We start from the raw sequence: 107,428 nt of genomic DNA on the forward strand, positions 1-107,428 counted from the left end.
ACTGCCGTTGTGAGGTCAACGCCGGTGAAGCAACAAGAGATAAGAAATTAAAGAAAAAGAAAAGAAGGAACGTGTGGTAGAGATGTGGCTCTGTGTGTGGATAAGGACGGCGTCCGATATTTTATAGTGCCCAGACGTCCGTCCGAAAGCATCTTCAATACTTTAAACTTGCCTGGCTAGGATAGGTATTTGGAACCGTAAAAGATCGATACTACTCCCTGGCTACGATAGGAGTATATATCTAGCTTCGCGCATCAAAGTAGGAGATTATTGCAGAGCCACAAGGAAATTTTGGACGGCATGGACGAGCCAAATTAATTAATTGGATTCCCTTCAAAAGCAAAAATCTACTCGATCGCATGATAACGGTAAAGTGGTACAAAGAAAGCAAACCAACCAAAAACAAACAAGCAGCAATTGGTTTGTCCCTCCGTCCTATAATATAAGAGATTTTAAGTTTTTACTTACAACGTTTGACCACTCGTCTTATTCAAAATTTTTTTGCAAATATAAAAAACGAAAAATTATGCTTAAAGTACTGTAGATAATAAAGTAAGTCACAAATAAAATAAATAATAATTTAAAAATTTTTGAATAAGACGAGTGGTCAAACGTTACAAGCAAAAACTTAAAATCTCTTATTATGAGACGGAGGGAGTACGAATTAAGGAAAACCCTATATATACATTTTCCTCTTCTTTCCCATGGAAGCCGCCAAGCCGGGCCACACCGAAAGCAGCGAAGCTTCGAAGCACCCTAGCCGGCGGGCCTCACACCCGCGTCACGAACGCGTGTGCCCTGCTGCCTGGGCCTGTACTGGGCCATCATGCCGCTAGAGCCAATCCAAGTCAAGCAGCCTACATAGAAAAAAGAGAGAATTGGAATTCAACAATTTGCTATTGACATTGTTGCTTTTTATAATATACCGATAACTTTTTTAATTGTTTTATAATACGCTATTAGGATGGACCTTATGTTAAAAATATCCAAAATACCCTTATGGACATACAAGTTTAACAATTGATTTATCTAATTAAAAGTTTCTGGAAAATATGAAAACTTTTGCGTGACCTCCTTACACAACATGAAAGCACATGCAAATATGCAACGGATTAGCTGAGAAGCATTCAACAGGGGAGAAGAAGAAAACAAAAATGAAGAGATTAGACGATGAGAACTCAAATCAATAGGTTGTTTGCTGCTCTCATCGCTTTTTTGCTTTCTTTTCTCGTGTGTTTTTTTGCCTTTTTTGACAATTTTTTCACGGGCGTTTTTTTGCTAGTTTTTTTCAAATGTTCTTTTTTTTTTGCTTTTTTCTAATACAGGAGAATATATGATGAAATAAAAGCTATGTAGTAGGTGGCCAAAAATCGACGGATACTATCCGACTCAAGCGTCCATCGATTTAACGTTTTTTCTGACAGTTTTTTTTGGAGCGATTTTTTTAATAGACGGTGTTTTTTTCTTGCGTGGTTTTTTTAAACCATTTTTAGAAATGTCGTGTTTTTTCTGATAGTTTTTTCCTCGCATGTTTTTTTAAAAAAAATTACCAATGACGGAAATATTTTTTCTCGTGCGTTTTTTATTTTTTTATGGAAGATGAAAAACCTTTTTAGCGTGTTTTTTTGCGCTTTTTTCTCACGCGTTTTTTTTGAACCGTTTTTTTTCTCGTGCATTTTCTCTTTTGAAATAGTTAGATTATATTAGAGATATAGAAGAGATATATATTGATTAGAAATCGGACTTTGTTTCGCCCTTTTCATTTTTTTTATTGTTTGCATTTTTTATTTTATACGAACCATTTTTTTCGCCACTTTCTTAGGGAATTGGACGAGCTTTTTTAGATGTTTTTTTGTTTTTTTCGCCTTTATAGGAAACAGACTTTTTTCCCGTTTTTAAAGGAATCGAATCTAGTATTTTTTTCACCAATTTTTTTTTTGCCTTTATAGGAATCGGATTTTTTTTCCGTTCGGATCTATGGTTTTTTTCGCCATGTAGGGAAACAGAACTTTTGCTGTTGTTATTTTTCTTTTTTTTTGTGCAGCTTTCCTTTTTCTTTTTATGCACCTTTATGCTTTTGTTCTCTCTCTTTTATTATTATTTTTAACAAAAACGACCTCAAATACCTTATTGCAAGATTATACGGACTCAAATGTAAATATAAAAATTAGAGAGACTCAAATGCAAAAGTACAAACCCAAAAATTAAAATCATATGAAAAATGGAATACACTCGACCTGTAGGTTCCATTTTTGTAAACAGATCTTTAATCCAGCACATCATTTTCTTTCACCAAGATGTGTGAGATATCACAGTATAGATTGAAACCGAGAGGAGTGGTGGCGGGGATCTCGGACTTAAAAGGAGTGGATAGGAGTTGGACTTTTTTTTAAGGGGGAATCGGATTTATAGTCGGACTTTTTTTCGTTTCTGAGGGGGAATCGGATAGGAGTCGGGTTTTTTTTCGCTATTTTTTTTTTGTTTTGATGGACGAAGGAAACATCTCTTATTTTTTTTTTAAGTAGTAGAGATATTGATTCGGTTAAGCATGTGTATACTATGATGGTTTTCGCAATAAAACCGAGTAAGGATGAGCATTTTAAACAAATGACTTGTGGGGTGGAAACATCAAACTTAAAGTGACTTCTAGAATGGTTTTTGCATTTTCCCCTACTAGTAGAAAACTAAAAAGAGAACTACTATCTACCACTCGTGTGAAAACTTTTTTGTTTATTACACTCGAATTTCTAGCGATGCCATAATATTTTGAAGGTAAACACAGGGGTATGATATAAGCGTGTGCGCATGCATATGAGCGCTTGTATTTATACTGTGTTTCTCAAAATATAATATAAAATTTTGTAGCTCTATAATATAGATGAGATTTTCAAAAGAATTATGGGAGCTTCTATTCAATTCCATAGTTTTTATCCAAGTTGTGAAGTGGATAAAGAAGGGGTATGACTAGACATGTGGTGGTGGTTGCAGTGAGCAGAGAGCCAGAGATTCCCATCCTCACTTTCCTTTGACTTCGTTACCCGGGTCCTGGCTCTCACTCTCAAAAAGTAAAGAAAAAAAAAAAGAACAGAAGAAAACTAACTCGACGACCTCGTAGCTTGGTATAATTACATGTTATCCTGCACTGCAGCGAATCGCCAGAGCTACATCCGACGCAGTGCTGCTACACTTGCTCGCTAGTGGCGCTCCAGGTTCAATCCATTTGCTAACTAGGAATCACCTAGGCAAAAGGTAGGCCTTTGAGTTCAAATTTCTAGTTATTTCTTGATCAATGTTTCGGATCTGTAGTTGGAAGCTAAGGTCAGGAATTCTGATTTTTTTTTCTCCAATAGGATGTTCTGATCAGCTTCAATTCGAGCTGAAAGTTTTGTCACTGCGTAGCTAGGAAGATGGACTGATTTTCTACTTGGGATTTGGGAGTTCATATACATATACTTGACCTAAAAGTTTAAGCTTTTTTTTGTTGGTAATTAAGATAAAATTGAGCAATATGATTTTTTTTATATAAAGGAAACAACAAGCTTGTTGTTGCTGAGTGAGTTGAAAGTTTCTAGAAGAAAAACGAGTTAAAAGTAAAAAAAAAAAGTTGTCCTTGGAACCTTATTATGTTTTTTTTTTCGGATGAAGGAGAAGACCAAGGAATTTGACAAATTGAGGTGCCTGTAGCAGAAGCTAGGCACTGGGGCAGATTAGCACCATCCATCAGTTGAAAGCTGCTGCTGCACATAGCTTTGGTCCCAGGTATGGAGCTGGTTACAGGGGTGCTGGGCAGTTTGCTCCCCAAACTGGGCGAGCTGCTCAAAGACGAGTATGACCTGCAGAGGGGCACGAGAGAGAAGATCAAGTCTCTGTCGCGGGAGCTCGAGAGCGTGCACGCTGTCCTCCGTATTGTCGGCGAGGTGCCATCGGAGCAGCTCGACGAGCTGGTCAAGCTCTGGGCACGTGATGTGAGGGAGCTGTCCTATGACATGGAGGACATCGTCGACACCTTCTTGGTGCGTTTCAATGACGGTCATGAGCCCGATGACCCACGGGTGCTCAGGCACCTCTGCAAGAAGATGAGAAAACTATTTAAGAAAGCCAAGGATCGCCGCGAGATTGCTGGCGCGATACGAAGAATCAATGAGAAGCTCCAGGAGGTGGCAACTAGGCGTGCCAGGTACAGAGTCGACAGCATTGTCACAAAGCCTGCAGGTCTAGTGAGCATCGATCCTCGCATTCAGGCTCTGTACAAAAGGTCAACAGAGCTTATTGGCGTTGACGGACCAATGGACAAGATCATAAACATGCTATCGCCTAGGAATGATATTCATCTGTCTGATAAGAAGAAGATCATCTCAATTGTGGGATTTGGAGGACTAGGAAAGACCACCCTTGCCAAAGCAGTCTATGACAAGCTTAAACCAGATTTCGATTGTGGGGCTTTTGTTCCGGTCGGTCGGAATCCTGACATGAAAAAAGTTTTAAGGGACATTCTGATTGATCTTGACAAGCAAAACTATATGCATTCAAATACAACGACGACATTGGATGAAAGGCAGCTCATCAACGGAATCAAGGATCTAGTCGAGAAAAAGAGGTGCTGATATATAATTATATATTCAGTTATTCAATCATCGAATGCTGGTCGCAAAGATTGGTGTGATTGTTAGTTTTGGTAGCTTTAGTATGCTTACTTTATGCCTAACTAGTGTTATGTACACTTGTAATAATTCTACTCCCTTCAAGTATGGTTTCCAAAATTCCACAGGTAACCTTGCAAAAATAAAATAAAATAAAAATCCATAGATGACCTTTTGCCAAAAATATGTTATGCTCCTTCCCTCCGAATTTACAATTTATACTTAATCTTGCACAAAGACCAAGGAGGTATTGAAATTTGAAAATGAGGATAACTACGTTTATTATTTCTAAATGCTAGTCTAAATGGATGTGCCTATAAAACACAAAGTAAGACTGTTTGAGTATGGAAGGAATAACACACCTAAAACACCTTGGAATATGAAATAAACCCTCTAAAACAAGGTTGAAAGGATACACCACATTCACTTTATAAGGCTTAGCTAGAAATTATCACATTGAGAGATGAAAAACTACCACACCGGTAATATCTACGCACAACAAAAAAAAAGATTGAAGTTTTGTTTTACTAGGAATTCGTCATCTACTCAATTTTTTCATTGCATTTGCTGGTGCATGCATGTATTATATTTGTAATTTTATTTAAAACAGTGCCTTAACAGCCTGTATAAACATCTTTATCTGTAACTTATTTGATACACTTTTTTTTTGCGGGGAAATATATTTGATACACTAATATAACATCCAATTTTGGATCTGTTTGTACTGTTTATTCTGGTTGTTAAATTTAAAACACAAATATTGCGTACAATTGCCAGATTAGGACAATGACTGATTCTATGGGACAAATGTAATACTAATCATTACTTCTTGTTCTATCATTTAAGGGGAACTCTCTCCTGTTCTACCTGTTGATGGTTGACATGCTTCTTGCTTGTTAATGTTTATCCTTCCGATGTACAGGAGCATTGTTATTATTGATGACAAATGGGATAAGAAATCATAGGAATTAATCAGATGTGCACTGCAAGATAGTAATTGTGGAAGTAGAGTAGTCGTAACTACTCGTATTTCTGAAGTTGCCACACATGCGGGTTGTGTTTACAATATGGAGCCACTTTCTCGTGATGACTCTGAAAAATTGTTGTACACAAGAATAGCTAGTGCTGAAGGCAAATGTCTTACTAGACCATCAGCCGTGGCATGTGAGAAAATTTTGAACAAATGTGACGGTGTACCATTAGCTATAATAACAATAGCTAGTCTGTTGGCGAACAAACCCGAAGAGGATTGGTCTGAGGTGTACAATTCCATTGGTTTTGGGCATGGAGGTAATAATGATGTAGAGAATACTAGAAAGATATTGTCTTTTAGCTACTATGATCTGCCTTCCCATCTAAAGGCTTGCCTATTGTATCTAAGCATATTTCAGGAAGATGTTGAGATCGACAAAAATCTTTTGATATGGAAATGGATAGCTGAAGGTTTTGTTCAGGAGAAACAAGCAGTACGGATAGGGTTATTTGAGCTTGCGGAGGGTTGTTTCAACGAGCTGATAAACAGAAACATGATCCAGCCAGCGGTGTCACAATATGAATGGTATGGACCGAAGTTCCAAAGTGACCAAGTGTATGAGGAAGGCTATGTATATGGTTGCCGTGTTCATGATATGATTCTTGATATGATCCGTTCATTGTCAAAGGAAGAAAATTTTGTCACTGTATTGGACAGCCATGAGCAGTCGGAACTTCCTCTGAGCCATGCTCGCAGGTTAGCCCTGCATGGTATGAGTATTGAACAGCAAAACCGTTGTCAGATGGCTAATATGGCTGCAGAGCAAGTGAGGTCCTTTTTTGCCAACAAGTGCGATGATATTAGCTTGGTTTTCCCATACTTCCGAGCTGTACGGGTATTAGGTCTAGAATATTCTGCGGATTATGGTATTTGGCGGCATTTTAGGAGTTTATTTCACCTAAGGTACCTTGGGCTAGTAGGTGTCAACATTAAAGATCTCCCCAAGGAGGTTGGAGATCTGAAGTTTCTGCAGACATTGGATGTGAAGAGAACTTCTATATCGAAACTGCCAGATACTGTGGGCATGCTAACACAGCTGCTGTGCCTACATGCTTACGCTGCCGCACCGGTTGGTTTGATCGGGAAGCTGACATCCCTCCAAGAGCTGTGGATTATAAAGCCTTCTGCAGCTGCATAAATGCACCATGACGAGAATGCTGATGACATGTGCTTCAGCGAGAAGGATGCTGGTGACATGTACTCTGATGAGAAGAATGCTGCAAGGCAGTTTGTTAAGGACTTAGGTAGACTCAGAGCTGAGGGTGCTCCGGACTAAGATTGATGTAATGGATGATAGCATAGCAAGAGATTTGCTAGAGTCTCTAGACAATCTGCACAAGATAAGGTATTTGGAAATTTTGGGTATATTATGGGGGATGAACGTCACATGGACTAGAACAGGATTCATCTCCCCGTGGCACCTCCGCCGCTTGTGTTTGGTATGCATCGAGTTTTCCAGATTGCCTGCTTGGATTAACTCGTCAGCTCTTCCAAACCTCTCCTTTATAAACGTGACAGTGCAGGTTATCCAGGAGCAGGACATGGAAACCCTTGGGATGTTGCCAGAACTATATTGCCTAAAATTGTACTCGCGTTACACAAATCTAGTTAGCATTAAGCATACTGGCAATGGTGGCTACTTCCAGAAGTTGAAATCCTTCAAGATTGTTGGCTCATCAGTCCGGTTTGATCTAAGTTGCTGCGACTGCAGTGGCGGTGAGATAAAATCTTCTTTCATGCCAAGCCTCGAAACCTTTGAGACTGATGTCCATGTGCGGTTCCTAGAAGATGCGAACATGCTTGGTTTCGACAAGCTTGGCTTGGAGAACCTCCCTAGTTCGCTAAAGAGAATCATTGTTGTAATCTGCTGCCGAGATGCCTGTGATGCAGAGGTGGAGGAAGCACAGGCGGCATTGGAGCATGCAGCTGACATCCATCCCAACAAACCCACTCTTAAAATTGATAGATATGGAGAAGAAATTAAACGGCCCTTGTGAGGTATGCTGATGATATCCCTGATTGTGAGGTATGTGGTGAATATTCTCAATCTGAATTTCATCCTATTATTAAGTGCGCTCTGGCCCGGCTGTTCTACTTGTATGTACTGTAAAACTCCGCAGAAAGGATGATATACTGCTATCATGTTCTGTGGAATGTGCCCGCCCCGGACTGCAAGGGAACGAGAAGTCATGGTGAATTTGTACCAAATCATCAAATGAAGGGATACAGGCCAGAGATGTTTTTGTGGGTGTTGTTTGGAGTTTTGACATCAAATTTGTAAATAGGATTTGCTATATTGCTGCACACCAAATTGAAAATGTAAGGCAAATCCTAAACCTTTTCACTCCATTTGAGTTTGTAAAGATGCTGCCAGCTAGGGCTGCCCCTGGGGAGGGTACGGGTAACCCACACCAATTTTATCCATACCCATTTCAAAATTAGCTTACTCATAAAATAGGTATTATTCAGTGGTTATTGCTGCCGGCATGGATGGGACGTGGAGGCAGGATGTCGGTTGCCACAGCCGCATAATAAACAATCATTTTCTATTTGTGTAGAACTTGCTACTACCTCCGTCCCAAAATAAGTGCAGCCGTGGATATCCGTGTCCAACGTTTGATCATCCGTCTTATTTGAAAATTTTGAGAAAAAATTGAAAATATTTAGTCACACATAAAGTACTATTCATGTTGTATCATCTAATAACAATAAAAATACTAATCATAAAAAAATTTCAAATAAGACGGACGGTCAAACGTTGAACGTGAATAGTGTAAAACTGCACTTATTTTGGGACGGAGGGAGTATTGTTTACATGAAATATTTTGTTGAGGATTAATATATATTTATTTGCAGGTTACTAATGTATATAGCTAAAGGAAAAAGTATGGATTACCTCTGAACTAACGCGGTCGACCAAATTACCCCCTAACTCGAAAATCAGATATCACTCCCTTGAACTTTCTGTACCGGACGAATTACCCCTCCCCCCGACCGAATCTAGAGCGTTTTTATCCTAATGGCGTATGCGTGGCAATCCAGTCAGCACTTTCTTTAAAATAATGGTGGGACCCCATGTCATACCTTCTTTTTCCCTCTTCCTCCTCTTTTCTCTCTCGTGGGCGCAACCATGCAAGGCGTGCACGGTGGCACGAGGGGTTGGGCAGTGGGTAGCAGTGCGAGACGCAAAGACGGAGGTCGGAGCTAGGTGGCGAGCGGTGGCGCGCACGGCTGGGTGGCTCCGGTCGGTGGCGGGAGTGACAAGGACGGGCGCGGCCGGCATGGATGGGATGCGGAGCTGAGGCGGCATGTCGGTTGCCACAGTCGCAGCCGAGGCAGAGGGGAAGAAGGCTAGGAGGGAGTGGATGGGGTGGATGTGGAGGTGGTGCTGGTGAAGCCTTGCTGACGCCTCCGGCCAATACCGGTGTTAGGATGCTTCGGTCAGTGGCGAGCGACGACAAGCGTGGCTAGTAGAGGGGCGACTATGACGATGGTGAGGCTCGCCTCGCCGATGTTCGCATCACCTCCGGGGAAAGAGAGGAAGAAGGGTGATAGTGGATGATGCCCGCCTCACTGGAGCCAGCCTCATTGGATCTCGCCTTGCCTAAGCCCACCTGCCACCGCTTGCCGTCAACCGGAGCTACCCAGCCGCACCCCCTCCATGCCGCTTCCGCCGCTGTCTGGAGCCCACCGACCGGTTCCCCTCCCTAGCCATTGTGCCCGCCGCCGCTTGCTGTCGGCCGGAGCCACCTAGCTGTGCACGCTGCCGCTCACCACCCAGTTTCGACCTCCGCCTCTACGTCTAGCATTGCCACCCACCGCCCACCCCCGTGCGCCGCCGTGCACGCCTTGCGTGGTCGCGCCCACTAGAGAAAGAGAGAGAAGAAAGAGAGGGAGAGGGGAAGAGAAGATATGACATGTGGGTCCCACCATTATTTTAAAAGAAAATGTTGACTAGACTGTCATGCGTACGCCACGTAGAATAAAATCGCTTTGGATTCGGTTGAGGGGGGTAATTTGTCCTGTATTGAAAGTTCACTGTGAGCAATGTTTGCTTTTCGAGTTCAAGGGGTAATTCGATCGACTGTGATAGTTCAGGCGCAATTCGTACTTTTTCCATAGCTAAAGCAAGACTTGACTCTTCCGAATGTTATTGTTGGTATTGATTTCACCGAGCAACGAGAGTAACGAACCGTTTAGTCAGTGAAATTTTATGGTATTTGAAAGAGTATTCCTCGAGGTACATAAATTTTACGCTGAATTTTTGGTGCCTCGAAGTACTTAGAACCTGAAGGTAGCAAATTTTAAAGTGTTCTGCCTCCATGTACTTTTTCAAGGATAGTAAAATTACCTGTTTGCTCAACCTTCTCACTAGCCTATTTTATCGCATTGCCCCTCGCTCTCGCACTTATTACTGTTCATTTTTTATTTCAGTGAAAACTTTCTTGTGAAGGAAACAATACACATCACATCAATTAACAAATTTAATGCTTCCTGTTGCAAAGCATGGGTAATTTGCTACTACCTCTGTCTCATAAAGAGTGTAGATTTGCACTATTCATAACCGTCTGTCTTATTTAAAAAATAATATGATTAGTATTTTTATTATTATTTTTTTAGACTAGTCTACTTTTATTGTTATTAGATGATACTCCCTCCGTTCTATAATATAAGTAACTACTTTTTTGGATGTTCCATAAAATAAGACATGCATACATGCATACAATTAACTAGGACTTCTTCTCCATTAAATTATTAATTTTTTAATTCATCAACCCTCAAGATCTCTAATTCTATTCGATGCATGCATTATATTTATTAGGATGATCCAAACTAGAAGATAATAATTGTTTCTTGGTCTTTGGGTTGAGGGTGGCTGTTATGCCTTATATTTTGGAACGGAGGGAGTAGAACATAAATAGTATTTTATGTGCGACTATTTTTTTTAATTTTTTTATAAATTTTTTAAATAAGACGGATGGTCAACCGTTGAACACGAAAACCCCCAACTATATTTAAATTGGGATGGAGTTATTACTGTTTATAATACGGAGTGAATATATGTTTTCTGGCCACACCCTGTTGTACGATCATGGTGCTAAAATTTCCCACTGCCTGTAGGGGCGGGCGCCTCTGATTGATCCCTCATCACTATCCCCCAACAGGAAAACGAGTGATATACTACGTGACAAAATTAAAAGTAATGAATGTACGATAAAGCTAGGATACACAGGCCAATTATAAACAAGTGGGTACGATGAAGTTATTATACCTTTGCCTCCAAAATCAACGGGGCCGACTGATCCAACGATGCGTACTACCACTTTCTCGGCCAGGGAGGCAGCGGATGTGATGGACGGCGGCGGTGGGACGCAGGTGTCGACATCGACACAGAGTAAGGCCGTGTTTAATTCCTTGGGTATAAAATTTTTAAAGGATATGAACACACGTTCGAAGTATTAAATATAGATTAATAATAAAATAAATTATAGATTTTATTTGTAAACTGTGAGATGAATTTATTAAGCCTAATTAATCCGTAATTAGCAAATGTTTACTGTAACACCATATTGTCAAATTATAGCGTAATTAGACTAAAAAAATCCGTCTCGCAATTTACATGTAAACTATGCAATTGATTTTTTTCAACATTTAATGCTTCATGCATATATCTAAATATTTAATGTGATGTTTTTGGTAAAAAAAATTTTTGGATGTAACCGAGGCCTAAGCTTGTGAATTGATTTTTCCCTTTCTCGTTGTGGACTTGGCTCTTTCTTTCGGCGTGGACTACTCTTACTGTGGTTCCTCGGCGTGGTACAATGATGCACTGGAGAGGGAGCAATGACAAGGTTGGCATGGAGAAAGAGAGGACGGCGGATGGCGTCGTTGGGGGCCCAGTGTGGACATCACCCGAGCGGAGGGAGGTTTACGAGGTAAGAGCATCTCCAACAGTCTCTCCATCCCACTCTTTAAGCTAAATTTTAGCCATTCTAACAAAAAAAAAGGTGCTCCAATAGCATCTCTAACCGGATGGATAAGCCATCCGGCAGGCCAAAACCTCCCTCCACTAGCCAAATTTGGCCAACTACAAATCGCTAGCCAATCATGAGCCCCACACAGATTCCCCCTCCCCACATCTCCTTCGTCTCTCCAGCCACGACCCCGACGCCACCGCCAACGCAGGCGCCGTGCACAGCCACTACCTCGACACCACCGCCAACGCAGCCACGACCTCCTCGATGCGGCACAGAAGGGCGGGCCGGCGGCGGAGAGCAGGACGGCGCGAGTCACGACAAGCGTCTTGAACCCACGCCGGAGCGCCACCATCGTCGAGGTCGCCAACCACTGTCGCCTCGCCAGTCGTTGCCATCCACTGACGTCATCCTCGAGGTTGTCGTTGCCGTCGTCTGGATCCAGCTATGCCCGACCTCCGTTGCCTCCGGCGTGACGTGGGTTTGGGCGGCGCAGCGTGGATTCGGGAGGAGGGGGCAACCTCCGTCGCGCGGCCTCCGCCTACGCCTCCCCAGCGCTATGGGTGCGGCTCGGGAGGGCGGCGAGGAGGCGGGTTTGGCCCTGCACGCCGTCGCCGTTGAGGAAGCTGGAGGTGGCAGCGACATCTCGGCTTCGTCGTGGTGGCGCAGCGGCGGGTCCCAGAGGCGCAGGAGCAGGATGGCACTCGCCTTCGGCAGCGGCAGCGGTCGTGGGCTGGACGGCGCCGGCGGCGTCCCGGTTTCGTTGTGGTGGCAGCGGCGGCGCCCCCCGGCCTGCGTCTGCGCTGTCGAGAAGGGGAAAGACTGTTAGAGAGGATAAATAGAGAGACTGTTGGAGTGAAAGGCAGATTTGACTCTCTAATTTTTTAGATGGTTGGCCAAATGAGTATTTGGAGAGCTCAAAATAGCCAATCTGTTAGAGATGCTCTAAGCTTCGTCCCGTGAACTTGCTCCCATTTTTCGGTGTGGACTCGGCTCTCCCAATCGGTGTGAGCTACTCACACTGTTGCTGCTGTTTTGGGAGGGCTGCTGTGAGCTGGGTGTTTGGGTGCAGGGAAGCTGTTGAGGAGGGACCTACTGAATTGATGCTGGCAAAACCTAATTCTTGCAGGCGTGGAGGTCTTGCAGACATTCCAACGATGTCTATGGTAAGTAGGCCGTGTTTAATTGTTTAGGCTTAAAAATTTTAAAGGATACGAGTATACGGACACACATTTTAAGTATTAAACGTAAATTAATAATAAAATAAATTACAAATTCCGCATGTAAACTGCGAGACGATTCTATTAAGTCTAATTAATCCGTCATTAGCAAATATTTACTGTAGTATCACATTGTCAAATCATGGTGTAATTAGGCTCAGGGGCGGATCCAACGTGGGTGCGGGGGGGACTCGAGTCTCCCCTACACCCACAAAACCCATGGATACCCCCTGGAGCACCCCCTTCAATTTTTCATCATGAATGATAAACTAAAGGTCCCTAAATGGCTGGAGGTTGAAGAAACAGTGTATTTGAGCCCCTCCAATTTTTTGTTCCTAGATCCACCCCTGATTAGGCTCAAAAGATTTGTCTCACAATTTACATGCAAACTGTGTAATTAGTTTTTTTCATCCATATTTAATACCCATGCATGTATCCAAACATTTTATGTGACGGTTTTGACCAAAATTTTTTAGAATCTGAACACACCTGTAGTGGTGATGGTAAATCTATCATCATTTTTACTATTACCACCTAACTACTGTACGTGACCAATAAACAGTTAGATAAGAGTTAGATAAGTTTTATCTGTTTTCCAGCCAAATTTTTTATTTACAGTAATTAATTATCCGGAAATTAAATAACCAGTAAATTATCTGCATTAGCTCCACCTCTCTCCTCCCCTCTCCGTGCGGTACGGTGTCCAGAGCGTCGGCCGCGGGCGGGACAACGTCTCCTGTGGTAGATCCGGCCGTTTCCATGGCAGATCCGGCATCGGTGGCGGGCGGGACGTTGTCAAAAGCTGTTTCTGTGGCGTCGGCAGCGGGTGGGGCAGTTGTTCTCGTGGCAGATCCAGTGTCGACTGTGGGCAGGACGACGTAGGCCGCATCGGTGGTGGGCGGGACGGTCATTCGCATGGCAGATCTGGTGTCGGCGTGGGCGGGTCGGTGTAGGCTGCGTCGATGGTGGGCGGGGCAACGTTTGTTCTGTGATGATTTTTGTTTTGATTTGTGTTTATGAATTTTGTGTTCATTGTTTTTGTTATGTGTTTTTTGTTCATGATTGTGTGAGATCTCATGGGTGATGGGGAGTGGCTTGATGCATTGCCTCGATTCGAGCCGATGCATCGAGTTGTTTTTTTTTTTATTGTTGGGATGTCAAAGGTGCTTATTCTAAAACCAGCACCCATAAAATCCCTCATCTATGATGCCTTCTTGGTGCCGGTTTGAGACTCCAACATCTAAGGCCGGTTCTCAACCAGTACCAGAGGCAATTTCTGTAGTTATAGGTGTAGTGTGATCAACTAAAAAAAAAGCTATTAGCCGTCCGAGCTCAATGGCACCTTTGCTCCGTCATTGACTGTGCGATACACGACAAGTGGACAAGAAAGGGAGGGGTATGTGAGTATGGGCCTATTTAGATCCCACTCCAAAATTTTACACCCCGTCACATTGAACGTTTTAACACTTGTATGAAGTATTAAATATAGGCTAAAAAATAACTAATTGCATATATTACGGCTACTTTGTGAGACAAATCTTTTAAGCCTAATTGCTCCATGATTTGACGATGTTATCCTATAATAAACATGTGCTAATGATGGATTAATGAGGCTTAATAAATTCGTCTCGCAGTTTACTGACGGATAATGTAATTAGTTTTTTTATTAGTGTTCGAGCACCTCATGCGACACCCTTTATAGTATCCGATGTGGTGATGAAATCGATAAGCGACGCGAGGTAGGCAGGAGTCCCTTAATTAACTTTCCTGCCAAACTATCTGCTTGTTTGTAGGATGCAAGTGGGTAGTCCCGCTACCCGCATAAAAACCCGCTTACTATTTCTCGCATGGTAGTATAAAATTTTTTTAGAAAAATAAACTAGAAGTGAGATAAGCGGGAAAAAAAGCCCGTTTGCCCGCACCGCTTGCATCCCTTGTCGTCAGACACGCTCTAGCTCCTCCGTTGCTTGATCAACTTCAGGGTTTCTGGGCCTTCATTTAGCTATTCGTCGGGTTAATGCACTGCGCCCTTGCGCCGCTGCGACGCTGCCCTCTCTGCTGCAGTGCTACCACGCGCACAGCTGCCTCCAGCCTGTCAATGCCATCCCATCGCTGCTCTCGGACGAGGCAACGACGACTCCTTCCCTTCCCTTAACCGTTTAGCTACTCTAAATTCCCAAGCTTCGGATCGAATCGAGCTACGAATCACGTCCCAGGCAAAGTAAGGTAGGCCTTTTGAGTTAAGATTTGAAAAGATTTCTTGATGGAAGTTTTGGATCTGTGTTGTAATGTAATTACTTCTGGGCTGGCAACTGAAAGTTTTGTTACTCAGTGTCAGTGTGGGGAGGTGCAGGGGTGAACTAGAGATAAAACTTTCAACTTTTGATAAAAATTGATGTTGTTTCTCGCTGCGTGAGTTGGAAGTTGATGAGAAAAATTAGAGCTAAAAGTTAAAAAAAGAAAGAAATTATGCTTGAAAACTCATTATTTATATGGTTTATGATGATGAAGAAAGAGAGGAGCTTTCTCGATCGCAAGCATGGAGCTGGTGACAGGGGCAATGGAAAACCTCATCCCCAAGATGGGTGAGCTGCTCAAGAGTACGTCACAGAGGAGGCGTTGAACCAAATTAATGGGATTCACAGTAACCAACTAGGGATTAGAATCAGATAGACAACCTGGGGTGCATACCTGTTGGTGTTGGCCAGACAACACCATCTTATCTTCACCATATTTTACCAGTTCAAGTGTCGGGCGGTTGGCGTGGAAGTCGACTGCATATCTCGCAGCCGCCTCCGCTTTCTCCACCTCCTCAAGACATACATTTTCACAGTCGATGGAGACACTGAATTTCTTTACACATGGATTACGCTGGAGCATCCACGCGAGGTCAAAACGAAGATCGTCGTCCTTTCTCTCATGCGCATTGAGATTTTCGACAACAACTTTAGGAAAGAAGCTGCTAGGCTGGGAAGGAGAAGCAAGTGGCCATCAAGAAAGAAGAAGAAAACTAATTAATATAGAGAAGAATAGATGATACACAGCTCAATCACCAAAAATGGGAGCCAGCGGTCACTGAAAGTTCCAAGAAGTGTTTTATAAATATAATGTTCTTTTACTAACGGTTTAAACGAATTTAAACCGGTATTTGTTTATACTGCCACACCAAGTACTACTCGAATACTCTTTTTCTACCACTACTAGAAGTCATAAACCAACAGTTGAGACGTCTTCTACTGTTTGATAATAGAGCAATTCTACGATCTTGGAGGAGTTACCATGAGGTACCAAAAAATTAATGTAAAATTTGGTACCTCATGGTACCTCATAGTATCTAGGTACGAAGAGGTACTAAATTTACAATAGAAAATGTGGTACCTCATAGTACCTCCTCAAGTACCGTAAAATTGCTCTTAATAATAATAGTAGTACGTAGTATAACAGTACCCATCGGAAAAAGTCCGATCGATTAATCGGCCCATCGTTTCATTTATTTGTGGAATAAGTCAAACACTATATTTGCAAAGGAAAAGTAATTTGTGAATAAAATGTTTATATTGGTGTTCTTAGCGATCTAAAAGCATAGGCTGAAAAATAAACTCCGATGAAAAAATCTCGAAATCAGCTCTAATTTTAAACTTAAAAATTTAAATTTTAGCTGATAAGACTAAGTATAAGCGAAAAGATGAGACCCATTTGTGTGAGCGTACCTCCTAGTGAGGGGCAAGCATCTCTTCCTCTGAAAACTTCCAGATTTTAAGGGTAGGACGGTTGGGATGGATGGCAGCTGCGTGTGCCAACGCCGCCTCCGCTTCCTCGACTTCCATGGCACGAGCACCACAACATTCGATTTTAACTTGGACTTCTTGGAGCGAACTTCTTCCAAGATGAGCGAAGCTAAACAGCTTGTCAAATCCAAGTATGTCGGCATCTTTTAGGATCCGCACATAAACACAAAAACAGAGAGTTTTGACGTTTGGCATGACAGCCTTTTCTTTGCTGCACATGATGCCATGCTGATCAAACCGGACACACAAGTAGGGTGTGTTCAAAAATCTCAACTCACGGAAGCAGGTATCACCAGCATCGGCAATCTTCCTGATGCTTACTATCCTGTCGCAGTGTGTATACAGAGCGAGGTATCGTAGTTTTGGTAACCTCCCAAGGGTTTCCAGGTCTGGCTCTTCCAAAAAATTCACTGTCAATTCAAGATAAGAGAGGTTTGGAAGAAGCGACCAGTTAATCCACTCTGGCATTCTATAAAACCTCAAAGGCCTCAAGCATAGGTATCGGAGGCATTGAGGGGAAGTGAATCCTGCATCCCACATAACACCCTCATCTAGATCAAAATCTTGGCCAATGTCCAAAGTTTGGATCTTGTGCAGATTGCATAGGGACTCCAGCAGTGATGATGTCTCACCCTGTCCATCAAGATTAAGGTTCTTAACATGCAGCACCCTCAGATCCCTCAGCTTGCCTAGGACCTTCACGAACTGGAACGTATCATCACTATAAGGCCTCAAATACAGCTCTTGTAAGGACGTCAGCTTCTCGATCACACCAGGCGACACCCTTACATATATATCAACCCGTAGGGACAACAATTTTGTTAGCAGGCCCACTGACTCTGGCAGCTCTTGTATGTTAGATTCCTTCAGATGAAGTACTTGTAGAAACCTCAGATTTCTGACTTGCTCTATGAGAGAAATAGAATCAATAAATTCTAGATTGAGGAACCTAAGGTGAAGTAAATTTCTAACATGCTGCAGCTTAATTTTACCATCAATGTTCCGACTGCCTTGCTTTTGTATTTCTAATACACGTAAAACTTGGAAGCTAGGTAATTGCATGTTCATATCAAAGCACTCGGTCATAATAAGAGACCTTATTTGCTTCACACCCATATTAGCCAACTGATTCCCGTTCTTTTCAAAACTCAAATGCTGTAGAGCTAATCTACGGGCATTGTTCCATGAAAGTTCATGTTCCTTACTGCCATCTACTACAGTGACAAAGTTTTCTTCACTTGACAATAAGAGGATCAGATCAAGTACCATGTCATGAACACGGCAACCATCTATATACCCTGAGTACTCATGCTCCACTGGCTGGATCATGCTTCTGTTTATCAACTCATTGAAATATCCCTCCCCGGTTTCAAATAACCCTAACTTTGCTGCTTGTTTCTCATGTACAAATCCCTCAGCTATCCACTTCCATATTAACAAATTTTTCTCAATATAATAATCTTCCGGAAATATGCTTAGGTACAATAAGCACGGCTTCAGATGCAACGGCAAATCATAGTAGCTCAAAGACAATATCCTTCTTGTATTATCTACGTCATCATTGTATCCATGTTCTAAACCAATAGAGTTATACACTTCGGACCAGTATTCCCTTGGTTTATTGGCCAACAGACTAGCTATTGTGATGATAGCTAAAGGCACACCGCCACATTTCTTTAGTATTTTGTCACATGCCTCAACCGATGTACTAGGGAGAGACTCACCTTCACCGCTAATAATTCTTGTGTACAATAATTTTTTTGATTCATCATGAGAAAGTGGCTGCATTTTGTAAACTTCGCCCACTTGTGTGGCAACTTCATAAATACGAGTAGTTGTGACTACCTTGCTTTCATGGTTACTGTCTTGTAGTGCACATCTAATTAACCTCCATGAATCCTTATCCCATATGTCATCAATGACTACAAAACACCTGGTACATATATCCACACAACAGTGAAAGGGAATAAAGTTAGTAATTAAAACTAGTGGAAGAACATGTAAAAGCAAGCAGAACACAACAACCGCGGAAAACCATCAACCATATTACAGTAGCATGAGATTTTCTTATATATATAAACAGAAGTAGTAAGGAGGAACAACATGAATCTGCATCAAACTGTAGCATGCAATAATTTGGAGAAAGTTAATTGTTATTACATTCTCTACCAATAGGCGCCAAAGGTTTGGTGATTATATTCCTACCTCTTTTTCTGGAGGAATTCCTGGAGTTTGTTGATGAGTTGCCTTTCGTCCAGCAGCTTTAGATTTAAGTCATTGTATGACTGCTTGTCAAGATCCATGAGAATATCCCTAAAAACTTTCCTGATATTAGGATTCTGACCGACCGGAATGAAAGCCCCAGAATCAAAACTTGGTTTAAGCTTGTCGTAGACTGCTTTGGCAAGAGTGGTCTTGCCAAGTCCTCCAAACCCAAAGATGGATACCATCTTCGGTTTTCTAACGGACACATCGATTTCGATCTTCCTCTTCTTGGTCGGCAAATCAATATCCAACATCTTCATGAGCTCATCCATAGGCCCCTCAATTCCAACAAGCTCTGCCGACGCTTTGTACATACTCAAGAGGCGGGGATCGACAGTTGCAGGGCATACAGGCTTGATGGCAATGTTGTCGATTGTGTACCTCGCATGCCTGGTAGCCACCTCCTGGAGCTTCTCACCGATTTCTTTGATTGCGACACCGATTTCATGGCTAGCCTTGATCCTGTTGAACTGGTTGGTCATCTTCTCCAAGAACCGTTTGAACCAGTGAGCTTCACTTGCCTCATGGCCATCAACACGCACGAGGAAGGAGTCGATGATGTCCTCCATGTCGTAGGACGCTTCCCTGGCATCACGCGCCCAAAGCCTCACCTCATCGTCAAGCTGCTCCCATGGCACCTGGCCGATCTTGCCGAGAGCAGCGTGGATGCTCTCGAGCTCCCGTGAGATAGACTGGATCTTCTCTCTCACACTCGACTGCATGACGTACTCTTCCTTGAGCAGCTTACCCAGCTTGGGGATCAGGTTTTCCATTGCCCCCATCACCAGCTCCATACTTGCTATCGAAAAAGCTCCTCTCCTTCATCATCACAAACCACATAAATAATGAGTTTTCAAGCAGAATTTCTTTTTTAAAAAAAACTTTTAGCTCTAATTTTTTTCATCAAATTTCCAACTCACGGGGAAACAACATCGATTTTATCAAAACGACCAACATATAAAATGTTGAAAGTTTTATCTCTAGTTTCTTAGTTCAACCCTGCACCTCCCCACTCAGTAACAAAACTTTCAGTTGCCAGCCCAGAATTCCCAGTTTGGTGATTACAACCCTTTAAGAAATACTATAGATCCAAAAATTCTATCAAGAAATCTTTTGAAATTTTAACTCAAAAGGCCTACCTTTCTTTGCCCTGGGACGTGATTCGTAGCTCGATTCGATCTGAAGCTTGGGATTTTAGAGTAGCTTAACCCGACGAATAGCTATATGCACGGCCGGAGACCCTGAAGTTGACCAAGCAACGGAGGAGCTAGAGCGTGTCTGACGGCAAACAAGTAGGGATGCAAGCGGTGCGGGCAAGCGGATTTTTTTTTCCTGCTTATCCCACTTCTAGTTCATTTTTTCTTCTAAATTTTGCACTGCCATGCGAGAAATAAACTAGTAAGTGGGTTTTTATGCGGGTAGCGAGACTACCCACCTGCATTCCTACAAACAAGCATATAGTTTGGCAAGAAAGTTAAGGAACTCCTGCCTGCCTCGCGTCACTTGTTGATTTCATCACCACATCGGATACTATATAGGATGTCGCATGAGGTGTTCGAACACTAATAAAAAACTAATTACATTATCCGTCAGTAAACCTCAAGATGAATTTATTAAGCCTAATTAATCCATCATTAGCACATGTTTACTATAGCATAACATTGTCAAATCATGGAGCAATTAGGCTTAAAAGATTTGCTCGCAAAGTAGTCGTAATCTGTGTAATTAGTTATTTTTTAGCCTATATTTAATACTTCATACAAGTGTTCAAACGTTTAATGTGACGGAGTATAAAATTTTGGTGTGGGATATGATCTAAACAGGCCCATACTCACATACCCCTCCCTTTCTTGTCCACTTGTCGTGTATCGCACAGTCAATGACGAAGCAAAGGTGTCATTGAGCTCGAATGGCTAATAGCATTTTTTAGTTGATCACACTACGCCTATAACTAAAGAAATTGCCTTTGGTACCGGTTGAGAACCGGCCTTAGATGTTGGATTCTCAAACCGGCACCAAGAAGGCAGTACATATGAGGGATTTTATGGGTGCTGGTTTTGGAACAAGCACCTTTGAGATCCCAACAATCCCAAAAAAAAAAAAGCAGCTCGATGCATCGGCTCAAATCGAGGCAATGCATCAAGCCGCTCTCCATCACCCATGAGATCTCACACAATCATGAACAAAAAATCACATAACAAAAACAATGAACACAAAATTCATGAACACAAATCAAAACAAAAATCATCACAGAACAAACGTCGCTCCACCCGCTGTCGACACGGCCTACACCGCCCCGCCCACTGCCGACACCAGATCTGCCATGCGAACGACCACCCCGCCCACCACCGACATGGCCTATGTCGTCCTGCCCACAGCCGACACCGAATCTGCCACGGGAACAACCGCCCTACCAGTCGCCGACGTGGCCGATGCCGCCCCACCCGCTGCCAACGCCGCAAAAACGGCTGCCGACAGCGTCCCGCCCACCACCAATGCCGGATCTACCATAGGAACCGTTGTCCCGCCCATGGCCGACGCTATAGATACCATACCGTACGGAGAGGGGAGGAGAAAGGTGGAGCCAATGTGGATAATTTACTGGTTATTTAATTTCCAGATAATTAATTACTATAAATAAAAAATTTGGCTAGAAAACAGATAAAACTTATCTAACTGTTTATTGGTCACGTACAGTAGTTAGGTGGTAATAGTAAAAATGATGATAGATTTACCATCACCATTACGGGTGTGTTCAGATTCCAAAACTTTTTTTTTTGCCAAAAACGTCACATCAAATGTTTGGATATATGTATGGAGCATTAAATGTGGACGAAAAAACCAATTACATAGTTTGCATGTAAATTGCGAGACGAATCTTTTGAGCCTAATTACGCCATGATTTGACAATATGATGTTACAGTAAACATTTGCTAATAATAAATTAATTAGGCTTAATAGATTCGTCTCGCAGTTTACAAGTGAAATATTTAATTTATTTTATTATTAGTTTGATGTATACTTTAAAATTTTTACGTCTAGACAACTAAACACGGCCTACTTACCATAGACATCGTTGGAATGTCTGCAAGAACACCACGCCTGTAAGAATTAGGTTTTGCCAGCATCAATTCAGTAGGTCCCTCCTCAACAGCTTCCCTGCACCCAAACACCCAGCTCACGGCAGCCCTCCCAAAACAGCAGCAACAGTGTGAGTAGCTCACACCGATTGGGAGAGCCGAGTCCACACCGAAAAATGGGAGAGCAAGTTCACGGGATGATGTGATGTCGACACTGGCCATCCACCGTCCTCTCTTTCTCCATGCCAACCTCGTCGTTGCTCCCTCTCCAGTGCACCATTGCACTACGCCGAGGAACCACAGTGAGAGTAGTCCACGCCGAAAGAAAGAGCCAAGTCCACAACGGAAAAGGGAAAAATCAATTCACAAGCTTAGACCTTATTTACATCCAAAATTTTTTTACCAAAAACATCACACCAAATATTTAGACACATATATACATAGAGTATTAAATATGGAAAAAAATTAATAACACAGTTTGCATATAAATTGCGAGACGAATCTTTTAGCCTAATTGCGCTATAATTTGACAATGTGGTGCTACAGTAAACATTTACTAATGACAGATTAATTAGGTTTGATAAATTCATCTCAAGATAGAATCTATAATTTATTTTATTATTAGTCTACATTTAATACTTTAAATATGTGTCCGTATACTTTAAAAATTTTACACCCCAAGAATTAAACACGGGCTTAGCCGCCTTACTCTGTGTCGATGTCGACACCTGGGTCCCACCGCCACCGTCCAGCACATCCCTGCCTCCCTGTCCGAGAAAGTGATAAGACGGTACTGAGAGTTACTGACTACGGGGGTGTTTGATCCAGAAACTATCCGATTGCATGTTTGACACTAATTTAAAGTATTAAATATAGACTATTTATTAAACTAATTATATAAATGAGAGCTAATATGTAAGATAAATATTTTTAAGCCTAATTGATCTATAGTTAGAGAATGTTTACTATAGCATCACAAAGGCTAATCATGGATTAATTAGGCTCAATAGATTCGTCTCACGAATTAGTCTATAATTATGGAATAGGCTTTATTATTAGTTTGCGTTTAATATTTTCAATTAGTGGTATCTAAACATCCAATGTGTTATGGATTAAAATATTTTAGCCCAATCCAAACTCCCCCCTTATCACTCGTTTGGCGGTAATAATAAAAATGATGATGGATTTACCCATCACCACTACGTACCATAGACATCGTTGGATCAGACCCTGTTTAGATAGGACTAAAACTTTTAAGGCACTATCACATCAAATGTTTAGACACTAATTATATATATTAAACATAGACTATTAATAAAACCCATCTATAATCTTGGACTAATTCACGAGACGAATCTATTGAGCCTAATTCATCCATGATTAGCCTATGTGATGCTATAGTAAACATTCTCTAATTATAGATTAATTAGGCTTAAAATATTTATCTCGTAAATTAGCTTTTATTTATGTAATTAGTTTTATAAGTAGTCTATATTTAATACTCTAAATTAGTATCTAAATATAACGACTAAAGTTAAGTCCCTGAATCCAAACACCACCTGAGTCCGACCCCGTTGATTTTGGAGGCAAAGGTATAACTTCATCGTACCCATTTGTTTATAATTGGCCTGTGTATCCTAGCTTTATCGTACATTCATTACTTTTAATTTTGTCACGTAGTATATCACTCGTTTTCCTGTTGGGAGATAGGGATGAGGGATCAATCAGAGGGGCCCGCCCCTACAGGCAGTGGGAAATTTTAGCACAATGATCTTACAACAGGGGCTGTGTTTAGTTCCTTTCAAAGTTAAAATTTGTTAAAATTGGTACGATATGAATAAAAATTTGTGTGTGTATAACAGGTTGATGTGATGAAAAAGTTGAAAGTTTGGATCTAAAGTTTGAATCTAAACACAGCCAGGGTGTGTCCAGAAAACATATACTCACTCCGTATTATAAATAGTAATACCTTCATCCCAATTTAAGTGCAGTTGTGGGTTTTCGTGTTCAATGTTTGACCGTCCATTTTATTTAAAAAATTTTTAAAAATTTTAAAAAATAGTCACACATAAAATACTATTTATATTTTATCATCTAATAACAACAAAAATAGACCGGTCTAAAAAAATAACAACAAAAATACTAATAATAAAAAAAATTTAAATAAGACGGACGGTCAAACGTTAGAGATAAATAGTGTAAAACTACACTCTTTCTGAGACGAGGTAGTAGCAAATTACCCATATGTTGCAACAGGAAGCATTAAATTTGTTAATTGATGTGATGTGTATTGTTTCCTTCACAAGAAAGTTTTCACTTAAATAAAAAATGAACAGTAATAAGTGCGAGATCGAGGGGCAATGCGATAAAATAGGCTGATGAGAAGGTTGAGCAATCAGGTAATTTTACTATCCTTGAAAAAGTACCTCGAGGCAGCACACTTTAAAATTTGCTACCTTCAGGTACTAAGTATTTCGAGGCATCAAAAATTTAGCGTAAAATTTATGTACCTCGAGGAATACTCTTTCAAATACTATAAAATTTCACTGAGTAAATGGTTCGTTACTCTCGTTGCTCGGTGAAATCAATGCAAACAATAACATTCGGAAGAATCAAGTCCTGCTTTAGCTATGGAAAAAGTACGAATTGCCTGTGAACTATCGCAGTCGATCGAATACCCCCTAAACTCGAAAAGCAAACATTGCTCACAGTGAACTTTCAATACAGGACAGATTACTCCCCTCAACTGAATCCAAAGCGGTTTTATCCTACGTGGCATACACATGGCAATCTAGTCAACATTTTCTTTTATAATAATGGTGGGACCCACATGTCATACCTTCTCTTCCCCTCTCCCTCTCTCTCCTCTCTCTCTTTCTCTAGTGGGCGCGACCACGCAAGGCGTGCACAGCGGCGCGCGGGGGTGGGCGGTGGGTGGCAATGCAAGACGTAGAGGCGGAGGTCGAAACTAGGTGGCGAGCAGCAGTTTGCGCAGCTAGGTGGCTCCGGCCGGCAGCAAGCAGCGGTGGGCACAACGGCTGGGAAGGGGTAACCGGTCGGTGGGCTCTAGACAGCGGTGGAAGCAGCATGGAGGGGGCGCAGCTGGGTAGCTCCAATTGACGACGAGCGGTGGCAGGTGGGCTTAGACAAGGCGAAATCCAATGAGGCTGGCTCCAGTGAGGCGGGCGTCATCCACTTTCACCCTTCTTCCTCTCTTTCCCCGGAGGCGATGCGAACATCGGCGAGGCGAGCCTCACCATCGTCATAGTCGCCCCTCTACTAGCCACGCTTGTCACTGCTCGCCACTGAACGAAGTATCCTGACACCGGTGTTGGCCGGAGGCGTCAGCGAGGCTTCACCAGCACCACCTCCACATCCACCCCATCCACTCCTTCCTAGCCTTCTTCCCCTCCGCCTCAGCTGCGACTGTGGCAACCGACATCTCGCCTCTACATCCCATCAATGCCAGCCGCGCCCGTCCCTGTCACGCCCTCCACCGACCGGAGACACCCAGCCGTGCACGCCACCGCTCGCCACCCAGCTCCGACCTTCGTCTTTGCGTCTCGCGCTGCAACCCACCGCCCAACCCCTCATGACACCGTGCACACCTTTCATGGTTGCGCCCGCGAGACAGAGAAGAAGAGGAAGAGGGAAAAAGAATGTATGACATGGGGTCCCACCATTATTTTAAAGAAAATGCTGACTGGATTGCCACACATACGCCATTAGGATAAAAGTGCTCTAGATTCGGTCGGGGGAGGGGGGTAATTCGTCCGGCACAGAAAGTTCAAGTGAGTGATATCTGATTTTCGGGTTAGGGGGTAATTTGGTCGACCGCGTTAGTTCGGGGGTAATCCATACTTTTTCCTTTAGTTACTATACATTAGTAACCTGCAAATAAATATATATTAATCCTCAACAAACCATTTCATGTAAACAATAGCAAGTTCTACACAAATAGAAAATGATTGTTTATTATGCGGCTGTGGCAACCGACATCCTGCCTCCACGTCCCATCCATGCCGGCAGCAATAACCACTGAATAATACCTACTCCCTCCGTCCCAAAAAAAAGACAAACCCTGGTTTCCGTGTCCAACGTTTGACCGTCCGTCTTATTTAAAATAATTATGAAAAAAATTAAAAATATAAGTCACGCATAAAGTATTAATCATGTTTTATCATCTAACAACAATGAAAATACTAATTATAAAAAATTTTCATATAAGACGGACAGTCAAACGTTGGCACAGAAACCCGCGGTTTGCCTTTTTTTGGGACGGAGGGAGTATTTTATGAGTAAGCTAATTTTGAAATGGGTATGGATAAAATTGGTATGGGTTACCCGTACCCTCCCCAGGGGCAGCCCTAGCTGGCAGCATCTTTACAAAGTCAAATGGAGTAAAAAGGTTTAGGATTTGCCTTACATTTTCAATTTGGTGTGCAGCAATATAGCAAATCCTATTTACAAATTTGATGTCAAAACTCCAAACAACACACATAAAAACATCTCTGGCCTATATCCCTTCATTTGATGATTTGGTACAAATTCACCATGACTTCTCGTTCCCTTGCAGTCCGGGGCGGGCACATTCCACAGAACATGATAGCAGTATATCATCCTTTCTGCGGAGTTTTACAGTACATACAAGTAGAACAACCGGGCCAGAGCGCACTTAATAATAGGATGAAATTCAGATTGAGAATACTCACCACATACCTCACAATCAGGGATATCATCAGCATATATACCTCACAAGGGCCGTTTAATTTCTTCTCCATATCTATCAATTTTAAGAGTGGGATTGTTGGGATGGATGTCAGCTGCATGCTCCAATGCCGCCTGTGCTTCCTCCACGTCTGCATCACAGGCATCTCGGCAGCAGATTACAACAATGATTCTCTTTAGCGAACTAGGGAGGTTCTCCAAGCCAAGCTTGTCGAAACCAAGCATGTTTGCATCTTTTAGGAACCGCACATGGACATCAGTCTCAAAGGTTTCAAGGCTTGGCATGAAAGAAGATTTTATCTCACCGCCACTGCAGTCGCAGCAACTCAGATCAAACCGGACTGATGAGCCAACAATCTTGAAGAATTTCAACTTCTGGAAGTAGCCACCATTGCCAGTATGCTTAATGCTAACTAGATTTGTGTAACGCGAGTACAATTTTAGGCAATATAGTTCTGGCAACATCCCAAGAGTTTCCATGTCCTTCTCCTGGACAACCTGCACTGTCACATTTATAAAGGAGAGGTATGGAAGCGACGACGAGTTAATCCAAAAAGGCAGTCTAGAAAACTCAATGCATTCCAAACACAACCGCTTGAGGTGCCGTGTGGAGATGAATCCTATTCTAGTCCATGTGATGTTCATCCCCCATGATGTACCCAGAATTTCCAAATAACGTATCTTGTGCAGATTTTCTATAGACTCTAGCAAATCTTTCTCCATGCTATCGTCCAATACATCAATCTGAGTCTGGAGCACCCTTAGTTCTCTCAGCCTGCCCAACGCCTTCACAAACTGTCTCATATCATTGAAGTTGTTATTGTCGGCAGGCCTTATGCACAGCTCTTGCAGGGACGTCAGATTCCCGATCAGATCAGCCGGAATCCTTGTACCATGATCAACATATAGGCATAACAGCTGTGTCAGCAGACCCACAGATTCTGGCAACTCCAGTATAAATGTTTCCCGCAGATCCAATGTCTGGAGAAATATCAGATCTCCCACTTCCTTGGGGAGCTCTGTAATTCCGGCATTGACTAGCCCCAGGTACCTCAAGTGATATAAACCCCTGAAATGCCAGAATATAACATTGTCCTTACAATATTCTAGAGCTAATACACGTAACACTCGAAAGTGTGAGGATTCCAAACTAATACCGGCACAACGATTCGCCAAAAAGGACCTCACTTGCTCCATGCCCATGTTAGCCAGCTGAATACGGTTTTGCTCTTTAATATTTATACTCTGCAGGGCTAACCTGCGAGCATTGCTCGGCGGGAGTTCCACTTGCTCATGGCTGTCCACTAGGGTAACAAAATTTTCTTCCTTGGACAATGAACAGATCAAATCAAGCATCATATCATGGACACGGCAACCATATACATACCCTTCACCATAGCGAGCCTTTGACTGATGCCCTTGGTACTGTGTCTCCACTGGCTGAATCATGTTTCTATTTATTAGCGCATTGAAACACCCCTCTCCGAGCTCAAATAACCCTACCCCTGCTGCTTCTTCGTCATGAACAAAACCTTCAGCTATCCATTTCCATATCAGAAGGTTTTTCTCGATCACAACATCTTCGGAGAATATGTTTAGATACAAAAAGCAAGCCTTTAGATGAGAAGGCAGATCATAGTAGCTAAAAGACAATATCGTTCTAGTATTCTCTACAACGCTATTTCCTCCATGCCCAAAACCAATGGAATTGTACACCTCGGACCAATCCTCCTCTGGTTTGTTTGCCAACAAACGAGCTATTGTGATTATAGATAATGGCACACCATCGCATTTGTTCAAAATTTTTTCACATGCCACAGCTGATGGTCTAGCAAGACATTTGCCTTCAGCATTCGCTATTGTTGCGTACAACAATTTTTCAGAGTCATCATGAGAAAGTGGCTCCATTTTGTAAACATAACAACCCACATGTGTGGCAACTTCGGAAATACGAGTAGTTACGACTACTCTACTTCCATAATTACTATCTTGTAGTGCACATCTGATTAATTCCCATGATTTCTTATCCCATATGTCATCGATAATAACAATGCACCTGTACATCGCAACCATAGAATAGGAGCCATAGGTTAGTAGTTAAAACTAGTGAAATAACATAAGAAATACTAGTGAAGAACATATAAAAGCAAGAAGATGTCAACCATAAGGAATTGTCAACCATCAACAAGAAGACCATGAGAGTTCCCCTTAAATGATGGAATAAGAAGTAATGATTAGTATTGCATTTGCCCCATAGAATTAGCCAAATGTGGTTCTGCAATCTGGCAATTATGCATAATACTTGTGTTTCAATTTAGGGATCCAATTGGATTGTATATTAGTGTGTTATATATTGAAATGGTATATATATATATATATATATATATATATATATATATATATATATATATATATATATATATATATATATATATATGATATTTACACAAAGACTGTTAAGGCTCCACTTTAAATAAAATTACAAATTTAAGACATGCATGCACTGGCAAATTCATTAAAAACTTGAGCAGATGATGAATTTCTAGTAAAATATACTTCACATTCAAAAACTTTTGTTGTGCAAACATGTTACCAATGTGGTAGTTTTTCACTAATCAATGTGGTAATTTCTTGCTAGCCCTTATAAAGTGAATGTGGTGTGTCCTTTCAACCTTGCTTTAGAGGGTTTATTTAATACTCCAACATGTTTCAAGTGTGTTATTCATTCCATATCCATACAGTTTTACTTTGTGTGGACACGTATGCATTTAGTATAGCATTTAGCAATAATAAGCAGAGTTATCCTAGTCATTTTCAAATTTCAACACCTCCTTGGTCTATGTGCAAGATGAACTATAAAGCATAAATTAGGAAGGAGGAAGCATACAATATTTTTGGCAAAGGGTTATCTATGGAATTTTGGAAACCATACTTGGAGGGTGTAGAATACTCTACAAATGCACATAGCACTAGGTAGGATGAATAGGTGACACAAAGAACGCATTCTAAAGCTACGGAAACTAACAAAATCACCAATCTTTGCAACCAGCATTCGATGGGTGAATAATATATTTCCACACCTCTTTTTCTCGACTAGATCCTTGATTTCATCGATGAGCTGCCTTTCATTCAATTTCATTATAATTGAATGCTTATACTTTTGCTTGTCAAGATCAATCAGAATGTCCCTTAAAACTTTTTTCATGTCAGGATTCTGACCGACCGGAACAAAAGCCCCACAATCAAAATCTGGTTTAAGCTTGTCATAGACTACTTTGGCAAGGGTGGTCTTTCCTAGTCCTCCAAATCCCACAATTGAGATGATCTTCTTCTTATCAGATAGATGAATATCATCCCTAGGCGATAGCATGTTTATGATCCTGTCCATTGGTCCGTCAACGCCAGTAAGCTCTGTTGACCTTTTGTATAGAGCCTGAAGGCGAGGATCAATGCTCACTGGACCTGCAGGTTTGGTGACAAAGCTGTCGACTCTGTACCTGGCACGCCTAGTTGACACCTCCTGGAGCTTCTCATTGATACTTTGTATCGCGCCAGCAATCTCGCGGCGATCCTTGGCTTTCTTGAACAGTTTGCTCATCTTCTTGCGGAGGCGCCTGAGCACCCATGGGTCATCGGACTCATGATTGTCATTGAAACGCACCAAGAACATGTCAACAATGTCCTCCATGTCATAGGACAGCTCCCTGACATCGCGTGCCCAGAGCTTGACCAGCTCATCAAGCTGGTCCAGTGGCACCGCGCCAACCTTTCGGAGGACAGCGTGCACGCTCTCCAGTTCCCGGGAGAGAGACTTGATCTTCTCTCTCAAGCCCCTCTGCAGGTCATACTCGTCTTTGAGAAGCTCACCCAGCTTGGGGAGCAGACTGCCCATCACCCCTGTAACCAGCTCCATGCTTGAGAGTTGAGAACAAGCTATGCGCAGCAGCAGCAGCTTTGAACTGATGGATAGTGCTAATCTGCCCCAGTGCTTAGCTTCTGTGGGTGGCACCTTAATTTGTCAAATCCTTCACCTTCTCCTTCATCAGAAAAAAGAACATAATGAGGTTCCAAGAGTAACTTTTTTTTACTTTTATTTAACTCGACTTTTTTTAAGAAATTTTCAACTCACGCAGTAACAAGAAGCTTGCTGCTTCCTTTCAAAAAAAAAAAAGAAAAGAACATCTTGCTCGATTTTATCTTAATTACCAACCAAAAAGCTGAAACTTTTAGGTCAAGTATCTAAGAACTCCCAAGTCCCAAGTAGAAAATCGGTCCACCTTCCTATGCATGCAGTGAGAAAACATTCAGTTCAAAGCTGATCAGAACATCCTATGGGAGACAAATTTCAGAAATTCCTGACTTTCCAACTACAGATCCAAAACTTTGATCAGGAAATCACTTGAAATTTTAATTCGAAGGCCTACCTTTCGCCTAGGTGATCCGTAGTTAGCACGATACGACGAGGTCGTTGAGGCAATCTTTTTTTTCTTCTTGTGAATGAGATTTGAGAAGACGGAACCAAGTAAAGAGATGCTAGCCGGATTCATCTCCTCCTGGTTCTCTGCTCAGTGCTTGCAACCACCTCATGTGTCTAGTCATACCCCTCATTTTCAATGTCACAACTTGGACAAAAACTATGGAAACGTCTAGAAGCTCTCAGAGTTTCTTTTCAAAACCTCACCTACTCTTTTGTGGCAAACCTCAAAAGAGGGCAGGAAGCTTCTGCTTTCATTAATATGAAGAGAGTTGACCTAGTTTAGGAGGAAAACCAGGTCAAAAACCTTATAACTGCGCAATTAATTGGGGAAAACCAACTCACATGGAGAAGCAAAGAACTAAAAGTTGCGGCAACACAAGTACACAACTACTGAGGCCCGTACAAAGACATCGTTGCCATGCTCAAACGAGCAGCTCAACTTCCTGTGGACGGTTCGTTAGACACATAAAAACCTCATCTATAACTAAGATGTAGTATTATATACAGTCATTTAATATATTTATATATAAAAGGTACTACCTCCATCCTAAATTTAGAAGTTGGAGTTATATCAACGGAGGGAGTAGATATAAAGTTTAATGATTTATGGACCCATTTAGTAGAGCTCCAACTCCTGAATTTAATTTTAGGAGTTGGGGTCTGAAATGAATTTAAACTCAGCTTCATTTTTCTAGTTCATTTTGTGAGAGCGTTTCACTCCCATTTTAGGTAGAGCTGAAATTGAACTGGAGCCGTGCCAAACAGGCCGTAACACCTATTGATAGTATTTTCTTTGCTACCTACTTCTAATCATATTAATTTTTTGACACCACCAAATCTCACTGAATTTTATTTTGGTAAGATAACAAACCGAACATGTTAAATATAAAACCTCACTCACAAGGCCCAAACTAGGCACTAACATAGTAGATCACTTTTCCCACTTAGTGACATAGCAAATCTCCCAGCTGTTATAATATAAAACCCCACAACTTCCAATTAGGGATTAAAAAGTAACTTTCAAAAATTCCAAATATTCCCAGCTAAAGATCCCAAATTTCATCAAACGAATCATTTGAAATGCTAACTCAAGAGGCCCAGCAGCTACCTTCTGTCAAAGGGATTCATCATTCGTCGCTAACCAATGGTCCGTAGCCGGAGCGGCTCCGGCGATTGAGCGGCGGCGGCGCATCGGAAATTGCTCCGGCGACGGCAACTCGATGCGGCAATGCGGGCGGTACGAGGCTAGGAGCTCCTGCGTGGTACTTGGAGTTGGAGGAGTGGAACAGTGGAGGAGGAGATTGGGGGCCACTGAGAATAGCAGGCGAAGAGAGAGTGAGGAGGGAGAAGAAGAATAAGGTGTGGTTTGTGCACTGGGAGAAGAAACAAAGTGTTTTACCATCCCCTCGACTGCTCAAGAAACAAAGTGTTTTACCATTACTGTTTTTTTAGGGATGTTTTACCATTACTACAGTCATAAACAGTGAAGATTACTGTTTAGTTACTTTATTGGAATTACTGTAGCGATGGGTCTCGTGCATCCAAACTTGATCCGACAACTATAAGTAGCTGCTGTTGTGTGCGTGTGGTGTTCTGCTGTGTGAGGGTGGAATGAGTTCGTGTGTATGCTTTGTTGCACCCTTTAAAAAAACAGCTGTAAAGCTGTGTTTAGTTTCACCATAAAATTAGGAGTTTAAAAAAATTAAAACGATGGGACAGACAAGTTGAAAGTTTGTGCGTGGAGGAAAGTTTGATGTGACGAAAAAGTTGAAAGTTCGAAGAAAAAAAAGTTAAAATCTATACCGGACCTAAGTAGCTAATGGCATGGATCGCTGTAGTGGTCTGCCATTCCACATACGATCCCACAGCAATAGCTGCTAGACTGCTGCTATTTCTCTGCAAGCGTTTTTGGCAGCTGGATTTTTTTTGTAATTTTATAGTGTACAATATATTTTTTTTCTAAAATATATGTAATCTCTCTAGGTTGTTTATACTATATCTATCTCTATTATTATAAAAATTGAAGATATTTTTATCGGATTTTTGGTATGTCATCTGTGTTTGAATCGGTTTTAATTTCGTTGTCTGTAACAAAGAAAAAAAAAGCCCGACTAAAAAAGGTAAAAAAAATCCGTAAAAAAGGAAAATAAAAGCCCGACTCAAAAAGGTAAAAAAAATCAGACTCAAAATGCGATAAAGAAAAGCCGTCAGTAAAAAAAAAACTTCCCGTCGAAAAAATTTCGTCCGACTCCCCAGAAAAAGAAAATCTCACCAGTAAAAAATCAAGAAAAGTCCGTTTGGTTTATTTGGCACCGTTATTTTCTCCCATTTTTTTTCACGTGAAAGTGTTTTTTCGCACGCGCTAAGGCTCTTGGTTTTTCCGTTTGGTTTTCTTAATCCGATTTGTTCACCCCGCGTCTCTCGGGCGCTTTTGGTTTTTTCCGTAGGTTTTTTGTCGCCGGTTTTTCTCCTGTGCGTTTTTGGTTTTTATCATCCGATGTTATAATCCGATCTGTTGACCGCACGTCTCCCGAGTTGAACCCTGGCGCCGTGCTGCCGCCATACCTATCGTGTGTTTTCTCCTCCAATTTAATTGAAAAAAATTAACAGTTGCCAATGATGACGGCGATCTTCCCTGGTCATTTTTATCCTGAGTTTTACGTTCTGATTTTGGAAAAAGGGATGATCGAGAAAGAATCGGCTGGATTTGATAGAGGAGATTTGTTCCGGCAACCGAATGAGCACGGGACTATCTTCAGAAGGGAGCTTATTTTTAACTTCGCAGGGTTCATATAAGCATAATTCGGCCCTTCCAAACACTACTGGAGAACTGATTTTTACTGAGTTGGCCGAATACCACAATAGCCCCGGTTCCAAAAAGAACCGGGACTAAAAATTATTTTTAGCCTCGGTTGAAAAGCCCACGGTCTTTTTACACCAACCGAGACTAAAGATCATTTTTAGTCCCAATTGAAAAGGTGTCTGCCCTTCTACTCTTTTTATTCCCGATTGAAAACACCAACCAGGACTAAAAATCGACATAGTATATAATCCCTCGCACTTATCCTCCAACCACCTCTTCCCTTGTCCTCCTCCTCTCTTTTCTTATCCTCTCCATTTCCGCTCTATTCTCATCCTTATCCACCTCTTCCTCGAGCGAGCCGGCCCTTTTCTCTCTATTCTCATCCTTATCCACCCCTTCCTTCTCGCTTCCTTCTCGAGCGAGCCAGGCGGGCTCTGTCGGCTTGCGGCAGCTGAGGGAGGCGCCGCGGGCAGCGGCGCGGCAGGCGGCGGCCATCGTGGAGGGGCGCGGCGGGGGGCCACAGCGGCCGCCGAGCGGCAGGCAGCCGGGTGCACGCAGAGGGTCGAGCGAGCGCACACAAGATGTTTCTCTCTTTTTTTTCCTTTTTCCCCTCTTAATTTGTGGATGATTTTTTTTTTTGACTATATATATTGTGGATGATAATTTTGTTGTTTCGAATGATTTGGGATGTTGGGAGATGATCCGTGGATGAGTTCAGTTGAAAAACAAGTGCAAATAGCTAAAAACAATAATCCACAAGTAAATAAAAAAAGAAAAAATACATGTACTCCTGATTGGTAACTAAAGATAGCGATCTTTAGTCCCGGTTGGTGTTACCAACTGTACACCAACCGGGAGTAGAGATGCATCTTTACTTCCGGGTATTTAAACCTCCTTCTCCCGGTTTACAACCCGAGACTACAAGGGTTACGAACCGGGAGAGAAGAGGCATTCTCCAATAGTGAAACGTAAGTGGCGCGTAGAGCTACACAAGAACAAACCCAGTCCTGAAGAAACCACCCAGGAATAACCAGTAACATTCATCGCAAACTGCAAGCAAACATTAACATCGACAAGAAGACCACATTTTACCTGGATCCAGCGGCCAAAACTTAATCCAACCAAAAGCATTATCGTGATATAACAGGTATACATAGACCACGGTTTACTTATGGTCAGGTTAAAGAATCCAGAAGAAAAAAAAACGAGTAATTATGCAAGATACCGGTACAATTTCCTGTCTGTCTTGTCCCTCTCCAAGAACTCGCGCTCAATCAGAGACTCGACTCTCTTCTTGATCACCACAGGGTTCGGCATGAAACGAGGCTGCAGCTGCTTCGTCACCTCTGTCACTATGCTGTTGTGATCCAGCACTCTCCTCGACTTCATGATCCTCACGATGGCCGCCTCAATCTGAGGCTTCCTGTCCTCCTCGACTCTCTGCCGGGTCTCCATCTTCTCTGGCTCAGACTCCTTCTGTGTCGCCACCGTGCCGATCTTCACCTTGAACAGCTTGCTGGTGAACTTATCGTTGACGTAGAAGTTGTCATCGTCGGAGATGTCCCTGCTCATAGGTTCCTTACGCAGAACGTTCTTGCCCTTCACAAGCGCGAGAGACTGAAGGCAGCGCTTCAGGTCCGCGGATGGTATCGCTGTAGTCTGCTCGATATCACGGTAAGACAAACAGTCCGCCGAGTTGAACAACATGAGAACACACATCTGGTAGGTCGACACGTTTAGCTCGTGCTTGCTGCCATTTCCAAACACTGTTTTGATGTCTGCAGTACCCATGTTTGTTTGCCATGTCAGTCTCCTGCCATTGTGGGTACCAAGGTAGAAACCCCGAAACATCTCGGACACGCCAAGAATCTCAGGAGGAAGGTTGCAGGTGTTACATGGTTGTGTTGGCCAAGACCCAGTGGTGAGTATCTGGACAGATATAGTAGGGGCATCCCCCAAATCAGGAGTACCAGCGTAAAATCGCTGGGTGGTATCATGAGAGGTCTTCAAATCATTGAACATGCCTTCCAATTTTGAAGTGAACTGATATCCACATTCTGTCTTGAGCTTCACAAGCATACTTCTCTCAGAATCGTCAGAAGCAGCCTTCCCAGAAAGAAGGCGCTTCGCCAAGTGTTGCTTGTAGTATTTCTCGAACAAATCTTTTTCTTGCAAGTACCTAAACAGCATCATCACTTTGTCCAGGACAGTCTCAACATCCTCCTCATTGGCCTCTTTCATTCCTTTACGCAGTTTGTCATCAACATACAGCGAGATGAACTCAGGGCATCTATTGTTTAAGTTAATGAAGTGCTCAAAGGAGGAATTCAGAGCATTTTGGAAACTCTTGTCATTGCTAAAGGAAGTGGTAACAATACTGTCATACTTATCCTTCTCATTTAGAAGCCTCTGGACAAAATCAACAGGGTCCTTCAGCCTCTCAGGATCCATTACCATATCCTTCCCGGTTTCTTTAACATGTGAATTCATCACAGATTTAATTGTCGAGTGACCATCAGGAACACGTTGAAACAAGCTGTACATCATGGTCAGGTCTTCATACTTGTCCTCCACAAGCATATTAACAAGACCTGAGTTCTCCATAAGAATCAACCTCTGCATGTGATTCGCAAGCATTTCCTTCACCACAACAGCAGTTATTTTCTCGTCTGTTTTGGCATCCATGTACTGTGAAACACGCTCCGCTTCTTCATCAAGCCGCTGCTGAGCCTTCTTAAGATATTCACCACAGGAACAACACTCTATGAATTTTTGTGACTCGCCACTATAAAAACTAGCAGACACCTCAAGGAATGGCCTTTCAAAATCATCCTGATAAACAGAAGAACCTAGATCCATCAACATTTTAGTTGTACTCCTCATCAAGGATCTGTTTATCACCTCACCCGTTCTCTCTCTATGTATGAGATCAAGAAGAGTGTCAAGCAACCTTCCATGGATCTTGGGTGACCGAACAATAGTATCTCTCCAAAGATCCAATCCAAGATCAAATACAGGTGTCTTTTTATTGGTGGGAATAAAAACCCTGTCCATATACATCAGGATATCTCTGATCATTTGCAAAGCCTTGTTATGGTCATCCCATTTCCTCTGTAGTTCTACCAAGAACAAACCACCTTGAGCAGCCTCAATCGATACACGCATTTCTTGCAGGTGATCTTCCATATTTTCTGTCAGTTTGTCATAGAGCTTTGGCCCATGTTTGTGAAGTACCAGATTATATGCAGTCCTGCCAGAATATAAGGACAATATTATGTTCTAATACGTAAGAAGGCTATTGATTCCAAACAAGTAATAATAATACTGTGTCATGAAAGGCTAGTAGCTCAGACATGATAGCATGAAAGTCTAATAATACTAACGAAGGTATTTCCAGAACCCAAAAAAACAATTCAGATATCACAATAACACATCGCTTAAGGGCAAGCAAACAGGGCAGTTGACCTTTGCTTCTCTCTTAAAATTCTATTTATTTCACTTTTTTTAAGAGTATACAAGGATGAAAGGGACATAACAACAACTACAGAGTTCCATTGAACAAGTTCGTACTGCAGTAATCCAGTTTCAGTACGACAGAAGCACTATCTACAGACTACATGAATAGTAAAAGATCATGCTTTGTAATTGTAGAAATAGAGTTCTTATGTAAGGAAAATAACAGTTTTCCACCGAAAAAACAACGATGTAAAGAAGAAAGACGAAAGCATTTTGAGACACTGTTTAGCTAATCTTGTTTCAAGGGGATAAGAATTTGTTTTTTTGGATACGCAAACAAATGCATAACATAGAGCACGCAAACTATCAAGTGATGAGAATTGATCTGACATGAATTTCCCTAGAGGTAATAGGCAGCGAGCATCAATTAATTACATGTTAGCTGTTTCATAGTTCTTCACAAATTAAATCTTGTAGAATCGATGGTATTTTCCTTCTCCACTTTCTCAAACACCCCTTACATGTGGTTTGCAACATCCAAATTGCTTGATAGCATGGCCATCAAAAAAGGTGCCAGAAAATGCAACAGCACTACAACATGACTTAAAAATCCGTTGCACTTAAATTTATGGGAGCAAAAGCATAACGAACCAAGAGACCCATCAATGAACCGACATACGCAATCTCCCAAACTTTTAAACCAACTTAAAAGTATTTAATGCTCTACAAATTAAGCAGTTAACTGCATACGATTTCCATCTGGCTGACAAAGCTCCCTACCAATCATAATGGCGTGTTACGTCTACAGCGATAACCAACAAGCGAGCATCAATTATTATAGTAAGGTTCAAATCCCACATAACAGATCATGAATCTAGGAGCTGTCCTAAACTCCATCTGCAATATACAACCCTAACAAACAAAAATTCTAATTCCTTTTTTAATGAACTATGTCCAAATACTCGCATCACATATCGACATCTCCGCATTGTTGTAACCGCAAAACTAAATCAAATCAAATCAAATCAAGCCTCTTCGTTTTCTTTCTGGCCCTGTACAACACTGACAGGGAGAAGCGCTATGGGATGGGGGATGGGGGGATGGGAAACCTGTAGAGCTCCTCGAAGGAAAGGCCGCTGGCGTTGTGGTTGTAGATCTCGCGGATGGCGTCGTCGAGCTTCCTCCACGCCTTCTCGAAGAACCTCGGGTCGGTCTCCACCTTGTGCCGGAACGGCTCGATCCTCGATGGCTTCTTCCTGGAACTCATCTCCCGCCGCCCGCCGGTGATCCGGCGAGGCCCCCCGCCTGCTGCTGCGGATTCAGGCCGCGAGCGCTAGGGTTTCGTATCTCGCGGGAGATGTGGGGGGAGGAGGAAGAGAGAGAGAAGGGGGAGGAGGAGATGTTTCTCGAGGATTTTTGTGAAATTCGTTTTGTTTGTGTTTTTAAGCGAAGATGAGAAGATGAGGGAGAGCTTGAGATGGATTCCAGCTTGGGCAGTTGGGGATGGAGATGGAGTCCGGTTTGGTTTGGGGGAACATCTGATTATTTTTTTGAGGATTCCGGTTCGAATTTGTTTTTTTTAATAACCACGGTACAATTGCAGATACCCATAACACGACCCTACCATTGAAGTCACCACGGACGGCTCGTTATCGACGATTATATCGTCTACCACTGAAAAAATAAATAGTTATCAATGCGAGCATCCGTATCAAATAATTTGAACCGGGGTGAGCTGGTTCCACCACAAGAAACCTAATCAGTTGAGCTATGCTTATATTTCGTAGGTTGAAATTCTAATTGAGTTCCATCACTAATTGGAATTTGCATCCAGTACATATTTATGATTGCGTTTATGACGACACATATCTACGTATTAAAATATGTATATTAATTCGAAATACCTATTAAAAAATTGTGTAATGTTTACATTGATAGAGGTCTATTATTTGAATTTAAATATTGTTAAAATTATGTTTATATTATTTCTTTGTATTTGAAGGGAGAGCATGTATCAATCTGAACTACCTATCTCTCGTGCAATTAACTATAACAAAAATCAAGAGATTGGTAGAAAAAGGTGTAGTACCACCAGATCTACAAGTATGCTTGAGGTTTTATAAACTCGAAATGAACTCATATTATTTTTATATGTTGTTTATATATTAAAGTATTGTAGTCTAAATATAAGAAATTAGAACGATGATATATTTCGACGCACTAGCTAAAATGGTTGGATATGTGTGTGCATATTTTAAGTACGACAGCTTAAATTTGAACGTGTTCATAGGATAAATTGGTGAGTTTGGTGCCAAGTCAAAGAAGTCATCATACATGATTTCTTTTATATATCGTATTCCATGTTAACCGAGCAGACACAATCAATTGTGTGGAGCAATAAGTCCTCCATGTAGTTTTTGGGAATGGACTAGAAAGATAATAATGCAATTTTCACGTAAAAAGTGATTCCTTTAAAAGATCTTTAGTTTCCACGTGTGCCTGTATCCAACACCTATTTTATTATTATAGTATCGTCTACTCCACATATAAATTTACAACTATTCATTATACTATTATATAGATATCTTCTATTCCATATACAAATATATAGCTCTTCATTACTATAGAAATCGTATGCTCCATACACAAATATAAAGGACAAGTGATAGTATCGTTATCAATATCCTTGTATTTAACAACAAAAATAGATTATTCAATCTTACTTCTCTCACTCAGTTACTAACTTTTACAAAGTTGTAATTATTGAACTGCTGCTAATGTTATAAATCAATGATCATACAGAGTCGTGTACTCGTGTAAAAAGACACCTGACTTTGTCTCAAGCTTAAAAATTTGAAGTTGTAGCCCACATGTTCATCTATATCTCCTTGAAAAAAATAATTCAGCAATATTATTCCTTATAGACAACAACAATATAAGTTTCACATATAAACAACAATATAAATTTTATAGGTCTATAAGTACTTATCAATTTCTCCCTCGTCAATTCGTCAATCATATTTCTACTAACCTAAGGTCCTATTTGATTCAGCTTAGAATTATTATAATCTAGATTATTAGAAATAAGCTGAAACAAACATACAGCTATTTGATTCAGCTTATAATTATTATAATCTAGATTATTAGAAATAAGTTGAAACAAACAGATAGCTTATTATGATAGATTATTATAATTTATAAGTAAGATTACTATAATATAGTAATCCACTCTAAAGATGTTTATTTTAGATTATTGGGTAACTACCAGCTAACAAACAGCTTATAAGTGGGCACATCCTCTTTCCATCCCCTACTTCTGTAGCACGCATCGCGTTTACACGTAGGTAGCCGTCGGATCCAATATTTTATCCCTAATCTTCTTATAGCCTGTATATTCTACATATGTATCTGACCACAAACATTTGTTTTGCACGAAACGTGGCATTAAGAAATGAAGATTTTTTTCTCTCTGGAAAGTCCCAGTAAACAGGACCGACGACGATTAACGCTGGACCCTGAAGAAGAAGGAAGACGTGCCATCGTCGTCACACGCGTACGGCGTACCGGCACCTTCGATGGCGGCCACCAAGCCCCCGAGCTGCTCCACCCGCCTCAGATCTCCGGCCACCACCGCCGCCTGCTTCCTCCCGGCGTCCCTCCTTCTCTTCCTCCTCCTCCTCCTCCTCCGCCGCCCTCCCATGGGCTCCTTCCCTCCCACAATCCCAGGTATAACACTCAATCAATCTCACATCACCTCCCTTTTTTCTTTTCCCAATTCGTCATCTTCTTGCCCCTTCGATTCTACCTCTTGTCGATTTTTGTTTGAGTCAAACAAGTTTGTTCTTTTATTTGTGGATTTTTTTTTGATCTGTTATGTTTTTTTTTTGTTTCACTTTCAGGTGGCTCCGTGTCGTCGCGGCGGGCGGAGCTGTACGGGAGGATGGCGAGGGACCTCGACGAGCGCGGCGCGGCGTTCTTGGACGGCGGCGAGACGTCGCAGTCGCTCACGCTGTCGGAGCTCTTCGACACCAGGGACGGCGCCGTCGTGCCCAGGCTCAAGGTTATTTTCTGCAAAATAGCTATAGTTATTTGCTCTCCACTGTAGTGATTGGCATCGCTGAAATGTCACAATCTTTTCTTCTTTTTTTTTTTCTTGTCAGGCTGCCAACCCGCCGGTGCGCGCGAATGTGCTCTACCTGGATCCTGAGTTTGCTTCCGTGATATCGTATGTATTGAAGTTTTATCCGCGCTCCTGTTGTGTGAATTGAATTGTTGCTGAAATCGATTTTAATTTAGCTGTAGTAGCAGGACAGAGCTGGTAGTGTAGTTTTCTTGTTATGTTTTGGGAAGTGAGGACAGAATATTGGTGTATTGATTATTCTTGTGATTGCAGGAAGGCTGTGAAGGAAGTGTTTCTTCCTTATTTTAATCAAGGTGAGGTTTTGCTTACTAGCTCTGCAACATAATATTATTGAATTACATGAGTGACTGCAGTCGTCCTAATCTATGTTCAGTGTATTCAGTTAAAATATCCGCTGGTATTACTCATGTGTCTAAAGAAGAACTATCGGTTCAATTGCTTGCTGCTATAGATTGCTTGGTTAATCTTTCGTATCTAAAGCTGCATCTTTGCTGAAGAACTTGACCATTTCTGTTGCTTCTTCGTTTATCTGAAAGACTGTAACCCAAAGCTGTGCTTTTTAAAAGCCTGAATTTATACCCTTGCTGAATTGTCCAATATTAAAGAAAGCTTGATCATGCATTTGTGATGTGAAGCTGTTCTGTTTCTGAATTGCCTGCTTTTTCTTGATTTCTCGGTTTCTTAACACTTGAAACTGTGCTTGGATTATCATGGTGAGGTTTTATATAGCTTGGTTGATCTCTTTTGCCAGCTATCTGGTTCCAAAATATGAGCATCTACCACTTCAGTATGTTTCACACATCGCATCACCTGGAACCAATTGTAGCAACTGAAGATGAGGTAAAAGCATACCCTGGCTGAGTATGATGTTCATGAAAATGCAATACAAGTTTTTACTGATGTATCTGTGTGTAATACTGTTGAGATTGAAGCTGAAGTGGATGCTGTAAAAAGAGTCACCGACGATGTTTGTCCACTTAAAATTATCTTGGATCAAGTGGTTTTGACATCAACTGGAGTGCTTCTTGGCCTGTGGCAGGTGTGGGCCTTTAAAAACACCTTATTCTATTGTACGCTAATTTCAGCGAACATCCTCTAGTATGCAGAGTTTCAGACTGAACTGGTATTTTTCCTTTTTGCTGTTTTTAGGTTGAATCTGGTACTGATCCCGCTGATATCCGCTCAAGATTGAGAGAAGCTCTTCCTCGTGCACCCCAAAAGCAGCTTGTAAGAGCAACTCAAATAAATTATTTGAAATTTCACTTTCTGGACCAAATAGAGAATTCATTTCTGCACTGAATTTAATGTTCAGAGTCTAGGAAGTTCGAAATTCAGGACCTACTGGCTACTGCAGAATACAATTATTGATTGCTGGTTGTTATTGACCTATCCTACATTTTCTATGAATCTGTTAGTAAGGTGTTCTTTTTCACTTTTGGCAGTATGATCCTGTTATGCTTCACACCTCTTTGGCACGTATTCTGGGACATCCAAAGCTCCCACAAGAGGTAGCCCGCATGGAAATCTGAGTTCTAATTTGTTACTTTTAATATTAATTTCCCTTTTAGACACTAGAAAGTTGTCTTCTCTTTTCATTCAAACTGTTGCCTATCTTGTGCAAGATGCCCATAAAAAGCAGATATAATATCTTGCTGCATTATGCATTACAGTGGATATAATACTTTGAGTTTCAACTGATTATCAACCACTTCAAGAATATTTTGTTTACTGAAAACATACATGGCCAACTACTTTCCAAAAAGCAAGGCAGCCATAAGCTGATGTTTAAACTCAAACAAGATTTATACTTATTGTAAACATGTTTTCTGCATTTACACTTGTTTGGTATCTCAAAAATTGTCTGCTACTCTAGTGTATTATGTTCTTTGTTTTTTAATTATTCATTCTATCTCATGTGGCATTGCTTGGTATGCTTGCTATTCTTTGTTGTAGGGTAATGCACAGTCTCTTGATCATGTCAAGTTCTTCCATGACCTGGTTGCACAGGTTAATTCAAAAATCCGTGGCTTCCAGGTAAGAGTTCCTGATTTGTTTACCAAGCACTATATTTGCAACTACCTTTATGCATGAACTAAATATGTATATGTCAACCGCTATTCAGGCCACGGTAAAAGAGCTATGGTTTGTAGAAGAGTATGATGTACTTGCGCTGGCATTGAACGGAAAGATGAAGGTACGGAGGCTCCAATTCGGTTGCAAAGAAGGTCAAGGCAATGGAAAAATATAGAGAGAATTACCGACGGGAACAGTGCAATATACTTGGAGCACCCAAGGGTAATGTTGTTTGAATGGCTCACCTAAAACATCATCCACGCCGTCATTTGATCTGCCGAGCTATACAATAGATGTGTTGGGCGACTGGGAATGCGACAAAGTGATGACAGATTGCAACACATACTTGTGCAGAAAATCGTATGCAACCATATGTATGTAATTTCTTTCGCTGTGAAGGTATGCCACATTGTGTTGTACCTGTGATGTTCTCTAATTTTTTGTGTCTATTTATGCTCCATTTTCTAGCATATGGAGACAGTGTACCAATAGAAACTCCAAAATTTGCTGTACATTTTTAGGGGAAGAAAGGCCATTCAGGAAGACGAGTCTTCACTTTATATACAGATGTTATTCTTCAGGTGTAGGGATACACAAATTTCTCCATACCATTGGGACCTACTACCACGAATTACAGCCTCTTAGGATTTGAACTTTTAGTTGAGATTATGCATTCTCAAATGCAGCATTCACAAAATCTTGAATACGTAAATCCGTGTCAACCTGGACTCACAATGGTAGTTAAAAAACGAACTTTCACAATTGTTGGATCTCAAAAACAACATGACGCCCATGATCTCAATCAGGTTAACAAGACTTCATATGAGAACTGAACTTCTCCTTTGTCTGCGAAATTCCTACATTTCAATGTAGCATCGTAGACATCGGACATGAGGCAGCACCAGCAGGCAGCAGCTGTGCTAAACCTATATAGCAAACACAGAGAAGGTAACAAGCCTAGCTATCATTATGCCAAAGAGTAATATCAACCGAATACCCCCAACATCACATGGTCCTATCTCTGGAGCTGGTAAACACCAGCATGACAACACGGCAGATAAGAATATCTCGAAAAACACATACAAGCACGGGAAAACTAAAAAGGGCCAACTTGGTGTTAAAAAGAAAATAAATAAAACAAAAAACAATTTACAAGTTGTATTCTTTTATCTATCGTCCAGCGAGCTTCGCAGCCTTCGATGGACCCTCTAGTAGCTTTGGAACCTCTGATGAGGCTTCTAATTTTTTCAAACCATCTTCACAGTAGTTACTAATATCAAAGTTGGTCACAGCATGGGCACCACGAAGCTCGATGGCAGCTAGGTCATAAGCTTCAGCTGCCTCTATCTCCGTTTCTGCAAATTAAGCTCAGTGACTGATTTGCTTCAAACAAGTTCACTTTCCACAATATTTCAAGTCACAAAAGATAAATGAGGACAAATTTAGGTCACTCACCAAAGGTACCAAGATAGATGTCTTTGGTGTCTCTACTTTCTCCAATCCTACCAATCCGTGCTTGCCATCTACCATCCTTTCGCCTGTTTAGTCCAAGGGATTAAGTTGCAAAATTGAAATAGAATATTCAGAATACTTTGTTTAACATGATTCACAAATCGTTTTCTTTCAACTGGAGCAAAAGGGATAAGTAAACAATGATTTAATTCATTTGACCAGATAATTATGGGCTTATTCTAGCAATGCAGAGAATAGCACCTTGTTACACCCCTATATGATGAAGTTCCTCTTGAAAAACAGCTGCTCTGCCTGTAATAAACACGCAGAACAGTTAAAAGTTAAAACAATCATAACACAACGGTGTCATATAGTAATCACTCAAATTTATCACTGACCTTCTTATGTACACCACAAATTCATCTTGGGACATGGTCTTCATCCTCTCGATTTCTTTCTCATAATCAGAAACCTGGTATAGAAATAAAAGCTCTTAATGCCAAAAAATAACAGGTCCCAGAATATCACAAAGAAACAGACAGTTCTTACATTGAAGTTAAGTTTGGTGTTTGGCCCTGCACCCCAATATTTAAGGGCTGCAAGGTCATGTGCCCTTGCAGCATTCTCTTCAGTAACATAGCTTCCTGTAATGCCAAATATGAAGTTAATTAAATTATAAGTAAGCTAAATTTATGCTTCAAATGAATTCATTCTGCAATTACCACTTGCCTAGGTACACTGAATCACCAGTAGCCAAAGGTGCCAGATTCCCCATGCACAAAATCCAAAGAAGAATCAGGTAAGAAAGAAATTATGAAGGGAAAGTGAAGCATAAGGAAGTGATAGTCTTTCATAGCAATGACTATCTCTGTATTGTTCCCTTATCCTTGACCTATTCTCACCATGGTCATTTAACAAATTCAATGCCCAGAGCTTATAGGATGAGCCATGGTCATCTAACAAATTCAATGCCCAGAGCTTGGAGGAAGAAGCTAATGATTGAATGTAGCTGTCCAATGCTATCCCTACCTCCTAAGAAGAAAAACAGATATACTTCCTTACATAAATAATTAATCAACAATCCTCTAAATCCAAGGGCTACATGCTCCTTACTTTCCATATCGAAATGCACATTTCACAAATTCAAGCATCACATTAATCCTTAAAGTAAATTAAAATTACGAAACCACATTTTACAAGTCGCTTCATTGAATTCAACTATTAAATATATCCATATGTGCACCCTGCAACAAATAAATTGCATACGGCTATCAACAACCACCTGTTGTCAAGCCTCTAGCTAAAAATCTGTGATGATACGAAATGTAATTGGAATAACTCACAGCTGTTTCGCATAGCTACCAAGCGAGCGTGTACCATCTCGGCACTTTCCAAACTAAACTAAACTAAACTAAACCAGTGCTAATTTCATGGCTACACAGTGACACCAACAAGGATGAGAGATTTTGCTTGCAGTGAGCTTAGCTAGGATCATCAGGCGTGCACCATCTCGGCACTTTCCAAACTGAACTAAACTAAACCAGAGCTAATTTCAATGGCTACATAGTGATACCAACAAGGATGAGAGATCTTGCTTGCAGCGAGCTTAGCTAGGATCATCAGGCGCATCACATACCATGCTTCCCCTTGCGCTTGCGGCCCTCGACCTGGCTGCTGTTGTCCCAGAGGTGCGCCTCGAACTTGCCGCTCCACTTCAACCTGCAGCCAATCCAAAAATTCCAAACCCAATCAAGCCAAAAAACAGAAAAAAAAATTGAGGGAGCTAGAATTCCGAAGAGAGAGCTCCCAAAACCTCGTGACGCCGTGGTACCGCGACGACCGCGGCGCGGCGTACTTGCGCATGGTCTCCGCCACCAGCTTCCCTCCTCCTCCTCCTCCCTCCGCCGCCGCAGCCGCTTTCCCATCATCCCCGCCGCCGTCCGCGACGGCCAGCTGCTCGTCGAGCGCCGCGATCTCCTCGCCCCCCGCCGCGGCCGGCTGCTCCTCCGTCTCCGGAGGAGGAGGAGGCGCGGGGTCCGAGGCGGCGGGTTGCACGGTGGCCATCGCCACGAGGTGAATCTTCTTCTTCTTCTTCTTCTTGGATTTCTCCTCGGCGAAATCTTCGAGAGCTTGTCGCGGCGCAAACCCTAGAAGACGGAGCTTGGAGAGGACTCGGATGCGACGAGCTGCATGGGCCTAATTTGGATCAGCCCACACGGGCCCGCACGTTCGCGAGAGCTCTGGGCCAACCTTGTGGGCTCCATCTCCATATGGGCCGTGTATTGGGCCTAGTTTGGGAGAAAAGGCCTAGGGTTTGGGGGCTCCTTGTGTGCGCCGTCGTGGGAGCTTTCGTCGCCGGCGAGAGTCCTTCCTCCCGCATTTCATCGCCTCAACGCCGGTCGGCGAGCTCTGAGTCTGAGGTAAGGCCATCTCACCCCCTGCAGCTTCATTCTTTGACCGTTTTTTCAGTATTTTTGTTCTTGCCTTTTTAGTTTTTAGATCCTGTTTGGTTGGAGGGAGTTTTTAAGAGGGATTGAGAGTCTAGAGGGATGAGGCTATTAACTGTTTTGTTTGGTTGGGAAATGAGAATTTTGGTGGGATGGGGATGGGGAATTGAGGAATGAACTCCCTCCTTTTCAATACCTGGGTAGGGGCAGGTAATTGGGAGGGAATTCCTCCTTTACTTCGCCTAAACAAATCTCAGCCATTCGTTTTCATCAATGACCTAATCTCCAACTAAACTCCCTCTCAATTTCCACCACCTCTACCAAACAAGAGACTGGCATGAAAAATCAAATTCCCATCTTAATCTCACTATCAATTCCCTCGTGTAAACTCCCAATCCCCTTCTTATAGGTCTGATTTAGGTGGAGTAATGCATGTTAATTGTCCAGATCTGATAGAGGAAATGATGTTGTTTTAGTTGGGTGGTTTGGTCTCCTGTGGATGTTTTTCTTGCTTCATGTTTGTTCAGTAGGAGTATATTATTATGTGATTATATATTTTGCTAGTTCTTGTTCTTTTTTAAGTTTGTAGGTCTGAGTATGTGTCGGATCTGTCGTCTCTTGTGGTTGGATGTATGGTATATGTTTGTGCTTGTTGCATTCCATGTTTTGATGCATTATAAATTTGCTATTTGCATAGATGGAAAGACATACGTCGCATACGTCAGATCCTAATGGCTAAAGCTGTTGGTTTAGTTTTTGATACAATTTGTGCCTATATGATTTTCATTACGAGGAGGGCTAGGCAACGCACCCCGAGGATTTCCTATGGCCCATTGATGGAAAGGGACTTAATTAGACAGACCAACCTGCGTTTTCATCTGTGATTCAAATGATACAAATTGTGTGAATCGGCTTAGAATGAGGAAGGCATCACTTTTTCGGCCGTGTCACTTGTTGTGCCAAAGAGAGCTACTGTGGGACTCTATTCCCAGCTTAGGTGGAGGAACAGGTTGCCATGTTCCTTCTAGTTGTAGGCCACAATGTTAGATGTAGGGCTTTGCAACGGCTTTGCAACCCGTTTTTAGAAGGTCAACTGAGACAATCAGTAGGTACTTCGGAGAGGTCTTGTATGCTGTTGGTGAGCTGAGAAATGATTTGATCAAATCACCTTCAACTAATATTCCTTGAAAATTTCTTGGTAACAGAAGATTCAACCCATATTTTAAGGTAAAACAAAAATTTTCCACAAATGACCTTTTTTTTCCCACAACCTATCCTAACATTTTTCATGTCAATTAGGATTGTATTGGTCCAATAGATGGAAGTTAATGGAACCCATGTGCTTGCTCTAGTTCAAGATTGTAGGCAACGAACCAACAAGTCCAGGGCTCCAGGAGTCCCAGGCTTGGTTTTTTTTAAAGCCCTTACCTCCTTTACAAGCAATTTTGAGAACTGTCTTCACATTTGCATTATTTCCTCAAAGTTTTATCTCTCTCAGTTCCTTTTTGATATCCCTTGTTTCTGCCTAGAAATTAAATTGACGTTGTTCTTCTATCCACTATGTATTGTGGACACTTTCAGGTGCATATACTAAACAGAAACACAATAAAGGTTTTCTTACGAAGCAAGGATGATACGAAGGTACTATATATATATTCAAGAACATGCATTTCATTATATCACGGAAGAGGAGGTGATCCTTGATGATATAGGCCCATCGATAGGTTGGTGACTGAAGGAACAGCTGTTAAATGTGATTCATGATATCGGCCCATGGAATTTTTGGTTTCTGACTCAGTAGAGGGGTTTAAATTTCATAAATAGTTTCGCCTGATGTATGATGTGATCTCAATATTTGTAGTACTGACACACAAATAATCAAAAGCTGGAGCACAAAAACACCAAAGTGTAGCTTTCATTATGGGTGGTATGGCCCATACGTGCCAATAGTATATAGGGATACTTATCAGTGTGGTTTGCATTGTGCAGGCCCTAAAACCCGAGAGCTCAAAGTGAGTTAGAAGGACTGTACCTAGGGGGATTAAAAGCAGCTGCTTTTGGATTGTTGTTGCTTGGAGTACCAAACTTAGTTTGGTAATATCGAATCCCAGTTTAATAAGAGATCACATACATCAGGATTGATCAATTTGATTCAACATGAGCAGGAAGGGTTCGTCAGATCACCAAAATGGAGGTTTGCGAGCACGCTGTCGTCCATGGCTCAGCCGCCGTAGCCGCTGCCATCGACCTCTACACGCGCTGCTCCCTCCGCCTCCTGCCCCTTGCTGACGATGAGGCGGGCGCCGCTGTGTTGGAGTTGGATCTCAGGGACCACGGCCTCACCTTCTCATGGCCGTGCGCACGCCTCCACGAGGCGCTGCTGACAGAGGAGGTGGCGGGGGCACAGGAGGCGAGGCCGTGCTCCCCGGACCGGATGGCCTCCATCGCTAGGCTCTTGGAGGAGCACGAGATCCCCGAGGCCAAGGTCTGGCTCTCCGCCGGTCTCTCCGCCTTCCTCTTCCTCTACACCTCCATCTTGGGGTTGGTTTGCTCGCTCTGCCTCTTTCCTGAAACCAGCCCTTGTCGTAATCATGACACCTAAGAGCAAGTTTAATAGTATAGCCAACTACTAGCTCCAAATCATCTATAGTCAATCTAATAGCCAATTCATACAATAGTTGTCTAGAAACATATACCACACTATTAATACCTGGTCCCACCTATCATACACACATTGCGTCTTGGAGTCCATGCTTCTGTAGCCCGCTGCTCTTCTCTCTCCTATCTTATCTCCTTAAAATATGTTTATAGCTGGCTTATAGTCTGTTATTGTACCTGCTCTAATGGGTATGGAGGATTTTGGGCTGCATTATAGGTGTAGACCTGGGAAGGTGACGGTGAGCTCGGACCTGCCCATGGGATCGGGGCTCGGGTCGTCAGCCGCCTTCTGCGTGTCGATGTCAGGGGCGTTGCTGACAGCCGCTGGCATGGTTGCTGCAGTCGGCGGCATCAGCAGCAAGGGCACGGGGTGGGAGTTGGTCGGGAAGGACGATCTTGAGCTGGTTAACCAGTGGGCTTTCCAGGGGGAGAAGATTATCCATGGCAAGCCTTCTGGCATCGACAACACTGTGAGCACTTTTGGTATGCTCTCCTCTCTCTTTCATAGAAAGTCTTTCTATTTAGTACTAGTAGATGGCACTTTTGTTGTACATTGAAGTCACACCTATTTGAATGAATGAGATGATGCAAATACAGAGATTAATGTTACAGTCGTCAAATGAAGTGATGCATCCTATTTTAGATTCATTACCGTGTTAAGTTTAGGTATCCAGCCATGGAACTCTTCTGCATTTTGTGCTAGTTCCAGTTATTTCCAGGAATCTAAACTTTCTTCCCTTTTTATTCATTTTCCTTGGTTTTGCATATAGGAGTACTAATTAAATATGTTCCTGATTGTTAGGAAGCATGATCAAATTCAAGAAAGGGGAATTGACAAACCTTAAATCTCGCAACCCAATCAAAATGCTCATTACGGATACAAGAGTTGGTAGGAATACAAAGGCCCTGGTTGCGGGTGTGTTTGAAAGAGCCTCCAGGCATTCAGATGCTATGGCTTCTGTATTCCACGCAGTGAACTCCATTAGTGAAGAGGTTTCAAGCCTTGTCGAGTTAGCAGCTAATGATGAGATAGCTATCACCTCAAAGGAGGAAAAGCTGGCGGAACTCATGGAGATGAACCAAGGTTTGCTCCAGTGCATGGGTGTTAGCCATTCTTCGATAGAAACTGTACTGCGGACAACATTGAAATTCAACTTGGTCTCCAAGTTAACAGGAGCCGGAGGCGGTGGTTGTGTTTTGACCCTGATACCAACTCGTATCCTTTTTATGCCTAACATTTTGCAGACTTTCCTTCATGACTTCTTCTATTGTGAAAATGCCAAGCCACCTATATATGATTTTATATCTAATAACTCAACTTTCGACAACTTCTATTCTTTTGGGCATTTAGTGGTTTTGAATTTGGCAAGTTAAATTTCAGAACTACAATAATGTCTACAAAAGAAACACTCAACTGTTATTTTCATGTTGAGTGATTCTGAAATTGCTATGGATCAAATCAATATACATTGTTATGAAATGTCATATACTGTAGAGGAACAGAAATGACACATTGCAATCTAAATATTCTCATATTACTTTACAATCTAAATATTCTCAATTTCTTCATATTTGGGTTCTGATATATATTCACTAATTGGTGCTTAGTGCTGCTAGCTATGCATATTTACTACGTTCAATGCCCTTGTTCTGGTTTAAGAATGCTTATTAGATTTTTACTGTAGCTTCTGCAGAGTTGTTAACATGCTAACATTAAGCTCTGTGACTCCTCAACTATGGGATTGATGCCCATCTTTTAGTGATGCATGATGTTTCCTTAACATGAATGACAGTGCTATCCAACTTAGTTCTGGAGAAAGTCATTGCAGAGCTGGAGTCGCAAAGTTTTCGCTGTTTTATAGTTGAGGTTGGTGGACAGGGTTTTCAAGTTTGCCAAGGAGGCTGCTCCTGTTTTAATGGAGATGTTGTATAATATTTTGTAGTTATGGATTAGTCAACGTTCTAAGACTTTGTTCTTCACATTGTTTCTTCTAGATTAATCATTAGTTATGTCCTTATTGTAGCCCCTGTATCAAATAATCCTACCGTTGCATGATTGCTCTTGGGTCTTGTATCAAATACAACTCTTTTGCTGATGCAACTGTTGCATGAATAAACCATTTCCCTGTTGCGTTTGGTGATCAGGGTAGTGGATTCTATCTCTCGAGAGGACATCCTCTCGTGTAACTTCTCTCTAATTTAATTGAAATGGTTACGGAAAATTCAAAAAAAATTTTGTCAATGTAGGATAGTAACATCTACCCCTTTATCAAAAATTATATTCAAATTTCATTTACATACTGAGAAACGAAATAGATAAATTCAGGCGTGAATAGTACCAATACCAGTTATATGCTGGATTTGTTTGTTTTCTTAAAAAAAAATCAATGAGTGAGATTATCATTATGACTTATCAACATGGATTATGTTGAAACAAGAACCATTGAGAATTATTATCAAATGAGCAAAGGGCGTAAATGGTGTTTTTTTTCTTTAAGTTAACATCGTTACATTGTCTTCACATAATAGGGTCAAACCTAACTTAAAAAAGCCGACTTAAATCGTGTTATTTTCCCTTCTTTTTTGAAAAGGAAGATCAAATAAGCAAACTTAAAAAAGTATGGCCAAATCGATAGATACACTTTTAAATAGGATCAAAAGCGTAAACGGCCCCTAATTTAAAATCATACTTCCTCCGTCAAAAAAAAATTACTCAACCTAAGTAAGGATTATGACCCCTTCTAGTACAATGAATATGCACAACATTCTGTCTAGATTCATTGTAGATTCATTGTATTAGGAGGGATATGTTGATTTTTTTTATGAAGGGAGTAGCTGTCATCGAACTCTATAAACAAGACAAAGATTGAATTAAACCAAACATTATTCAACCATGACAACAAACATTTTTTCCATATGAATATGTGATAACACTCTTGAAGGAAAGTTTCTGACATGGCATGCATGCACGCGTTCAGAAGATGAAATAAATGAACAAATCGACTATTTTTCAGCAAGTATGTTATATGAAGCTTCAATATTCTCTCCTACGTATAGCTTTTCTCTTTTCATATACGTCTCGCTTTCTTCGAAAGAGATATATTAAGTTGTACTCTTTATCCATATATATATTGAAGTTCTCTGCAAAGTGTGTATAAGGGCATAAGGCTGTTAGACAGGGACATATCCGGTAAAAACTATCAAATAAATGAAAACCTGTATTACTAGAGATAGGTGCATAAAATATATTCTCACAAAATCTTAAGTATAAACTCAACTTTATTTGACAGTAACAAAAAACACAAATTTCAGGTGAATAGTAACATGACAATATTCACCTGAAATATATCCTCTTTTTTTTTCTCCAAAATGAAGTTGAATTTGTACTTGAGATTTTGTGCGAGTGTATTTCATACCTATACCTATCTCTAGTAATTTTTTTATTAATTTAGAGAACTTTTAGATATGTTTTTATAGGTATTCGCTCATTTGATATGGTTTTCACTGTATTTCTCCCATGGAGACATGCCCAGGTGGTCCATTCCATTATTATTTGTGTTATATATGCCACGAAGTTTGTCAATCGGTAGAGAGCACATAGAATTACTTAAAAAAGGCAATTGTATAGAGCTATGAGCTTTCAAAACAAAAGGCCAATTTTCTTCTTCACTAGTTATATTTTGGGCATTAATAAATGACGAAATGTTAAAATTGGAAGGAAGAGTTGACAGCAGAGATACATTAAAGTATCTTTTGTATACCAATTCGATACCACCGGAAACGAAATCGATTGTAATGACAATGACCCGAAAAATATGAAATCTTATGTCACATCATCTTGGAGTTAGGATACATCTCCAAATCTCAACAATTAAAAACAATAATCTAAACATTATGAAGAACTTATTTTTCATAGAATGAAAAATGTCAAAAATAATTTTCAACGATTAGATATATATGAAACATGCTGAAAATGGAAAGAATTGACAACAGAGAGAGATTCAAATACCATTTCATCCCAATTTGGGATGTGGTATTGTGGGTAGATACTCAAAATAAAGACAATGATTCAAACACAACGGAAACTTGTTTCGCACAATAATCCAACCAATATATGTTTATTCTCACTGACTAAAATAATAATCGTAACATTATAGAAAATTTTTGGGCCAACTTGGTGTTGCACTATAACTAAAATATTAATGATTAAAGACTAACGAAAACACTAGCGAATAACTTTTGTTTCACGCTAACTTGACATTATAATACTAGAGAAACAAAGATCTCGATGATTGAAGACAACAGTTCAAACACTACGAAGAATTTGCTTCGCACCAGTTTGACATTACGGTTGAGTGTTCTCACCAACTTTCTCTTTTACGCTAACTTGGCGTTACACTAAAAATCGACTCTTACTGACTAAAGACTATAATTCAAATGCAACAAAAACTTAGTTTGCACAATCTCTACTTTCACCGGCTAAAGACAAATAATTTAAGTACTATGAAGATTTTCATGCTAACTTAGTGTTACACTACAACTCAAATTCTTAATGATAATTAAGGACAATAAATTAAACACTATAAATAACTTATTTTGTATTAAGTTAGCATTAAATACTAGAGAAACTCAACGACTGAAGACAATTGATAAAAACGCCAATTTGATATTATACTATAACTCTATTCTCGTCGACTAAACATAAGAATTTAAGCATTATGGTAATGTTTTTTCGCGCCAACTTGGTATTACACAAGCCAACGATATAAACACAACAAATAACTTATTTCCCGCCAACCTAGCGTCATACTAAATCTTGACTCTCACCGACTAAAGACTATAATTTAAACGCTACAGGAAACAAGTTTTGCGCCAACTTGGCGTTACACTAAATCTCAGCTCTTACCGACTAAAGACTGTAATTTAAACGCTACAGAGAACTTGTTTCGCGCCAACTTAACGTCGACGTCAGACTAGTTCTCGGCTCTTACCGACTAAAGACTGTAATTTAAATGCTACAGAGAACTTGTTTCGCGCCAACTTGACGCCGACATCACACTAGATCTCGGCTCTTACCGACTAAAAACTGTAATTTAAACGCTACAGAGAACTTGTTTCGCACCAATTGACGTCGACGTCACACTAGATCTCGGCTCTTACCGACTAAAGACTGTAATTTAAACCCTACGAATAACTTGTTTCGCGCCAACTTTGCGCATCCAACTAGAGTTCCATCCATCCTATGGCTCGAGCTCGCCCTTGAAACCTATCGAACACCAAGGGGGGCGTCGCTATCAGTAGCAGCAGACCGGGCACCTGATGAGCCCGTTCTCGTTGCAGTCCGGGCATCGCCAGAACATGCCGGCGACGGCGTCGCCGGCGAAGACCTTGCAGCTGCCGTAGCACGTCTCGCATGGCAGGAACCGCATGTCGCCGCAGGCCGCGCACGCGCCGGCGGCGGCGTCGGCGGCGTGCTGCTCGCACCCGGCCGCGGCCAGCGCGCGGGCGAGCTCGCCGGCCTCGTGGAGCGCGCGCACTTCGTCGGCGCCGCCGAGGTCGTGGCGGCCGTTGCCGACGAACACGCGCGGGAGCGGTGGTGGCCCGGCGAAGCCGTCGCCGAGGAGGCCGCGGAGCTCCGCCCGGAAGGTGGCGTGCATGGACACGTCGCGCTCGTCGACGCGCACGCGGTGGCCGCGCAGGATGGCGCGCACGGCGCGGCCGTCCTCGAACGTCCGGCGGACGCCGCGGAGGCTGGTGAAGTACACCACCACCACGGCGGACGCCTTCGTCACGCGCTCCGGCCGCCGCGGGGGCGGCGGCGCGACGTCGAGGGCTTCTTCATCGGTCGCCTTGGCCGCCTTCTTCTTCTTCTCTATCTTCTCGTGGAACTCGTCGACGCGCGCGCGCACGAAGCCCGTCACCTCCGGGATGTCGCGAGCCGCCGGTGTGCCCATGTCGTCGAACGCCGCCGCCGCCGCCTCCTCCTCGCTCGCCTTCGGCGTCGTCGGATTCTCCCGCTCCGGCGACGGCGAGGGCTCCGCCGCCACGATGCCCCGGAGGCCGGACATGATTCCCTGGTCAAAACCAGGTAAAGCCCGCACCTCTGCCTCCTTCGCCGCCGGCGGCGGCGAGGACGCGTTGAAAGACGCGCACCGTCGCGCCGGCGCGGCGTCCTCGAGGGCAGCCTTGAGCCCACGCTTAGCATCCTCTTCTCCGGGGAGCGCCCGGAAGTCGAAGTCGACGGAGACATGGGCGCCCTTCGCCGGCGGCTCTTCCAGCGGCAGGCTGGAGTACGCGTGCACGGCGTCGTCGCGGCGGCCGCGGCAGAAGGCGAGGGAGGTGAGAACCAAGGCGGTGCGCGACGGCCGCAGGCTATGCCGCCGGCTCTCCGCCGCCGGAGCCGCCACCGCCGGTGGCTTCGCCGCGCCGCCGCGCACGTCCCTCGAGCTCGAGCAACCCATCGCCGGAGTCGGAGAAGAAGATGATGCACGTGCGCATGCGCTTGCCACGTGCGCACGCGTGGTTGGCTATTATATAGAGCTTGGAAGCCACTGGATGTGGAGCGCTTGGTATTTAAATATATTTTTTTTGTGAAATGAAACTGAAATTGAAATGGAATAAAAGACAAATATGGAAAATGAGCTGGTAAATATTATGGAGTTGGGTGAATGGGTTCAGTTTTAATTGCTCAATTACTCACTAGCAAATGGATTAAGTGTAGTAGTGTCTATCTATACAGTGGTACGGGATGACGTGGAAAATTTTGAGAAAAAAAAACAATTTATAATTTGATGACTATGAGTTTTTCAGGAGCGGGAAAAATAAGATGTCAAATTGCTTACAGAAAGTAAATTAGTATGGCTTTATGTATATAGCTACAGTATTAAAACTCACATTTAAAGCTTTTAATGGTAATAAAGATAACTATGCGCAGCAAGAGTCTGTATGAGGAGAATTACATGATAGATTTTTGTATGATTCCATTGTAGAGAAATGAAAAGAACTGCATGTTGTTTAGCGAAGTTATTAAATGTTAGTGAGAGTATTTACTACACAAAGTGAATAAAACTTGTAAAAAACACTCTAAAATTTGATCTGTTCTAAACCACTGAAATAAAATGTTCTGTAAACAAACTAAAAACCTTGACCAAAACAATGGGGGAAAACATTTTTTGAAAGAAAAATAACAAGGAAAAAAATTAAAATAGAATAAAAGGCAGATATAGAAAATGAACTGTCAATAACATGGAATGGATATGTATTGGTTCATGTTTATTTGCTCAATTACTACTACAACGTCCAAAAAAAATGAATTTCTAGCTACGAATTTGGACACATAGGATTGGTCTTTTGTTGGGACGGAGGGGGTAAGTGGCATTTAAGAACAATTAAATTCCCACGTAGGTGTGGTGAGAGGGGATGTGATGGAAATTTATGAAGAAATTAATTTATGATTAGATGACTATGAGTTATTTGGAAGGATTAGGGATGACAATTTTGCCTATGGGTTTGGATATCCACGAATACCTAGCCCGATGGGTATGGGCGCGGGTGCAATTTTTTACATGTGGGTACGTTTGCTCAAGACCTGAAGATGTAGTGGGCAGCAACCGGGTTTTATTTGTTGTCCATGGGTAAATCAGAAAAATATGTAGTGCGAACCATATATGTAGTGAAAAACTTAGAAACTACTGTTGGATCTAAAATCCACGTCAACCAGAGTAAAAATTTTACTCCCAGATTTAACCATGAGTAAAAAGTTTACTAGGAGTAAAATTTTTACTCTTGGTGACGTAGACAAATCTCAAGCGTCCATTTTTTAATGCAACGAGAGCTTGCAGGTTTCCACTTCATATGCACATATTTTCCTGGTAACTCGTGCCTGACGCAATACATATGTATTAGCTGATTTTGGGCATCTCTTAATTCTCACGCCCCTTCCCCTTGACCAATTTGTGATGCTAGTTGGTGATAACTTGTGATGCAATTTAAATTAACGTTGCTAATTGATAATTTGGCAAATTATTGATTTTATTTTTCTTTGTTAAATTACCTATCTATTGAGATATTATTCATATGAGACCCACCGGGAACCCATCGGACATGCCTGTGCATATCAAGTATGGGTACATGCACGGAGTTTTGCCCGCTAACCCTGGTGGGCAGGTTTGAGTGGGTGATGTCGGGCATTGGGTCGGGCATGGTTTTGCCATCTCTTCTTAGGATGGGGAATTCATGAGAAATAATTGGTTAATTTTGTCTTAGAAAATAAAATCTCAAGTAGTTAACTAGCAAGCTAGAAAGACCTTCTGCAAGTAGTGCTTAAACTTTACAACAGCATGCTCTGATTTAAATATTTAAGGAAAATGTAGATGATTATATATGCAGCAAAAAATTGTATATATATGAGGATATTTGTATGAGAAAAATATTGCATGAGTTCTTTGTAGAAAATAAAAAAAATCCGTCAAGAGGGAGGTTGGACATTTGAGGTTACATGGCTAGGCCACATGATCTCAAGCGACGATGAACTCATATTTGATATAAAATATTTTTCAGTCTCAATTATAACCAAATGAAATTATAGTTTTTAAGGTACATAGCTAATGTAGCGAGGTTTATATGGCATATCTTTAAGAGAAATATGGGATATATATGTATTCTTAGTATTAAAATTGTATTACTCATTTGAAAAAAATAAACGGATGGATATTTAAGTTAAAGTGCTACAAAATCTCTTCCACTATCTTGCATACTCCTTTGATTTGCAAAGGTGATTTTCAGTTAGTTTCTAACCTTTTCTGGATACATTTTGAAATTCACACACTTGGCTAAAACTTTATTACCGATAATCCTTTTCTTTACCAACATACTACAAATATTCCTATCCTATCATCTGTTGTGGTGTAGGGGCTCAATACCTCGTTTCCAACATTGGTCTCAAATGATGGATAAGACGATAACGAATCGGGGTTGTGTATTTATCCATCAACTAGTTATATATGTTCATTTCTTTACTGTCATTATCATTATTATTGTTCCAAGATATGTATAACACTTATAAACCCTGAACTCCCTCCCTGTCCTCCCCCCCCCCTCTCTATCTCCTTGTAATCCATTCATCCCTGACATGAGCGTTGCTCGCTGTTGCTCCCTCTCTATCTCGACCACCTTGAGAACCACCTCCATTCCATATCTCACCTTGCATGGCCGTTGTCGTCTCCCTTCTTCCTCAAATCCCTCATGATTTCCTTGCCCCATTTCCTCTCCCCTCTTCAAAGGCTCATACCGTTGGATCAACCATCAGTACAAACTTTGCCTAATTACTCCCTCTAAAGTTGACTCCTTCACCCTCCCCCTTCCCATCTCTGCCCCAGCCCCAAATCCCAATGGCCTAATTCGATATGCTTGCTAGAGCTGGGATCATCATTGGCACCACACCACCGCCAGTGAGTATGGGTATTATGCTAGTATGAGAAAATATTGCAAGAGTTTATTGTAGGAAATAAAATAATTCTGGGAATGGGGAGGTTGGACATTTGAGATCAAACGACTAGGCCCCATGATGTCAAGATGATTAACTCACATTTGACTTTTTTTTGCTAATTATAACCAAATTACATTCTTTTAAGGCATAGGGCTAACCTAGCGAGGTTTATATGGTATTTCTTAAAATAAATATGGGATATGTATTCTGAGGATTAAAGTTGTATTACTCAGTTGTGGAAAAGATAAACTCCAATTTTAGGAATTATGTATGGAGAATAAATAGATATTTTGTTAGAGATGCTACACAATAGTCCACTATTTCGTATGCTCTATTGATTTGCAAAGGTGATTTTTCAATTAGTTACTAACCTTTTTTGGATGCATTTGAAAATTCACGCACTTGGCTAAAGGTTTCTTATCAAACAATTTTTTTTTACTGACATACCACAACACATGTTGTGGTGTAGGGGCTCAATAGCTCATTTCTAATATTACTCTCAAATGATGGATAAGATGATAACAGGTCGGGGTTGTCTATTATTTTTAGACAATCATTATAATTCCAAGACATGTATAGCACTTATAAACTCTAACCACTCTCTCCCTTCCCCTCTCCTTGTAATCCACTCATCCCTCCACATGAGCATTGCACCTCCTCGCTCTATCCTTATCTCGACCACCTTGTACACTACCTCCCTTCCCCATCTCTCCTATGTCAGTCGTTGTCTCCCTTCTTCCTAAAAAACAAAAATCGCACATGATTTACTTGCCGTACTATTGGATTCACCATCCACGGGTGGGTTTAGTGGGCGACTGTTTGTGGCCTACTAACGCTTCCAGTAGCCCAGCCCAACAACTCTCTCTCCACCTTATCTTCTTCTCTCTCCACCTATTCTTCGCAGTCACACCTTCTTTTCCTCTCCACCCGAGTGATGACGACCATGGCCCTCCAGCGAACCGCCCACTCATCCCCTTCTAGTGAGCCCCCTTATACCCCCCCCCCCCCCCCCGACAAGCCCCATCCTCTACCCCTTCCCACGAGCTTCCTCCTCCGATGACGGCAGCCAAGGCCTCTCTCCGAAGAGCACCCTCCTCCCTTCGATGAGATCGCCCGGCAACCAGGTTAGCACTTTCTCCATCATGACCCCCCACCATGCCGTCGCCCAACCTCGCTGACACCAAAAGGCGTCAACGTGCCACCGCGGCCCCACCTGACCAGCCTCCTCTCCCTCCCCTTCACCTCACTTTGCCCTTGTCACCAACGCTGGCCCACTTCCCACTGCTGACCCCGTGGCTCCGATAGCGCGCACTGCTGCCAACCCTTGCCCAACTCCGACCATAGGTCCGCTACCTCCTAGACCATCCATCTTAGCCTGATCACCGCTTCTCCTCCCAAGCGCCACCCTCCCCCCACAGCCGCTCCCGATATCTATCACTGACCCTAACCCAACCCCGGCGCTTGTCGCTACGTCCTCAGAATAAACTGTTCGCGAGATGCCTAGTCTGTGCACGTTTGCGAACTAGTCTTTCTGAACCATCCGCACAACCAGAGACTCCTTCACCCAATCAGCCTTCTCACCTTTGCCCAGCCTAATGGCCTAATCCGATGTGCTTGCTATAGTTGGGATCATCACTGGCAGCACACCATCATCACTGAGCTCCTCTCCTTTTGGCTCCACTTCTCTTCTAGCTTTCTGGGGCCTGTAAATACTGTCCACCTACTGAATAGCGAATGTGTAACAAATTCAAAATATATCAATTCAGAACTAATTAATAAGCTTAAAAAAGAACCAAACTTGTCCCATCAACCACCACTGCAAAAGTGCAAACACCACCAAATTGGATAATATCCCAATACAGGTTTTAATGACATTCAAGAGACTTATTACGACAAATCCAAAGCATCTTATAATATAAAATGAATGGAGTAAATTGTCAACTCTCCTCACCAGACTAAAATGTCCTTAAAAATGTTCTTAAAAAATGATAAAAATCCCATTTTTAAAAGAATAAATCATGATGTTTCCCGTCCAAAGCTGAGAGTCTACTCTAGATGAGCTCGGTGTCGAACTTGAGGCAGATGCCCATGGAGAAGAGCTCCTGGTAGAGGACCTTGGCGCCATAAGGCACGCTCACCCTCACCACCTCCTCCGCCGACCTGCAGAACCTGCAGTACGGCCCCCTCACCTTCCGGCCGCCGCCGCCGTTGGCGGCGACGGCGCGCGACACGACGACGGCGGTGCGCTGGCATCGGCGGCAGACGTGGAGGCGCGACACGTCGCTGAGGAGGAAGAGGCGCTCGTGGAGGTTGGCGGCGGCGCCGTGGGCGAGGAGGCAGTCGCGCTCCATCTCGCCGAACTTGACGCCGCCGTACCGGCGGCGGTCCTCCACCGGCTGCCGCGTCAGCGGGTGCACCGGGCCGGTGTTCCGGAACTTGACCTTGTCCTCGGCCATGTGGTGGAGCCGCTGGTAGAACGTCGGCCCGGTGAACACCGGCGACGCCGCACGCTCGCCGGTGCGGCCGTTGATCACGCTCTCCCCTCCCCACCTCGAGAACCCAGCCCTGTTCAAAGAAACAAGAATTCCAAAGTTTTTCATCACATTTTCAGTTGCATCTGGTTACTGTTGTAGTTTCATGAAGAGAATTCGGTGAAAGTTGTTTGTTTGGGAATCTGGCTAAGAGTAAGAGGGGATAAAAATTGTAATGTTTCTAGTTCTATCTACTTTCATGCAGAGAAAACAATCAAGTTATTGAGAATCCAGCCCCCTGTCCAAGAGAGAGAGAGAGAGAAATTTTGTTCCCCATATTTTCAGTTAAGTTTCGTGCATCTGATTACTATTGTAGTTTCATGAAGATATTTCGGTGAAAGTTGATTGTTTGGGAATCTGGCTCAGATCACGATGGAATAAAATTCATAACGTTTCTAGTTCTATCTATTTTCATGAAGAGAAATCAATCAAGTTATTGAGAATCCAGCCCTGTCCAACAAAAAGATCCATTGTTTTCTCCATATCTTCAGTTATATTTGACATAATTCAGTAGTTCAATCTAGTACTAGTTTCATGAAGTTCAGTTCAATTTCACATATTTTCAGTTAGAAACAATAATTCAATCAAGTTCATCATTTGAGAATCCAGCAGTAATCAAGATGGAACAAAATTTAACATTTCTAGTTTATCTCCACCTTGGAAATCCAGCCCTGACAAAATAAAATCCAAGTTTTTTCACCACATTTTCAGTTATATTTCTTACATTTGATTACTTCACTCTAGCTAGTTTCTTAAAGGGAATTCAGTTAAGTTCATCAAAATGGAACGAAAATTGGAACATACTTTCATTAAGAGAACTCAACCGAGTTCATAATTTGAGAACCCAGAGCTGATCAAAATGCAACAAAATTTGGAACATTTCAAGTTCTATCAACTTTCATGAAGAGAAATCAGTCAATTTTATTGATCATTTTGAGCAGCCCTGACAAAAAAACTACAACTCTTTTCCCCACGTTTTCAGTTGAATCTCATTCATTTTGCTAGTTCATTCTGACTAATTTCATAAAGAAAATGGGGTCAAGTTCATTAAAATAGAACAAAAATTAGAACACTTCTAGTTCTCTCTACTTTTATGAAGAGAAATCACTCAAGTTCATTATTTGAGAACCCGGTTTTGATCAAAATGCAATAAAATTTCACATATTTCCAGTTCCGTCTACTTTCATGAAGAGAAATCAATCAAGTATCTTGTTTGAGAACCCGATCAAAATGCAACAAATTTTTGCACATTTCTAGTTCTGTCTACTTTTTAATGGAGAGAAATTAATCAAATTTATTGTTTGAGAACCTGGCCTGGATTAAAATGCAACAACGTTTGGAACATTTCTAGTTCTTCTACTTTCATGAAGAGAAACCAATCAAACTTACTGATCATTTTGAGCAGAATGAATTGCTTACTTGTGCAGCTGCTCTGTGATCACTTCCACAGATGGACTTGTGAACGGTGTCGCATACCGGGTGGCACCGCCGAGGGCGATTCCTTTGCCTAGTGCAGCTTCAAGAAGTTGGCCGGGAGTCTGACGAGTTGGAAAGCCATGGGGATTGATCACAATGTCAGGAACTATGCCTTGGTGAGTAAAAGGGAAGTTCTCCTGGGAATCCAAGAAGCCAATGACTCCTTTCTGGCCATGCATGCTGGCAAACTTGTCTCCAATGCGTGGCGAGCGAGTCTGCAGAGGTAATCAGATCAAAAAATTTACTAACTTTAACAAGTGTTCATCAGTTATCAGATTTACAAGTAGATCTTTTGGAACACGGGGAATAACAGTACTAATGTTCATCACTTGGGTGTTATGGCAGAGTAGACATGAGAAGATGAAAATGATTGATGTGTTATTGTATGGACACAATGAACTCTAATAGAATGTCGATTAGTGTAGAAAAAATCAGTTGGCCATTCAACTATTCCAATAGTGTGTCATAGAGAACTCCACTATCTTGCAAATTTATAAATGGTTAGTGCAGATTAATTTTGTAAAGATTGCATATTCACCTGTCTTAGAATAACAAACGCAGAATTTGTCCCATCATCAGTAGCTGAAAGAACAACCTTCTCCACTATTCCTTTTTCAGTATGTAGCAGCTTGATGCTATGATCTTCACCAGAGTCTGAGACCTTTCCAATGATAATGTCATTACTCTGAAGACTTGCTCCAATATATGGTAAGCCATCAATATCTAAACTGTCAACCAGGCCTTTCTTGCTAGGAGTTTTTCCAAAATTGATATTTTCCTTGTGTTTTAATCGTTTGGTGATCTCTTTGTTTTCTATCAGTGCTTTATAGCTCTTAAAATGTTGTGTTCGAAACATGCCACGCTCTAAAGAGGCCCTATTCAATACCAAAGAATCCTCTTGGTTAAATCCCTGATGGACACTGATTGAGACTATTGCATTTTGGCCATTGAAATACTCCGGTCTGGCAAAGTCATGTTTGCTTCCAGATGTATAGTCTCTCTTACCAAGACAATCAGCAGCTACAGTTTTGAACAGAGGTCTCTGTGGATAATAGAGCTGATGGGAATGTGTATCAACTCTAAAGAGAGGATTCGTAGTGGAGTAGCCAATAGCCTGTTGCGATATCTTTTCAGCTTGCATTAGAATTCTCTTAGCAGTATCATGGTTGGCAAAGGGAATGATACTGCAACTCAATCCTAGCAAGAAAGAAGGGTCAAGTTCACAATGAGTATAGAATGAGAAATTCTTTTCTTCGTCCCCTGCAAAGAGATGCCTAATTCCATAAGCACACCGGATATCCTCCTCTTCTTCAACACCAATCAGCTCAATTATATTTTGATCCATAAGTTCCTGGAAGGAGTATGATCCATTCTTTCGATTCATGATGTTTCGTAGATTTTCGATAATAAGAAGAGGTCTTAGAATCCTTCCTGGATCGGAAAATATACGAACTTCTTTGTTTTGCTTGTCCCTTTTGATCTCCACCTAATCAAAGTTAAAACCAAAATACATTGTCAGTACTATCTAGTTGTATTAACATACTGTTGCATATTTCACAGAAGAAATGGAAACATAGTACTCTAACGTGATAAATATGCTGTCATGCTTACAACAAGATATGGGCCAACTATGGCATTCATCAAATATACTTCTTGGCTCAGATTAGTTAATTTTACTAAGTAACTTAAAAAGGATTACATAGTGGAAATGAAGTATGAGAACAGTATTTTATTGGAATGGAAAGTTCATATTAACAAGCAAGACAAGATACAATTCCCTTTTCCTTTACCAAACATTGTAGGATTATTCTTTTTTTTTTTGGCAAAAGCATAAAGTCATAAACTCAAACAAGAATGACACAAAAGCGGTCCATTAGGATTTCTGGAAAAATAAATCAGTGGTGACAATGCCAAAACCATACCCCAAGAAATGATTATGAGACAGATTATGCCAACCATGGACTGCTTTTAAAGGCGTCTTGTTTAAGTGTGCAGATGTCATGGTCGGAATTGTCTATCAAAGGAGGCGAAGGCCGGATGGCGCCGCGGATGTGATCGACAGCGGCAAGGGCGCAACAGCCGGATCAGCGCCGTGATCCTCTCCCGTGCCGGACGGGAACAGTAATCAGACATTTAGTGAGTTTGTTAGGGAGTCTGTTAGGATTAGTTCCTTTCTATTTGCAATTGTTAGTTTTGGTTTGTAAGCCTATAAGAGGCACTTAAACTCAGGAATTAAGTAAGCAAGATTAATCTACTCCTCATCATCTGTTTCTCTGTTTTCTCACCTTCTTCTCCGAAGTGCCCATCCTGGGGCGCCGATCAACCAAATTACCTAAGCCACGGCCACCCACCCATCACTCATATCCCATACGATCCCTAGCCACCCATAACAGCAGAACAATATCAGAATTATGGAGAGCACAAACAATCATGATCTCAATCATGATATGTAAAATCTCTCACAGAGATGCTTCAAGGTTGAATTGAGCATAATAGCTTAGCAGGAAATTTTCAATCATCATAAATGAAAGCAAAGCATAATCATGGATTAGTACACAATGCTTCAAAGTAAAAAAAAAAAATCCGTTCCAGTGTAGCAGAATCTGGAAAAGAAAGAAACCTGTGCATCAATTTGCTTCCTGCGTCTCATGCTCCTTAAGTGCAAAACAAACTCGACTGAGTCTGCACAAACTCCAACCAAGTTTCCATTCAAGAAGATTCTGTCTTTCCCGCTGATCTCTTGTAGAAGCAGTTCATCCAGTTTCTTCATCCCACAAGAAACAAGTGCGTCAACCGAGGGCTCCCTTGCCAAACAACTAACGATAGCAGTAATGGCAAGATTTTTCACAAATCCACACTTTTCACCATCAGGAGTGGACAAGAAACATAGCTTTCCCCAATATGATGGATTCCTAGGAAAGGATTTGGTAAGTCAGTTTGCATTAGGATATTGAAAACAAAAAAATAAATTATAACAGGAATGAATGATTCTATGTCGAAAGGTACTTACGGATATCTAGCATCTCCAGCCTTTCCAGCATATGCAACCCATTGTCGTGTCTTCCTCATGTCAGACATCATTTGAAGAGGATTTGTTCTCCTAAGGGTTGCAACGATCCCTGAACACCTCTCTCTTTTATTAAATGGATGGCACCAGGAACCAGTGGAGAAGGCACGGTTGAGACCATTGGTAACAATTGATGCATGGACATAACACTCAAGAGGTTGTAGGTCACTATCACCACTCAAATGTCTCTGCATGACCTTGACCATACGTTTCTGGGCATGCATAATATGTACCCATAGCTCTCTCTGGAGCAATTCACATGCCAAATCCAGCCTCTTGTTGCGGAAATCATCCCTATTATCACTCTTCCGATTGCCAGAGGAAGCCAATAGAAGACATCTCACCATGTATCCCAAGAAGAGTGCTTTGCTCCTATTCCCACTAACATCAGGAAACATATGCCTACCAATATACTCATCAAAGGATCCTTTTGGTGGAAACTTTGTATTCCTGATCAACTTATCAATATATTCACTGGCTCTCCCTTCTCTCTGAAAGCCTTCGCACTGCTCATGAGATTCAGTTATAGTAGCTGATATTATGTTGGCCATGGAAGCATCACATTCTTGTATGTCAATAATATCAAAAGCTTCTTTGTCTGATGATACACCTAGTGCAAAAAACATTATCCAGATTGGTATAGTTGCACCCAAAAAGTACAGGTTAATGACTTTTCTGAAACCATCATTAGACTGAACAGGTTTTATAGAGATCTTTTCTCGTCGGATTTGAGACTGTTGGTAACAAGCCTCCCAGGTGGGGCTGTCATTGATCCAAATCCTGGAGAGGCATCTCTGCTCTTCAGCAACGAATACCTACATGGTTGGAAGTAATAAAAACGTGAGTTTTAAATAACCCAGAGATGGCATCAAACGTTGTATGCGCCGACATAGGGTAATAACTTTAAGAATTAAAGTGATCCAGAAGAGGGTAAATTTTGATGGGCAGTGCAAAACTCTGCAGCTGAAAATTCCTTTGACAAGACTACAAAGTATAATTCCAAAGTGAATTACTAAAATAGGTTCATATTAAAATGTTGCAATGCACAACTAAGAAGCAAAACAAATCTAATATTTAAAACCAGAATTGCACTATGGTCAAATTCTTATAATATGCATTACAAGTTAAGCTAGATCTAACTAACTTCATCTGAGTTCAGATCTTTCCAGACTCATATGTATTGCAGATTTGGCAGTACCAAGCTAGTCTATCTTGTGAGACTATTATGTGTGAATATGTTCTGCCTGTTGTTTTAAATGTATCCTGCCGTACAAGCTCTTTTTGGGTGCTCCACTTTTCATGAAAAGGAAATTAGGGTGCTCCACTTACCTCTGGGCATGTACAACAATAATTAATAGCAGGCTCTTAGGGTGGTTAACAAGGTAAATTTGCTGACATGGAAGAGGGGGGGGGGGGGGGGGGAGAGAGAAACATCGATGTTAAGCTTAACAACGTCTTACATCAGCTCTTAGCATTTAGAAAAGGAAACTTTGCTGCATCAGGATGGGGAAAATGAAAGAATGGTAATAAAAATTTTCTCGGTGCATTAATTGCACTAAGAGCATGTACCAGACCCTTGGAAGGTAAGACCAGTAAAAAATCTTATCCATTGATCAACAGTAAAATACGCCATGTATATATTATGAGATTTACTCCGGTCCAACAAAAAGTACCTCGAGGTACCGGTACCTCACGGTACCAAATTGTTTCCGATCGTTGGATCTAGCTGGGTGGGTTGGGCATTGTTAGATCCAACGATCGGAAATGATTTTGTACCGCGAGGTACCGATACCTCGAGGTACTTTTTGTTGGACCGAAGCAAAACTCTAAATATACAGATGAATTTCAAAACTGATAATGTATCAGTCAAGAGTATATGTTCTATGTGCATGCCATAAGAGACGTGCAACTTTTTTCTACTGAAATCACAAATATTTCGGCACACATCCAATATTCTAGTTCATGGGAATCTCTGAAATTCATATTATAAGCGATTTAACTATCAGTATGAATATTCTAGTGATCCAGTCATGGGTTTTACAAAAGAATAATGTGCTTAAACCAAAATAGAATCATATATGGCAAAAGCAAGACTAAACTACTCCAAAATATATGATACCAGCTAAGTTAACGAGGGTTTCCATACTTATGATGCAGCCAAAGGTCTTTATTAGCCTAAGAATGGCAAATGATAACCCATTACCTACGGTACTAAAAATAACAACCAATAGATCGTGTAGAATGAATGACTCAAAATAATTTCTGTGCACATTAAATTTAAACTTAGATGCATTTAAGATGAGCATGGACCAACGCGTTTGTAATCCACGGAAAAATAAAACGCAATACATTGTAAAGATGCCATGTTTGTTATCAAATGTATTAGCCATGAACTGAATGAACATGATATATCATGTGAAGCAATACCTTTTCCATTCCCTTGATAAGAAAATATCCACCAAAATCATACTCGCATTCGCTTTCCTGAAGTTTATGCAGCCAGCACAAATTTGACTTCACCATGACAGGTAACTTGCCAATAGTGACCCATTTAGTCTCTTTCATTATATCTTTTCTTTGTATATATGGGTCCTCGCCAGTTTTAGCTTTGTCGCTTTTGTGGAGTGAATAGACCTGATACAGCAAAAATATTAATTAATCAGATGGTGTGAAATTTAATAGAAAAATGACAATACAAGAATTCAGTACTATAGATTAAATATATACAAGAGAGTTAATTTAACTCATAACTACTGCTTGAGAGGAATAAACAGTACAATTTAGGATCAAACATACCAATTTCGTTGATAATTTGCTAGGTAACAGTGTGATCACAATATGTAATGGAGAGTTACACAAACTTTTTTCACTCACGGTGTAGGAAAAACATAAAACTTATGGCTACAGTGCCAACTTTCATGTGACAACAAACTTAACAGGTGGACATGAAGTCAAGAGTTGCTCAAACTCACTAATTTTGCTGCTAGTTATGAAAATTGTTCATGATTCGGTCTTGCATTTAATTTTTTTTTTCTTGTGCATAGTGCAGTTATTTCGTGCTGAACACAGTATGAGGGGTGTCAAAGGTGCAACCTGAACAGTCATTTCTACTTTCATCTTTGAAGAGTATGTCATCTTCTGGAGGCGAGCATGTTTAGGCTTCAGTTTGAGTGTTTCCACATCAAGATCACAGTTGTCGACCCAAAACACCGGCTCCTCAAGCTCCACTCGACCAAACTTGATGGTCGCGTGCCTCCAGGGGCCTACTTTCTTTGAAGGATCATAGTCAGGCTCGACAGTAACTTCATCGAGAGAATCAAACATCTTTTGGAGCCCATGAGAGACAAAATCATTGTAGGAGTTTATCTGATGGCTAACTAGCCTAGTTTCCCTGAAAAATGATCTTGATGCTTCTTTACAGAGCTTCTCTAGGCTTGCAATCCTCTTGTCAACTGGGACTTGTACTGGTGGGTCTGCATGCCCTCCATCTTTCAGAGATGGTATCACTCTCAAATCCACATCCATATGAGACATGTCACCTGGGATTTGTACCAGTGGGTCTGTGTGCCCTCCATCTTTCAGAGATGGTATTGCTCTCAAATCCACATCCATAGCAAACTGTACCTCATTGCCCTCAACAATAATGTCATCCAAATCCATGAGATCCGTCACAATACTTGTGGCATTTGGTGACTGCTGACCAGTAATTTCAGGATCTTCCATCGCTAACCACCAGACAGCTTCTCCCTGTGTTAACAAAAAAAAAAAGAAGTGTGTTCCTTTTAACAACTAAGAACAAAAAAAAAATGAATATATTTAGAAAAGCATCATGCAATCCTTGAATCAGAAGCCGCAAGCGACTCCTCGAAAAGGCGCACGCACAATAACATGATTACAGGATCATAACACGCACAGTATGACAGTAACATGATTACAGGATCATAACTCGCATAGTATGAGAGGAGGGGCTCTCATATTGAAATTTATTAAAGGGAGGGTGAGACTCGAACCCGGGTCGGCTAACCGCTGACATACATCTTGTGGTGCTAGACAGAAGACCCGGGGCCTTTCTGCACAACAGTCAAGAGAGAACCATTTCACCTAAACATTCCTATCCCAGCAATGGCACAAAAAGAAATCAACCTTTCTTTACCTATTAGACCACTATCTCTGCTCCTCTCTGAACAAACCCCGACAACATCGAGCGAACCTGTTGCTCGTCACAAAATGAAGATCCCACGATGATCCCCTCCCGACCCACCCCTCACATCACCCACAACAACATCGCAATCATCTCCAAAAGATGGTCTTATTTTGGTCTAAACAAAGTCAGCAATCCATGATCAAAACGCACCATTCCCAAAACCAAAATCACAGCAACAAAAAATCTCTCCTTTTCTTTCCTTTTTTTGGTTGAAAACCACCATCAAAAACCGCCCAATCACCCCCCACTTCCATCATCATCATCACACACGCAACCCAGCATCAACAATCGCAATCTGATAAACAACAAAACGGAAATAATAAAAGAAAAACAGAGCAAGCAAGCTCGTGCCAAAACCAAACAAAACCCACTCGCCGCAACAGATTTGCGCGTCACAAACAAAAAAAAAGAGGGTTTTTTCCTTTTTGGTATTTCCTTTTCTTTTCTCCTCCTCATCCTCTGACCACTCGCCCAACGGCGAACAAACCCGGCGGCGGAGCGATCAAGAAACAGGGGAAGGGAGACACGCACCCTTCTCATCCCACATTGCACCCAACCCACCACAAAACCCGCCCACACAAACACAAACATCTTTGGAACATGGACGAAAGGGAGTCCCACCTACTCGTCGCCGGCGACGACGGCGACGACGGCGGCGGATGGCGGCGGCGACGAGGCGATGATGGCAAAATGGGGGGTTTTGGGGGGAGCGCGGCGAGACCGAGGAGGCCTCTCACGTGAGGCTCTCTCTCCTCTGCTTTATGGCGGAGGAAGGAAGCTGCACAGTGGTAGTGGAGGACAAGAAGGCTAGGCTGTGTAGGTGTAGGCTTCGTAGGTTTCCGATTTGAGTGGGGTTTTGGCCTGGCTTGCCCTCTTCGGTTTCTACTCTTTACTTTTTGCCGTTTTTGACTGTGCTGTCACTTTTCTGGGAGGGTCCTCCGCCGTCCGATCTGCATCCGACGGCGATGGCATTGATGGGTACAGAGCTTCATGTGGAAAATGGTTTGGGTAGATATAGCAGTAGAGGTTAAAATGGAATGGAGGAAATGGCTGAGCATACAGCCACACAACCATTTCTATTATAAGTATTCGGTAATGTGCGTGGAAGTTGTGGCCCTGAAGACTATGTTAACGGATGTCTTTTGATGCGACAACTGTGCTGAAGCAATACTTTTGATAAAATGCGTATGTATAAAAGCAATAAATGAACTGGGGGGTTGACTTGACCGGTGAGCAGGGTCTCATCTGTCGTCTGATCTGTATCCGACGGTGATGGCATGATGGGTACACATACATCTCTTGTGTGGAAAATGGTTTGGGTAGGTATGGTAATAGAGGTTGGAAACGGAATGGGGGAAATGGTTGTGCATAGAGCCACCTAAGACAGTTCTGTAGCTTCGTGTTACCATTTCTATTATACGCATTTGGTAATATAGTGCGTGAGGGTTGTGGTCCTGAAGGCTACGTTGAAGGATGTCTTTTGACCCGACAACCATGCGAAGGATATTTTATAAAATGCGTATGTACAAAAGCAATAAATGAAGTGATCTTTAGAGCTGACGCGTAGAATTTGTTTTGAGTTATAGGAGAGAGAGAGCGTAGAAAGAGATAGGGGAGATTGACTTAAGCTAAGCGTAGATACTATACTCCAAGTACGATGCAGTTAATGTAGCCTTGAGGGTAAACCACATGCCATAAAAAACAAAACTTTTGATAGACCATGTAAGGTGTTGGACAACAGAGTCGGCGAAAAGCTTCGATCCAAGGACCAGTTGGTCCATGGGAGTGACCCTGACCGGTGACTAGGGTCTCCTCTATTGTCCAGTCTATATCCAATGGTGATGGTCAGACGTTTATAACTCTTGTGAAATGATGTTTTCACTACAACAAAAACTTCATATAGAGGCACTTTTGTAGAGACGTTTTGCAAATTGCTTCTAAGATCAAAAGTTTTATAGTGTAGAGACACTTTATAAAGGCACTTTAAGAATTGCTTAGAAAACTTTTACTCTAGAGACATTTCAGCTCAGTTTATTAGATTTTATCTTGTAGAGACATTCTTTCGGCACTGTAAAATGTGTCTGATATGTAAAGGCATTTTCTCGAGACATTTTAAACCATATAGAGATACTTTTTAGAATGATAATGTGTACTAAAGGACTAAATATAAGTAACTAATTGCACCAACATGCAAGTAATGACATGGAGTTGAGTTGGTTAGAGCATTAAAAATAAAAATGATATGTCCAAGTGATCTTGAGTTCAAAGCTTGACAAAAGGAAGGAAACTATTTTATTCTTCTTTTTTGGACTGGCTTCATATGTTTGTGGTGCAATTTAATGTCTCTAGAAAATGCCTCTACCATCTTATAGACATTTTATAAAATGTCTCTTCGTTTGTAGAGACAATTCACCATAAGACACTTATTAGAAATTTTTTTTAAAATGCCTCTATAATATTGTAAAGTCATTTGAAAAGTACCTCTACAGTATAAAAAAATGTCTCTGCAAAGCTTTTTTTCTTGTAGTGTTTGTAGATATAGCATGAAAGGTTTAAATGCAAGGGAGGAAGAGAAGATCATTTGTAGCTCAGAATTAACACCACTTTCTATGATACGCATTCAATAGCATGTGTGGATATTGTGGTCCTAAAGACTATGTTGAAGGATGCTTTTGACCGACAATCGTGTGGAAGGATATTTTTTGATAAAGGACATATGTACAAAAGCAACAAATGAACCGATTTATAAACTTGACGCATAGATTTTTGTTTTGATATGGACGAGAGAGAGTGGGAAGAGACAAGGGGGATTGACTTTGACCCAACATTCGTATGGGAGGGTACTTTTGATAAAGGGGTATGTACAAAAACAATAAATTAATGGACCGATATATATTGCTGACGCGTAGATTTTGTTTTGAGATGGAGGACAGAGAGCGGGAAAAGACAGGGGGGATTAACTTTCGCTAAGCATCGACGCTATGCTCCAAGTACGATGCAAGTATGCAACCTTGAGGAGGAACCATGTGCAAGAAAAAAAAACACTTGCAATGGAATCTTAGATCCACTGCTAGCGGGCATATGGGAGGGGCAAAGGGGCAACATGGATGATGGAGACCATGTAAACAGTCAAAGGTAGTTAAACCGTACAAGGTGAACCGTGGAGACATAGGCCTCTTTGGTGACCACATGTGGCGAAGCCGTTGGTGTTGGTGGGGTGGAGGGCAGGTTGAGTCAGAGTCATTATGGTGTACTGGTAGTGGTGAAGATACTAGGAGAGCCAATGAAATTCGGAAATATTAGGTATGTGAGATCTCTGCGAAAAAGACGAAGGGAATGAAGCTATCAAATAGGGGTAAATAAATATTATTTAGAATAATTACTACAGTTAATAGGATATCTTTTTAGAGTGGTCTCATTGTGACGTAATAATACGTTGAAGGTCAAAATAAATGTTGTATTAGGCTCAACTGTCGTAAATGCTTAATCATATCCCAGAAACCATCTAGCATTTTTCATACTAGTCATGTCATATAGGTTTTCATACTGTTCATGTCATACAGATATTATGTATAGAAACTATATACCTAATGGATTTTCTTCAAAATAAATCCCATTCAATCACCTCTTTTCTCTCTCCCTTCATCCATCTATTTCATTTTTAGTTCTTGTGTAGAACTAGTTTTTTACATAATAAATGGTTTCTTCATCTTTTTCTCTCTCTCCTCATTAACTCTCTAATCATTTTAATCTTTGCTTATATGGTAATATATTTAATGCTATAGAAATTAGCTAAAACGAAGAATTGAGGATGCGCTTAGTGTTACATGTATTGCTTCACTGACATATGTGGAGGTTGTGGTCCTAGAGGACACAAGGAAGAAACTTCTGATGACTATTATACACGTGTTGCTTTAGATTGAGAAAATAACTGTAATTTTTTTTCTTGTTGAAATTTTGGTGTGTTACGAGAAATGTGCCTGCCTCTCACCTTTGTGGACGTTAGACAAAGTGGACACTGGTATAATTTTATTTTTGAAAATAGTAGTCAACATTCCTCTAAGATTATAACCAAGTGACCAACACTGCCATCTCAAGCTTTTAGATATAGCTTACAACTACATAACTACATTTCCAAAAAGAAATTAATATATTTCAAAATGTTTCTTTATTTTCTTATGAAAGTTTATGTGGAGCAGACAACTGCATAATTTCATTTCTAGATAGAAGTTAAACCATATTTTCGACATGACACTTTCTGATTTCATATGTAGGCTATTTGTCACATTCCTTCACTCAAATTCATAGTTTGCTAAAATTGCTATTATTGTGTCAATGAATGTAGGATCAGGAGTATGTCATAGCACAGATGATGGTGTTCTTTTTGTGAAAAAAAAGTTCTGAGCCAGTAATGATCAAGCAACCAGCAGAACAGAGTAGGTGCGGTATTCCAATAATAAAAGGGCTTCAACCCAGCAATTTTAGTACTAGTAGGTCTCGAATATACAGAAGGCGTGCAATTATTTTTCTCCCTTTTTTTCAATATTCTAATCTTCCAAAAAAAAGTTTAATTTTCTGTGCACTGAACATGCATGCTTCCAGGTAAGAGTTGTACCAACCGTTGTTGGTACTACCTCCGTCACAAAATAATTGTAATTCTAGTTTATTTAGTATATATTAAGATTTGATAAGAAAGCCTATGATACCCATTATTAAATGGTATATAGGTAAAAGTGAAAGGGAAATTGAGGGTAAAATAGGGAGAATTTTAAATGAGGAGTGATTAATGAGACCATTAGTACTTCATTGCGACAACTATCTGGAGATAAATTCAAATTTTATGAATACAATTATTATAGAACAAAGGTAGCAGCATGTAAATTAGATAGTTACTCCGTCCATTTCAAAACATAGTAACTTATGATTTTGTGTTTGGATACTTATGGATAAGTACTGGGTACATAGCATCTAAAAATATTCATATACATATAAAAGAAGAGTAAAGTGTACGGGCGGTCCTTAAACTTATAAGAATATGTCATCTAGGTCCTTAAACTCTCAAAATATATATCCAAGTCCCAGTACTTGTCATAGTGTGTCATCTAGGTTCCAAATCGCTACAACCCCTTCAGAATCCTATGTGGTGTTAATGTGGCATACCACATGAGCATGACGTGGCATTATTTTGACTGGCAAATGGGACCCATTTAAATTTTTTCTTTTTTCTTTTTTCTCTTTTTCCCCCTTTATTCTCCTTTTTCTGTGACCCGAGCAGAAGAAAGGGAAAAAAAGAAGAATGGGAAGAAAACGAAAAAAAAAGAAAAATAAAAGGAAGAAAAAAAAGAAAAGAACACGTCACGTCCATGTGACATGCTACATCAGCGCCACGTAGGATCGTAGAGGAGATGTGTCGATTTGGGAACTAGATGATATACTTTAACAAGTTCTGGGACCTGAATATGCATTTTGAGAGTTTAGGGACCTATATGACACAACCCTACAAGATTAAGGACCGCCAATGCATTTTACTCATAAAAGAGAATACTACTTTCATCCGTCCCAATATATAGTAACTAAGATTAAATCACCTAGTATAAAGAATCTGAATAATAACAAATATAACTTGATGTTATCCCACCTAGCTAGTATAATGAATCTAGACAGAGAGGTTTGTCCACATCCGTTCCGCTAGGTTTTATCTACTCATTCAATATTATATTTGGAAAAAGTGGGATGAGGTTAATAATTAAGAGGAGGAAAAAGAAATGGAGAAAGTTGTAATTTGAGAAGGCAAAATAAACTCCTCTCACATCGAAAACCTGCAGAGATTCACAAATGTTGCATGTGCTTCCTAGTTTCCTCTTCGTTACATTCAAGACCTTTCCGTCTTTCCATGTGCCAAATTTATTTCAGGAATGGCTTGGATATTTTCTCAATGCACAAGGAGGTAGACAGCTAGTCACATTGCGAAATTTTTATTCACAATAATTCATAATCTCGATTATTTAACGGTGAGGCTCCCATCGGATGGCCTAATCAGCCAAAGAAAAAGCCAAATTTTAAATTTTTAAGCTTAATTTTGAGATTGATTTTGAGATATTTTCAACGTAGTTTCTTTTTCAACATTGGCTTTTAAGTAAAAAAGCACATTTATAAAAGTTTCACCTATAAATTTATTTTTATTTCCTAATAAGCCGTTTTGGCTTATTAGGAAATAAGCCAACGATGGGGACATGAGACTCTTACAGAATTAACTGCTAAAAAAACATTTTACCAAAGAGCTAGCTTACACCGAAAAAAAAATAAAATAGCAATACACTTATTGTTTTCATTATCTAAACAGCATGGCACATACAACTCCACCACACTTATTATGATGCACACACATGCTATATATGATGCTAATTAAGGAAGAGATTGGAGGGCTTAGGCAACCAGCCGTTTTCTGTACAATCCCACTAAACATACACACATACATGTATACATTTCGTAGCCGGGAGTTAACCCCGGTAAAATCCCCAGTGTAAATTAACTTGCTCGGTTAATTTTACACATGGTAAAGGGATTAACCGAATAAGCCCCGAGTTCGCAGGTTAATTTAGTCTGAAGACCACACCTGTGAACTGGTCAACACCAAAATTCTCAAAATACAGCAAACAGATAGTAGAAGAAAAGCTTCATATAGCTATTGCACAATGAATTGTGCATTACCACACAGTATTAGAACGAGTAGACGTTGATTAATTATTAAGCAGAGAGATCTATCGATTTTGATCAATGGTAATTTGTCGCTGTTAATTGGTATGGGGCTTGGACCCTCCTGACACAGACGGTGGAAGTCCCCTTGACCTTATCTCTGTGTGCTGCGCAAATGACCAACGGAAACAGCAATTATTTTCTAAAAAAATATGTAAATTATGAAAAAATAATCGCCCTTAATTAATTGACCGAGTTAAACTTGGCAAAATCAGCAATAACCGATCGTACCAAATTAATCAGATCGAGATTGTAACTAAGTGATTAAACGAGCTAGCTAGAGTACCTGAGATGAAGCCGAATGGGTCTCTTTTACACCAGCTGCTGAAAGAAAGAAGACATGATGCAATCAGCAAAATTAATTAATTATCCGAGTAAATAGCAAAATTAGTAATCACACGCTTCGTCGGGTAAAAATTTTACCCCGGCCGAGTTGAAGCATACGACAAACTGAATATGGTATAATAATTTTAGCTGACGATTGAAATGAATTATTCCTATGTACATAATTAAATTAGACACAAATTAAATACTTTTTTAAAGATAAACTTAACAAATAGTACCTTACAACAAGGGATCTAAACAATACATAAGAAAAAAGTTTTTTTTAGCAAAACATATTCACATAAACACCAAACAAATAATTCACGACAATAATTAGACACAAATTAAATACTTTTAGAAAAGATAAACTTAGCAAATAGTAGCTTACAACAAGGGATCTCAACAAATACAGAAGAAAAAACTTTTTAACCAAACATATTTTTAAAAACACGAAAAAACAAAATAAATAATTCACGACAAAATAATCTGATGCGATAGAATTAACAATAAGTATATATACTTACCGGCGTCCTTGTGGGCGGCGCGGCCACAGCTGGTGATGCGGCCGATGAGGCCGCAGAACTTGTCCTTGAGCTGCGCGGCGAGCTTGGCCATGGCGAGCGGCGGCGCCGGCGGCCGGAGCTAAGCTAGCTGTAGCAGAAAGCTCACACTCTCACAGCTGTGGAGCTAGCTAGCTTAGCTATATATGGCGAGCTTAATTGAAGTATATACTCTAGCTAAGCTAATCTAATGGCCACACAACCTAGCTCGTATATATAATGGGCCAGCTGGCGCAATAATGTATAGCAGTAGCATATAAGTATATAATTAACCACCTCCACTAAGATTTGTTTGCATATTTAAGCACATCTTCTGTGGTTTCCAGCAGCTAAAAAGGCTATATATCTAGAAAATATATAAATTCCCCACATAGTTGTCACCTCAATCTATAGTGGATTCTGTTTCACGTCTCTATTCCAACGCACGGTCTTTGTATATAGTATATCGTAATATTAATTTATTCACTATTCGGTCGAAAATACATGGCATTTGATATTTTTGGGTCTTTGGAATATAGCGTTTATTATTGTTTTTATCTGAATAAGTTTGTAAATTTTACTAAGTTCACAAGGATAAGAAATCATCTTTTAAAAAGACAAATCTACATTTACTGTTACTACCTACGTTGTTTCCTACTTACGTTTTAAACGTTGGCACAATCTCCAATACATATGCTCTATCAATATATTTAACTATTCATAAAAAATATTAAACAAATACAACTATAAAAATATATATGTCGTAGCACGGGCTCCTCTAGTGGAAAGGCTAGATACCCTCCTTTTGGAGTTTTTGCTAGGGTATGGGTGTTCCAGCTCGAGTGCGAAGAATCACGTGTGGAAACAATGAACATTAAACGTTGTATACATCTTTGGATTGTTCAGAAACGTAATACCCTACTGATATGATTTTTGTTTAGCTATTTGGCTTGCAGGGTGTTCTTGTGGTTCTTGGAGAGTGAGCTTGAGTTGTCTAAATTTCGAATCCTTTTTTCGATGGCTTGGTCCTCCTTTTATAATGGCAAAGGGATATCTTAAAACATACAAACATAGGTGAGGCCCAACATATTGGAGCTGGCACATTTGGTCTTGCGTTGGTCCATCTGGTGCAGCCTTGTCCAATGCGAGTGCCTACCCTTTCTTCCGACCCCATGGCGCAGGATGATTGAGGCTTGCACTTTGATCATCATTGGGCCCACATGTCAGCTACCGATGCTAGGAAGGGGGCCAAAACAAACAACAATTCAGAGCGGGCAATGTGAAGCAACAATCACGTCGCCCAACAGCACATTCACTATCCCCTACCTTTTTCAAGACCGTTGTGGGCAAGAGTGAGAAGGATGCCACGTCCTATCACCCACGTTTTTTTCACGGGAAACACATCATTATGCTATTAACGCAGAATGACACCGAGAGGCAACGTGGGGGTCAAATCTCCTTAATTGTGGTGGTGTAGCTAGGACAATCCTCCAGCCCCAAGATCGACCTCGGGGCCTTGGCTCATTGCTCGGGCTAGTTATTCTTTTCCTATACTTCGGGGCAACTGCCTGCGTCCATATGATTGCCCTACTCTAAGAGTGGTGGGCCTCACAGCACCCCGCGCGCCCAAAGACCGGTGGCCCTGGTTCCCACTTCTCGGACAAAATTTTTCATGATAAATTTATTAATATTAATTTTCACATATTAAATCATAATAACTTTATATTATTAACGACATAACATTTTGAAGTTCAACTATAAATAATTTAGGACGTCAACTATATATTTGAGTTGGATGTAGTATATTTTTTTATGTTTTATGTTTCCATACAAAGTATTTCTAAATTTGATATCTTAAAGTTTCAAAAATTTGATGGTGCCATGTATGTTTGACTAAAATGAGTATTGCATTGACTTTAAGAGATAATATTAACGTTATAGTAATTGTACTTTTGGTTTTGACCATAGGGTGTAGAAATTTTATCCGGATTATTAATTAATTTCAAATTGCACAGTTCAGTTTGGAATCGAATATAATACTATTTCGAATCGGTGGGAATGTATTCCTGAGTTCAGATCAAACAGTGTATACAAGACATGCATGGTATCGAATTGCATTCTTTAATGCGTGTAAAGGAAGCCGGATTTTTGATATTTTTTCCACAATGGAGCCAAACTTGGTGCACATTTTTTTTTGTCTACGTGGCATGATTAATACCTTCACTACCTCCATAATGACGAATCGATCCAGACGTTTCGATTTGATTGATTAGACACCCACAATACTACTACCGGCCCCATATTGCCCCTCTTATCTATATATGTTTATCAGCTAAAATTTAAATTTTTAATCTTAAATTTTTAACTGATTTCGAGGATTTCTCATCGAAGTTTATTTTGTAGCATTTACTTTTAGGTCGCTAAGATACATATATAAAAGTTTTATTCACAAATTACTTCTCGTTTACAAATATGTCGTTTGGCTTAAACATCTCTCCTAAAATATAATTACTTTTAGAATAGTGTCAAGTCAAATTTTTAAAATTTTAACTATTAATAGTAAAAAATAAAAAAGATTAATCATGTAATTTTGATATTATTAAACAAATTATCATAATATGTAATTCTTTTTATTTAAAACATATAACTTTTGTAGATTTAATTGGTCAAAATAGTATCTCGAAAACCATGTCAAAGTTTAAAAATACTTTTATATTTTGAGATGGATGAAGTACATTTTATTTGCTCAACTAACATATAGTATCCGTGGATCATGGCTAGGAAAATGTGGAATTTTGGTTAATTATGTTAATTTTTAACCTAAATACCTAATGGACCTGTAAAAAAATATAGATTTTTTTTACCAAATTTCTCAAATTTATATTTTATGCAACATATATATACAATTTTCCTCTGTTTTGAGCGGATGGAGCTTTTCTCAGTTTTATCTTTTATAGAAAAATGTTCGTGCGTTACAACGGGTGAAGGCTATTTTAATTTTATTGTTGTTATATGGTTTAGTTAAGGTGAAATTTACGGTGTTAAATTCGGCTGGATATATATTTTGTTAGAAAATCATGAGCTACTATTAGGAGTTCAATCATCTCAAGTTAGCATGTGAGTTTTTTACAGAGATTTCTTATACGATTCCTTCTGTATTTTCAAAAGCGAATGAACTTAAAAACCGACTCGAATATGTATTTGTGTTTCCAAAAGCGAATGAACTTAAAAATTGATTCGTACACGGATGACATATCAAAGTACCGACAAACACATTTTCAAATTTTATAATAGTAGAGGTAAAGAAACAGTTCACTTAGTGTGAAATTCACTGGGGGAATTTGCTTGGATATTATTTTTTTTTAGAAAATCATGAGCTGCAATCATGAGTCCAACTTTCATGTCAAGTTAGCATGTAAGTTTTTTTTAAAAGAGATTTCTTATACAACTCTTTTTTATTTCCAAATGCAAACGAACTTAAAATCTGACTCAAACACGGATTTTTTTTCTAAAAGGAACCAACTTAAGAACCGACTCAAACACGGATGCCGTATCAAAATATCGGCAAAAAGATCTTCAATTTTTATAATAGTAGAGAAGAGATAGAGATTATATGTGACATATATATATATGTACAATTTTTTGGTGCAAAAATTTAGTTAATCTAAACCAAAATGGAGTTTATATGTAATTCTCAAATTCTTTGCACTGACAAATAAATTATGCAAAATTACCATCCGATAATTAAACGCGAGAGAGAAGAAAGCAAAAGCAAGCAACTTAATTAATTAATATAATTTTCTCCGTACTCCACTAGATTGTGTGTGCAATGAGGTGTTGGGCACCACCATTAAACCCGATTTATGCAATGACCTCCTCACAACCTAATCACCCACTAAGAGCACAAGATTAGTGCTTAATCAGATGATTAAATTTAAGCTAAGCCATCTCTGACGTAGGGAGTCGAGGTGGCTCGCCTGCTCCTCACGAATCTCGAGGCCGTCAAGAGGGCTGCACGAATCACGACGCGCCCTTCGTCTTGCTTTGCATGGCGCGCGCGATGGCGGTGGCGATGGATTGATCGGTGCATCGCCGGCGAGCCGGCGAGTAGGTGGTGGTGGTGGTCATAGCCTGACGAAGAAGATGGCGAGCTCCGGGCCGGTGCCGCCGCCCTGGGGCGCGATCATGTAGAGCGACTCGGAGTCGCGCGAGCCGACGAAGTGGTCGAAGCAGCCGCGCATGTAGGCCACCTCGTCGTCCGCCGCCGCCGCCCCCTTCTCCGGCGACTGAGACGACGACGACGACGACCTGTTGGAGGCGGGGAGCACGCCGGCGCCCATGGAGACGGGGCGCAGCGTCTCCAGCACCGCGAGGTCGTCGTCCGTCGCCTCCCGCCGCACCGCGAGCCCGGTCTTCCTCCCGTTGCAGAACATGGTCCACGCCGCCACGTCCAGCAGCGGCGGCGCCCTCCGGTGCTTGCCGGCGGCGGCGTCCGTGGATGGCGCGCGGCGCTCGGTCTCCAGGACGATGCGCGCGCCGGCGGGGTTGGCGAGCTCCCGGAGCAGCGCGTTCGTCTGGATCGCGAGCTCGATGACGAGGGTGGGCAGGCAGCGCGGCGTCTCCTGCAGCGCCAGCGCGACGCGGCCCTTGCGGTGACCGAACAGCGTCCCCGTCACCCGCCGCATCGGCCGCGCCGCGCCGGAGAACGACGACACGACGTGCGACATCAGGTGCGAGTCGGCTGCTCCTCCTCCTCCTCCGCCGGACGCCGCCGCCGCGGCGACCTCGCTCGCCGAGCCGACCTGCATCCGGCCGCACCGCGGCGCCAGCGTCAGCAGCGGGAGCGAGCGGCGCAGCTTCTGGAACAGCCTCGCCGACCGGGAAGGGTACCGGTAGTGCTTCCGCGACGGCAGCTCCAGCGTCGACCCTGCCGGCGGAGGCCGGCCACGGCCGCCGTCGTCGAGCGACGACGACGACAAAGACGAGGCCGTCCGCGCGCTAACGCTGCTGGTCCCGTCCATGGCGGCGGTGGGGACGACGACGGGGTGGGGAGCGAAGCCGCCCATGCGCGCGAGGGCCGTGGGCGGCCGGCCGGCGTCGGGGAACGTTGCGGCGCCTTGGGGGAATTTGGGTAGCGCTGACGACGGTGTTATTATCAATGTCATGTGCGCGGCGAGGCGAGACATGAGCTGCCGCCCCGCGGTTTTGGCGGCTCGTCGATCGCCCGGAGCTTGGGACCGCCCGCGTTTGCCGCGCCCATGCCATTCTTATCACTTTGCATGAAAAAGGATGGGACTGACTAGCTCAGGGTTCACAATTTCGGATCGAAATTTCGAAAATTCGGTTCTATCGGACCCCCCCCCTCCCACCCTCCACCATACCATATTATTTCGGCCGAATTTTTTTTCATTTTTTCATGAATTTGGTAATATTTTGTTCAAATTTTATTCAAAATTTCATATAGTTTTGGATCGAAATTTTTAAAATTTCAGTATTTCGGCCACCACCGATACAAAACACTAAACCAAAATATTAAACCTTGGACTAGCTATACAGTTATCGTTAAATTTCAACTGGAAAAATTTGTACAATCATGTTCTAATTACGTTGTAACTTATATATAACTATGTCGTAACTTTTGAAATTCCCTAGGTGGCATGCTATTTCAGTGAAAACATAAGTAATGGTACCGAATACCCTCACATATGCGTTGACGTGAAAAACACACACTGGCCTGGAAGATCTGCTTAACTCCTATACAAGTCCAAAATCTCGCCTTTAGGTTCGTGAGCGTGCCTGTTGATTTGATCCTGCAATCAATAAGAATAAAGACAAGAAAAACCGCGGTTAAATCCATAAACGATAGCCGATCGGCTAGGTGCCAATGACATATCATTTATCTTTGAGCCAATGTCATGTTGGAATCGATCGGCAATGATTAATAGATAAAATAAAACTAAATCTACTCGATCGGCTGTAGATATTAACAACATACAGTTTTTACTTCGATGTATACTTAAACTAAGTGATTGGGATAGATCGGCCGCCATGCCGAGACAGTATGAATCACTTAAGTCGAAATATACGTTAAAGCAAAGATTATATGGATGTTTATAGCATAGCCGATTAGATAGATTAGCATGTATCGGCTAGTACTCCGATACTACTCTATACTAAGATATCGAAACAAGCAAGATATATCAAATAAGAACTTAATATAACTTTAAAGCAACAAGATCTTAATATAAAGGGCAGATTTAGCATAACAATTAAGCATATGATATTAGAATAGCTAAATTAGGTAAGATCGGCTGAAACTCCGATGCTATTTCTATAGATGATCATAAAACAAGCTAGATATCACAACTATAGATAAAACTTAATAGATCGAACTCAACCAATGCAGCATTAAGCATATAAAATAACTGTAAGATCTAAACAAGATGATGAAAATCTCTGAGAGATGGTAGACATACGATATAATCTAGATCAATAACGAGATTTAACTCTATCGGCTACTTTCTAACAGTAAAAACCAACCGATGACAAGTTATGTAACGAAACTAACAAAGATTATATAGTACATATGATAACTCGACGAATTACATAAACAAGATTAGAGTGTCATAAAGATGGAAGCACTAATCCCGAGAACGCAAGCCGCCATGACAAGTTTACCTCTAGTTGAAGATCGAATCGATGCAGCTCAATCCGAAAGCAAGAACTCGTCGAAATAGAATAAAAGGGTGGCGATGCGCCGAATTTGTTATTGAACATGTGTTGTTTGATTACATGGGTTCGGGTCATATTTATACCCGAGATACAAAATATGTCCTTGCCGGACACGACTCTTATCTCTAACAAACTCTAAGATACTATAAGTCTTTGCGACAGACTTTTGCCCAAACATATCTCTAAGGAAATTACATAAGATATTCTAATTAATAGATACAATTGCCTATCTAAGAGCTTTATCTCTATCGTGATAATCCTTGTGAAGCACGTCGATTGATTCTAGAAACAGCCTTGAAGCCACTACCGTCGGAATCGGTTGCTTCATCTCTATCGGCTGTATCGGCTGTCTTCTATCCGATCTATCTCAGCCGATGCACACTCCAGCCGATGCCTTCGCAGCCGATGCATACTCTGTTCTTCGAATCCATCTCATTGCCAAATCCGCTTCGACTCCATTGTCGAACCTGGTTCATATCTTACCAACTTTGGTCGTTAACAGTGGGTTGTGATTTTTTGCCTTCCTCCCTTGCACGATTTTTAAAGCAAATCGAACGGTTTAAAACTACATTGTATTTACATGCAGATTACAATGTAAATACATTAAGATTGCACTATATTTACATCAGTCAATTTTTTAGAAAAAAATTATCGATAATATATAGCAAAATCGAAAAGCATAGGAGGTAAAATTTCGGTCTTTTCTACTCCTTAAGTTTCATATTATAGGTTTTTTTAGTTTGACCAAATTTATATAAAATGTAGTAACATTTATAGCACCAATTTATTTCATTACATCTAATGTTGCACATATTTTGATATTTTTTGTTTTGTGTTGAAAATATTGCTATATTTTTCTATAAATTTGCTTAAATATAAAGAAATTTGTCTTAGAAAACCAAAACGACTTATAATATGAAACGAGGTAGTATTTTTGTTCATTCAATAGTATGAACTTGTTTTAGTTTTTTATGATTACACGCAGATGATAATACATATACGTATATTTTCTGAGTAAGATACAAATCTTGTCTCAATTTCAGTTTGCATGTTTTTCAAACGGTTAAATGGTGTATTTCGTGTGAAACTTCTTTTTTATATGGAAGTTGCTAAAAAATATTAGATACATTATTTTTTTAAGTTTAGAATAATTAACACTCAATTAATTATGTCGCAAAAAAACACTAGTTAATTATGTGCTAATGGCGGGATTTCTGGTTATATGTGTCTTCGTCTTGAGTAAAGTCGAACGGGGCGAAGAATACACGAGAGATCGGTAGTGGAGCCAATGTTGCCATAGAGACTGGGTGATGAATACTCGTGGTAGCATTTTCTACTTGCTGGCTAATTTTCACTAGCATTATTATTTTTTTTCGTAATAGACAGAGGCCACGCCATCGTCGGCGAAAAAAAAATATGAGGAATGCACGCCAAATAATAATAATAAAAAAACTACTTTCAACTTACTATCATGCATGTTGGCTTGCTATTCATAGGTCTCTGTTTCACATTCTACGATGGTTTGAGTTTTAAATGGTCAGGACCCAGGATTGCTCTAAGAATTATATATGTTGCTATTTATATGCCTAATTCCACTCTCATTCAGCTTGGTCACTCTTGCCACTTGTCCGGCCCCACCCCAAAGCACCACACGCCATCCGTCTTGATGGTGTCAACAAGACCAGTTAAGGGGTAGCCACAAACCCACTTATAGATTAAGTAAATGAGTATATTTAGCCTGAGTGGATTCGTGGTTGATCCATTTACACCCTTAAGACCAATCCTCTCATCTTCGAGCCAGTGCCACAACCGTTGTTTTTCCCATCCCAACAAGGGTTAGATATGCCTTGTCATTAGGAACCCATGAAACACATACGCACATACACTACTATACACCATGAGTCTGTTTCACATTCTACAACGGTTTTAGTTTTAGATTAGATTCATTCTTTTTTTTTGCGTGGAAAATTAGATTCATTTATGTATTCATATATGTAATTCATATATATATGTTCAAATTTATATGGATATCAGTGAATCTAAAACATGATGAGACTAAAACATCTTATAATGTGAAATGGAGGCATTAATTGGAGGGAGTAGAAGAGACCAGACCTGATGATTTGACCAGTGCATGTATAATGGTCTTTATTAGCGGTCTCTCTATTGTCATGCAAACATATTTGGTGACGTGAAAGAGAGAGGAAGAAGAAAAGAGAAAGATAATTGCTACGCATGACAACGGCATAGAGTCGACTCTTAGTATTTGTTAGGAAATTTTTCGTTGCATTGAGTATAATAAAGGAAAGGTGACCAGTAAGAAAGTATTTTGGTACATTAATGGTTAGAGACCGTATTATCTTAAATATTATAACGTGATAGTCTTTAATTAACGTAGAGACTCTACCTGTATACTTGCCCTAACACACAAATTCAATCATAATATCGATCAATCGTTGTTATTTACACAATGAATTATAGATCATGGCACAATTAATACACCTACTAGAACCAAATAATCAACCATTTCAGACGACCTATAGCTAGCAGATCTGCCGCCGCCGTCGTCTCTTCTGGACGACCATGATGCTCCGCGGCGGCGCCGCCGGCCGCTGCCGCCGGAGTCGCCGTCTCCTCTGCCTCTGGACCACCATCCTCCGCAGCACGACCATCCGAAGTAGCCGCAGCCTCTCCAGCAGCGCCGCCACCTCATCCCGACCCATGCGCGCGATCTCCTCCGTGCTGACGCCCACCGCCCGCTCCAACTCCTCGCCGCCGGCGCCGCCGCCGCCGCCATGGAAGCGGCTGACGCGCGACTCGCCGGAGCGCGGGGAGACGGCCAGCACGGTGATGTCGGCGCCGAACGACGCCGCCGCCACGTCCTCAGCCTCCCTGACCAGCTCGCCGTGCAGCCTCTCGAACAGCTGCTGCTGGCTCTCTCCGCCGCCTCCGCCTCCGCCGCCGGCGGCCGCTGCCATGGCCGGGTGCGTTCTAGAACACGACGAGATCGAAATCGCTCGGCTAATTTCGCGAGTGGCGCCAAATCGCTAACAAAAACCTCAAAATCGAGACGGGATTACGGATTAAGCGGCCGCTAATCTGGTGATTATATTAGCTTGGTGGCGTTAAAATCCGAGATGACTAAGCATTGAGTTTGAGACTAATAAACCGAGTAGGATTAGGGTTAGGATTTAGTGTTGATTAAGATTTGCATAAGAAAAATAGTGTTGACTATTTTTTGGTCGTATTTAGGCAAAATGTAAGAGGGAAATTGAGGAGGGTGAGTTTATGGGCCGTATTTCTACAGGCCCAGTTGAGCAGGTAAACCGAGTAGAAAGCAGCTAGTAAATTGGGCCTATGTTATGTACCGAGGAAGGAATTCACTATCTCCGTCTTATATAAATAGTAATTCTAGATTGTTTAGTATATATTAAGATTTAACAAAAACAACTACATATAATATCCTTATTAAATGCTGTATATGCAAGGGTGGAAGAATAATTAAGGATAAAATAGAGAGAAACTTAAATGAGAAGTGATTAATGAAACCATTAGTACTCTATTGTGATAAGTATTTTGGAACAAATTTAAATAATAGAAATATAATTATTATAGGACATAGCTAGTAGATTGATTTGAAAAGAAGTGAAAAGAACTGAGATGTATTAATTAGCTAGGGAATAGTTTTGTGTTTTCAAATTCGATACCTCTCCCTATTACATTTATGCTTATATACTCGCACTAGACACAGCTGTCGTGCCCACCCATTCGGGTCAAAAAAAAAAAAACCCGGACATTTTTAATTTTTTCACTTTCTTTTTGTAAATTTAGCAACATTTTTTTTAAGTTTGATTAAAATTTGTTTAAATTTTCGGTATATCGTGATGACGATCTATCTCGTGGCCCGATTTTTTGGTGAGGGGATAACTCTCGCTTTGATTGAGTGCGACATTTGCGATGTGGCTACCAACCAACAGAACAAGTCCAGGACACCGTGCAATCACTACACCACAAATGCTGTCGTACCAACTATGACGCACGATTGATGATCCCTGCAATGCAAATGAGAGAACACTACAATAACGAGATAAGATGCAATCTAAATATTGCACATAGGTGATTACGCACAAAGAAATAGTTGAGATTAAAGTGGTAGATCTAATCGACCCGGCAAATCAACACACCAACTATTGAGGGCTCTGAATCTGTAGTCGTCGACTAATCGAGCGAGGACTAGAGACAAGGTGAATGACACTCGGCGAAATTCAACTAAATAAAACCCAAATGTTGTAGAGGGCGTACATAGATAGAGGAAAATAGAAACTTCCGAGATAGGCTTATTTATTACAAGGTCCAAGGCCCAAGTTCTGTTTTAGCAACAACACTGTCTTGTTTTGACAATTCCCGTTGACTCAAAAATGAATTTGGATATGAGACCAGATACGTTTGAAAGGTAGCGAGATAATTTTTTCATCAAGTCCAAGATCACCCAAATCAAAGTTGGCATGAAGACACTAGTCCATTTGTAGTCAATGCTTTCCCTGGAGACCAAACTGGACTTGGACTTAAAACAATCATTGAAACATGTGAAGCCACGTGCGTATCCGATGAAGTGAAGTACTCATCATATCGGCTGTCGACGATGGTACCTATGGCGGCGATGGTTGAAGGCCATCATCCGGCTGACGGTGCGTCGTCGGCGGCGGCGGTATGTGGAGACGGGGAAGGGGTCTGGCGGCGGGAAAGGAGGAGTCCGGGTGCAGGCGCGCCATCGACGGCGGGAACAACTGTGGGCGGTGGCCTTGGCCGAATCGCTGAAGGGACAATGTTGTTGACCGATGACGATCCTTCTTGTGCAGATTGGTGGTGTGGGTTTGGATAGGGAATTGCGGGCGAAAGCCTTGCCGAGCCATTTGGCTGGCTGACAACGGCGACGCCGTTTGGCGTCGTTCCCCTCCTTGAAGGCGTTGTTTTAGCATACCCCTTCCCTTTCCCTACCATATTCTCCGGGTGAAAATCTTGCTTCGGTTCCGAACGAGCGGTGGCGGCGATCCATGTCGCATCCTCCTTGGGGGTACCGCTTTGAAGAAACCTCTTCGTGCAAGGATATTGTCATTGGTCTATGCATTGGCTTCGAACTTCAGTCCTAGGCCTTGACGAGGCCTTCTAGCTCCATATTTTGTTTTGCTTTTCTCAGTTTAGGTCCTCTCTTCTCTTGTTTGGGGTGTTCAATTTGTCTTGATTTACACCCTCTTCTGGAGTGGATCTTTGTAATAATTGGCTGTAGTTCTTTTTGAGCAAATGCCAAGATATTATATTCCATTATCTAAAAAAATATCGGCACCCTCCGATACGTACAAATCGAAAGATTAAACGCTGTATGACACATTGACACACACAAGTATGTTTTTTTTTTTTTAAATTACACAAGTATGTTCTTACTTGTAGAAATTTTGACCTGTTGTTTTAATATTGGAACAACACAAATTTAATCATGACATGTGACAATATATACACCTAGAATCAAACAATCAACCTAGCTAATTAACACGTCATGGCTTCGTCGCCGCCTTCTCTTGTTCCGCCTTGATCCTCCGCATCACGAGGAGCCTAAGCGATCGCAGCCGCTCGTCGAGCGCGACGACCTCATCGGGACCCATGCTCGCGACCTCCTCCGGTCGGGGCACCGCGGCGGCGCCGCCACCGCCGCCGACGAAGCGGGTGACGCCGCCGCCGGCGAAGGAGGAGGAGCGCGCGGGGGGGACGGCCAGCACGGTGACGTCGGCGCCGCACGACGCCGCGAGCTCCCCGGCCTCCCTGACGAGCTCGCCGTGCAGCCTCTCGAACGTAGACGACGACGACGACTGCTGCTGCTTCTCCTCCTCTGCGTCGCCGCCGGCGGCCGCCGCCGCCATGGCCGTAGGTTGATTTCGCCGGAGATCGAGACGAGACGACGATCAAATCGCAAATCGTTGGCGATAATGCTAGATGTTAATCGTGTGCAAAATCCTACGTAGACGGATTAATTATGCGTCGCTAATCCGGGCGGGTGATTATATGCTAGTGACGCGCGTTGAATCGAATCCGATTAGGAGCCGTGTTAGGGAGGATTATCCCGTGTTTAATCTCTCTACTACTGTTATTATGTCGTCGTGGTCGTCCGAACTCCCGCGCCGAATCGGACCAATTTGAAAGCTTGAACTACCACATATCATTTCGATTATTTTGTTACTAATTTTCAACAAAAAATTAATCGGATTATGTACTACAATATTATTGCAGCTAGATGGATGGCCCACACAATTGCGCAGCTAACAACCATATAATATTATCTACATTTTTTTACTCACGATTTTTAATTTTTTTTAAAATATGCATCCAGTCATCCCGTTGTCTTAGGCGTTGTCTTAGGATTTTAATGGAATTTCTAATTTTACAGTTTTTAAAATTCACACCAAACATCATCCCTTGGACCTTTGCCGAATTGCCGCCTAATTATTTACTTGCCCGGTCCGACATAACATCTATTAATTTATCCTCTCCATATTCTCCATAAAATCTTCAAATATCAGACCTTTGTAGTTTTTATAGTTAGGTTCTGTTTTTGTGCTTTTAGAAGTCTCACCAAAGCCACCATGGCACTTCTTTTACAGCTCATTCTATCCCCTTTTATTATCATTGAGATTTTAAAAATCGAACATGATAATTATTGGGTTTCTTTTATTATTCTCTAGAAGTCCTATCGACCTCATGTCAACCGCGACCCTACTTCGTCACGTTGTGCCCGCTGCCCTCTTATTAATAGTCATTGGGATTTTAAAAAAATCAAACCTAATTGTCATTGAGCATTTGTTTTTAGATTAGATTTGCCATCAACCGTCGCAACCCTACTCCTTTCCGGCTTACCCATTGTTCTCTCATTATTGTTACTTTTCACATTTAGGTTATATATGAACTTTTTAAATATTTTTATTATGAACTTTTATTATTTTAAAATTATATTCCAACATTAACTCTCATTTTTTTCTTATTCTAAAAAATGGGGATTTATTTTATTTTTATTCTGAATTTTAAATAATCTTATATTGTACTCTACATCGACTGTTCTTTCATCACTTATTTTTATTACGGTTTTTTTATTTCTAAATTTTATTCCTACTAGAACTCTCTCTCTCTCTTTTTTTCTTATTTCAACATTTATTTTATTTTTTATTATAATTAATTTCGTGTTCGATTCTTAAATGGTCTCTTCTATTTATATTCCTTATTTATATTCTGATTTTTAGTATTTATAAATTATATTAATACTTGAACTCTTATTTTTTTTAATTTTTCTAATTTTGAAAATTATTTTATTTTTTTATTTTAATTAATCTGGTATTGTGTTCTACATGAAGTATTCTTTTTAATATTTCTTATTTTTCGTTATGAATGTCTCTTATTTCACAATTGTATTCGTACATGAACTCAGTTTTTCTATTTTTTATAAATTCGGAATTTATTTTACTTTTTATTCTTAGTTTTTATTAGTCTCGTTCTACATGCATCGTCCTGTCAATACTGGTTGTTTTTCATTTTGAATTTCAGTTATTTTTATATTCAAATTGTGTATTCCTAATAATTGAACCCTAAATTACCTTTTACCTAATTAATGTGGGTGGCCTCTCGCTCGCCCCTCCCTCTCCTGTCATCTCCTGTGTGATTTATTTTGTGATTTCCGATTGGATTGTCTCTTGTCCTGTGATTTATTTTAGGATGATTTTGATTGGATTGAGATTTAGTTTTGGTTAGATTTGTGATGATTTGAGATTAAGCTCGAATTGAGCCAATGCATCTCAAGGGTGTCGGTTATGGAACAGGCACCAATGACCTAAGGTCTTAATTTATTTGTAATGATAAAAAATCACAATAAATAAATGATAATTATATATATTTTTAATAAGATGAATGGTAAAACATATGTTTAAAATCAACCGCAACCAACATTGAAAAATCGGAGGGAGTATTATATATGTATATGTGAAATAATTGCATCTTGAATATTTTTTTTCGCATATTTACAAGCACACAGAATATCATTTGAGGTATTGCTGTAAAACATGTCCGACATCTCTAACTCCTGTTTTAGGAGACTAATACGAGAAGATGATTCGTAGTCGTAAAAGTGAGTCATGACTAAGACACGATCAGCAATTGCCTGTCAAAGTTCACACACTATAGCAAGCTAGCTGGTAGTATTATTTGTAGCTTTGTGTGTGTAACCACGCGCGTGTTGATGTGGAAGCATGTCTTCATTAGTCGGCAGGGTGTGATTCGTAATTTAAGTTAAAATGTAAATGTTTTCATTGGTATTTTTCGGTTGACTTGGCTAATAATTAAGATTAGGTCTACACTTGCAACTTTATAAGGACATAAGGTCATGTTGACATGTTCATCGTCGAAGATATATATATATTAGTTGATTCATCGCCTATTAGCGAGCTTAGTGTCTTCTCCACACTTGAGCTAGTTAACACGCTTACACACTTGCAACGCCAAGTGGACTTGTTGAATGGTATTGGACTTCTGCCTGATTATGTATCATGCTTGAGGTAAATTTACGCCCTATTTAGTCGGGCTTCAGATTTCGGGAAGCAACTAGCTAGTTGAGAATCAAGAAAAGACTGAGTTGTTCAGCTTCTGGCTTTTTGATTATTACCTGGTTCATACAATTATAAATTCTATAATTCTCAAAATCACTACTAAAAAACATATTTTTTTTCTGTCGGCTAAAACATATTTTTCTTGGCAGCTAGATGTTCCGCCAACTTTAACGGTCAGTGAAAATCAATGATCTTCGTTGACAGCATCCAACCACCAGTGAAAATGATTTTTGCTGACATGTGACATAACACATCCACCAACGAAAATTGATTTCCACTTTATCATTTTGATTTTTCCGGTGCGAAAATAAAATGAAAAAAATATTTTGATTTTTATCGGGTATCTATAACACAACTACACATCCTAATTGACAATTTAGGCATTTTTGGGATTAAATTCACAAATATGTGGTTTGTAGTATTCGATCTCAAGTCCTTTCTCTACACACATATATATTACATTACCATCTCAACTATGAAGCACTTATTTTGTATATTCAGAATGCTATTAATTGTTTTGATTTCCATTGTTTAAAACTTAAAATACTTATTTGCCTCTCTAAATAATTCCAAATGAAAAAATGTTATGAACTACAAAGTTGTAGATCTCGTTGAGCTCAACTTTGACAAGGATCATGTGTCCATTAGAGATTATTTGAATCATATATCTGAAATTTTGTAAAATATATTTTGAATCTTAAAACGAATATTTTGAACTCTAAATAACCTCAAACATAAAAGTTTTCAACTAAACTTTATTTTCATTTGACTTTTTATGAAAAATTTAGGTAAAAGTACATATTTTTATAAAATTGATTTTCACCAGTGGACAACTTAATCGTCCAGTGAAAATCGATTTTCACTGGTAGATGCGTATGTCATCTACCAGTAAAGATTATGTGGTTTTCATTGGTAAAAATAAACGTTATTTTCACTGGCGGCACTATTTTTAGTTTATCTGAAAATATAAAAGAAAAGTGCCATGAAAAATCATTTTTTTAGTAGTGAATCTAGGTTAGAATCTGGATTGTTTGAGTGAGTTGGAAATTCTGAAAGAGGAGCAGCAGCTGTCAGAATCTCCCTGCTTAAGTAAGGATTTGGGACTTGTTTGGGGAGCTTATGGTAGCTGTAGATTCTCCGAGAACAAAAAGCTACCCAAATGGTTTTTTTTTCATCCAGATTATAATTTAGATGTGCTATCTTTTACTCTCTCCATCCTATAATATAAGGGATTTTGAGTTTTTGTTTGCTCTGTTTAACCACTCGTCTTATTAATTTTTTTTTGGAATTATTATTTTTTTTACTTTATTATCCAAAGTACTTTAAGCACAATTTTTTGTTTTTTATATTTGTACAAATTTTTTTAATAAGACGAGTGGTCTCGCTTGGGTTATAACTTAGATGACATTTTAAGTGCTAATTAATTATTGTGAGTTCATGTCACTATGATTGGATTAGACTAATCAATAGATCCGTCAAATTTTTACATACATCACCGTTAGTTAGATATAGGTGACCAAAACTAGCTGCGGATTGAATGACTTAATTAGGTACATAGTACAGCAAAACTGTGTACTAATGGGTTAATTACCGACTAGTTCCTTCTAATTGGTGTAGTACGAAGAAAGGTCACGGTGCAAATAGATATGCCCAAATCAATATGTTTGAATAGTGCATTGTTTAATTTAACATGAAACTTGTGTCAAATAATACATAAATTTGACTTCAAACAAGCTAAGTCTGTTGTGTGTCGTCTCTGGTGTGGATTCACTATATTATATTAGTAGTGGCAAAAGAAAATCATATGCTAAGAAATTAAAGGTAAACCGGTGTGCAATCTCATTTTGGGCTGAAATGTTAGCCCCAGCGGAAATTTATATATATCATCCAAAATTCAGATTCATAAACCACTTCAATCATCATGTCGAACTTTAATTAAAATTCGGTGAACATTGAATAAAAAATTCGACACAGCCAAGTGATTTAGGGCTCCAAATTAATTTGGAATGACATATAAAATTCGAATAAATTTGTGACGTAATAGAACATTACATGTACGATGATATTTGAACGAATGTGCGAGTCTAAAAAGGCTATATATGATGTACTTCCTCCGTAAAAAATACCTAACCTAGGAGGGGGAATACAATGAATCTAGACAAATGATTGTCCATATTCATTTTATGTCACATCCCCTTTTAAGTTGAGTTTTTTTTTATGGAGGGACTAGGATATAATCTAACCACGCGTTCAAAATTTAGTTACTTGTGTAGTATAAATGAAGGCAACATATCTTATGCACACAGGCCCTCACGTGTACACACGTGCACACCAACTAAAAAATGTCACCAAAAAATCTAGAAAAAATCATACACATACTTTCAATTGTATTACATCTAAGGTTAAAATCTTAACGTCAAATTCATTATGTTTTAGCCGTAACAAAAAAAACAAAAAATCTGACAGTTTTAAGGTTGCAATTTTGTCAGAATTTTATCTTTTTTGTTATTCTCTATGTAGAATGAATTTGAAGATGCGACTTTGCACGTAGATGTAATACTATTGAAAGTACATGTATGAATTTTCCTAGAATTTTTTGTGATAATTTTTAGTTGGTATACACGGTGTGTACACGCGAGGGCCTGTGTGCATAGGATACGCTCCCATAAATGAATTGCTAGTACAACTAAAAGGGGAACCTGTCACATTTGAATCATGCGATGTTTTAAAATGGAATCTATTGATAACTATTCATCTTTTTTTATAATCCAATAGTTTATTCTATTTATACTATACCTCAACTCAAATCAATAGTATGAATAATATCTTTTCCTAGCAATAGTACATACTCCCTCCGTCGATAAAAAGACAACCTAGCTATATATGATATGATGCATAGGATGTGTTTTCTAGAACAACAAAGACGGCATATCCCATCCATATCCCATCCTATCAAATGTTGGGCTTTTTTTTTTACGGGGGAGTACGTAGGACTCATAATCAATGGTCCATGTACTTCTATTGATATAACTCCATTCGTCCTAAAATATAATCAATTGAATCTGGACATATTTATCCAGTTTCATAGCTAGAATTTAATGCTTATATTTTGGGACGGATGTCCAGATTTATAGCTAGAAATGATTATATTTTGGAACGGAGGGAGTAATTTATACCACTCGAGATTACCATTAAGGTACCTATATATACATTTAAATATGTCTAAACGAAAAGATATAGTCCGGGACCTATAATTTACTTTTTACGGTGCCAAACTTTCAAGTTAAACATATATATACAACATGCAAATTAATTAATCTAGTCGTTGTTGTTTAACGACATGCAGGCAGGCTATAAATAGAGCGCTGCTCATAGTTGCTGAGCAGCCATAGCGAACTAGCTAGCTAGCTCATCCATGGCGGCCCGCCCGGCGCTCGCTCGCCTCGACGTCTCGACGGTGGCCGCCGGCGCCGGCAAGCAGCAGCTTGTGCACGCTCGCCGCCGCCGCCGCCCAGCTCACGCTCACCGCCTCCCCGTCCCTGGCGCCGGCAGCGCGATTCGTCTAGCCTGTTCTTCTCCATTCCTGGGCGGCAGCAACGGTAGCCGCAGTCTCAAGCACAACGCGGCCGCGGGCGAGAAGTCCGCCGCCGACCACGCCGCCGGAGCCCTAGAAGACGAGCTGATCCAGAAGGATAACTCCGGCGGCGACGCTGCCGCCGGTGCCTCTCCTCCGTCATCCTGCGACAACCACAGTGCTCCAGTAAGTCAATGCAATGTATTTACTCATATATATACTATCATGAGAATATAATATTATATACGATAGCATATGCGTTCTATTAAATATAACAAAATTATATTTAATATAAATTATAACAGTAGTGTGTATACATAAATTAAGTTATATATACTAGAACAAGCTTGTAAAATACAATAAATTTATGCAATTATATATAATAGTATTTTTTTAGACAAAGAGTATATGTTTGCTACTATTGTTTTGTCCGTAAAGTAAGCGTTTGAGAAATTATCGATGTCAGAAATATAAAAGTTTGACTGACTCTATGGGGTAAAAGCCAAATATTTACATGGGAGGAAGAAGTAATTGACGAGCAACTTAATTAGTTGCTCATGTTTCATATAGTTACTCGCTCATGTTTCATGTCATAGTGGTTTGACTTTTTTCTTAGTAAAAGTTTTTTATATTTGGCTAAATTTATAATTCCTTTATCCTAAAATATAAGTATATTTGGACTCTGATACAGTTTTCAAGATGCTACTTTGACTAATAATATCTATAAAAGTAAGATATTTTTTAAAAAAGTTGCATATTCTGATAGATTGTTTAATAATAAATATAGTAGCATCAATTTTACTTGATTGATCTTTTTAATTGGTTTTTTATTAATAGTCAAAGTTAAAAATATTTGACTTATCACTATGCTAAAAAAGTTTATATTTTGGGATGGATGGAGTAGAAAAAAAGCAACATCTACAGCACTAAATTAGTTTTATATATTAAATTTAACATTGAATATATTTTGATAACATGTTTGTTTTGTATTGCAAATACTACTATATTTGCCTACAAACTTGGTTAAACTTAAATATGTTTAACAAGAAAAAAGTTCAAACGACTTATAATATTATGAATCGAAAAGAGTAATTAGTTACCTATGATTTGATTGTTGCAGCAGCAAATAGAGGTGACGGCTGATACTAACGACGGTGATAAGGAGAAGACGAATGGTCCGGCACGAGATGTACACATCAAAGCTAAACTATTAGGGTACAATCTGGAGCCAGGAAGCGGCCCACATTACAACCATTTAGGCCCTGTTTAATTCCCAAAACAAAAATTTTCACACTGTTACATCGAATATTTGGACACATGCGTAGAGTATTAAACGTAGAAAAAAACCAATTACACAGATTACATGTAAATTATGAGACGAATCTTTTAAGCCTGATTGCGTCATGATTTGACAATGTGGTGCTACAGTAAATATTTGCTAATGATGGATTAATTAGGCTTAATAAATTCGTCAGTTTCCTAGCGGGGTCTGTAATTTGTTTTGTTATTAGACTACATTTAATACTTCAAATATGTGTCCGTATATCCGATGTGACAACCAAACCTAAAACTTTTCTCCAACTAAATAAGGCCTAAGTGTCATCTATATGTGGAGCTCCCTCCACCCTAAATAAAACCTAATTCTAGCCAATAAACCTGGACAAATATATACTCCCTTCGATTCAAAATGTTTGACGTCGTTTACTTTTTTAAACATATTTGACCGTTCGTCTTATTCAAAAAACTTTAAGTAATTATTAATTCTTTTCCTATCATTTGATTCATTGTTAAATATATTTTTATGTAGGCATATAATTTTATATATTTCATAAAAGTTTTTGAATAAAACGAACGGTCAAACATGTGCTAAAAAGTCAACGGTGTCAAATATTTCGAAATGGAGGGAGTATGATATCGGACAATGTCTAGGATATATGCTATGTATTGTAGCACCACTTATTATTGTAAGGTTGGTATTCGTGTTTTCCATGTGTCAGTGATACATTGTAATTAAATTACTGGAAAAATATATACATCTATATATATATATGGGGGCTCCTAATACGCGCGCACGCGCCGAAAGATCAAGTCGCGCGCGCGTAGAAATTGGTAGTTCGATGTTTTTTTTTCGTGAGTTTCCTGTTTTGGTTAGCGAGAAAAAAAAATTCAATTAACCCGTGTACGATGCCCCCACGTGCTGACACTAATCATGTGATTAGTGTTAATCACAAGATTAGTTAGTGCTAATAAATACTCCCTCCGTATTTTAACGTATGACGCCGTTGACTTTTTAACCAACGTTTGACCATTCGTTTTATTCCAAATTTTTGCGCAAATATGAAAATATTTATGTTATGCTTAAAGAACATTTGATGATGAATTAAGTCACAATAAAATAAATAATAAATACATAAATTTTTTTGAATAAGACGAATGGTCAAACAATGGATAAAAGGTCAACGGCGTCATACATTTCAAATATGGAGGAAGTTGTTAACATGAGGTTTTAAATTTTAAATTCCGAGTTGAAACTTTTGAATTTTGGAATTGAAAGTGTTGAATTTTGGACTTGAAAGTTTTAAAATTTGGAATTGGAAGTTTTAAAATTTTGGAGTTGAAAGTTTTTGAAAATTTAAGTTGAAAGTTTTCAAATTTAGATTGAAAGTTTTAAAAATTTGAGTTGAAAGTTTTAAAAAACGAATTGGAATTTTTGAATTTTGGAGCTGAAAGTTTTCGAAATTTTGAGTTGAAAGTTTTCACATTTAGGTTGAAAGTTTTAAAAATTTTGAGTTGAAATTTTCAAGTTTTGAGTTGAAAGTTTTAAAAAACGGGTTGAAAGATTTCATATATGAGTGCTCACGTTAATCACGGCACCTAATTAAAAAAACAAAAATTAGAACTATTAATAATGAATTACTAGCCTTAATCACGCAGTAATCATGCTTCAACAGTTTCAAATCAAACGATTTGCCTCACCTCGTGTTAACTACTCCTAGCACATTATTAAAAAACTACTCCGAGCACGTGCATGTGGCGGCGTGGTCGGAAAAAAAAAAAAGACCACCTATACATTTGTCGACAAATTTTCTCCTAAAAATTTTTACAGATGTAATTATAGTACAAACGTAGTACAATTACACTGTAACTTATATGTAATTACACTGTAACTTGCATGTATCTACAGTGTAACTTATATGTAAGTTTCACATAATTTTGAATCATTAGATCTATTACAAGATTTGTTTTGGTGAGGACGAAAACAAATCATAGCACACACATATGTGAAAGAATTTGTTCCCACGACCTCCATTTTACCGAAATAATATGTTACGGAGAGATTTTTGAAAGTTACATATAAGTTACATTATAGTTTGTGAAATCATTGTCATGATTAATATTTGTGATGAACAATTGGCTATACAAATGATTTAATTAATTAATTGGTTTGAGAGCCATTGTCATGGATGGAAGTATATATATGCATGGCATAAATGGATCGAAATATCCTAGATAGCGTTAAACATGTTGTGTAGTACTCCTCTAGTATAAAACATCTTTCTTTTTTACATATGTAAATCCTCTTTTGTCAGAATATAACATAATAGCACGGGTTATTATCGATGTGAAAGCATGCATTCGATCGACAAGAGGAAATTAAATCAGTGAAGTACGCTAAATTCTTGTTCAGCAGCTTCTTCTAGGCCACCATGGCTCCATCGGTCAGTAGGCCAGGCCAGCTATGTGGCTCAGCCTAAATCCCGTACATATGTGCATTCTGGGCTTCTGTCCATGACTTGGGATGGCGGTGGCGTGGGTAACTGGCGCAGCCGTGCACCTCCCTGTGCCTTATGGTAGGCACAAATAAAAGGTTTAAGAGGAGAAAAAAAAGTATGTAAAATAATGTGAGCAACTATCATATGATTAATTTAGTATTAATTATTTAAAATTTTAAAAATAAATTAATATTATTTTTAGAGCAACATTCTTATGGCTTTTCTAAAAACAAACATATTATTAGTAGTTCAGGAAATGTGTGTACAGAAAACGAAGACTCTCATTTGTTGTTCAAACGAACGCACACCCTAAGTCTCTAATGGGGACCACATCATGACGGGGTCTGTCAAGGAGGCACGCTTAGGGCTAGGGGTAGAGATGGCAACAGGAAATTTTCCATCAGAGGTTGCTCCCTGCATCCTCGCCAATGTGAGGTTCAAATTTCACCGACCCTGTCCCAACCAAAATCATGATAGGGATAAAACTTTTACCATCCCCGTCCTCATACGGTGAATTAATCCCCGTGAATCCCCCCTCCCCGCATAAAACAAACAGATGCTTTTAAAATCATATGCTCTATAATACATAACAAATCATCCACACACCATATCAATATATCAACATATATCCCGTTATCCCCTGAAACAAACCATTGCGAATTTACCATTCATAAAAGTTTACATACTTCCCCATCCCAAAATATAGATATTTTTTAGGTTGGCACGAGTATTAAGAAAGTAGATGAGAATGATTGAAGAAAGAGTGTGATTGGTTGAAAAAAAGAAAGTAGGCGAAGGAGAATGGTTGTGATTGGTTGAGAGGATGAGGTATAGGTGGAGAAATAGCTTCATTTTGGGACAAGTTACTGTGTTAGAAATAGCTACATTCTGATACGGAGATAGTATATTTAGATTAGATGTCCCATCAACCACCGTGACCCTACTCTTTTATGTTTTGCCTGATAACCCCTCTTTATTATCATATGCAATATTTATGTTTTTTGATGAATTGTTTACTAATATTCCTTATTTTTATTCTGAACTTTTATTATTCTAAATTGTATTCCAAAACTTGATATCTCATTTATTTTTTCTCTTTTTAAAAAATTTGGAATCAATTTTAAGATATATTTAATCATTTCCCACTTTTAAATGTGACAATTAATTATTTGTTACTAGACTTACTTGTCATAGACACAAGAGAACCCACATGGCATTGGCATATGGGTAGTGAATGGTTAAACGCCAAATCTAAATGTGGCAAATAGTTAAATGCCCTATTTTTATTTAGAATTTTAAATAATCTTGTATTGTGTTCTACATTGACTTTTTTTATTTTTTCATTTTGAATTTTAATTATTTCTAAATTGTATTTTTATATGAACTCTCTTTTTTTTTCTAATGTCAGCATTTATTTTAAATTTTAATTAATCTTGTGTTGTGTTCCAAATGGTTTCTTTTTTGTACATTCCTTAGTTTTATTTTGATTTTATTTATTTCTAAATTATATTCCTACATGAACATTTATTTTTCCCTAATTTCAAATTTAATTTAATTTTTTATTTAAAATTTTAATTAATATCGTAATGCGTTCCTCGTGACTATTCTTTTAATATTTTTTATTTTTATTACGAATTTAAGATATTTTTCAATTTTATTTGTACTTGAACTCTATTTTTTATTTTTCTAATTGTGGACTTTATTTTTTTATGAATTTTATTAATCTCGTTTGGTGTTCTACATGCATCGTTCTTTTAATATTGATTATTTTTTATTTTGAATTTCAATTATTATTAAATTATATATCTAATTGAATTCTAATTTTTCTTATTCTATGGTTAATATGGAAATGTCTAATCTCCACGGTGAAAGTGATGCCTCGTGTTATTCATGTTTTAATAATAAAATAGATGATAAAACAAATATATTTTTTCTTTACTAATGAAACTTTTTTGTTATATATAAAAGATGAACCAAATGTATATATGTGGCACTTTATATGCCATACAACAATCTTCACATGTTAGATTTACAAAATTATTCGTCATGGCCAATTCACTCGACAATCGTTGGTCAAAGTTTTGACTACACTAGCTTAGAATTTCAAAAAAAAAAAAAAAGACTACACTAGCTTAGTATCGCAGTTGTACGCATCCGTGTGCGCGTTGATGTGAAAACTTCTCCAAGTCAGCAAGTGTGTACAATACATTCAACTTAGAAAGCAAACATATGTATATATGTTGGTATTTGTTTTTTCGTTGACTTAATTAACAAATGTTAGATACCGTCTACATTCATCTAAAAAAGAAGAGAAATACCTTCTACAAACCTTGCAAACACTACAAGGGCGTCAAACCTAACTCCTCACTACTTAAAAAAACGATTTTTCTGTATGAGTACCCCTATAAGTTGTAGGCGAACGGTAACTGGTCACATCTGTAAAAATCAATATTTTTACATCCAACTCCTTAAGAGACCCGTATAAAAAATCTATTTTCGTAAGCAGACCTTTTAAGGAGCCACATGCAAAAATAAGTCTATTTTCGCATGCGTCCTCTTAAGGGGCCACATGCGAAAATATATTTTCTCATGCGGGCCTCTTAACTAGTCCACATGCAAAAATATCTTCTTATTCTCCATAGTTTTTTTTCCCTCATCTATCTTTCCCTCCTCATCAAATTCAATTCTTTTCCACCACTTCTCTCATCCCTCTCCTTCTAATATTTTCCTCTCCCCCCTCTCTCTCCTCTTCTCCTCTCCTCTTTCCTCTCCTCTCCACCACCAAGCGAGAGCGAGCGGCAGTGGTGGTGGTTGCGGGCGGATCCACCGCCCACGACCACGGGAGTAGCGGCAGTGGCGGGGGCGAGCAGATCCGTCGCCTCCACCCTCGGGAGCGACGGCGGCAGGTAGATCAGCAGGTGGTGGACGGCAACAATGGGGACAGGCAGGTCCACCGTCCTAGCTCTCGGGAGCGGCGGCAGCGGGCGGATCTGCCACTCCCGCCTTCGGGATTGGCAACAGCGGACAGGCAGCGGCTGGAGTGGCCAGCCGGCAGGCTAGTGTTTGGGTTTTTTTTTGAAATCTTTTTTTGTCGAATTTATTTCCGCATGCAGTTGGTATTGGTGACTGCATGTAAAAATCGAGATTTTCGCTTGCGGTTGTGCTGGTCGCATGTGAAATTGGCCGCATGTAAAAATGGTTTTTTATACTGCCTTGAACATGATAGTACTCCCTCCGTATTTTAATGTATGACGCCGTTGACTTTCCGAACAACATTTGACCATTCGTCGTATTTAAAATTTTTGTGCAAATATAAAAATATTTATGCCATACTTAAATAATATTTGATGATAAATCAAGTGATAATAAAATAAATGATAATTACATAACTTTTTTGAATAACATGAATGGTCAAACATTGATACAAAGTCAACGGCGTCATACATTAAAATAATTAAAATACGGAGGGAGTATATTTTTGTGTTATATCATATCCCTGTTAGCGAGTGCGCTCTCCCATTTCTTTTTATTTTAAGACGTGTTTACACTTTGAACGCCAACTTGAATTGCTGAATTCTACTAATCTTTGCCTGATTATAAGAAAAAGGGATGTAGCTGGTTCAAATCGATGTGCTATTCTTGCTTTTTTTCCTCTTTTTTTTTAGAATTACACATTACAACGCAGACACTCATAACACATGCGTACTCACCCCTATAAACACACGCATGCAAACCCTACCCCTATGAGCATCTTCAAAGACTGGGCCGGCAAATCCTCCTGGAGAGATTAACGAAGTCATTACAGGCGCCTCGCTATCGAAGGTACATCGCCTACCACTGAAAGCACAACGCCGTTAAATCCTGGAAAATTCGCTCCTATGGAGAGTTGAACCTAGGACCTTAGATGCTACGGAGGCTCTTGTAACCACTAGGCTATAGGCTCTTTCGCTTTTTTTCCTCATTTTGAAAATGGTAGTCATGGTTTTGATATATTCTCTTGTGTTAGATAGCCTAAGAACGACTTAATTTGGTGAGCTCTTGCCACTATGATTATTCGCACTACTAAAAAACGATTTTTCTATACGACAACCCAGATTACAAGCGAACCGTAACTACTTGCGTTTGCAAAAATCGAGCTCTATTTTCGCATATGGCTCATTAAGAGACTCGCATGCAGAAATCCATTTTCCCATGTGGTCCTCTTAAAGAGAGGCATGTAAAAATGAGCCTATTTTTCCATGCGGTAATCTTAAGGGGCCGCATGACCTCTTAAATGGTCCGTATGCAATATCTCTCCTCTTTTACATAGATATTTTAGCCAAATGCGAAAATCATTTTTTATAGTGATAAGTGCCCTTGCAGCAAAAAATAAAATCTTTATACCACACCAATAAGTAATTACACCTTCAGGTACCGAACATGAAAAAAATAATATATGTAATTTGGATTTCCTATCACAACGCACCAGCATCTTTGCTATTCTTAAAAGAAAGAGATCGAAACGAGAGAGATGAAAGGAAAAGGTTCACTTGAGGTTCTTTGTCATCGAGTTTCAAAATTGTCCTTGAACTAAAATAAAATACCAGATATAACATATCCCTAATCTTATAAAAGCAGGTCACATTAGGTCCCAAGGAAGTATTGCTCCCCAGTTTTGGTGACGTGGTGGCTGAGTCAACGTGGGGCCCATGTGGGTTCCACATGTCAACCGATAATCTTCTCCCACCTATCTCCCCTTTCTTCCTATCTCAACCCAAACCTCCTAGGCAGCCGACAACAGGTGGGAAGAAGAGTGGCGACTGACGGCTGCGTCATGGACCTGCACGGCGAAGAGCGCGAACCTGCGTCATGGACCTGTGTCGTCCCCTCGGGTTACACTTCCACATCGTTGCGTGGCAGCTTGCTACGCATCTGCGCCGCGTCCGCATCGTGGTCGCATGCCAGCCACACCGTCGGGATTGGCGAGAGGATCCCCAACAGTTGGGAGATGAAGTACGTTGCGATGCCTGAGCATAGTCGCGAGCACCACTAACTCCATGAGTGTCCGTGCATGCACGTGAAGAGGACGCTGGACGCTGAATCGCGGGAGAGGTGTGTGGTGGCCGGTGACCAGTAGGGAGAAAGGTGGTGGTCGTTGGGTGGCGGTAGTAGGTAGAAGCCCAACAACGGCGCCTGGCGATGGGTGGGGAGAAGGCTGGCAGCTAACAAGAAGCTTGGCAGTGGCGAGCGGCAGGGAGAAGGGCACATGCGTCGAGGACGATGCGACCACAATGTGGTGCAGATGGAGTTGACCTCGAAGACGATGCGGCGGAACCGTGCGTGCTCCTCTGCGGACGAGAGGCGGAGCTCGGTGACACCTGAACACATCGGCTTTTGAACAGCTCCGAGGGCGACTATGAGCTTGAGGGATAGGAGCTTGGCCAGTGTGACGAGGCAGAAACCCCAGCACGCGCGCGTGCATGTGAAGATGACATTGCAGTTGTAGTTGGGACCCACGCCGCACCACTCGCCCGCGCAAGTCCATGATGTGAGCGCTCCCGGCCGTCGAGCTTTTCCTCGCCGACCGACACCCTTTTCCCCACCCATTGGCGGATGCCTAGGAGGTTTGGGTTGAGATGGGAGTAGAGGGGAGTGAGGTGGAAGAAGATTGCCAGTTGACTTGTGGGGTCCATGTGGGACTCAGCCACCACGTCAACAAAACCGAAAAACAATACTACCTTTGGTATCAAAAGTGATTCGGTTTTACAAGATTAGAGGGTTCAGGACCGTTTAAAACTCAACGACAAGATAAGGGGACCTTAGATGAACTTTTTTTGGGAGATGAAAAAATTCCAGCTTCATGGGCCTGTGCATATGACCCATAGGGCTGGACGAAAAGCTCATGGCTCGTGACCAGCTCGGCTCGACTGAACTTGGCTCATTATGGTTTTGAAACAAGCCGAGCTGCAATTTCAACTTGTTAGGCATAACGAGCCAGCTCGAGCTGGCTTACGAGTTGCTCGCGAGCCTTAACGAGCTTACATGTGGAGATAAATCAAATTTTTTTCATTTTTAAATTTTTATTTTTTAATATTTACAGAAATATTG

General features: G+C 40.6%; 10 protein-coding genes and 1 pseudogene across 14 annotated transcripts; 4 read left to right on the forward strand and 7 right to left on the reverse strand.

The window, feature by feature from the left end:
- The first annotated feature begins 2,863 nt into the window (after positions 1-2,863).
- Positions 2,864-11,525, forward strand: LOC127782471 (disease resistance protein RGA5-like; annotated as a pseudogene).
- A 3,866-nt stretch (positions 11,526-15,391) lies between these two features.
- Positions 15,392-20,347, reverse strand: LOC127782472 (disease resistance protein Pik-2-like). Its single transcript, XM_052309671.1, has 4 exons — positions 20,061-20,347; positions 18,862-19,740; positions 16,579-18,589; positions 15,392-15,835 (listed from the first exon to the last, which is right to left on the reverse strand). The coding sequence occupies exons 2-3, from the start codon at positions 19,713-19,715 to the stop codon at positions 16,582-16,584; spliced, it is 2,862 nt and encodes a 953-aa protein (XP_052165631.1). The 5' UTR covers positions 19,716-19,740; positions 20,061-20,347; the 3' UTR covers positions 15,392-15,835; positions 16,579-16,581.
- Positions 20,348-26,240: 5,893 nt separating this feature from the next.
- On the reverse strand, positions 26,241-32,560 carry LOC127782820 (disease resistance protein PIK6-NP-like). Of its 5 annotated transcripts, none has more exons than XM_052310090.1 (5): positions 32,315-32,560; positions 31,154-31,480; positions 30,859-31,006; positions 29,810-30,766; positions 26,241-28,785 (listed from the first exon to the last, which is right to left on the reverse strand). In XM_052310090.1, exons 4-5 carry the CDS (start codon positions 30,640-30,642, stop codon positions 26,754-26,756), a joined length of 2,865 nt encoding a protein of 954 aa, XP_052166050.1. In that variant the 5' UTR covers positions 30,643-30,766; positions 30,859-31,006; positions 31,154-31,480; positions 32,315-32,560; the 3' UTR covers positions 26,241-26,753. The 5 variants fall into 5 exon arrangements, with proteins under 5 accessions (XP_052166050.1, XP_052166051.1, XP_052166049.1 ...); XM_052310091.1 differs by having other exon boundaries at positions 30,940-31,010; XM_052310089.1 differs by having other exon boundaries at positions 30,859-31,010.
- Positions 32,561-35,080: 2,520 nt separating this feature from the next.
- On the reverse strand, positions 35,081-38,982 carry LOC127782481 (cullin-3A-like). The gene is made up of 2 exons (XM_052309682.1): positions 38,575-38,982; positions 35,081-37,259 (listed from the first exon to the last, which is right to left on the reverse strand). Exons 1-2 carry the CDS (start codon positions 38,730-38,732, stop codon positions 35,222-35,224), a joined length of 2,196 nt encoding a protein of 731 aa, XP_052165642.1. The 5' UTR covers positions 38,733-38,982; the 3' UTR covers positions 35,081-35,221.
- Positions 38,983-40,953: 1,971 nt separating this feature from the next.
- On the forward strand, positions 40,954-44,239 carry LOC127782358 (uncharacterized). Its single transcript, XM_052309530.1, has 10 exons — positions 40,954-41,191; positions 41,365-41,525; positions 41,626-41,690; positions 41,859-41,899; positions 42,358-42,446; positions 42,532-42,645; positions 42,756-42,833; positions 43,049-43,114; positions 43,560-43,640; positions 43,729-44,239. The coding sequence occupies exons 1-10, from the start codon at positions 41,041-41,043 to the stop codon at positions 43,852-43,854; spliced, it is 972 nt and encodes a 323-aa protein (XP_052165490.1). The 5' UTR covers positions 40,954-41,040; the 3' UTR covers positions 43,855-44,239.
- Positions 44,240-44,628: 389 nt separating this feature from the next.
- On the reverse strand, positions 44,629-47,290 carry LOC127782359 (AP2-like ethylene-responsive transcription factor AIL1). The gene is made up of 8 exons (XM_052309531.1): positions 46,945-47,290; positions 46,768-46,850; positions 45,857-45,869; positions 45,681-45,771; positions 45,530-45,603; positions 45,393-45,443; positions 45,135-45,217; positions 44,629-45,034 (listed from the first exon to the last, which is right to left on the reverse strand). Exons 1-8 carry the CDS (start codon positions 47,193-47,195, stop codon positions 44,850-44,852), a joined length of 831 nt encoding a protein of 276 aa, XP_052165491.1. The 5' UTR covers positions 47,196-47,290; the 3' UTR covers positions 44,629-44,849.
- A 2,476-nt stretch (positions 47,291-49,766) lies between these two features.
- On the forward strand, positions 49,767-52,169 carry LOC127782042 (mevalonate kinase-like). The gene is made up of 4 exons (XM_052309115.1): positions 49,767-50,119; positions 50,454-50,719; positions 51,039-51,452; positions 52,030-52,169. The coding sequence occupies exons 1-4, from the start codon at positions 49,767-49,769 to the stop codon at positions 52,167-52,169; spliced, it is 1,173 nt and encodes a 390-aa protein (XP_052165075.1).
- Positions 52,170-55,530: 3,361 nt separating this feature from the next.
- LOC127782043 (uncharacterized) lies at positions 55,531-56,697 on the reverse strand. The gene has a single exon (XM_052309116.1). It carries the CDS (start codon positions 56,695-56,697, stop codon positions 55,531-55,533), a length of 1,167 nt encoding a protein of 388 aa, XP_052165076.1.
- A 4,837-nt stretch (positions 56,698-61,534) lies between these two features.
- Positions 61,535-71,785, reverse strand: LOC127781455 (DNA-directed RNA polymerases IV and V subunit 2-like). Its single transcript, XM_052308410.1, has 8 exons — positions 71,623-71,785; positions 69,891-70,544; positions 69,225-69,431; positions 66,741-67,612; positions 66,351-66,642; positions 64,269-65,216; positions 63,674-63,945; positions 61,535-62,288 (listed from the first exon to the last, which is right to left on the reverse strand). Exons 2-8 carry the CDS (start codon positions 70,518-70,520, stop codon positions 61,775-61,777), a joined length of 3,735 nt encoding a protein of 1,244 aa, XP_052164370.1. The 5' UTR covers positions 70,521-70,544; positions 71,623-71,785; the 3' UTR covers positions 61,535-61,774.
- A 10,526-nt stretch (positions 71,786-82,311) lies between these two features.
- LOC127781705 (protein MIZU-KUSSEI 1-like) lies at positions 82,312-83,860 on the reverse strand. Its single transcript, XM_052308716.1, has one exon. The coding sequence runs from the start codon at positions 83,804-83,806 to the stop codon at positions 82,745-82,747; it is 1,062 nt and encodes a 353-aa protein (XP_052164676.1). The 5' UTR covers positions 83,807-83,860; the 3' UTR covers positions 82,312-82,744.
- Positions 83,861-97,409: 13,549 nt separating this feature from the next.
- LOC127781720 (uncharacterized) lies at positions 97,410-98,838 on the forward strand. Its single transcript, XM_052308729.1, has 2 exons — positions 97,410-97,754; positions 98,689-98,838. The coding sequence occupies exons 1-2, from the start codon at positions 97,410-97,412 to the stop codon at positions 98,836-98,838; spliced, it is 495 nt and encodes a 164-aa protein (XP_052164689.1).
- The last annotated feature ends 8,590 nt before the right edge of the window (positions 98,839-107,428 follow it).

The sequence above is a fragment of the Oryza glaberrima genome, chromosome 8 (assembly GCF_000147395.1).
Source record: "Oryza glaberrima chromosome 8, OglaRS2, whole genome shotgun sequence".
NCBI lineage: Eukaryota > Viridiplantae > Streptophyta > Magnoliopsida > Poales > Poaceae > Oryza > Oryza glaberrima.

Coding starts and splice junctions, on each gene's coding strand:
- LOC127782042 (XM_052309115.1), top strand. CDS start 49,767: ATGGAGGTTTGCGAGCACGCTGTCGTCCATGGCTCAGCCGCCGTAGCC. Junction 50,720..51,038: donor CAACACTGTGAGCACTTTTG/GTATGCTCTCCT, acceptor CCTGATTGTTAG/GAAGCATGATCAAATTCAAG. Junction 51,453..52,029: donor TTTGACCCTGATACCAACTC/GTATCCTTTTTA, acceptor CATGAATGACAG/TGCTATCCAACTTAGTTCTG.
- LOC127782481 (XM_052309682.1), bottom strand. CDS start 38,732: ATGAGTTCCAGGAAGAAGCCATCGAGGATCGAGCCGTTCCGGCACAAG. Junction 37,260..38,574: donor TCCTTCGAGGAGCTCTACAG/GTTTCCCATCCC, acceptor ATATTCTGGCAG/GACTGCATATAATCTGGTAC.
- LOC127782820 (XM_052310092.1), bottom strand. CDS start 30,642: ATGGAGCTGGTTACAGGGGTGATGGGCAGTCTGCTCCCCAAGCTGGGT. Junction 28,786..29,809: donor GATCTAGTCGAGAAAAAGAG/GTGTGGAAATAT, acceptor TGCGATGTACAG/GTGCATTGTTATTATCGATG.
- LOC127782359 (XM_052309531.1), bottom strand. CDS start 47,195: ATGGCCACCGTGCAACCCGCCGCCTCGGACCCCGCGCCTCCTCCTCCT. Junction 45,444..45,529: donor TTTGTGGTGTACATAAGAAG/GTCAGTGATAAA, acceptor TGTTTATTACAG/GCAGAGCAGCTGTTTTTCAA. Junction 45,218..45,392: donor TCATATAGGGGTGTAACAAG/GTGCTATTCTCT, acceptor TGGACTAAACAG/GCGAAAGGATGGTAGATGGC.
- LOC127782358 (XM_052309530.1), top strand. CDS start 41,041: ATGGCGGCCACCAAGCCCCCGAGCTGCTCCACCCGCCTCAGATCTCCG. Junction 41,526..41,625: donor CCGTCGTGCCCAGGCTCAAG/GTTATTTTCTGC, acceptor TTTTCTTGTCAG/GCTGCCAACCCGCCGGTGCG. Junction 42,646..42,755: donor TGCTTCTTGGCCTGTGGCAG/GTGTGGGCCTTT, acceptor TGCTGTTTTTAG/GTTGAATCTGGTACTGATCC.
- LOC127782472 (XM_052309671.1), bottom strand. CDS start 19,715: ATGGAGCTGGTGATGGGGGCAATGGAAAACCTGATCCCCAAGCTGGGT. Junction 18,590..18,861: donor GAATTCCTCCAGAAAAAGAG/GTAGGAATATAA, acceptor TATATGTACCAG/GTGTTTTGTAGTCATTGATG.
- LOC127781720 (XM_052308729.1), top strand. CDS start 97,410: ATGGCGGCCCGCCCGGCGCTCGCTCGCCTCGACGTCTCGACGGTGGCC. Junction 97,755..98,688: donor GCGACAACCACAGTGCTCCA/GTAAGTCAATGC, acceptor TGATTGTTGCAG/CAGCAAATAGAGGTGACGGC.
- LOC127782043 (XM_052309116.1), bottom strand. CDS start 56,697: ATGGGTTGCTCGAGCTCGAGGGACGTGCGCGGCGGCGCGGCGAAGCCA.
- LOC127781705 (XM_052308716.1), bottom strand. CDS start 83,806: ATGTCTCGCCTCGCCGCGCACATGACATTGATAATAACACCGTCGTCA.
- LOC127781455 (XM_052308410.1), bottom strand. CDS start 70,520: ATGGAAGATCCTGAAATTACTGGTCAGCAGTCACCAAATGCCACAAGT. Junction 66,643..66,740: donor GCTGGAGATGCTAGATATCC/GTAAGTACCTTT, acceptor ATCCTTTCCTAG/GAATCCATCATATTGGGGAA. Junction 65,217..66,350: donor GGAAGCAAATTGATGCACAG/GTTTCTTTCTTT, acceptor AACTTTGATTAG/GTGGAGATCAAAAGGGACAA.